General features: G+C 37.7%; 2 protein-coding genes across 15 annotated transcripts; one reads left to right on the forward strand and one right to left on the reverse strand.

Moving 5' to 3' along the window:
• Positions 1-993: 993 nt before the first annotated feature.
• Positions 994-28,834, reverse strand: NBR1 (NBR1 autophagy cargo receptor). Of its 11 annotated transcripts, none has more exons than XM_074223800.1 (22): positions 28,622-28,744; positions 23,718-23,828; positions 22,746-22,808; positions 21,798-21,816; positions 20,423-20,445; positions 15,778-15,993; positions 15,500-15,574; positions 14,305-14,519; positions 13,206-13,373; positions 12,850-13,059; positions 11,975-12,134; positions 11,589-11,879; positions 9,449-9,598; positions 8,655-8,730; positions 7,607-7,729; positions 7,244-7,408; positions 6,964-7,122; positions 5,823-6,225; positions 5,098-5,192; positions 4,617-4,671; positions 2,030-2,135; positions 994-1,223 (listed from the first exon to the last, which is right to left on the reverse strand). In XM_074223800.1, exons 2-22 carry the CDS (start codon positions 23,817-23,819, stop codon positions 1,050-1,052), a joined length of 3,048 nt encoding a protein of 1,015 aa, XP_074079901.1. In that variant the 5' UTR covers positions 23,820-23,828; positions 28,622-28,744; the 3' UTR covers positions 994-1,049. The 11 variants fall into 11 exon arrangements, with proteins under 11 accessions (XP_074079901.1, XP_074079902.1, XP_074079907.1 ...); XM_074223801.1 differs by having other exon boundaries at positions 7,619-7,729; positions 28,622-28,743; XM_074223806.1 differs by lacking the exon at positions 28,622-28,744 and adding an exon at positions 28,433-28,605.
• Positions 28,835-29,015: 181 nt separating this feature from the next.
• On the forward strand, positions 29,016-105,869 carry BRCA1 (BRCA1 DNA repair associated). Of its 4 annotated transcripts, none has more exons than XM_074223797.1 (23): positions 29,016-29,303; positions 30,538-30,638; positions 44,545-44,598; positions 51,103-51,180; positions 52,019-52,107; positions 53,277-53,416; positions 56,853-56,958; positions 57,461-57,506; positions 59,281-59,357; positions 66,260-69,601; positions 70,022-70,110; positions 78,505-78,676; positions 83,566-83,674; positions 86,463-86,680; positions 87,822-88,120; positions 90,441-90,528; positions 92,197-92,274; positions 93,177-93,217; positions 94,901-94,984; positions 99,122-99,176; positions 104,286-104,359; positions 104,919-104,979; positions 105,599-105,869. In XM_074223797.1, exons 2-23 carry the CDS (start codon positions 30,559-30,561, stop codon positions 105,718-105,720), a joined length of 5,502 nt encoding a protein of 1,833 aa, XP_074079898.1. In that variant the 5' UTR covers positions 29,016-29,303; positions 30,538-30,558; the 3' UTR covers positions 105,721-105,869. The 4 variants fall into 4 exon arrangements, with proteins under 4 accessions (XP_074079898.1, XP_074079897.1, XP_074079899.1 ...); XM_074223796.1 differs by having other exon boundaries at positions 29,017-29,303; positions 86,463-86,686; XM_074223798.1 differs by lacking the exons at positions 99,122-99,176; positions 104,286-104,359; positions 104,919-104,979; positions 105,599-105,869 and adding an exon at positions 95,145-99,112 and having other exon boundaries at positions 29,017-29,303; positions 86,463-86,686.
• Positions 105,870-144,179: the final 38,310 nt, after the last annotated feature.

Raw genomic sequence — 144,179 nt, forward strand, 5'->3', positions numbered from 1 at the left:
AAACCGGATTAAGGACAAATCTTTTTTCTATCTAAACACCTTAAACCGTTGCATAGCTGAATGGTCCAAGGGCACTCTGCAAAAGCCATTTCTGCATCAGCCTTTTTCCATATCTTAATTGGTCCAAAGAGATAGAGGACCCAATGATACTTCTGACCAGTTTGTTAATGACAGGCATTCTTGTGCCACATATTCTCATTTTGCCCATCCCAAACTCCATTGGAATATAGGATCTCCTCTTTAAAATATTCCTCCCTCTCATTCTTGCAAAATAGAGGATCTCTCCATAAACAATACTTAAGGGGAAAAGTATTCATTATCCTCTAGTTACATTAGCAAAATATTTTATCCTGTTTTTCTTAAAAATTTTTTTCCTTCAAGAAAAGAGTATGTAAAATTACAATTGATGCTGCTCAGTGGAGTTAACTCCTCCTACCTCTTACAGCACTGAAATCCAGGAATGAAGGAGGTGGTTTTTCTTTAATATGTTATTGGGAATCTGCTATCTGTACAATAAAGTGATTTTTTTCTTCAACAAGTTATGTTTTGTGGGGTAGTAGAAATGCTAGGCTTAGTGTCATCTCAACACCTAGGAGTGAGGTTGATGCCTTTCAAAAAGTTAAAGGAGCTATGAGACTAACTTAATAGCAGTCTCTCTTCCCAGGAGCTTTCATATTAAAGCACAATACATCAAAACCAACCAGACAAAAATATTAAAACCAGACAAACGTATTCAACTTCAATACAAGGAGAACATTTGTTCTAAGTAAAGTTCAAACCATTGTCTTCAATGCTTTCTAAAAGGGACAAAATACTGGGGAAAGAAAAGTCATTAAAATTTATGTTCTGGTCTTTGATTAGACTCAAAGAATACTGTGATGCAGATGATGAAGTTGCAACGTTGAACTACATATCAGACTCTTCAGGTTAAAAAAATAAGGAAGCAAGGTCATCCTTCTACCCCATACCCCAATAACAGAATAAAGTCATCTCTGAGCAGCAGGCTGAGTTATTTAATACAACAGTTCCCTCAAGTCAAAGGCAGCTCCTCAATAGCGGTGAGTGTACCAGTCGTTATTGTTCATCTGCAGTAATTCAGTCACAACATGCAGGATGTTATGGTTGTGCTTCTTCAATAGCCTCAGGTTCAACTGCCTATCGCAGAACCCCATTTCAAACAAATGGGCCATCAGGGCTGCTGTCTGATCTTCAGAAACTTTAGGCTGTGCACAGGCAACAAAAAAATCATTCCTTTACAATTTATTCAAGGATTTCCTTTGTATATTCTCAGCATAGCTCTAAGCACATTCAGAGTATCTTTTTTGAAAACATGACAGAAGCCCCCTTTTGAATTATGTGTATAGCAATGAAAACTAGGAGTTAGGAGTCAAAGGGAAGGAAATGATATTTCATCAAGTCCAATCCCCCCCCTTTTTTTTAAGGTTTTGCAAGGCAAATGGAGTTAAGTGGCTTGTCCAAGGCCACATAGCTAGGTAATTAATTATTAAGTGTCTGAAGCCAGACTTGAACTCAGGTACTCCTGACTCCAGGGTCCATGCTCTATCCATTGGACCACCTAGCCACCCCCAAATCCTCTCATTTTAGATGATACTGGCCTAGAGAGTTTAGTCGATCTGCTCAGATGACACTCAAGTAACTCGGGTTTTATGAGCCAAGTCCACTACTTTTTCTATTTGAGCATATTGTTTCTCAATATTTCAGGAGGGGATAATTCAGAAAGTAACATGAATTGGCAGTTACTCTTTAAGGGAAGCAGAGGGAAGAAAAGAAGGAGCTTTGGAAGGTACTTTAAAGGTAATGATTATGGGGCAGAAACAAAGAAAAAACTGAGACAGATGGAAATGTGGCAAAGGAAATTTGGACAGCTATCCAAAGATATGGATAAACAATGATTTAAGAACATCTTCTCTTGATTTCTTTATGTATTTTTTACAATAGCACTGAGACAAATACCAATATATTCACTGGTGACCTAGGCACAGTTGAAGAAAATAACATACACACTAACCTGAGAAGTGACTGGTGGTCCTGCAAATAGGGCCTTGTAGGCAGAGGCAGCAAAAGACATAGCACCCTTCACCAGTCCTCCAGTAATGCTACTGCCATCATAGTACCTGTGGATAAAGGATCAGGTTATGTCCAACAGATAAAGAAAACAAAAAACACTCCATAAGATACTCTGAACTCCACATAGATTCCTTCCAAAAAATGGGATTTCTTCAAATACCACACACACAGCCTCTAAAAAAAAATGAAATCCAATTAGGTACCCTCATATGTTTTTCAAATTCAAATTTTTTTCAACTCTAGGGTTCTGTTCCTGTTTGTCCTTCATTTTTGAAGAGGACCATGACATTAGGAAAGTGATGCCATGACCTGCAAGTAAATTATTTAAGTCAGAGGGCTGTGCAAAAGCCACCAGTCTCACTGGGTCCAGTGATCAGATACAGATCAAAAGGACTGGAGATAGTCCCAGATGCAGTGGGAGATGTTGGCCTTTTTTCGCTAAGGTTTTCTCAGATCTCAGTTTGAGGTAACACCCATTCAGTGATTAAGCAATATTGCAAGGAATGAGCACTAAAGAAATTTGATTCTACTGGCTAGGAGCCCCACATTCAGGACACCAAGTGTACACTGGGGAGGAAAGGGGAAGGAGAGAAGAATGGGAAAATGGAAATTATTCTGAGTTAATGCAAGATAAGTAAATCTCAATGAATACTCTACAAGGAGAAAGTCAACTTTTGACACTAAAGCAGTAGAAATGTAAATCAATATAACAGACCAATAGAATACCCAAAGAGAATTTAATTCAATAAATATTTAAGGAACTACTACATAAAGAGGACTTTGGGAGGGCATTCCAGGTCTAGAGAAAAATATAACTAAAAGTCCAGTGAGAGGAGAGGACATGTTTGGATGACAAGCAACCCAATCTGGTATGAACAGCCATAATCCAAGATTGTTGAGGGCCTTGAATGGGGAATCACTGAAGAATTTTGGGCATAAGAAGCATATCGTATCAATACATAAGTATGAAAGATGGTTTTCAGAGGAGAGACTAGAAACTAGAAATAATCTATCAGTAAAACTATTGCTACAATCTGGGTTGGTTGGCAATGTAGACTATACAAGAGTGGTAGAAGAACAAGACATTAGAAGACAGAATTGAAAAAAATTTCAAAGACCTAATCAGCAAGATTGTTAACAAATTGAGTGCAAGAGGTAAGGAAGTACAAAAGAGAGTATCATCTTCAAATTTGGGAGCCAGGGGGATAACAGTGACATCACAGGTGGAAATATGAATGTTTCCTAGAGATCGTAGAAACTAAACTTTGAAGAATATAGTAGTCAAGTTACAGTTTCAAAGGCTGCTGAAAAGTCCAGGAAGAGAACTGAGAAAGTACCACTAGATCTTTAATTAGGTGGTGACTAGCTTCAGTAGAATAGTAAAGGTGAAAGGCAGATTTTGGGAGGAATTATAGAAAAAATGGGCAGTGGAGACAATTTTCAGCAAGTTTGGCTATAAAGGACAGCAATGAACTTGGATAATCACTGGATTCTTTATATAAAGGCAGACCTTTTTTTTTTTTAATGGACTGGGGAGAGAATATGTTTGTATATGGAAAGGAGTCAGACTGAAGGAAAAAAATGGAAGCCGAAGGAAAGAAAGGGGAGCAGACTACTGAAGTAAGGCCTCTGGAACATGTAGAGATGGGATACAAACCACAAACAAAAAGAATGGCCTCAGCAAGGGCCATGTTCTTTGAAACAGGAAGCCAGAGTAAAGAATGAGTGGTAATGTTGAGAAGTTTGGAAAAGAGAACTTGAGCATATACTCATGAAGTGACCTCAAGCTTGTCAATGAAGTAGAAGACTACTACCTGTGTTAAGGACAGGGAATGGCGGGACAGCTAGGAGCGCAGTGGAGAGAGCACTGGCTCTGAAGTCAGGAGGACTTCAGTTCATATCCAACCCCAGACAACTTAATACCTGCCCTGCTGTGTGACCTTGGGCAAGTTACTTAACCCCATTGACTTAAATAAAATTTAAAAAACAAGCTAGGGAGGAAAAGGTTTGTTTCCTCATGCAAACTATGATCAATTTTTCTGCTTTAGAATCACAGATTGGACATTGATATATACCTCAGAGGTCATCTAATTCAATCCCTCATTTTACAAATAAAGAAACTGAGGTCCAGACAAGTTATTTGTCAAAAGTCACATGGGTAGTTAAACGTTCTTCTGACTCCATATCCACTGCTCTTGCCATTAGACCAAGAGACCTCCCTGGTCCTTATCCTGGCCATAATGACATGATTGTGTGTGTGTGTGTGTGTGTGTGTGTACACATACATACACACGTGGGGGTGAATGTAGGATGTTTCTGGTATGTGAAGGTCGAAGGTCTTACACAATAACTTTTGCTTTTTTAGTTCAATTTATTGCCCAGTCATTTTAGGAGAAATGGAAATGTAAGAAGAATAATGGATTTCTTTTGTTGCTTTCTAGACAGTATCATAGGCACTTTTAAAATGAAAACATTCTAAGGGGTTATCCAGTTGCTTCTGAAGAGGAAACTGTACAAGGTCCAGTTACCTTGAGTTTTCATAGCTCTTCTGTCTATTTCCAAGTTCTGATGAAGCCCTGGGTTCTGAAAGGGAAAGCATTATTGGTTAAGGGACAGCAACAAATGAGTTTTCCAATTTCCCTTAATAGTTACTTTGGGGACCTAAGCATTTTTCCTTCTCCAAAATAAGTATTTGGAAATTCTATGGATTTAGATAAATGATAAAGAAAAAAAAATCCAGAATACTAAGCACCCAATAATTAATACATCCCCAGTTTAAAAAAAATCCCTCTGATCCTATCATACAAATTAATGGTCTAAATGCTTTAGATATACAGAAAACTACATAACCTCTTCAAATTTAATAAACCTAAATAAACAAAAATATAACAAAAAGGGTAAAATTGCTGGAACTCACAAAGAGTAAGATAAAAAAAAAAAAAGATTATTCAGCATCTCCTCCTATTGAAAGTAGTAAAGAAGGAAAAAGCAGGACAAGCCCATCAATACCTCCTCCTACTTGATCAGGAACTGGAGAAAATTCTTGAATGGTATCTGGCAAATCAGATTCTGCAGTACCAATATTTTGAAGAGATGAAGGATTGCTTCAAAAAAATAACAGTGAAATGAACTGTGAGATATCTACAGAGACGTAGTAAGAATAAAATCAGCATAATACAAAAATGCATAGGGAACCTTTGAAGCCTAATCTAGGTTGTCTGTCCCCAGGGTGACCTAAAACTTGGGTCTTAATACAAGGGTTCAGAGGTTCTAAGAGCACAGGATTCCTTTTTGAGACATAGTATTCATAAGCCTGTTACTTCCCAGTCTCTAGCACAGAATAAATGAATGTTTACTGGGCTGAATATTTATTAGATAATGACAATTTCTAACTCCTATTCCACTGAAGGAGTTGAGATAATTATAATAAATTTTTCATTATTTTCCACACTAATTGATCAGAGAAATGGATAATGTATAAATACTAATCTGTTTTCACTGTCTTCACCTGTGAACCAAATAACAATAAAGGTGAGAAAGCTCAACTCCACACCAGGAATCAAGAGGGAATCTAGTTGGTAAAAACTTTCTTGTAGACAACCTTCAAAATAGATTAACTCTTATAAAACACTACCTAAATTGCCTTTAATTTAATGTTGGCTAAAATATATTTTAAAGTTACAAAAAACCAGTTCAATATCTGGTTGACCTTTTCCCCAGCATCCAGCTGATACCTGGGCAACTGTTGTGGAGGCCCCACCACCTCTGGAGTCAGAAGCACTGTATCTAGAGTCTGTGATGTTGTCAGAATATCATTAATGCTGTGCTCTTGCAGGTGTTTTTCTCCTCTGGGGAGCTCTTTATAAGCTTCAGCTGGCTCTTGCTCAGCCTGGATCACCTGCTCTATCTCCATGAGTCTCTCCAGGCCTGGCTGTGAGAGAGCAGAACTATACATGGACTCCCCCAGGGGACGGGTTGTATCAAAGCACTCGGGCAAGATGATGATGTAATCCTCAGAAGAAGCAGAAGAGCCTTGACTTTGGACCTCATCTTTAAGTTCTTCTTCCTCATCCACAGCCTGGACAGTATCTCTTTTTTCATCACTCATCAGTCTTTCTTCAGGAAGAATGGAATTCACTAAAGGATAAAAGGAACAAACTTTTTTTTTAGGTTTTTGCAAGGCAAATGGGGTTAAAGTGGCTTGCCCAAGACCACACAGCTAGATAATTATTAAGTGTCTGAGGCCGGATTTGAACTCAGGTACTCCTGACTCCAAGGCTGGTACTCTATCCACTGCGCCACCGAGCCACCCCAAAAGCAACAAACTTTTAGCCATTCTATAGCATATCACATTGTTAACCAAAACAAAGCATGAAGTGCAGGGTAAAAACAGGAACCCAAGAATCATCATTAAGACTGTTCTTAGACAGGAGTTCAAAACAAAAATGTCTTTTGTTTTACTATAACCATCAAAAGGTTGAAAAAAATTCTAGATGGTGAATCCTAAGTGACCTATATAAAGAAAGTCACATTTATTGTGATAGGTCTTCAAGAAGGTCACTCTTAGAGAATACAAGTTAAATTTCATTATAATATATGTACATTTTGCAAATCTTTAACTTTTCTGGAAGCTGGATAAATGGATCAGCTGCTAACTAGCGCATTGTCTTGTTATAATGCATTTTTTTTGTTATAATGGTTTTAGTCATAATGGGACTTGACTTATAGAAATTTAGTGAAAAGGAATACTCTTACCCCCCCAAATTTTCCTTGCCTCTGGCTGCTGCCATAATTTCCTGTACTATTCCTTAGGGAGAACTGGACAAATATTCTTCAAATCCCCAAGATCTACTCTAAAAAGACCCTTGGACTCACATGAGGATTTTCCTTGGCTGAAGTCATCTGATTGGGTTGACTGCCTCTTCACAATGAGCTGGGGCTGTGACTCTCCCAGAGGAGGGGAAAACAGAGTTCTGATGGTTTCTTCACTTCTGATACCATAATTGAAGTTGTCAGGCAGCATATGCAGAGAATCTAATGAATAAACAATCACAGTTAAAACCCTTTACCTTCACTTAGGTGGATAAGACACTTAACTCTGCACTGACACTAGAATGGTAGAAGGGAAATAAGCAGAAGTTGCTGACATACTCACTCTGCAGTGACTTGGGTCTTCGAGGTGGATTATGGTCAGGGGCAGCATCCAAGGTAAGGGAGCGGATTACAGTTTCACAGACAAACTGGGTCCCACTCAGGTCTTCTTCACCTTCTTCTGCAGAAACAATGTTCTCAGCCTTATTCTTTGAAGTCCCTGCAGAATCTGAAAAAAGAGCAATCTAAGTACTTTGTACAAGAGTTTTGGTCCAAATTACATTTATAATCCAAGATACTAAACTGAACAACAAACAGCAACTGCCAATGTCATCTGAAAGTGAAGGGACTTCATGTGTTACAGAAAAATCACCCAAGCACTGAATTTAATGGAATATCAGAATGTAAAATATATAAATATACATACACATTCTCTTACCAGGAAGCACTCTAAATCCTATCCCTTCACTCTCCTCTTGTATCTGTCCCAAACCTGGTTTCTCAATCAAAGGACTGTCATGTGGTAGAGGAGACATGCAGGGGGTCATATCTGAACAACAAAGACAGGAAAATGATCAACCAAGAAAATAGTATCACCTTTCAAACCCAAGGCCTTGTTGACAGTGAAAAATAGTCATAAACTTCTTGTCATTCAAGTTCAGTTACTCAAGCCCCTCTAATAGACCAATACAGGAAAGGCAAGAAACAAGACAAACATTTGTTTAGATGTCAATGACAAAAGTAGTCAATCATAAATCTGGACATAAAGGAAGTAGATTTAAGCTTAAGCAAAATGAATCTAGACGGAGACATAAGGAGATTTGCCTTCAATGCAAAGAAGGCTTACAAATGTGCAACAGTCTCTGATAGATAATGGATAGAAAAAAAGAGTCCCATGTTCTAGAACTAAGAATCTTTGACATGAAGCTGGATTCTAGAAAAGGGACCCATCTCCAAAATGTACTTTCTTATAGTAAAATATGGATTTCATAAAGCCTCAGCTGCAGTGAGAAAGAAAAAGGTGAAGAACCAAGAAAACATTGTACACATTAACAACAAATTTGTGTGTTGATCAATCTTGGAGGATGCAGCTGCTCTCAGAAGTTCATAGTGCTAGGACAAGGCTAGGAAATCTGCTATGGACAATGCTATTCACATTCAAAGGAAGAAAAACAAAAGAAACTACAGAATCTGAATGAACACTACATTTCTCTTATATTTTTCTTTCCTATCTCATGGTTTTCTTTTTCCCCCCTTAATCCTAAATCTTCATTCAGAAAATGACTAAGCTGTAAACACGTTAAACACAAATGCTTATGTACAATATTCACCAAACTGGTCACCATTGAGAGGAAGGAAATAAATTATGTAATTTAAAAAACTATGCATATGAATGTTGAAAAACTTTCATAACATGTAACTGGAAAAAGGAAATATTAATTGGAAAAAAAAAATGAGTTCAGTGACATTCTTACCAACTGGGGTGTTGTGGGGCACTCGCTCTAGCTCTTGAACAATGTTTATATCTAATAATTCAAATGACAGCAGATCCTGGAAAAGACATGGGCAATATTAGAGGGACTATAGTACCATGCTGGTGCCAAGTCTTTTCTCTGTTCAACAGTCCACACAGAACCCTGGCACCACATCACCACCCAAGACTCTCCTCCCCTCTAAATCATGGCCCTCCACCCTTGACCGAAGGGGAAAGGCGGAACTGAAACTGAGTTCTAGGAGGAGAAAGGACATGTAATGGTAGTGGAGAAGGACTGGCCACATAAGGAAGGTCTTATGAGGGTGTGTCATAACTGTCTCAAATCCAAGAGAAACTGTTTCATTCTATCACATTTTCACAGGGGCAAAGGTACCAGAATGTGTGTATATATAAAGTGCCCAAAAATAGCCTAACTATGGGCAATTCTTTTTTTAATTTTTTTTTGCAAGGCAAATAGGGTTAAGCAGCTTGCCCAAGGCCACACAGCTAGGTTAATTATTAAGTGTCTGAGACCAGATCTGAACCCAGGTACTCCTGACTCCAGGGCTGGTGCTTTATCCACTGTACCACCTAGCTGCCCCACTATGGGCAATTTTTTTTTAAGATTTTTGCAAGGCAAACGGGGTTAAGTGGCTTGCCCAAGGCCACACAGCTATACTATGGGCAATTCTAACATTGCCCGTGGAAATTATATAGTAAGTTCCCTTTCTTTCACCAGAGCTATAAACTTATTCCCCAGAACTCTCCCTGCCCCTCAAAGGTTGATTCTTCTACCTGGGCAGTGAGGAGGTCCACAGATGGAATGTAGAGTTCCCTCTCACTAGGAATGATTTTGATCTTCTGAGGGATGTGAGTTTCTGCTCCCTCTGATGATTCAGTCACTTCATCAATCTGAATTTCCTCTTTAGCAAGTGAAAAAGCCTCCTGAGAAGCCAAATAGGAGAAACCTCAGACCCTCACTAGAAATTTGCTTACTCTCATCTTCCCCTCCCTACCCAATTTAGAAAACAAAAATGAAAGTCATTACAGTAGAACAAGAGTCCCTTCACCAAGAAGAAATGAAAATGACAACTTTAATAGAAACCAACAAATGCCAATGTTCTCAAAGCTACATAAACCTGTAAGTCAGCACAGGTTAGGATTACTATCAATATTTCAGAATAAACATATTTCCATTAATGCTCCTAACTATGTAGAAATACAAAGAAATTGAATGGCCACTCAAACTAAGGCCACTGAACAGGCCAGCTCAAAACGTGACTATCCTGACGTATCAAAGTTGTTTCTTCATGTCTAGGAAAATACTCTTATGAATAGGAATCCAAAAGAAGGAGAAAAAGCATTTCAGAAATAAGACAACAATTAGGTCTAGAAAAGTACAGGATAGTTTTCTAGAACATTAAGTAAACAGATGTAATAGGAGCCAAGGCTAGAAAGGTAGTTTGGTGACGCTACATTGTTGAAGGCCATAAATATGAAGCAAAGGAGCAAAATTTACTTAGTAGGGCAATGGGAAACTGAAGTTTTAGCAAAGGCTCTTAGGACTAAAAGCTACAAAAACCTTAGAAATAATCTAAACCAGGGCTTTTTAACCTAGTCAGTGATTTTTGAAGGTCCAAGAATTTGCAAAGGAAAAAAATTCCATATTTATTTTCTCTAAAATTTAGCTTTTTCTTCAATTATGAATATAAGCAACAAACATCATTCTAAGTAATCACAGGTTTCACCAGGCTGGCCAAGGAATCCAGTACAGAAAAAAAGGTTTTAAGAACCCCTCACTTGACAGATAAGGTCAGTGAGATTAGGTAATTTGTCCACTGAACTACTGAAAGAGCCTAAGTAGTCCCTAGTCCCTCCCTGTCCCCAAGCCATTCTCCACACAGTGGAATTATGTAGTCATGTCACTACCCCACTAAAGAAACTCCAAAGGCTTCCTACTGTCTCTAGGATCAGCTACAGATTCTTTTATTTAGGGTAAAAGTCCTTCACAATTTGGTTCTAGCCTGCTTTTCCAGACTCCTTCCATTTTATTCTTCTTCTCACAATCTAGACTCTGCTCACATACAACATTCCATGTCCTGACTCAATGCCTTGACAAAGGATGGGCTGGCCCCTAAGCCTAGAATATTCTTCTCCATATCTCTATTTCTTAGAATCCCCAGCTTCTTTCAAAATTCAGCTCAGTTCCACCTCTAACCTGATCCCTGCCCTCCTCTCTCCCAGTCCAAACTAATTTACATTTTGGGATGTCTACTTGTACACAGACATTCAAGCTGGGTAGCACACCTGGAGTCAGGAAGACCTAAGTTCAAATACAACCTTAAACACTAACTGTATGACCCTGAGCAATTCATCTAACCCTGTTAGCCTCATATTTAAATGAGTTGGAAAAGGGAATGCCAAGTCATTCCAATATCTTTGCTAAGAAGACCCTAAATGGCATAAAGAAGAGTCAAACCCAACTGAAAGAACTGAACAACAAAATTTACTTATCTATGTTATTTCCCTCATTCATACCTTTGTGATTCCAGTACCATGCACTGGGCTTGTACATAATAGGTACTTAATAATTATCTGTTAAGCAACTGAACTGAATAGAGCTATGCATATAGAAAACTATTCAGGAAGAGGAAAGTATGAATAAAAGAAAGACCTATAAATGACCAACTTGCTTTGGAAGATCCTGAGTTTGGGCTGTCAATGGAAGATGCAGTGAAGATGGCATCCAGGGAAAAATAGACCTGGAGATGACAGGAGGCACAGCTGAAGCCATGAGGAGGGAGACAAGATGACCAAGGGCAAATATAAAAAAAGGTCAAGGACAGACCATTGTGGGATAGAGACAGGGGAAAGCCACAGGAGAAGAATAAGCCCAGCAGGAAAAGGTACAGGGCCAAAGCTTGACAATACTTGCCTCTTGCTGACAGGAGAGATCATCAACTTCGTTTGTAGGGAAAGAAACTTTTTCACCACCTTCGAGATTTTCTCTAGTAGGGAAAGGGTCCACAATGATGCTGCACCAGACTCTGGGCCCAAACTGTTCACCCTTGTGAGAAAGGCGCCAGTGTGAAGTGTAAGTTCCCTCCAAAGCTGGAGCTATGAACTCAACAGACACAATTCCCACATGACCAGCCTTTAAATAGGGCACCACAACATCCTTCCTTTCAGCAGAAGCCAAAGTTAGGTTTCCCCACATAAATTTCAGCTGAAAAAAAAAACAGTGGAGCAAATAAAAATAATTAATTAAGCACTCTGCCACTCCAAACTCACATTTTACTTTAATGTCTCTAAAGAAAATACCTTTGTTTCTGCATTCCATTTGACATTTCCTGTATTTTTCATCCTCCAGTGTTTGACAAATTTGGTTCCTGCTTGAAGGTGTGTCCCATCTGGCACATTTTCATCCACAAATGCTGCACTCAGAGCGGGCACAACTGGGGCACAAGGTTGCATGGGGAGCCTGTATCCAGATAAGGATAGCTGTCCATTAATTTTCTCACTAATACCATGGCTTATGAATACCCAGCTCAGTGAACAAAGAGACTCTCCTTAGCTTTGGAGATTTAATGAGACCCCCCTTCTTAGCTGTCTATTTTAGTTTACTCAAAAAAAACACAAAACAAAGGGTACCCAAGTTAAAGGGTATGTTTGACATAGAAAGATAATGTCAAGAAAAATACAAGTCAGTGTAAGTAAAACAGGAACAACAGCTATGGACCTTTAATGACTATGAGCTTTCCTGAGAAAGGATTTTATACTTTCAGCAATCATCACAATAATAAACACCACATTGAAATAAGGCTCTTAGAGTCCTAGAGCCCCTAGGGCAGCTAGGTGGCATAGTGGATAAAGCACCAGCCCTGGAGTCAGGAGTACCTGGGTTCAAATCTGGTCTCAGACACTTAATAATTACCTAGCTGTGTGGCCTTAGGCAAGCCACTTAACCCCATTTGTCTTACAAAAAAAAAAAACCTAAAAAAAAAAAGAAAAAAAATAAACCTCTATTCAGAAAACTGGGCATTTTAAAGGTTTGGGTTCTAAAAACTTCAGAGAAGGTTAAGCTTCTTCCTCCCTTGTTAAGTTTAAGTTCAAACTTGACCTGTAACCTCAAAATCTCTTACTTTGGAGAGCTAGAGAAAAAAAGTCCTAGACAATTTTTCAAGATGTCTGCTTACATTAGAGTGTTTGAATGAAGGAGGCTGTCTGGCCTACTAAGGGGTGATTTGGGGCTCTGCAGTCCATGGATAGAGTTCCAAAGATGAATCTTCCTATGAAGCTTAAGTTGCTTCTTAAGTTCCTTAACTTCTGCCTTTCTCTGTTTCTTCTCAGCTCGTAACCTTTGCTTTTCTGCCTTAAGAAAGTTCTTGTCCAACTGTTTCTGGAGCCTATAAAATGAGAGAATAACAAAAGTTTTAACAATAACACTTTGAATATTGAGAAACAAAATTTGTCTCTTCCAGCGAGAGACTATAAATACAATTAGCAAAGCTAAGCTGACATACTCGGTGCCCAATCACATCCATGGTCTTACCTGACTTGCTCTAGAGCTGCTGGTAGACGAGAAGGGGAGAGCTTTGAGTGAGTATATGTTTCAGAAGAACCCGTAATTGGTCTCCTTAGCTTCAAGAGGATATGGTTAGGGTCATGGGCATATGACCCTGCCTCACACAATTCACATATATTATAAGATGGACATAGGCTGTAGAAAGAAGAATATGCCTCATATTTAACAAAAGATAAGGTATCCTAGTAGAAAGAGCCACAGGACAGCTATGATCAGATTTCTATGTTAACTGAATCAATAACTTGACTGAAATTGTTGAAATGGCTTTCATAAATCATTTAATGTCTCTTATCTCCATTTCCCTAGGGCTAACAATGTGTACTCATGTTTATATCATAGGTCAAGGCTGTCCAACCTTACTTTCAAAAGGTTTTATTGCAACAATAAACAATATATTTTGATTTGTTATTTTAGTGAAAGCTCTGTAGTAGCTAAGCCTCATTTACTAAAGCATTTAGTAAACCCACAGGGGGTTCCATAAAATAGCAGGCAGGTCACATTTTGGATAGCCCTGTCATAGCTTGTGGGATGTATGAATGACAAACATGAAAGAAAACATTTTAAACAATCTGGAAATTGCCCAATACCATGTTATTTATTAATATTTTAATACTGAGAGTAGAAACTTTTGACTAGTGTAAGAGTAAGAAGAAAGCCAAAATAATCACTACAATCTGGCAAAAAGTAGAAAGAATCCCTGACTGGGAATCTACATTAGCCATTAGCTCTATTATCAGCCCCTAAATATCATGTAGATCTGATTGGTTCTTCAACTAACTCTAACATCTATGTAACACTTGTACAAAAGCAAAGCTGATATTTTCTGAGTCATGATTTCAGCATTCAAAGCTCAGAACTGAGGTATTATGCTGTGCTCCCTTCTCCTACACATATGCAGGAGGTCCATGCAAGTTCCATAAACATAACAACACTGAGATACATACAATTTTTACTTCCCTTAGCATCTGGCAAACATTACTAGATATAGCAAGCATTTAATACATATTTACTGTATTTTTGCTCTAAGATAAATAATTGATAGCAATTCTCTGCTCCTGCTGCTTACCTACACTGGTAACGTATGCCGATGATCCTTCTTTGGCAGTTGCTACAAGTCATAAGCCAGTCACATTGGTTTCTTGGCAACGACAATGTTTCTTCTGAAACAGGCATGGATAATGCTGAGGAGCAGGATTCTAAAGATGAACCCTGGAGGACCAGTTTCTCCTTTAACTTCTGATCAAGCTTCTCAACTGTTTCTTTAACTACTTGTTCTCTAAACTGAAACCAAAACAGGAGAACAAAAAAGTAACCTTGATACATAAAATGGGAAAATAAAGAATGACACCAAAATAACCCAAAATCTAAGGATTTTCAGCCTACTGAAACAAAAACACAGCAGAGAGGAATTCCTACCAAAGCTAATTTGATTCAAAGAAAAGTACAACAGAATACTCTTGAAGATTTAAGACCCTGAAGATCCTTTTTTGTAGTTACGAGGTTCCTTTTTTTTTTTAACTAGCTAAAAGATCCTCCCCTCAACCCATTTCTCTCCTCTCAATTTTTCCATGTAAGTCTTGTTAAAAAACTATTGCAGCAATACCACTACTGGGTGAAGAGATGATGAAAAAGGGTAAAAACATCACTTGTACAAAAATATTCATAGCAGCCCTGTTTGTGGTGGCAAAGAATTGGAAATCAAGTAAATATCCTTCAATTGGGGAATGGCTTAGCAAACTGTGGTATATGTATGTCATGAAACACTATTGTTCTATTAGAAATAAGGAGGGATGGAAATTCAGGGAAGCCTGGAGGGATTTGTATGAACTGATGCTGAGTGAGATGAGCAGAACCAGCAAAACACTGTACAGCAACATGGGAGTAATGTTCAAACTTGATGGACTTGCTCATTCCATCAGTGCAACAACCAGGGACAATTTTGGACTGTCTGCAATGGAGAACACCATCAGTATCCAGATAAAGAGCCATGAAGTATGAACAAATTTCAAGGACTATTCCCTTTAATTCAGAAAAAAAAATCAGCTTAACTTATTTTCTGATCTTGTTATCTCTTATACTTTTTGTTTCTTCCTTAAGGATGTGATTTCTCTCTCATCACACTCAATTTGGATCAATGTACAACATGGAAACAAAACAAAGACTGACAGATTGCTTTCTGTGGGGGGTGGGAAGATTGGGAGAAAAATTGTAAAACTCAAAACCTTTAAAAAAAATAAAACTATTGCAGCAAACATACTCACCGTCTCCAAGTACTTTGTGAACCAATCTGGTGGCTTATCTTGAGGTTTGTCAGCTTCACAGGGAGTGAGTGAAAGCTGTAGTAAGAAAACACAACCCAAAACCTATTTTGAGTTTTTTTTCAATCAAATATAATTCAAGAAATAAGGAGACAGCTTCCCCAAACCCAAAGAAGATTCAAGGAAAGTCATGTGAATACATCAAACCTTGAACAAATCACAGACAGTGAAGCAGAAAGAAGGGAAAAATTCCCAGGAAGTCAGATCCATTTCCATCACACCTGTGCTGTGGGTTCCTCTTGCGTTTTCATCTCTGATCCCAGGGCTCTCACCAATGAAGAATAATGTGCAAGTGGTTTTTTCCCCGAACAGCTTGATCGTTTTTCAGTTCCAGATGGATCCTGTGGATGCTTGTAACCAGGTTGAGGGGCTTCATCTACAGCATGATGCCTCTCATAGACATTCATCTGCAGTTGGTTCCCCTGCTTAACTGCAATCTAAGAATATACATTGTTAGAATGAAACTATTTAAAGTGGTCCTCCCAAAAAGACTGAAATAAAAAAGTATTGTAACTCACACTGAAAAAAAAAATCATGGTCTCTAATTTTAAAAGAAATTAATCACATGCAAAATTACTTCTAATTGCTTATTTCTTTGCCAAATGCCAATTAGCAGAAATCTGCTATTGAAAGTGAATACAGGGGTGGCTAGGTGGTGCAGTGGATAGAGCAGAGGCCCTGGAGTCAGGAGTACCTGAATTCAAATCCGGCCTCAGACACTTAATAATTACATAGCTGTGTGGCCTTGGGCAAGCCACTTAACCCCATTTGCCTTGCAAAAAAACTTAAAATCCTGTATAATTTTTTATTGATATATTTTCATCGACTAGAATTCCACTTTCACATTTAATCAACCTTAAAAATCACCATGAGACCACCCTAAATCTTAACTTGTATTAAAAAGAATCAGCCACAATAAGGGCGGGGGGGTGGCTTCAGAAAAACATGGCAAAAACTCCATGAATTGTGCAAAATGCAAAGTAAAGTGAGAACTGGGAGATCATTGTGCACAATAACAGCAAGATTGTAGTAATTAACAACGGTGAGCCTTTATTAAATGATCAATACAAGAACCCAATATAATTCTAAAGTATTCAAAATGATTAAAGCATAATTTTCTCTTCTTGCATTTTTTTTTTTGAAATATGGTTAATAGGTATAATTAATCTATTGCTTGCCTTCTCAGTGTATGTGGAAGCAAGTAGGAGGGAGAGAATTGGAACTCAAAAAAGAAAATAATGTTAAAGTAAATAAATTAAAATGTTAAAAAAAGTGACAAATGAAATCCAGGCAGTTTGAAGTTTTATCCTGGAATGTAAGCTACTTTCCCTCAAGAAACACTAAAGAGGCAAATGTGCTTTAAATGGCCACCCCATTTTCTCAGAAAAAGTTGAAAAAGGAACTTTTATATTTTAATATAAAAACATTCACTCAACATTTTATTATCTCCTACCCTGGGCAATCACCTTGCTAATAATTAGAAGTGAAAGAAATATGAGATGGTTCTTCTGTTAGGGAGTTTATAATGTAGGAGTAATGCTAACAGATGCTTGAAGTTTGTTCAGTCGTGCCTGACTCTGTGATCCCCATGGACCATATACTCTTCACTATTTCTCCAACTGTCCAAGTTTGTTGTTTTCATCATCTATCTCATCTTCTGCCCTCCCCCACTTTTATTTTTCCCCCCAATCTTTTTCAACACCAGGGTCTTTTCCTTAAGTCCCATCTTCTCATTATGTGGCCTAAGTGTTTAAGCTTCAGCTTCAATATTTGACTTTTAAGTAGTCTGAATTTCTTAATACAGTGACTGATTTGACTTCCTTGCTGTCCCAGGGACTCTCAAAAAAAATTTTTAGAGCACATTCCAAATCCAAAATGAAGTAACTGAAGATAATCTAACCAAAAAAAAAAGTTAAGACTATGCCCAAAGCGCTACAAAACTGTTTTTATACCCTTTGATTCAGCAAAACCACTACTAGGGTTTGTGTCTCAAGGAGATTAAAAAGAAAGGGAAAAAGGACCTGTTTGCACAAGAATATTCATAGCAACTCTTTGTGGTAGCAAAAAAATTTAGAAGTTGAGGGTATGTAGCAGTGGTATACAATAAGGAGCAGGATGATTTCAGAAAAACTTGAAAGAAGTTACAGGATTTGATGAAAAGAAATAAAAAACCTGGGAGAATAGCATGCAATAGTTTATGATGATCAACTGAATGACTTAGCAATTTTCAGCTATACAAAGATACAAGATAATTCCAAAGAACTCATAATGAAAAATGTTTTATCTCCAGAGAAAGAACTAATGAAGTCTGAATGCAGACCTAAGTATTATTTTTCACTTTATTTTTTGTGATTTTTCCTGTTTTCTTAGAACATGACTAGTATGGAAATGTTTTTTTGCATGACTGTATATGTATAAACTATACAAAATTGTTTACTGTCTCAGGAAGGGAAACGTGAGGACGAATTTGGAACTCAATTTTTTTTTTTTTAGGTTTTTGCAAGGCAAATGGGGTTAAGTGGCTTGCCCAAGGCCACACAGCTAGGTAATTATTAAGTGTCTGAGACCAGGTACTCCTGACTCCAGGGCTGGTGCTTTATCCACTACGCAACCTAGCCGCCCTGGAACTCAAAATTTAAAAAAAATGAATGTAAAAATTTTACTTGTAATTGGTAATAAAAGTAAAAATATTTTAAAAACTATATTGAGATCAATAGTTCTCTTTTTAAGGATTCTGGACCCCAGGTGGGCATCTCTTGGATTACTATAAATGAGTTCATCTCATGAAATGATTCAGAATTTTGCATAACTCCAATAGATTAAATGATTAATATATTTTTATACATGGATTTTTGTAAACATATATATTAGACATTTTCTTACTGAAAGGATACTAATATTGGAAATATTGTAGCCAGAATATCCAGATTGCCTCAATAAAGTCCAAAACTATTTTTTAAAAAAATTTATTTATTTATTTAAGGCCATGGGGTTAAATGATTTGCCAAAGTCACACAGCTAGGCAATTATTAAATCTCTGAGGCTGCATTTGAACTCAGGTCCTCCTGACTCCAGGGCTGGTGCTTTATTCACTACACCACCTAGCTGCCCCCTAAAACTCTTTCTATTAAATCATAATTGTATGAGATTTTGTAGAAATTGAATTAAACTATGATAGAAAAGTTTTAATTAAGAGCTCACAATGTGCCAGGCACACTTCAAAGAAATAAACAAATTTAAAAAAGAAAATCAGTGCCTGCCCTTAAAGGCAAGACAAAGAAGTAATGGCCAAAGTGTTGTGTTTGGAACTTGGAAGTCACAGTGATAGTAGACAGATATATAGAAAAACTGATGGATACACCAACCAATTGATATGTATGTATAAGAGGCTTACAATGAGAGAGGCAATACCAATAAAATGAATGAAGCAATCTCAATTTGCCAGTTTATATTCTAAAGAGAACAAATACAAATAAACAGAAAGCATTTAAAAATAAGACATTTTCAAAGGAAGGATACTAGTAGTTGGGAGAAGGGATTCAGAAAGGCTTTAGATAGAAGGTAGTGTTTGAACCACATCTTGAAGAAGCAGAGATTCTCTGGGGCAGGGGGAGAGGGTGTGAAGAATAGAGAGACAAACAGTTTGACTAGATCACAGAGAAAAGGGGCAAATGATAAATAGTTAGAAAGACAGGTTGGGATCAGATTGTGAAGGACTCTAAAAATCTAAACTATCAGACATTATCATGTTGATTTGATAACTGCTCTCACAGTTGGTCCTAAATATTTATAAAAGAGTATAATATGGGAATTCTCAAGCCCAGATAATCATTCTCTTTAAACACTCTTAGCCATGAAAACTAGTATCTAGGACTTCCAAGTTGGGTAATGGGAGCTAATATTGTTGGCAATGAACTCAGGAGATAAAATAAAAAAGAGCCTTTAGATCTCATTTTCAGATCAAGAGAGGGTGGGAAGAGGGCCAAGACCTTGCTCAAGATTAAAGGTTTGGGGGAACTGCCTAACAAAATTGTAAAAGTGAGGGCAAGAAAGAATTTATTTCATGATTTATGCTTCCAAAAAGGACTTAAGCCAGCACACAAATTCAATATACATGTAAAATCAGACAGCACAATCTAATTAAGATTGAGGGGGAAAAATAGATATCCAAAGCACCAGTATGAGGAAGTTGATCAATGAATTTATAGTAGCTCAAAACTTTCTGGCAGCTAAGGCTAAGAAGGAAAAAAACTGGGTTACATAGTGCTCTTTGTCTAATAACAGCACACCTATTCATATGGAGCAACATCTTGATTCAGATGACAGAACTTCCAAAACTCATATAGTGAATACACATAACTAAGGGAAATTAAGGAAAAGGGAAGAATATCTACCAACAAGAAAAAAAATTTAACCAAGGATTCCTAGGGCAACTAGTTAAACTGGTGAGAAGCTTGGACTGGAGAATGGAAAGGGAATACTATCCAAAAGATAGATAACACCCAAGATTTAGGGTCAAAAAAATGGACTCCATAGGTTAGAAAGGAAGAAAAGGGAAAAAACTCCCCAATTCTCTAAATTTGGACTAGACAACATGAGGCTATGCTTGTTATTCACTTCAGCTGTGTACAGTTTCAACCTATATTTCCTCTACAATTGAGTAAGCTTGTAGTACACTATAGTGAACCTGGCACCAAGGAGCCTATGTGTTGTAGGTGGTCCTCTTCACTTAAGTTTCTATAAACAAATTTCTCTATATATTTAGATAGATGCTCTTAGTGAATTTTGAAAATTCAGGTCCAATTTTTCTAATCAATACATACATGTTTAAAAAGTCTTTTGAAAAATGAGAGTAATACTGATTACCTTAAGGGCTTCTTCATATTCTCCTACAAGAACCAAAAAAAAATACATGAGAATTTAAACAACACCTCAAAAGATGATTTTTAGAAAGCACAAGTGGTCATTGAAATAAAAACGTCTAACTTCTAAACAACCTACATACAAGAACATAATAGAAGCAGGCTTCTGGCTGGGAGTCCATCCTCATGCCACTACTGCCATGATTCTGAAAAGCAGATATCAAAACTCTTTCCCACTTAGGACTCCTTTACCCCGCCCCCAACCCTTCTAAGGTTCAGAGATCAAGGTAGTACAGGAATTAAAGAGGACCAGTTATCATTTTCAAATATATTAAGAGTTAAATAGGATTGTGGGGTGATCTGGAAACCTAATCTGTAAGAACATTGTTTTTGTGGTAAATTAATTCTAAGTTACAAAATCTGGTGCTTTTGTTAAGGAACAGTTGGGGATTGCTTCTATATTAAGTCAAGATCACATGGTATCATTAGAACATCATTTATTGCAAATCAGTAAGCATACTATTCTTAAAGGATAATTGCTAAATTCTTTATTGGTTCTAAAACACATGGGTTCTATACTAGAACCCATCCATGATACTAATTTTTGAAATCATGCTAGGGAGCCTATTTTGTAAATTCAAGTACTAGATAAGATAATTAGATGAGCCCCAATCAGACAAAAATAAACCCTGCTCTAGTTTGAGAGGATTAAATGATGTACCCCCCCCAACATGAACACATTCAATTTATTCATAAGCCTAGCAGTTACCAAGCAAGCCAAGACACCTCAGTTGAAGGTTGATGCATCATTTTTATAAACAAAAGGAAGAGCATCCAAAAAAAAAAAGGTAGTATTACACATGAGGAAACTACTGATTAGTTACAAAATATGAAACATCATAGGCATGGAGGACAATATGACTGGATGGAAACTGGGAACATAAGAGCTACCAATCCCTCCCATCTCATCTTTAAGATTTGTTGATTGAGTCCATTGGTATAAAGAAAACAGATTTCCTCTAAATGGTCAAGGACATCTAGTATAGAAGTTTCTTATAATTGGGACATAACTTGAGAAAGGCTGAACTTCTGAACCTATAAACTTCTTAACTCAGAAAAAGAAAATGTGATTTAAAACAGTTAAGTGGTTGGTACAGAAAATAATCAATTTGATTTTCTCAAGACTACCTATAATATACATGAATTCATATATATTTACTATACTAGTGATTAATACTATGCAAGGGTTCAGTGCAAATGAAAACATGTGAACCATTAATTTTCTTCAATGCTTTTAAATGAGGGAGAACCAGGTCTCCTAAATATGGACTGATGAACAAAAATAATAGTTTTCCAAGGTAGTAAAAGACAAGACTCACCATGGCTATTGATGGACACCTATAAAACAGAAAGAACAATGAAATATAAACATATTAAATGAGCATTTATACCATTACCAATGACCATATAATACAAAAGTGACATTTTAAAGAGACCTCAATTTTTTCAATGACAACAATCCGTTACTCTGGAAAGGTAGGTGATACTATGGATAGAGAACCTGGCCTGAAATCAGCAAGACATCATCATGAGTTCAAATTTGACCTGACACTCACTTAGCTGTATGACTCCAGGCAAGGATCAGTTTGCCTCAGGTGTCTCATCTGCTAAAAAGGTGGAGAAGGAAAAGGGCAAACCATTCCAGCATTTTGTCAAGAAAACCCCAAATAGGGTCACAAAGAGTTAGATGACTAAACAGCACTTCCCCCACACTCTACTACTTTTCGTTTATGTGTAAGTTCACAAAAGGTATTAGTGAGAGGCAGCTAAGTGCTATAGAAAATAGAATTCCAAGTCTGAAGTCTGGAAGATCTGAATTCAAATTTAGCTTCTGTGATCTGAGACAGTGGCTTAACCCATTTATTTCAGTTTCCTGCACTGAAAAATGAGAAAAAAAGAAACCCAGCATCTACCTTGCAGACTTATTGTGAGGGATGATATTGTAAAGAATTTAGTATAGTTCAGTAGGCACTCTATTTCCATTCCACTTTCTTTCCCCTTTCAGCATTCTACTTATGTATTTAGGTTTAAGACAACTTAGAAGAATATAAAGCAGTATAGCTATATTAATTTTTCTTTTTTTCATTTTGCTTGTTTCTGTTTCCCAACCCTATGTCATTTTCTCCAAATCCAATCAGCACTTTACCCAACCTACACACTAGATCAAATATTTTCTGAAGCTGTTGTTGAGCACTGTTGTACTTCTGGGAAATAAGATAAACTCATTGTCCTAGAAAATCAGCAATGGGTACTATAATATACTTTACCTCTTCACTATCCTCATCCAGGTATTTTATCTGAATGGTGTTCAGATCAAATGAAACTTTTACCTGCAAGGGAGAACACACACACACACACACACACATTATGCAATTTGAGAATCAGAATTTCAACGTTACCCATTACAGGAAAAACAAGAAACAACATATTTCAAAAACCAAGAAAACAAGATCTAATTTCTAAGCATTCATCTCTCCAGGTAACTTTTAATACAATTACCTACTGAGACAGATTACATGATCTATGAAGGTTTTATTGCTTTCTAAGTCTTTTAAGAGGACTACAAGATACTATGCTCAAAAATGGGATCTTAACTAAGCAAAGGCTCCTGCTAGATAAATTTAGCTACACAGGAAGTAAAACATTTACTACTGAAACCCAGACAAACATGTTAAGTACAAAGGTCAAATCAAGAATGGGAAAACACTACCAAACAGAAGACCAGGTGTCCTACCATTTAAGCACCTACTGGCAGTGATATTTTATTCCTTCTTAACTCTGGAACAAGCCATCTATGACAAATAATTGCTAAGTTCTTATAAAATGCAACCCCCTTTGTAGTTCACAATGAATGCTGACATATCTGTTCTCATTCTTAGGAACATTCTACCAGAGCATAAAACTAAAAAGTACGTATCAATTCATTCCACATTCTGTTCATTAAAAAAAAAAATTTTTTAGAAGTTCTCCAAATCCCTCCCATATTAAAAAACCCCCACTAAGTCTTTTGTCTCTCAAAGTAACCACTGCTCTACAAAGCATCTCTTTTAAAAAGAATCCACTTCTAATTCCCAATTAAACATTTAATTTTCAGAAAAGCAGTGACCTACTTTCAAAGAAAAATTTTCATAAGTAAATATGATAACTTTTAAAACCTTTAAAGTTACACACTATTAAAAATAATAGTCTTTGGAAAAACTTTCAATTAGGTAAAAGGAAAGCAAAATAAAATCACTCACCATTGCTTCCACATCAGCCCAGGTTGTATTTTCTGAGTCTGAAACCAGGAAGCTTTGTGTTTCATTTTTAAAAGTTACATTTAGATTAACCTGCGGCTCCATGCTTTGGGGCTAAAGGGGGGGGAAAGTAAACTATTTCAGAAAATGCTATACAAAAAGAAATGAATGATAAATTTGTGATAAGGACATTGTTTCACTCACACAAGAACTTGTTTCTATATAAAGCATCCATTCTCCAAACATACATCCCCTCCAAACATAAACAAAAAACTCTCACATAAAAATTGCAAAAATGACATATGAAAGATTGTTCCAAATCATGAAGACTGGAAATCAAAACATCTCTGAGGTTTCAACTTCATGATCAGCAAATTAGCAAAGATGAAAACTAGGTGTGGCGGAAGTTTGGAAAGTGATATGAAATCATGCTAAGTGAATAATATAAAAAGTGTTGCTAGAGATATACTGAAGGTCCTACGTGAGCAAAATTACAGCAAAAAAAATTATCAAAGTAAATGTCCATCAAATAGGAAATGACCAAATCATGCTGAATATAAAGGACTACTACTGCATTATAAGAAAATATAAATATGAAGAATAGAGTACAAGAAATATACACCCAAAGAGAAGTAGAAACAGAAAGATAATATATGATTTTAATATTGTAAATGGGGTAAAAATTGAATGCATTAATTATGATAATAATTGGTTCTATTAGGAACTAGTCAGTAGGTTAAAGCACTTATTATCTTCTAGGCCAGGTATGTGGCTTTAAGATATTACCTCCAGAGGACAGTTAATCTGACTAACTTCAATAGCATTTCTCATAACTAGAGCTTTAATGTGGGGGGGAGGGGGTAATACAGGGAACTTGTAAAATTTCTTTGGTTTCTATGAAATTTAAGGAGATTAAAATCAAATACAGATTGCAAAGATCTGTAAGAACATCAGACTGAAAGACAGTAGTAGTAAATTTTAGTTCCAGGTGTTAACCAAGTAACCCTGAGCAAGTTACAACCTCTTTGTATCTCAGTTCTTTCATCAATAGGCAAATCTTCAACTGCCTAATCATTTAGGGTTAGTATGAGAACTGGGATTCAGAATTAGGAGGTCTGATAAGGCTAGAGGGGTTTGATAGGTTAGATAGACCCTGGGGTGACCATGAAATCAAGTAACATAATTTATGTGAAAACTCTTAATTATGAAGAAAAGAGTACCAGACCTGGAATCAGGAAAGACCTGGGTTTGAAGTTCTGTTCCATAACTCACAGTGCTCACTATGAGCAAGTCATTTAATTTCTTTTGGCCAAAATGCTCTCATCTGCGAAATGTAGACAATGCTCCACATCCCTATCCTTTTTTGTTTTAATGAAAGCACATTATGAATCTCATAGGGATATAGAAATGCTATTATCATAAACTAGTTTTAAAAATAAAATTTTCTTTTCCACACAAGATAAAACTTTATACTAATTTAAAACAATATACTACACAAGTGTTCTTATTAAAAACACCCTATATTGCTTCAATTTGAGATATTAATTAAAATTTACCAAGGCAAAAATTTCCCCAACCTAGGCTCAATTTCACTAACAAAATATTGCCTTATTTCTAGCTCCAACTGTTGAGGTTCAAGAAAAATATTGAGGGTCATGATCCAGGTCATCTCTCCAAAGAATTCACAAACAGGCTTTCTACAATTTAGGTACAAGGCATTTATTTGGAGGATCATGTTCCACAAAGGGAAACCTATTCAATTGAGGAGAGGGTAGAGGAAAGTAATCAGGGTGACATAGATGGGGGAGGAGAGGAAGGGCAGAGCTAAGAGAGTAGATATCAGATAATTAAGGACATGAAGATGAAAAGCAGGAGCTAAGCCAAGATTTGTTTTGTTGGTAGGGGTTTGTCTTATGCTAGTGGGCAGGGATTTAGAGGAGGTAAAATACTTTAGTTCAAAAATCTCTCACAAGCTAGTAGGCACCTAAAATTTGTCCATCACAACATCAAGGAGATAAAGCCAAGACATTCCAGCAAATTGGATCTGTGTAAATCGGGACAACTGGAGATGACTCTAGCTTTGAGGCAATCAGGGTTAAGTGACTTGTTTGAGACCAGATTTGAAGTCAATCACCTAGCTGCCTGTTGACATCCATAATTCATTTAAGTACAAAAATGCAAGTTCAACATTTACCTATGAAAAATCTAGTATATTCTTTTTTTTTTTTTTTAAAGATATTTGAAAGGCAATGGGGGGTTAAGTGGCTTGCCCAAGCTAGGCCGATGGTCTATCCACTGCGCCACCTAGCTACCCCTCTAGTATATTCTTTCATGATCTCTTTACAGTTTTAGAAAGGGCCAAGACTCATGAAGAAAAAGGTTATCCATCTTTAGAGAGAGAGAGAGTGTGTGGGAAAATGAACTAATGAACTTGGGAGTACAAATGAAAGCATATTTTATTTTTCACTGTTTTTATTCCCCTTTTCTTTATTTCAAACATTGTCAGTATAGAAATATATTCTGCATAATTCCATATGTACAACAGGTATCCTCTTGCTTGCCTTTTCAATTGGGGGAGGGGTTTGAGACTGGAAAGAATGTGGAACTCAACATTTTAAAAAATATAAGGGAAAAAATTAGGATCATCTACAAGAGAGGAATGGTCAGGTGTTCCATACTTACTTTCAAATTTCAATTAAGTTTCCACACTCTGAAAGCCTCAGTCAAAATAAACTGTTCTCCCTGTTACTCATATCAGACAATCAGAATCACACAAAATAGTCTGGAATTTGACTAAATATTTTACTAATGAGATAAGAAAAAACCAGGAAACGAATGCATGTTGAATAGAGGTAGGAAGAGAGTTCCTATCCATTTCTAGGTCTTTAGTTTTTTTATCTATTTCTCTTCCAGAAGTCATAATCAGCAATCTCTTTTTAATAGTAATTGTAGGCAGATAAGGTCTAGGAATTGACCTCTCCCAATAAACAGTCCGCTTAGCCAAGCAACCTAAACAGCTCATATTTAGCATTCTAAGTCAAAAATAATGACTCACCACAACTTGAGGTAAACCACATTTCCTCTCTTAGTTGCAAAAAACTAGACTGATACACAACAGAAGAAGCTAACCTCTTTTTTTTCTGCTGGAGAACTGTGATTCATTGGCATAAGAGCTCCTGATGCATAACTCCCTGGAGGAAAGAAGATACTCGAATACCCTCTAATTTATAGCAGAAGTTCCCTGATCTTTTTTTTTTTTTTGGTGCCACGGACTCCCCTTTGGCAGACTGTTGAAGCCTATGGAACATTTCTCAAAATAACCGTGTTTTTTTTTTTGCAAGGCAATGGGGTTAAGTGGCATGCCCAACCACACAGCTAGGTAATCATTTGAACTAGGGTCCTCTTGACTCCAGCGCAAAATAATCTTTTTAAATGAAAAAAAAAACCCAAAACAGGATTATGAAAGAAGTAAAGGCAGGAAAATATACATTTAATTCCTCCCCCCATTCAAGAATCTAAGGACTGACCCTTAGGGCTTCCCAAACCCCAATAAAAGCCTGGTAGTCTTGGAGAATTAGCCTGGGGCGAACTCAGTCACAACGAGTATTTATCAGCTTCAAGCGGCCCCCGATTGTGCGGAGCCCTGGGGTCAGATAACAAGGAAAAGCAAAAACCTTTCCTGCCCCTGAGGAGCTCACAGTCTGAAAAAGGCGACAAAGGGCCGGGTACCAACTCGGGAAGGGTCCTAGGAGAAGTAAGGGAAAAGCTTCCGGGAGAAACCGGGATTTGGGCTAGGCCTCAGACGAGCCGGGAGGCGGCGCCGGGCGCCGGGCCCCGGGAGGGGGAGGGGGCTGCAGCTTGGGTCTTAACCGAAGCCCCTCCAGCTGTTTCCTCACTCCTTTCGCCTTCTGATACAAGAAGGGGTTACGCGTTGCTGAGAGGACCCAAATCCCAAAAGTGGGCGAGGGAGGCTACGGCCCGGAGCACACCACACAGCCGGCGCTTACTAAATGCCGACTCCCTGGCCGAGCCTCCCCAGCTCCTCTACGCCTTCCTAGCCCGGACTCCACAAGGTTCGAGTCCTTCCTCCGCTGCCTGGGCCCACCCGACTCTTCCTCCCCTCCTCGGCGTGTCCTCACCTGCAGAGGCCTGGCTGGGCCTCGCCCCCTCAGGATCCCGAAGGCGCCCGGCCCACTTCCACTTGTCCGCGGGAGACCCTCCGAAAACACCGCCTCCTGGAGGGACTTCTGGCCTCCTTACCCGCTTCCCGCCCCCAGGGGCCGCCGGCTCGAGACCCGGGCGAGGACCTCTCCGGACCGGCTCAGCTACGGCCCCTCTGGGGGAACTCTAACATGGCGGATGAAGACCAAACTCGGGTCATTCGAGCCCACGGAGGGACGATTGGTTCTGGTCCTTATCCCTCCGAACTCACTTGCCTCTGATTGGTTTAGGATGAGACAGGGGCGGGGCGGCGAGCGGAGAAGCACAACAAAAACAAACGCGGAGAGAGACGGCAAAGCGGAAGCGGACAACAGCGGCTTTCCACCTACAGATGCCCTGCACGGTTGGCCTCAATCTATAGAGGCGTCTTAGGGCATGATGGGACTTGTAGTTTACCCTTCCTCCCAGGTTCCCTTCCCTGACCATTACTCTCCCAATTAAGATCCCCAGAAACGCTATGGATTTGTATCTGTTGTGTACCACGAACATTTCCCGACCTGTTTTCCATCGTCACCAAATCTCACGAAAGCTCGCGCAGCCGTCTCTTCTTTTCGAGACTACGATTTCCAGGATGCACTGCGCCTCATTTCTCCTCCCCCACGCCCCACGTGACCAGTTCCCCTCTCCTCCAACGAGATCTTGTCGCAATGCACTTTGGGTTTTGTAGTCTCAGTCAATTGCTTTACCTGGCGAGATTCCCATCGCGGCGGAAGGGGTTGGAGGACTCGGGAGTTCTCTAGCTGCTCTGCTAAGGACAGTGTAGCTCTCAGTGGTGATTCTGACTCTCGGAGAGCAATTACTGTGACGCAATAACCCAGTGATTGAGAGCAGAAAAGAAGAGGGCGGAGCCTAACACGCCCGACAGAGTACGTAACCTCTTCCATTTCCGGCTGCTTACATTTCCGTTTTTCGGGGACAGTAAGGATGGCCAATCAAAGGACCCAAGAAGGGCCATGTCCCTCCCTCCCTTCCTGTTTATGTGATCGAGGGAACGTTGCGATTGGCTTCAAGGTAGTCCGGGAGTTCCGTTACCATGACAACCTGAAAGCGCGGGAAATCAGTATGAATTGAAACAGGTTGCGCGCCAGAGTACCCAGAAGACCCCGGAAGGAAGAAGAAGGCTCATCAGGCCCTGGTGTATTATCTAAGCAGAGGGAGGTCGGTAAAAGGAATAAAGTAGGATTAGAGGGAAGCCTGAAGAAGAGGAGGCAAGGTTCAGCCCAGTGCTGCAAGGTGTGTTGAGGTTACAGTTTATTAGGCACCCCTAGAGGCACGCAGTGTGGAGGTTACAAAAACAAAAAGAGAATCGAAGCAACCCGGGCCCTCGAGGAACTTCCTTTATATCCAAAGGAAACCACATGAATGCAGGTAAGTAAGCACAATATATATAGAGAGAAGAGTGTGATTTTGAGTTGAGAAAGAACTAAACCAAACATTGGCAACAAGTTAGGCCTCTACTAGTGGTCTAGGAATTGAAAGAGGTGGAAATGAGGAAGGATATCCATTCTAGGCATTGGGGGGGGGGGGGGGAACGGCCCTCTATGGGAAACTGCAAATAAACTAGTTTGGTAGAAATAGGGAATGCCTGAGGAGTTCTTTTGGAGCTCCATCAAGAAAGAGAAAGTGAAACCACATTGTAAAGTTCCTTACATGCTAAACAAAGCTATCTATTTTACCATAAAAGTTGTAGGAAGTGCCTGTTGAGCAAGGGAAAGACATGGTCAGATCTGTACTTTAGGAATATTATTTTGACTTAGATGGCAAACGTTTTAAAGAAGTGAAAGATTATAGGCCGGGAGGATTATGGATTTTTGTAATAGATCATGAGATAAGTCTGATAGACTGGTGAGGGTCATATTTTGTGTGAGAGAGAGAGAGTGAGTTTGTCTGTGTTTGTGTGTGTGTGTGTGTAAGAAGAAGCTAGGATTGGGGGCAGCGGCCAGGTGGTGCTGTGGATAGAGCACAGGTCCTGCAGTCAGGAGGACCTGAGTTCAGATGCGACCTCAGACACTTAATAATTGCCTAGCTGTGTGGCCTTGGGCAAGCCACTTAACCCCATTGCCTTTCCAAAAAAAACTAAGAAGCTAGAATTAGAGAATTGGTGGTGGGGGGAATAGAGGGAGAGGGGCCTAGGGTAATACTAAAGGAGATTGAGGAGTAGAGAACTTACTTGGGAGACACTAAAAGAACTGAGGGTTAAGGAGTGCAGTGTTTGAGGAGGAACACCTTAAAAGAGAAAAGTAACATGAGCAAATTCTATATTAGTATGGTCATTTTTCTGGACAGAGGAAAACAAACTGAGACTACTGAGGTTTCCTCAACTTCTTATAATTCTGGGGTTTTTTAATACTATTCTAATAGAAGGTAAAAAAATAGGAAAAAAGAAAAAAAGTCCAGGAACAAAAGGGGAAAGAGATTTGAACACTATAAACAATCTAAATATAGGAAAAAATACTAGATTTGTTTTTGCTTTTCATTGAGGCCTTTCAAGTACTTATATGAAGGTCTTCAGTTTTAAGGTCTTAGGTTTTAAAATAGATTCAGAATGTTTTATGGAAAAGTATTTATTTCCAAAAATAATTTTTACCTCGTGCCTTTTAAGATTTGATAAGAAAGAAAAGAAATGGATTTATCTACAGTCAGTATTGAAGAAGTAAAGAATGTCCTCATTGGGATGCAGAAAATCTTGGAATGTCCAATCTGGTAAGTGTGAGAGCAGTCATCATTTATTTATGACTTTTTCTTAAGCCTCCACCAGCACAAAAGTGAGAAAACGGCTTTAAATCATTGGAAGAAGTTATTAGAGGTGAAAATACTGTCTTGTATAGTCGTCCTCAAAAGGAGTACTTCAGTATTGCTTTAAGTATGCTGAAAATGTTCTGTAACTATATGGAACTTAACCCTTGCAGTGGCATTCACATGTGTATCCCCTAGTGATTCCTCTTGGCAAAGAATAATACTTTTTTACTTTATTTATCAATGATTAAAAAACAAATGCAAAACTATTATCACATGATTCCCATCACAATTTTCCTTTTGAATAAATAGGTAACAATAAGAAAGCACAATAGGCAACACAATTTTAAAATCCATGAATACATAAAATTGATCTTTATAAAAAAGGAAAGAACAGAAATTTGCTTACAATAGACTTGTGCAAGGAAAAAAAGAATAAAATAATTATATCTTACTAAAATAGAGATTTTTTTTTATCCTTCATTTAGGTTCATTCTGTATAGTGTCTTCACACTACTAATATACTCATCCCTATGCCACTTCATATTATCTTGAATCATCAGTTTTGCATGAGAATTCCATATCTGATTATTTTTTATTTCAGATAATTTAGTCATTGCTTGGATCGCAGGATTCCCACCATCACTGGGTTACTATAAGCTCCAAAGCCTTGTTGGACTAGATTTGATATTTTGCAGTTTTGCTAGCCCCAACTGATGAAAGTCAAAGATAAAATTCCCAAAAGGCACAATCAGACAGCAAGATTGCACAGCATCCTTGGAGTCAGGAGGACCTGAATTCACAGGCACTCAATATTTACTTAACTGTGTGACTTTGGGCAAATCACTTAACCCCATTGCCTTGCCCAAAAAAAGGCACAGTTTTCTTTTTTTTTTAATGTGTGCAAAGAACTTTACTCATATTATTTTACAATAACACTTCAAGAGAGTAAGACAGTTCCTCCAACTCCATTCAAAAACAACAATAAAAATGTATTGTGAATTCCCAGGATAATTTAATATATTACATGCAAAATCCTCATTTTTGCTTTATTCATTGTTTACTATGATTACTTTCAACCACAAAATTCCAAATTATATAATTATTAGAAATTATTATTATTAGAAATAAAGGAATAGTGACTTCAGAGGAAGTTTGATCTCAGGGTTCCCCCTACTACCTCCTAATAGCATTCCTTTAAATTGAAAGAGAACCACACACTCATCATCTTCCCTTCTAGTCCAACTACACTTTAGTACCTGACTTTCTTTTTTTTTTATTAAAGATTTTACTTATTTTGAGTTTTACAATTTTTCCCCTAATCTTACTTTCCTCCCCTCACCCCCCACAGGAGGCAATTTGTCAATCTTTACATTGTTTCCATGGTATACATTGATCCAACTTGAGTGTGACGAGAGAGAAATACTATCCTATCCTTAAGGAAGAAACATAAAGTATAAGAGATAGCAATATCAGACAATAAGATATCAGGTTTTCTCCCTAAATTTAACGTAATAGTCCTTGGTCTTTGTTCAAATTCCACAGTTCTTTCTCTGGATACGGATGGTATTCTCCACTGCAGAGAGTCCCAAATTGTCCCTGATTGTTGCACTGATGGAATGAGCAAGTCCATGTTGCTGTTAGGGTGTACAGTTTTTCTGATTCTGCTCATCTCACTCAGCATCAGTTCATGCAAATCCCTCCAGGCTTCCCTGAATTCCCATCTCTCCTTGTTTCTAATAGAACAATAGTGTTCCACAACTTACATATAGTTTGCTAAGCCATTCCCCAATTGAAGAACATTTACTTGATTTCCAATTCTTTGCCACCACAAACAGGGCTGCTATGAATATTTTTGTACAAGTGATGTTTTTACCTTTTTCCATCATCTCTTCAAGGTATAGACCCAGTAGTGGTATTGCTGGATCAAAGGGTATGGTGCATTTTTGTTGCCCTTTGGGAATAATTCCAGATTTCTCAGTGAGATTCTTAAAATCAAGAATTACTAGGTCTAGTTGTAATGTTTTGTTTTTTTTTAACTAGAACTTAAGTGACACTCTTGTGGCCTTTCCTAATCACTTTAAGATGACGTTATGCCATGAGTGATACCCCCAACTCAAGTGATGATTACAATGACAGAGGATATAGCTGGGAACATTTCTTTCAAGGCTCTGTGAATAAAATGTCAGCCAGCAAATCAAGCAAAGTCTTTTACCTTATGACAAAGTTCAAGTTTGAGACCAAATCGATGATAGGACACACCTTCCCCAATCATATTTCATACATCTTTTAGATTGGGGTTTTTTATTTATTTAATTTATTTATCTAAGGCAACGGGTCTAAGTGACTTACCCAGATGTCACACAGCTAGGAATTATTAAGTGTCTGAGGCTGGATTTGAACTTTGGTCCTCCTGACTGCAGGATCAGTGCTGTATCCACTGTGCTGCTTAGCTGTCCTGCTCTAGGGATTTATTTCTTTTTTCTTTTTTTTAAAAAAAAGATTTTTCAAGGCAATGGGGTTAAGTGGCTTTCCCAGGCCACACGGCTAGGTAATTATTAAATGTCTGAGGTCGGATTTGAACTCAGGTACTCCTGACTCCCAAGGCCGGTGCTCTATCCACTGCGCCACCTAGCCGCCCCCTTCTCTGGGGATTTTTAAAAAAACAGATGCCTCACTACTATCACTACCACTCACCCAACATAATTTCTATCTTGTTTGGAATAGGCACATTTCTTTGTGGATTCAATTCAACAAACAATAAGACCTGAAAGAGCTTAAAATTTATTAAGGTGGAAAATAAAACATGAATACAAATAAGTTTGACATTTTGTTAAAAAAGTAATATTGAGGGGCGGCTAGGTGGCACAGTAGATAGAGCACCGGCCCTGGAGTCAGGAGTCCCTGGGTTCAATTCGGTCTCAGACACTTAATAATTACCTAGCCGTGTGGCCTTGGGCAAGCCACTTAACCCCATTGCCTAGCAAAAACATAAAACAAAAAACAAAAAAATTAATATTGAGAAAGATGTTCATAGTGTTCAGTATGAGAAATTATGCTACGTAATCTTTTCATGTAACTTGATAAGTCTTGATTGTAAGATGCTCACTGTGTCTTGAGAATAAATCCCCCAGGGGCAGCTAGGTGGCACAGTGGATAGAGGTCTGGAGTCAGGAGGACCTGAGTTCAAATCCAGTCTCAGATCCTTGATACCTAGCAGTATAATCCTGGGCAACTCTGGATATTTAACCCCATTACCCCACAAAAACCAAAAGGAAAAAAGAATAGATTCTCCAGTTTTCATATCAGCCAGAGCTTGTAAAAATGGAAACTTTCTCACTCTTAGAAAGGAGGAAGTGATGACTTTCATTTGGGAGAGATCAAGGAGGGTTTCACAAACAAGCCTTGAATCTGAACTGGACCTTAAAGGAAGGAAAGTCTAATAGGCAGAGATGTGGAGGGAATTAGTTCAATTATTAAAAGTATCCACATATCCTTTATGTCCTCAAAAGGATGCTTCAGAAATCTACTATAGTAAATTAATCTGAGAAAGGCAACTTGCTGAAACAAGACCCTTTTCCTTTCAGTGATACTGCCAAGTCTAATGAATTTATTATGATTTGTTTGCTAGAGTTAGCATTCTGAACTGCACTACTAAGCTATCTGCCATTTAGGTGGGAATAGAAAATAAATACCATTTATGCTCTTTCTAAGGCATCAAAACTTAAAAAAGCTATCTCTGCCCACCCCCACCCACCCAGGCTTTGACTGGGGCTATTATTGACCATTCTATGGAGGTCAGAGTTTAGGTTTAAAGGGTAGTTCAGTAGGTCCATTTGAAACAATTTTTTTTTTTGCAATGCAAATGGGGTTAAGTGGCTTGCCCAAGGCCACACGGCTAGGTAATTATGTGTCTGAGGTCAGATTTGAACTCAGGGACTCCTGACTCCAGGGCTGGTGCTCTATCCACTGCGCCACCTAGCTGCCCTGAAACAACTTTTTAAAGCCTCCCCCCTCCCCCCAGCTATGTTTCAAGAAATCATTTATGAGGAATCATTTGTAAGTAAATCGTACTAGCTTTTTGGGGGAAAAAATGATTCAAAAACATCTAGCCCCCTAGTTAAGTGGCTTGCCCAAGGCCACACGGCTAGGTAATTATTAAGTGTCTGAGACCGAATTGAACCCAGGTACTCCTGACTCCAGGGCCGGTGCTTTATCTACTGTGCCACCTAGCCGCCCCTCAATTATGTAAAATAATGTACAAAATAGAAACAACCGAACAAACCCCTTTAGAGCTTTGTTGTTTGTCTTTCAGAAGAGGGCCGTGGTATCAGGGAGGTATCCTCAGGATATACAAATGAATTGAATTTAAGTGAGGGAGGCCTGCATAGTCATAGCCTCTCCTTCTCTAGAGTCTTCTGGGTCTAATGGCCTGTGTTGGATCAGATTTACTGGAAATGATCCTGGATGCAGTGGGAAATGTTGATCTTTTTTTTTTTTTTTTCAAGGCAAATGGTGTTAAGTGGCTTGCCCAGGGCCACACAGCTTGGTAATTATTAAGTGTCTCCACTTTGAATTCACATACTCTTGACTCCAGGGCCAGTGCTCTATCCACTGCTGCCACCTAGCTGTCCTACCTTGACCCTTTTTAAGCTAAGATCTTTTTTTTTTATTTTTATTAAGATATTATTTGAGTTTTAAAATTTTCCCTCCCCCCCACCGCACCCCCACAGAAAGCACTCTGTCAGTCTTTACTTTGTTTCCATGTTGTTCCTTGATCCAAATTGGGTGTGATGAGAGAGAAATCATCCTTAAAGAAGAGACTTATAAGAGGTGACAAGATCAGACAATAAGATGTGTTTTTTTCTAAATTAAAGGGAATAGTCCTTGCACTTTGTTCAAACTCCACAGCTCCTTATCTGGATACAGATGGTATTCTCCTTTTCAGACAGCCCAAAATTGTTCCTGATTGTTGCACTGATGGAATGAGCAAGTCCTTCAAGGTTGATCATCACTCCCATGTTGCTGTTAGGGTATACAGTGTTTTTCTGGTTCTGCTCATCTCACTCAGCATCAGTTCATGCAAATCCCTCCAGGCTTCCCTGAAATCCCATCCCTCCTGGTTTCTAATAGACCAATAGTGTTCCATGACATACACATACCACAGTTTGCTAAGCCATTCCCCAATTGAAGGACATTTACTTGATTTCCAATTCTTTGCCACCACAAACAGGGCTGCTATAAATATTTTTGTACAAGTAATGTTTTTACCCTTTTTCATCATTTCTTCAGGGTATAGACCCAGTAGTGGTATTGTTGCCTTTCCGGCATAGTTCCAAATAGCTTTCCAGAGGGGTTGGATGAGTTCACAGCTCCACCAACAGTGTAATAGTGTCCCAGATTTCCCACAACCTTTCCAACAATGATCATTATCCTTCCTGGTCATATTGGCCAATCTGAGAGGTGTGAGGTGGTACCTCAGAGAAGCTTTAATTTGCATTTCTCTAATAATTAATGATTTAGAGCATTTTTTCATATGGCTATGGATTGCTTTGATCTCCTCATCTGTAAATTGCCTTTGCATAGCCTTTGACCATTTGTCAATTGGGGAATGGCTTTTTGTTTTAAAAATATGACTCAGTTCTCTGTATATTTTAGAAATGAGTCCTTTGTCAAAATCATTAGTTGTAAAGATTGTTTCCCAGTTTACTACATTTCTTTTTATCTTGGTTTACATTGGTTTTATCTGTGCAAAAGCTTTTTAATTTAATGTAATTGAAATCGTCTTAATTGGTTTTTGGTGATTTCTCCAACTCTTCCTTAGTCATAAACTGCTCCCCTTTCCATAGATCTGACAGGTAAACTAGTCCTTGATCTTCTAATTTGCTTATAGTATTGTTTTTTCTGTCTAAGTCCTGTAACCATTTGGATCTTATCTTGGTAAAGGGTGTGAAGTGTTGGTCTAATCTAAGTTTCTTCCATACTAACTTCCAATTATCCCAGCAATTTTTATCAAAGAGGGAGTTTTTATCCCAATGACTGGACTCTTTGGGTTTATCGAACAACAGATTACTATAATCATCTCCTGCTTTTACACCTAGTCTATTCCACTGGTCCACCACTCTATTTCTTAGCCAATACCAAACAGTTTTGATGACTGATGCTTTATAATATAATTTTAGATCAGGTAGGGCTACGCCACCTTCTTTTGCACTTTTTTTCATTAAGCTCCTGGCAATTCTTGACTTTTTATTTCTCCATATGAATTTACTTACAATTATTTTTTTCGATTTTTTGGAATTTTGATTGGTAGGGCACTAAACAGATATTTTAGTTTTGGTAGAATTGTCATTTTTATTTTATTAGCTCTACCTATCCATGAGCAGTTGATATTTGCCCAGTTATTTAAATCTGATTTAATTGTATGAGAAGTGTTTTATAATTGTTTTCAAAAAAAAGATTCTGAGTCTGTCTTGGCAAATAGATTCCCAAGTATTTTATACTGTCTGAGGTTACTTTGAATGGGATTTCTTTTTCTAGCTTTAAGCTAAGATCTTTCCCAGATCTCTGTTTGAAGCAATGCCCATTCAGTGATTAAGGCTGGTAAGAAAGAAATGAAGCGAAAAATGACCTCTTTTACTTAGTAAAAAAAAAAATCTATTAGGAGGGAATTCTGGCCCTCAGGATTTCTGATCCAAAAAACTTTGGAAACAATTACCATTTACTTTCACTCTGTGACAGTCAATATTTACCTGCTTATGTGAAAAGATTACATAGCATAATTTCTCTGAGCCAATCTGGACCCAAATAATGACCAAATGGGGCTTGGCCAGGGACCTGTTATTGGCCAATCATTGAAAGCCCAGGTTCTCTGGGCAAATCACTTCACCCTCTTTACCTCAGTTCCCTCATCTCTAAAATGAGTCAGAGAATGAAATGTTAAACCACTCCAGTATGGAGCATATATGGTAAGGCAAGGAAGAGGAAGACAGAAAGAATTCTGTAATTTCTGCTCAAATTTGCTGTTGAGTCCCCAGAGGGCAGTTGCTACTATTCTCAGGTTGTGGAGATAACCCTTAGACTGTGCTTCTCCTACTGTAGTAGGAGTGCCTGATTCCATAGTCCTCACTGACAGTCTTCCCATAGTCTCATTTAGATTTTACCAAAGGTATTTGTATACCCATCAGACATTAAAACAAGAGTCTAGATTACAGTGATTGTTGGACTTCCCTTATTAGTCCTACTACTCAACTCTGTATATCACTTTCCTTATTCCTTTTTTTAGTAAGATTTTTTATTTATTTTGAGTTTTCCAATTTTTGCCATAATCTTGCTTTCCTCCCTCCACTCCCCACAGAAGGCAGTCTGTTGTTGGTCTTTACATTGTTTCCATGGTATACATTGATCTAAGTTGAATGTGATATCCTTAAGGAAAAAAAAATAAGTATAAGAGATAGCAAAATTATATAATAAGACAATGTTTGTGTTTTTAATTAAAGGTAATAATCCTTGGTCTTTGTTCAAACTCCACAATTCTTTCTCTGGATAAAGATGGTATTCTCTGTTGCAGATATCCCAAAATTGTGCCTGATTGTTGCACTGATGGGATGTGCAAATCCATTAAGATTGATCATCATCCCCATGTTTCTGTTAGGGTGTATAATGTTCTTCTGGTTCTTCTCATTCCTTGCTCTTTTGAGTGGATAGATTTGAAAATGGTCAAAATGCAATTGTGACAGATTGGTGTCTGTGAAAGGTCAAATGGCAGATAGAACCTTTGTCTACAAGTTATACTACAAATGAAAAAAAGTCATATTCTATCTATACCACATATAAGAAAATTTCAATTTAACAATAAAGTCAAGATGACATGATGGTATACCTAGAGAATCCAAAAAAAAATCATCTAAAAAAACTACTGGAAATAATTAGCAACTTTAGCAAGATTGCAGGGTATAAGATAAACTCATAAATCCTCAAAATTTTATATATGACTAGCAAGATGCAGTCAAAAGAGGTCCAATAAGAAATCACTTTCAAAGTAACTTCAGACAATATAAAATACCTGGGAGTCTACCTTTCAAGGCAGACTCAGAAACTTTTTGAAAACAATTACAAAATACTTCTCGAACAAATAAAATCAGATTTAAATAACTGGGCAAATATCAACTGCTCATGGATAGGCCAAGCAAATATAATAAAAACGACAATTCTACCAAAATTAAACTACTTGTTTAGTGCCCTACCAATCAAAATTCCAATAAATTTATGAATTATAAAAAATTCTAAGTAAATTCATATGGAGAAATAAAAGTTTGAGAATCTCCAGGGATTCAATGAAAAAAGTACAAAAGAATGTGGCTTAGCCCTACCAGTTCTAAAATCATATTATAAGGCATCAGTCATCAAAACTATCTGGTATTAGCTAAGAAATAGAGTGGTGGATTAGTGTAATAGACTAAGTGCAATAGCAGGAATTGATTATAGTAATCTGTTGTTTGATAAACCCAGAGAGTCCAGCTATTGGGATAAAAACTCTCTTCGATTAAAAACTGTTGGAAAAATTGGAAGTTAATATTCCAGAAACTTTGATTAGACCAACATATCACACCCCCATTTCAAGATAAGATCAAAATGGATACAAGATCTCGACATAAAAAACAATATTATAAGCAAGCTAGGAGATCAAGTAATAGTTTACCTGTCAGATCTATGGAAAGGGAGGCAGTTTATGACCAAGAAAGAGATGGAGAACACCATTAAAAATAAACTAGACAATTTTGATTACATTAAATTAAAAAGCTTTTGCAGACAAAACCATTGTAACCAAGATCAAAAGAAATGCAATAAATTGGGAAATAATTTTTACAACTAGTATTTCTGATAAAGGACTCATTTCTAAAATATACAGAGAACTGAATCAAATTAAAAAAAGTAAAAGACAAGCCATTTCCCAGTTGGCAAATGGTCCAAAGATATGCAAAGGCAATTTACAGATGAGGAACTCAAAACGATCCATAGTCATATGAACAATTGCTCTAAATCACTAATTATTAGAGAAATGCAAATTAAAGCTTCTCTGAGGTATCACCTCACACCTCTCAAGACTGATCAATATGACCAGAAAGGACAATGATAAATGTTGGAAGGGATGTGGGCAATCTGGGATACTTAATACATTGTTGGTGAGCTATGAACTCATCCAACCTTTCTGGAGAACAGTTTGGAATTGTGCCAAAAGGGCAACAAAAATGTGCATACCCTTTGACCCAGCAATACCACTACTGGGTCTATACCCTGAAGAGATGATGAAAAAGGGTAAAAACATCACCTGCACAAAAATATTCATAGCAGCCCTGTTTGTGGTGGCAAAGAATTGGAAATTGAGGGAATGTCCATCAATTGGAGAATGGCTTAATAAACTGGTATATGTATGTTGTGGAACAGGGGGGAATGGGAATTCAGGGAAGCCTGGAGGGATTTGCATGAACTGATGCTGAGCGAGATGAGCAGAACCAGAAAAACACTGTACACCCTAACAGCAACATGGGAGTGATGTTCAACCTTGATGGACTTGCTCATACCAACAGTGCAACAATCAGGCACAGTTTGGGGGTATCTCCAACAGAGAATGCCATCTGTATCCAGAGAAAGAATTGTGGAGTTTGAACAAAGACTATTACCTTTGATTTAAAAAAAAAAAGCTATGTAATTCTGCTATATCTCATACTTTATGTTTCTTCCTTAAGGACATGATTTCTCTCTCATCACATTCAACTTAGATCAATGCATACCATGGAAACAATGTGAAGACTAACAGACTACCTTCTGTGGGGGGAGGGAAGCAAAATTGGGGGGGAAATTGTAAAATTCAAAATAAATAATATCTTTCAAATAAAAACAGTAAATATTCCTGATGTTAAAAATAAAATAAAATAAAACCAAAACCATAGGACTTTTTAAAAAGTAAATGAAACCCCGATAATTTTTTTTCTTCTGCAGTTTTTCTCTCAATGATGGTTAACATTGAGAATATAGATTTATTGATAGTATCTATTGTACCTTATGCTTGAAAAGGAGGCCAACAAGCATTTTTCTTCCTACTGTATAAAAGTGCTGAGTGTTGCAAATTTCTTATTAGGGAAGTAAAAATAAGTGAATTTGTGTTCCAAGTTTAAGTCAAGTACTGGCGAGATACAGGAAGCAAAAATTCTCTTACATTTTAGCCTAAGCAACAAGGGCCCAAAGAAATTTCCAACTTAATTTTGAAGACAGAGCCAGGGAAGCAGAAAATGACAGTAGAGTGTTGGGAGGAGAGGAGATTACTTTTGATTGAGCACAAAATTTAGTGTAGAATTCTTGTGGTGTTTACCTTGAATCATCAAAATGTCCTGAATTGTGTGACAGTTGGCTCCATTTATTTTGCATTTCCATAATATAAAGTCATAAAACTGTAATATGCCTTCTTATTACTTTGGCAAATGAAACCATCAGTTAAGAACACTCATATATATGAATTAAAAATGCAAAACTGGGAGTTAATGCTAGGTTTTCCTTTTCAGTCCACTATCAAAATACATACATATACATACATATATATATATGTGTATCTTTTAACTGTCACTATTCAAACTCTATATCAATTTGCTCATCCTGGTGATTATTAGGTCTTATTCTTTGACTGAAAGTTCCTTTAAGACAGAAACCATGCCTATTTAACTTGCTTTGTGAAGTGTTTATAAGTAGTACCATTTGTAATTAAGTACTTAATAAATGTCTTTTGATGTTTATTGGAAACTCAATATAATAGAAGGAACACTTGGTCTTAAAGGCTTGGAAAGTCTATCTCAAATAAATTTTGGCCACCTCACTTCTTGAAGGACCTTCATCAAATCCCTTCACTTCTTTTATCAACCTCAGCTTTCTAATTTATAAAATGAACGGGATAAGGTTGTCTCTAAAGTGTCTTCCAGCTCTAATTCTTTTAATACTATTGTTCTAAACTCCCTTTGCTTCAGAGAGAGGTAGTAGAGAAGAAAAGGCATCAAATTTTGGGAGATATGATCCATGTGGCCTTAGATCAGGGATAGGGAATATCTGATCTGCTGGCTATATAAGGCCCCCAAATCATTTGATCTTGTGTTACCACAGCAACTGCAGGCAGGAATAAAACTTTAATAAACTCAGGAGCTTTTCAGGGGTGAATTAATTAAATCTTTGATCAAATATAGCAAGCTAATTTTTAAGTTATTACTATCCAATGATCCTTGTCAGAAAAAAAGGTTCCCCACCCCTGCCTTAGATCAATCACTTACCCTACCAGAACTTCAATTTCCTCATCTCTAAAATGGGGAATAATAATAATGATTGTACCATGTCTAGCAGAGGGTATTCCATTGCTGAGTTTTGCTATTTAAAACATTTTGAAAAATAAGAAAAAGATAAATTTGCCAAAATAAAAATATTTGATACTTCTGAGGATTCTCCTTTCTATTACTTTAATTTATTAATCTTTCAGATCTTTGATTTAATCAGTGTAGGAAATTCCTTTTACCTATACAGATAAGTTACTGGGTCATAACTTAATAAAGTTGTAATTGCCTAGGGCACATAGAATTTGTAAGTTTTGCCCAGTCACCTAGCTACTATTTGTCACCAGTGGGACTTAAGCTTAAATTTACATATTGAGTACAGAAAGGAATTGGACCCTGAGATCACCTACTCTAATCCAGTCATTTGTGAATTCGTTTAACTGAAGCCTACTAAAGTTAAGGGATTTATCTAATTAAAGGCCACATAAATAGTTTAAGTGTCAAAGGCAGGATTTGAACCCAGGTCTTTTGCCCCCATAACCAGGGCTCTCTCCACTGCTCTTTGTTATGTCCTGCTGCCTTTGCTTTCATACCCAGATTTTTAAAATTTGTAAATACTAAAAATTCTTATTGAATTGAGTATTCTTTTCCTTTTAATAGCTGTTTTCATTTTCTTACCAATCCTATATAAATATGCAGTGGGTCTATTTTAGAAAATATTTTAAATGTGGATCTTTTCCTGTCTTTATGATAAACATTGACTATCAGTACCCAGGAGAACAGATTTTGCCTGATTTTTTTTTTTCTTTGTTCCCCATCTAAATGTTCTTCAACATGTAGCCCAGCCTCCCATATGGGGGAATATACACACAGTCACATATTGGAGCTTTCATCTTAAAGTTTATATCTGTGGCATGTTTGGATAATTTGAATTATACTTACCATATTGGAATGTAGCTATTTCCAAACTGAGTCATTGGATGAATTTGAAAACCATCTGGTATCATAGCTAAATCCAGTTTCTCTTACCAGTTACTATGATATATAGTAAAAGTACAATAACAAATTGGAATCTTCTATGCTTCCTAATTATTTTTTATTTAATTTCATACAAATAGTGTTATTTTTTGTAGGGCTTTAGCATTTTTACTATACTATCACTATACAATACTGCAGTTGGCAGGATGTTGACTGTTTATCCCATGTTAACAGAGATAGTGTGGTACTATAGTGCATAGGAAGTCAGAGGACCTGGTTTCAAATCCAGTTCTCTGCTCATTATGGCCTCTATAGTCATAGATAAGTCACTTGCTCTCATAGGCAGCTAACCAGCAAATGAAGAGAGTCTTGGGCTTTTAAAAAAAGTTACCTGGAGTTGACTTTAACAAAAGACAAACTGTTAGAGTACTGTTCACATGTTTATTGTTCTCTAAGCCTGCAATCAATCATATTGAAAAAAAAGATGAGTTCACAAAGGTTTTGGAGAAAAACATTTATACATTGGCATAGTTAGAAGGCAGGGTCCTCAGGAAATAGGGATTTTCAGTATTTGTACGTTAAAGAAGTTCCCTAATGTGTTTTAAGTAACATCTTTCAAGGGTATGATAGGAAAAGACCCCTGTTAATCACAAAGTGGGTGTGTCTTCTAAAAGGGAAAAATTCATTGTTCACAGCTTCAAGTTAGGAAGAATTCAGATTCTGCCTCAGATACTCCTAGCTGTCTGATCCTGGTCAAGTCACTAAACTCTCGTGAGATTTTGTTTTCTCATCTATAAAGTGAGAGAATTGTACTTGGTGACTTCTGTGATACTAAAAAACCCTATAATCCTCCAAAGGGCTATTACCAGTCCTTTCATAAAGAAGGTTCTTTTATTTGAAAAGAACCATCTTCCCATCCCCTTACTAGTCTATTTTTTGTTTGTTGTCCTCATCTTTGCAAAGAGCAGCATCAAAAGATTAAAGTGAAGCATTGGAAAACTAGGTTGAAACATTAGACCATTGTGAATAGATTAATGGTGTGGGGATAGATGACTATAATCAGTAAATAGTAATCCATTTATTGAGCACTAGTTGCTGATAATTATACACTGTAATGAAATATAAAAGGACCAGAAAATAACATCACTTATAGATTTATTGTAGAGATGGGACACATGCATGCACACCCAAACATATGCAAAACGACTTTACTGTTTTTAACAAATATATATATATATTACTCTGCAGCATGGGATACTATAGATCAGGTGTGTCCAACTTGCAGATTGTGCCATTGGTGGTTCTAGTTGCATTGTATTCATGACTGGTTGTCGAATTCTGTATATTTTTATTGAAAAGGTTGGATACCTTGCTTGTGGATGGATTTAGATAAATTATATGTAGAGAAAATAAATGATTAAAGTCACTCTTGGACAATTAAATTACCTCAGACTAGTTGTAAAATACTAAAGGTTCTAGTTCTATATTAATTTTGTCTTTTCAAAGGATATGCCTGTTTTTTCAAAAATTGTATTGACTCTATAGTAACAATAAACATTCTTTTTTCTTTTCTATCCTTTTAGCCTGGAATTGATTAAAGAACCTGTTTCTACTACCTGTGACCATATATTTTGCAAGTAGGTGTCAAAATTCCTTACAATTTCATAAGAGGACTTGTCTGATTCTGGTATGTTCCTATAGCCTTTTAAATTAAGAAGAAAAATCCAACCTGCATCTATCACAGTTTGTTTTTCAGAAGCTTTTATTGAACCTATTTTACCATACTTAAAATCCCAATTCCTATTAAAAGTAGTAGCATGTTTTAGCTCCATGAAATTATGGTATGACCCAGTCTTAAAAAACACACACACACGCACACACAATATTTCTCTTTGGAAAGACAGAAAAAGAGAATTCAAAATTGTGTGGCAGTCAGTATTTGTCTTTATTATTCCCAGACATTTCTTTTGGTTTACTTCCCCCCCATTAACAGTGTCCCTCATACCTACAACCTCCTTGCTTTGTAACCTTTTTCAAAACAAGAGAGAAATTATATCACACATTTATACTTTGCTGAGGTAGAACATGATATGTGTATTAGGTTTACTCTTTACTGTGATTTTCAAGCTTTTCATATCTCTTATATGGGAATGGGGACAGATGGGAAGGATAGGAGAGTTTGTACCTTCCTAAAGTTGGCCCTGAGGTTTAATCTGCTTTAGTCTTTACAGGTTACCTCATCCAAAAAAGATGAGGATATTCCACTTCTACGCCAAGACAATAAAGCTGAGCTAGAAGTACTAGAGAGGCCTGTTCACAGGTGGAGAATTGGAAGGACTCCTAGAAATCTTCCAGTCCAACCCCCTCTTTTCACAAATTAGTTACGTGAGTCCAGATGGGGGAGGATCCAGAGTCCCACAGGGATTGACTCCAGAGTCAATGCTATTTCCACTGTTCCACTCTGCTTGCTCACTATTGTGGGACATTAGCTCCTTTTTCCTTGTCCTTGAAATCACCCTTGTTATCCTTCTCCAAGGATATTATTCACTGATCCAGTAATTTAGAGTCTATTCATTAGACCCTTTCACCTCTCTTAATAGTGCAGATGAGTTCTGGAAGATGGAAGATAGGTGGTGCTTATACTTTCTAGAATGTGCATACCCACAGTTTTATACACATACAATATAGATGCAGGTGGTATGTGATTTGGAGCACAATGGACACTGAACTTAGCAGCACTGGCCCGAGAATTTGCCTTCTTGAAACATCTCTGATGTTGAGTTTTTTAATTATATAAATATTTTATTTCTTTTCTGATTATATGCAATAGTAGTTTTTACTTAACATTTTTTGGTAAGGTTTTGAATTTTACACTTTTTCCCCCTGTCCTCTCTTTCCCTTCTCCCTCCACCCCACAGAAAGCAGTCTGAATCTTTTACATTGTTTCCATGCTATGCATTGATCAAAATTGAGTGTGTTGAGAAAAAAACATATCCTTGAGGAAAAAAATAAAATATTAGAGATAGCAAAATTATGTAGTACATGAGACAAATTTTTTTTAATTGAAAGTAAGTCTTTGGTCTTTGTTGATGTTGACTTTCAGAAAAACTATTTACCTTTCTTATCAAGGTGGAGCAAAGGAAATACAGCTGTGTGGCCTCCCTGGCTGCCTTTCTCCAAAATTAGGAATTTAAAAGCCTACACCTCTCACTTCTGACTTTATTACACTTTAGAAAATTGTCATCTTCACTCTTGATCTGTGTTCTTTGACTTGTCAACAACATTCACAAAAAAAAAATTTAATCTCTGAATTAGATTACAGGCATCTCCTTTTTAGCTTGCACCCACTCTTCGCCACCTGCATAAAGTTTGTGGATGAGGCATGAATTGACACACCTTAAAATTTCAATCATTTGTTGCTTGGGTGTTTTGATCCTTGATACTGTACTGCAGGGTTCTTCTTAGAACCCCCTTTTTTTAAAATTTATTTTTATTAAAGATATTATTTGAGTTTTACAATTTTCCCCCCAATCTTGCTTCCCTCCCCCCACCCCACCCCCACAGAAAGCACTCTGTCAGTCTTTACTTTGTTTCCATGTTGTACCTTGATCCAAATTGGGTGTGATGAGAGAGAAATTAAGAAGAGAAGTCTCAGAGGTAACAAGATCAGACAATAAGATATCTAGTTTTTTTTTTTTTCTAAATTAAAGGGAATAAGGGGTGGCTAGGTGGTGCAGTGGATAAAGCACAGGCCCTGGAATCAGGAGTACCTGGGTTCAAATTCAGTCTCAGACACTTAATAATTACCTAGCAGTGTGGCCTTGGGCAAGCCACTTAACCCTGTTTGCCTTGCAAAAAACCCCTAAAAAATAAATAAATTAATTAATTAAAGGGAATAGTCCTTGCACTTAGTTCAAACTCCACAGTTCCTTATCTGGATACAGATGGCACTCTCCTTAGCAGACAGCCCAATATTGTTCCCGATTGTTGCACTGATGGAATGGGCAAGTCCTTCAAGGTTGAACATCACTCCCATGTTGCTGTTAGGATAGGACCCCTTCTTAAGAGTCATGTTTCTAAGTGTACGAAATAAAATACATGGCATTACAAAGGACAGCAGTTATTGAAATTCAGTTTTCCAAATTTATATTTTTTAAAGTTCAAGGAATCTTGGGTTTAGAACCCCTGCCTCTAAGAGGCCTCAAAATATTATAAAAATAGACTTAAGTGGCTATGATACTAGACCACTTTCCATCAAACTTTCCTTAGTGTTTGATTCTAGGCAAAACAGTATTAAGAAATCTCTTGGGGAGGCTAGGTGGCTCAGTGGATAGAGCACTGGTCCTGGAGTCAGGAGTCCCTGAGTTCAAATCCAGCCTCAGACACTTAATAATTACCTAGTGTGTGGCCTGGGGCAAGCTAATTAACCCTATCTGCAAAAAGTCTAAAAAAAATCTCTTTAATGTGATAATGAAATCGAAAGTCTTGCAGAATGCTTCCATGATTGACTTTCTTATGAAATTTCTTTTATAACATTTCATATTAACATTTTCATATTAAGAATTATACTCTGAGGGGCAGCTAGGTGACATAGTGGATAAAGCACCGGCCTTGGAGTCAGGAGTACCTGGGTTCAAATCTGGTCTCAGGCACTTAATAATTACCTAGCTGTGTGGCCTTGGGCAAGCCACTTAACTCCATTTGCCTTGCAAAAAAAAAACCCCAAAAAAAAGAATTATACTCTGAATAATGAAGTTATACTGAAAGATAATAAGAATATTCCCAGACTCTAACCTTACTTTTTTGCATTATGTTCTATAATTATCTAATAATGGAAGAGTTTTTCTAGCCAGAGGCAAGCTTATAGTTCTGAAATGATTTTTTCCTGAAGGCAAAAAGAAAGTCAGAACAAATGTGTAGTTATTAACTTGTACTCTAAGCATCAGGCATCATCACTCCCTGAGGAAGGCCAGGATAACAACACTTCAGTCACAAGGTTGTACTTTACAGGAGCTTGTACTTAATTCACTGACCCCTGCCAGGATTCCCCTGCCAGGATTCTTCAGCAAGTGGATGTTCTCTAGGGAAAGCCATACAATTCTCCTACGATGATATGATCTGCTAGCTTTTTTTTTTCTTTTAGCATCTATTGTATCTTATCTTCAAATGATTCTTCTCAGTTTGAAACTCAAAATATATTTCAGTTTGGAAACTGCTTAAGTTCCTAACCTATGCAATGCATTGTGAGACATACTATAGATATAAAGAAAGATACAATACAGACCCTGCTGCCAGAGAGCTTTACCATCTAATGAGGGTAGAGACATACAAATAGCAATGGTAGATGAACAAGTGGGATACATGTAAAGAAGAGACTAGAGAGATTAAGTTGTAGGTCAGGCTACTGTGGTTAGGATAAACTTCATGGAGAAAGGTCTTTGAGTTGGACCTAGAAGGCAGGAAAGGAGTTCAAGAAACGGAGATTGTAGGAGTAGGTCATTCCAGGAATGGAAACAAGATATGGCAAGACAGGAATAAAATATTGAGAGTGTCCCTGTTTGGCCAAAACAGAGACTCTGGTGGGAAAGTAAATTGGATGAAATGAAGATGGAATGGTGGTCTGGACTAAAATTGAATAATCTTGAATTTTAGGGTAAGGAGTTAATAGTTTAATGAGTAGACCACTGGGAGTGACACAGTCTTTGAAAAGAAGACTTATGTCATCAGAAATGAAGAAGCTATATTGTCATGGGGAAGGATAGAAGCAGTCATTCCATCAGTAACTCACTTGAGGTACTGTCAACTAAAAGTCTTTTGCCTTTTCAATAAGCATTGAACCAGAGAGACCCAGTCCCTGGGAACACAATCTTGGTACTCTAATTTCATGACCATATTCCTTTGCTGTAGGGTCTAGTCTCAGTGTTTTCAAGAATACAAATGACTTGCCTTTTTTCAGGATTTTCCTGTACTCTTTAAGTCACAGAATCTACACTTTCTTTTCAGGTTAGTATAATATTGTTGGGGAGGGGGAGGACGTGCTGGACAAGAAGTCCTGTAACTGTGATGAAAGCTTTCTAATTCTACTGACAGCCTTTCATTCTCTAGTGAGAGATTAAGATCTCTGTTGTCATTTACTTCCTGCCAAGTACCTAACTCTCAGCTCTGCCTTTCTACTGGTGTGCCCAGAGCTTGTCATTCTCACAGTACCCTAGCAATGAGCAGGATAAGTTTGCTTCTCCCAATTGCAGGACTGTACTGGTTAATGTATTTTCATGGAGACCGTCACCTTCAAATAACAAATAACACATTAGACTATCCTTTTTCCACTAGTAGGTAAACTGCTGTTTATTGTGAGGTTTCCTTCTCTGCTAGGAATCACTGCTGCTCCTTCTGACCTTTTGTATTCTACTATGACTTCTCTCTGCCCTTTTTTCCCCCTTTGGTTAATTCTGGAAGTCTGGATTCCACATAGCTTAGATTTTATTTTAATGCACATATAGTTGTGTGAAGTGCATTCTAATTCCCATAAATTGCCATGAAGCACAGGGATAGTTGTGTATATCGTTAAATAGGTATCAAACTAAATTGCTTGTAAATATTTTTTTGTAGCAGCAGTAGTACATTTGTACATGGATATATCCTCAGTCTTTACAGGTCATTGCTCAAGCACATTGACATCCAGTTGTGCAATAGTCAGTCTGCTGACCCATTGGACTAAATTCAAAGGAGGATATTGAAGAGACTGGAAATGGTGACATTCAAGGATCATTGAAGGAATTGGGAAGTTTAGTCTGAGGAAGAAAAGACTTAGGAGGAGACATGAAATGTTTTCATATTTGAAGGTCTTTCTGTAGAAGGACTGATTAGGCTCTAATCTACTCTAAAGGACAAATATTTGGACAAAGGGTATATAATATATACAAACAACTTTGGTTGTTTGTTGTTTTTGAAGCAGTGAGAGAGGTTAAGTGACTTGCCCAGGGTTGCATAGCCAGTCTGAAATTGGATTTGAATTCAGGTCCTCCTGATTCCAGGACCAGTGCTCTATCCATTGCACCACCAGGCTACATCCCAGACTGTGATGTAAGAAACAGCTTCATTAATAATTAGAACTTTCTAAAAGTGGAATAAGGATACCTAGGAAGGGGGCAGGTTCCCTTTCACTCAATATAAGAGTTTTAATTTTTTTGTCTTTAGAGTTTGTGTTTTGATTTTCCTTATCACCATAGTAATTTTCTATCATCAGGATCTTAACTTTTAACTCTATGGGTCTCTGCTTCCAGAATGGAAAGGGCACCATCCCAAATTTTTTGTGCAATTCTCAGAGGTAATTCTGGGGGACTTATAAGTTTTTGATTCTTCTAGCATGGTGTGATCTAGGGAGAGGTGTGTTTGCTACTCTCTTGTACTGTGCACTTGTCTGAGTGACTACAAACACTCTTTATAACCTTGTAAACTGTGCTCAAGGTACCCACTTCTCTTTGGCTACAAGTTTTGGGGTGCACCTCCTGGGTCACCCTGGAACTGTGACCCAGACAAGTATGCTTAGTGCAACAGAGTTCTGCCCCAGGTGTTAGCAAAGGGACCCCTAGAATCTCCTTGCCAGTTGTCCAACCCCCTTTACTGTCTTGTGATTACCACTGCCACAATTGAGTCTCCCTCAAATCCTGCATCCTGCACTGGACCGACCTCCACTCCAGCCCTTGTGCAATAGATCTTTATTTACAACCTTCTAAGTTGTCTTGTGCCAGAAAATTCTTTCACTTCTCCCTTTTGTGGTTCTGCTGCTCTAGAATTCATTTGAAGGTATATGGAGGAGTTTGGGGGAAGATTTTAAGTGAGTTCCTGCCTTTTCTCTAACACTGCCTCTGCCTCCTCCCCCTCCCTCAAGTAAAGGCTAGAGAACCCCTTGCTGAGATGTCTAGAGGGGATTTCAGTTTAGCTATGGGTTGGAATAGATGACTTATGAAACCCCTTCTAACTCTGAGTGTAGTCATCTGATTAAGCCAATTCCAGGGATCATTAATTATGATTCACCTTTAATATAGCTATAGGATTATCTTGTCATGGATGATCCCTCCCCAGAGGTTGCCCCAGGCACAAAAAGTAACTTGCTTTGTTTTTTCTATTTCTTTTTATAGCTTTTGTATGTTGAAGCTTCTCAGCAAGAAGAAAGGTCCCTCTCAGTGTCCGCTATGCAAAAACAACTTAACCAAAAGGTATATAATTAAAGTGCTGGTGGGAGATAGAAAAACTCCACACCACAGGAGGTGGCATTCTTCAATTGATTGTCTTGCCAGTGCTAATTATCAGACAAAAGATTTAGGAAAGTATATTTTAACAGGTGGAATAAGTTATTTCTAAAAAATGTTGGAAAAGTTTTATGAATTTTATGTTAACATTTGCCTTTTATAACAGTTTACCTGTAGAATAGCAAAATTATAGAATGTTTGAAACATTGGAAGGAACCCTGGGGAACAGCTCTACACCCCCTCATTCTATTGACTCTGCATTTCCTAACTTCCAAGACCATGCTTTTTCCAAATCTAATGCCCTCCCTACTTTCCTTTGTATCCTCACTCAAGAGTAGAAACTAGGAAACCATCTTTTGACTCACTCTTTAGAGATCCTTCTTAAGCAATACTTTTCTCTGAGGATTTCATCCAGATTACATCATTTGAGAGAAATAGTGCCACCCAGTTTTGGAGGGAGGGAATAATGAAATCTCTAATGACCTTGATTGATACTAGTTACATTACAGATTCAGAGCACCCCCAGTTCAAGCGGTTTTAATGGTTGGGCTGTATTAGATTCTTTTAAGACTCAGTTATAAAAATGTGTGCTGTCCCTTCATTTATTCTGATGTGAACAATGTTTTAATTACAGTATGATGCCTGTACTATCTAAAAGAATTAATATTCTGTCCCTAGAACAATTTCTACAGTTACTATGGCTGTATTTTTCATAGTCTGTTCCTTTACTTTCTTTGAACATCTCTGAAACAAAATGAACAGTACACTTCATTTTAAAAGTATCCATCAAATGCTTTTGTTTCAGGAGCCTACGAGAAAGTATGAGATTTAAGCAGCTTGTGGAAGGACTGCTGAAAACCATTCATGCTTTTGAGCTTGACACAGGTTTCCAGTGTAAGTATTGAATGTTTCCAAAGATGAGTGCTCTTATAAGTTAAAAACATGTACTGTTATTTTCTGTGACTTTATGATAAGCTCATTTAATTTCCTGTTTGTAATTTCTGTATCAACACTCTTACCAACTTTTTTTTTCCTTAATTTATTTAAAGCAGTGAGGTTAAGAATGATTTACCCAAGGTCACACAGCTAGGCAGTTGTTAACTGTCTGAGGTCACATTTGAAATCAGGTCCTCTTGACTCCAGGGTTGGTGCTCTATCCACTGTGCCACCTAGCTGCCCCAAAAATTATTCTTTTTTTTTTTTATGGTTTGTTTTGTTTTGTTTTGTTTTAGGTTTTGCAAGGCAATGGGGTTAAGTAACTTGCCCAAGGTCACACAGCTAGGTAATTATTGAGTGTCTGAAGTCGAATTTGAACTCAGGTATCCCTGACTCCAGCACTGGTGCTCTATCCACTGCGCCACCTAGCTGCCCCTCCAACTTTATTATTAAAAGATTTACTGATCTTAAGTGATGGAAAAAAAGGACCATAATAACAACAACAACAACAATAATAATAATAATAATAATAATACCATTGCTAGGAAGTATGCTGGAGAAGAGTTTCAGTGGAGGAGGCTGGACCCAGTCTCAGAATTTCAATGGACTGGTCCTGGACAGACACAGAGATTGCATTCACCCTGCCCAAAGTAGAAAGGGAACTGGGCTTAGGTGTGTATCCCAGCTCTGCAGTTCAGTTTATTTATAACCTAGGCAAGGTGATTAACTTCTCTGTGCCTCAGATAAAATAAAGAGGTTAGATTAACTCAAAAATCTGAGATCTTAATAACAGTTCTCATTTCTCTTATGCCTTAAAGCTTGCAAACATCTTTCTTTACAACACTTGCAAGGCAGGTGACAAAAGCAATATTACCATTTTAAGGTGAGAAAACCATCTTAGCAGGAAGTTAAGTAACTTGCTCTAAGTTACTCAGCTAATGAGTATCAGGACCAGTCTTTCTTCCCTCTCTGTCCAATATTGTTTAAATTACACTGTGCTGGCCAGTTGTTTTTCAGGTTTTCTAATAGGAGTGAACATACATAACTAGGTTATTAAATTGTAGATATTTTCATCTAATCACTTACCAGTGTTTACCTTCATGGTTTTTAATGTTGTAATTTAACAGTTTCAAACAGTCAGGATTTTTCAGAATGGGAGAAGAGGACTACTCAGCCTCTAAAAAAGGAAGCTGCTGTCATTCAAAGTATGGGCTACAGGAACCGCACAAAAAGATTCAGAGTCAGTGAACCAGAAAACTCAACTTTGGTAAAGTTCTTTCTGTTCTTTTAATTATCTTCTGCTTGTATACCCTTGGGACATTGAGGGAGAATACAAAAAAGGACTGATAACTTTAAGGCATGTCATATACAGTCAGAACTAAGTCGTAATGCTCCCCCAATCACATTCTTATAAAGTTTGTGAATGACACAAAGCTGGAAGAAGAGTAGCTAATATATAAGATGAGAGAATACACATCCAAAAACATGCCAAACAGACTAAAACAATTAATGGACCAATTATAATGAGGTAGAGTTGGATGGAGTTTAAATAGTAAATTTTCATTTGAATTTTAAAAAATCAATTGCCCAGTATAAGAAAGGAGATAAGGGGTAAGCAGTAATTTGTAGGAAAAAAGAGGAGTTTTAAAAGTTCTGGACTGTTTTCTTGTTATGTCCTGGAGTACAATATCTCAGTTCTGGGGGTTAGATGTGTTTTTCTGGGATACCTATGATCCTTAAATTATCTTTGCTCATTCTGCATTTAAAATCAGTCACTTGAATTTATTTTGAGTTCATGTGATTTTTTTTAATGTTGTTGCCCTTCTTTTTATATCAAATTAACTTCCCTTTCAATGTTTTGCATTTCAGCTTTTTTTAAAAATTCTCACAGATTCTTTTTGTTTAATCCAATTGTGTTTTTTAATTTTACATTGACAGTTCTAGTTTCTGACCTATATTCAGTCTTTATTTCTTTTATGTATTATATTACTGGATTCAATATGAATTAGTAGTGTGAAGTGGTAACGCAAAATTCTTTTTCTAATTCCACAAGCTGGCATAGTCTTAGGCTTCAGTATTTTAAAGATTTGTGATTTTATCGATATAGTTCTTTCCTCTTGGTTTAGCAAAAATGCAACTCTTTGAGAGTTGTTATCACTATGATTGAAAGATTTATCAACCTTTTTTGCAAAGTCTTTCTGGTTTGGTGGAATCTTCCACAACCTGCTCACAGTGTTTGTCCTTTGTCCTGGAATAGGATTATGTCATTGGGCTTCACAACCATCTGGGTTCAATGGCAAGATTTATATCTGAATGACAGGAGATGACCCTGGATCTTATGGCAGACCTTGGCCTTTTTAAGCTTTTAATGGGTCTCTATTTGACTGGGGCAATGCCTATTAAATGATTAAGGCTAGGTAAGAAATGAGGAAAAGAATGATCTCTTTTACTGAGTCAAAAAAAAATCAGTCTGGGAGGGGAAGACCCTTAGAGTTATTGACCAAAACAGAATTAGTGTTTATTTATAGTCACTCTTGATCAGTTGGCACCCTAACAATGGAAACTTGGGCTGCAACCCTATTGTTGACCCTTCAATGGGAGCCAGAGTGATTTGGGTTTAAGGCTTAGTCCTTAAGAAAGACTTCAGGGGGCAGCTAGGTATCACAATGGATAGAGCACCAGCCTTGGAGTTAGGAGGACCTGAGTTCTGTCTGGCCTTAGACACATAATAATTGCCTAGCTGTTTGATCTTGGGCAAGTCACTCTTAACCTCATTGCCTTAAGTAATAAGTTCAAGATCTAAAGTTATTGTGCTTAAAATAAAAGACAAACAGTAATATTCATGTTTTTACTCTTCATCAGACCTGTAATAGTCTTTCATGAAAGAGGAACCTTCAAGGTTGAGAGTTCAAAGAGAGCATCTTGGTGGTTCATTTTTCTTTTTCTGGTATGGTCAGAAGGTATGGTTCTCAACTTTCAATACTTTTTTCATCAGGGAGTTCCCCAGTATATTTTGGGTCAGTTCTCTGTTTTTTAAATCAAACCACCAAGGAGAAGCATAGTTATCAATAATTCTATTAATTTCAGAAATGACCCATTCTTTCTTCCGACCTTAGATTTATCATTTATGCCAGAATATTTTTACAAAAATGTGGGTAGATCTTATCAAAGTGGGGGAGGGGAGAAGTTAGGGGTTTAGACCCTATCTGATGAATTTTAGGGATATATAAAGCTAAACCTATTCCATTGCAAATTGGTTTAGTTACCAGAATTTCTTTAGCTGAATGATGACCTTTCCATCCATCTTGTCCTAGATGTACAGAGATGAGCTAAATCAAAATATTTTCTTAAGGGAACTATTCACTGTTTACTAAGTCAATGGGGATGTGTATTTAGCCTGGAAAAAAAGAAGCTTTTAATGAGTAGTGAGAGGTTATAGAAATCAAAAAGCTAGAGCAGGAAACCATCTAATTTAATCCTCTTGTATTATAGAGGGAGAAAAATGAGACTGGGAAGTTCAATGACTTGCCCAAGGTCACATATCTATTATGTTTCAGTGCTAGGTTTAGGTTTTGAATTGCAGCTCCCTCATTCCAAGTGCACCTATGAAAGAGCAGTCTTAAGAATTTGAAGGACTGCCATATGGAAACAGGACTAGCTTTTTTTCTTTGTCTACAGAGGGAAAAATGAGGAGAAGCTTCAAAGTTGTAAATTTCAGCTTGGCTTTTTTTTAGAGGTAGGGGAGGGCTGGGAGAACAACTTTTTAAATAGCCCAGAAGGCCATTTGGTAAGGTAGTGAGTTTTCTGTTACCGGGAGATTGCAAGTTGGAGATTCGTTGGTGGCTCGGGCATGTTGTAGAAACTATTACCACTCATATAGGAGAAAGGATAGATTTGTGAGATCCCTTCCAACCCTAAGATTATAGGATTTATGATTTGGTATGACAAAGGAAGGTCTCTTGAGCCTTTCTCCTCTGCTAATACTTTACCTGTCTTGTAATTTAACAACCACAGGATCTTCAGTGTTCAATAAATTTTTCTGGTTTAAAAGATAAATATTCTATTTCAGTTCATCAGCCATGAAGAAGAAGAAGAAGAAGAATACTATCTATTTCCTAGCTTTCTTGTGAAAATAATAAAGTGAAATTTGGACCTTTTTTTTGTTCCTATAATGATGGAAAACTTAAAAATGTATCTACAATGGCCAGTAACAATTTTTCAATGAGTACAGAAGGATTGAGAAACAAGAAAAGAAAAAACCTGGATGAAATTAGTAGTAGAATCTTTCAAGGATTTTTCCACTTGATCTTTGATCTTCAGACCATCCTTTCTTTGTCTACTATATTAGAGCACTATGGTAGGTGCTTGGGTAGAGATTCAAAGATAAACTGAACACAGTGCCTTTATAGATCTTTTTAGTTCAATAATACTCTTATTCTTCACACAGTCATAGAAATTATAGAGAAAGTTATCAGGGCTTATTGGAATATATCATTGGAGTATTAGAAAATTAGAAAACAGTACTGAACAAATCAGTTTCTATTGCCTGTTTGTTTTAAGAATTTTCTACAAATTTACTTTTTGGTTTAGTTTACAGAATCAGTCAGTAATAGAGACCCTATACCATACATATCCCATATCATACCTTAAAGAGATATTTTTTTTCCTTTGAGTATATGACTATTCTCTGTATTTGTTGGCAGGAATCCAGTCTTGGTGTCCAGCTCTTTGACCTTGGCATCAGAAAAGGTTCCCTGAGGAAGAAGCAAAAGAAATGCAATAAAAAGAATGCTGTCTACATTGAGTTGGGTAATAATGGTCCTCTCAGCCAAGTTATATATTGCATATTGGAATTAAAGAACGAAAAGAAAATGTTTTTACTTAAAGCCACTGACATTTTGTATGCAACAAAAGATATTAAAAAGAAAAACTGCAGTAATTGGTCAGTTTTAAAGCTTCAAGTATATTACATGAATTATACTTATATGTATATGTGTAATATAAAGTTACATAGTCAGTTCATTGACATTAATGTGGTGCCTATTGTATGTACATCGATCGTACTGTTCAAATACTGTAGGAAGGGAAAGATAATTAAGTAAAATAGTTCCTGCCTTAAGGGGGTTATAGTCTAAGGAAGTGATGGAACCAGAAATAGTCATTTATTTTCCCAACTGGCTGAATAAGTATTCCTGGAGCACAGGACCAGTAAGAGATTTGAGAAGCCAGAAAGAGATGGGACAACAACATCATTCACCTCAACCAGAAAACCTTCTAACTTGTGTTTTGGGGTGTTGGGGGAATTTTTTAGGATCTGATTCTTCTGAAGATGGTGTGAAAAATGAAGTCTGTAACAGGTAAGTAGAAGATCATTTATTAAACCTCTACCATGTACTAGGTTCAGGGAATACGAGTACAAGAGAAAACCCTTATTTTATCTGAAATGTACCTGGAGGTTGTTATCTCATTTGATCCTCACAACACCCCTGTGAGGCAGGCGGAGGAAATAGGCTGAAAGAACCCCTTAGTTTATTCTGCAGGTCTCCAGCTAGTTGAAACATATGGTGGATTCAGATCTAGGCCTTTCTAAGTCCAAGCCCAGAGTTTTTTTCTGCTGCTCCATGCTTCTAGTCATATACATGAGAGAGTAGATAGATAGTGCTTTCATATTAAGGGAGTATTGATGCTCAAAGTTTCCATAGATTAGATTCAAGCCTGGAAGGGACATTCAGGATCCTCTAAGCCAGCCCCCTTATTTCATTAAACTGAGTCTAGCTACTCTGATTCTAAGGAGCAGGCATTGTGCCTAAAAGATTCAATAGATTTGCATCTTTTTTATTTTATATTTTCATTGACTTTCATGAAAATCTGATTTAACAAGGGAATTCTGAGAAATGATGTGACAGAAAGATTTGTGTTCTAGCCAAGAAATAGGAGGGAGTAAGAGAAGGGATGACATTGGTATAGCTGTCAATGTAGATGAAGCCCATGTAAATTTTGATCAGTACTGTTAACCAAAAGAAGCATTACAAGTCCATGAGATATGCACTGAAACTGAATTTATTATATATGGGTATTTACATTAAAGGGAAAGGGGGAAGTTGTAGGGGAGGAAAAAAAGGATTAATCCCCTCCTGAAGGTGAGGAGAAAGGCAGTGGCAAAAGCAGTTCTCTTTCAGTTGGAAACTGGGAAACCATGAAGATAATATGGAAAATACGATAAATTAAGAAGATAAGTTTAGGGGGATCCTTAATAGTACTTTATAGTTTCTTCACTTTCCCTAGTGATAGAAATGAGAAATAGAGTTTGGAGAGATTCCTGTCACAAAAGAAAGTAATAGGGGCAAAAGCAGAAGGTAACTTGTAGATATCCAGAGAAATATTCTGGATATTCTGTGGTTGCTTTTACAGCTTTATATCCTCTACATGTGGACTGAATACTCTACCTTCCAGGTGGGACATTGCCCTTCTCTGAATGGTGCTTCTATTATTTTTAATTTATAATCCTTAATTCTGACTAGTCTGTTAGCATAACTTTTAAAACATTTCTGGTCTCTAATACTTTTCCCTTTGAGACCTTCAACCTTTGATCTTATTCTGACTATTATAATGTAATAGGGGGGAAATCTCTGAATTTAAATTCAGTGATGGTCTACTGGGGACAGTGGGTAGAGTGCAGGATCTGGTGTTGGGTGAACCTGAGTTCAAATCCAGTTTGAGGGACTGAGCTGTGTAATCCTGGAAAAGTCACTTAGCCCCTGTTTGCCTCAGTTTCTTCAGCTGTAAAATGGGGATAGTAGCACTTACCTCCCAGGATGGTTGTGAGGATCAAATTAGATAATAATTGTAAAGCATTTAAATTGGCACATACCAAGTAAGCACTATATAAATGTTAGCTATTATCATTGTTATTAATTATCTAAATTCAAATGCTATTTGCTCATTACCTAGGTGAAATCACTTAATTTCTTTGTACCTAATGCAATCTCTTTGGGAGACTGCGCTAAATTATTTATAAGGCTCCACCTAATTGTAATCCTAGGAGAAAACATTTAATGTTCTAGCTTAGTTTTAGTTCCATGAAGACATTACTGTTCTTTCTCAGTAAGGCATCTGCCTTCTTTTCTATAGTGTGGAAGACCAAGAATTGTGCCAAACCTCATCACATGGAACCAGACTCAAAGTCAGGTTAAAGCCCAAGGAAAGAGGTAATGTCAATCTTTCTTCATATTTCCTGACTTGTTAAGCACAGAAGAAAATCTGGGTAGACTTGAAGAATTACCCAGTAGCCTTGAAGAACAAAAGAACCTTTTCTAACCCAAAGCAGTCTCTGACTTCAAATGTCATTTTATTTGTTTGTGCTGATAGGAATAAAGCCAAAATTAGAAGGCCAAACTGAAAGCAAAGAAATCTATATGCATGCTAAGAAAAACTGCTGATAATACCTAGTCAATCAGTAGTATTCTCTGGCAATCTAAGATAGATAAATAAAGCCTGTCATTAGAGAGGGAGGGATAGGGAAACTGGGAGATTAGCCAATGGAAAAAAAGTATTGTAATCCAACTAGCAGGATTTATTATCAGATTAAGAAAACATTCTCTCAGGGGCAGCTAGGTGGTGCAGTGGATAGAACACTGGCCCTGGAGTCAGGAGTACCTGAGTTCAAATCCAGCCTCAGACACTTAATAATTGCCTAGCTGTGTGGCCTTGGGCAAGCCACTTAACTCCATTTGTCTTGCAGAAACCTTAAAAAAGAGAAAAAGAAAACATTCTCTGTTCTAGAGCAGGAGACAAGGGGTTGTGACCAAATGTTTTTCCAATTGTGAAAGGAGTACTTTAGACAAAACTGCAGGATTGAGGTAACCATTTATACAAGACTTCAGATATTGCTTATCCTAGGACAAAAAGTTGTTAACTACAGTGCATGAGACTATCTGCTTTATTGTGCCCTTACATCATTTGGTATATTTTATTTTTCCTTTCTTTCCTCTATGAATTTTAGCAGTTGGGGAATTTTTATATCATTAAACCATTAAAATGTCATGAACTGATTGTGATTTCTATTTTTCACTTGTACCCTGCATGTGCTCCAAATAATCCAGTCTTATTTTAGCAGTGCCATCCATTTTTTTAACCAAACTTTCATAAAGCAAACTCCTATCAGTGCAGAGAGGTACATTCTCTACAACTTCCAGAGGTGCCTAAAGCATTTAGAGGTTGAGTGAGTTGTCAGTTTTGTCAAAGACAGGAATAGAAAGAGTAGCATCCCTAATGCATTGTAATCAAATGATCAATATCCATAAAGTTGTGAGGCAGCTTTGTTACTAGAAACTGTGGAAGACTGTTCATTAGTAAGATTTTTTAGTACTTTGTACTTGGATGCTCACCTTAATTTGTCGAATGAATGTTTCATTAGCCATCCCTTTAGCCTCTTGAAACATCTGTGCTAGAAGTTAAGCACCATAGCTTAGTCCATCTGTTCCCAGGCTGATCTGTTCTTTTTCCTCTAACAGATGCTTTTGAGCTGCCCTAACTTCGTAATCTACTGATTTCTTACTATACCCTTCAGGATTCCAGGGTTTCAAAATGAATACAAAAAAAAATTTCATTTAAATTTTTTGCATCAATATTCATTAAGGAAATTAGCCTACAGTTTTCTTTTTCTGTTTCTGTTCTTCCTGATTTAAATATCAAAACCATATTTGTCATAAAGAACTTGGTAATGTTCCTTCTTTACTTATTTTTTAAAATAGTTTATAAAATATTGGAATCATTTTTTTCCTTAAATGTTTAGCAGAATTTCCTTGAAAATTCACCTAGTCCTGGGGAATTTTTTCTTAGGGATCTCCTTTATGACTTGTTCAGTTCCTTTTTCTAATATTGAGTTATCAATATTCTATTTCCTTTTCTCTTAATCTGGACAGTTTACATTTTTATAAATATTCATTTCACTTAGATTTTTAGTTTTACTGGGATATAATTGGACAAAATAACTTAGTTTAATTTTATCTTTTATTGGTAGTATAATTACCCTTTTTATTTGTGAAACTGGCAATTTGATTTTTCTTTTTTAATCAAATTAACCATTGGTTTATCTATTTTATTGTGGGGGATTGTCACTCCATAAAACCATTTTCTGGGTTTATTTATTATTCACTTATTTTTACTTTCAAATTTATTAATCTCTTGGATTTTTAAGATTTCCTTTTGGTATTTAATTGGGTATTTTTAATTTTTTAAAAGTTGAATAATTTTGGGGGCGGCTAGGTGGCATCGTGGAAAAAGCACCAGCCCTGGAGTCAGGAGTACCTGGATTCAAATCTAGTCTCAGACACTTAATAATTACCTAGCTGTGTGGCCTTGGGCAAGCCACTTAACCCCGTTTACTTTGCAAAAACCTAAAAAAAAAAAGTTGAATAATCTTTTTGTCTCTTACTGTTATCCATATTTAGAGATATATGAAATTTTTCTTAAGTACCACCTTGGCTGCATCCCACAAATCTTGGCTTGTTGGGATACTGTTGTCATTCTCTTTGATTCATTCATTCTTTTATTTATGCATGTAACTTAAATATATTATAAGAAAATAAATTGTGTCAGGTGTACAACAAAACACAAGAGAGGATTCATAATAAAAAGCAATAAATTAGGGCAGCTAGGTGGTGCAGTGGATAGAACTCTGGCCCTGGAGTCAGGAGGACCTGAGTTCAAATGTGAGCTCATACACTTAATTACCTAGCTGGGTGACCCTGGGCAAGTCACTTAACCCATTGCCTTGTCCCCCACCAAAAGGCAATAAATTGGCATTTCAAAACAGCCTATATAAGAAATATTATACATTGTATTCAAAATTGTCCATATTTTCTTTGTTTCCCTATATGATTTTCTTCCGTTCTTTGCTGTACATTGTTTACTTTTTTCCCCTTCCCTCCCTTCTAAGGCTACAATTAAGTGTGTGTACATTTATGTATCTTTTTATACATATATATATATATATATACACACATACACTTAAATTTGTTTACTTAAATATACACATGCATAGATAGGTACACATATTTTTCATAGATATCAATATATTTGGTTTGTGTGGATCTTATTTTTATAACATCACTCATTCAAGATTATTTAGTTTCCAATTAAATTTTAATCTATATTTTCACAACCCCTTTGAATGTAATTCTTAATGCATTATAATCTGAAAAGAATGCAGTTAATATTTCAATTTTTTTGTATTTGGTAGCATTATGATTTGATACTTGGTTATTTTTTGTGAAGGTGCTTTTTCAGCAGAGAAAAAAATATGCTACTTTCTCTTTCTATTCTCCAGATAAGATTTTATTCATCTTTTTCATTTCTATCTTAATTATTTTTCAGGTCGATTTGTCTAGCTCTGAAAGAGGAAAGTTGAAGTTTCTTACTAGTACAGCTTTACTGTCTATTGCCTTCTATAATTCATTTAACTTTTCCTTTAAAAATTTGAATGCTATGCCATTTGGTGCATATATGTACCTTGTAAAATATTGATATTGCCTATGACTCCTTTTAGCAATATGTAGTTTAATTAGGCCTGGTTTTGCTTTTATTTTGTCTGAAATCATAACTGTTAAGTCTTTTTTATTTTAGTTGAACCATAATAGATTTTGCTCTAGCCTCTTAAACTTAATTATTATATAAATATTTTGTTTTTCCAATTACATACAATGGTAATTTCCACCAATCATTCCAATTAAATTTTTTTGGCAAGATTTTGAGTTTTACAATATTTTTCTTCCTCCTTCCCTCCCCCTCTCCTGTCAGAAGGCAATCTGATATAGGCTTTACATTTGCATCCAGGATAAGCATAGATCAAAATTGAACTTGCTCTGACAGAAGAATCCAGATCCAAAAGGAAGAAAGGAAACATTAGATGTATAATAGCAAAATTACTTAAGACAACTTTTAAAAACTGAAGATAATAAGCATCACCCTGTGTTGTTGTTAAGGTGCATAACTTCTGATTCTGCTCATCTCACTCAGCATCAATTCATGCAAGTCTTTCCAAGCTTTTCTGAAATCCTGTCCCTCATGATTTCTTACAGAATAATAGTGTTCCACCACATGCATATACCACAATTTGTTTAGTCATTCCCCAATTGATGCACTCTTATTTTTAGCTGTGTGTGTCTCTGTTTCAAATGTATTTCTTGTAAACAGCATCTGGTTTCTAATCCATTTTGCTGTCTGTTTCCATTTTATGGGTGAGTTTATCACATTCACAGTTTTGATTACTAATTGTTTATTTTCCTCTTATCTATTTTCTTCAGTTAATCCTCTCTCTTTCTCTCTCTCTCTCTCTCTCTCTCTCTCTCTCCTATCCTTTATTGTCTGTATTGCTTCTGATCATGATCTCCCCTTTATGACTACCACCATCCCTTTGGGTAATATAAATTTCTATGCTCATTTGAGTAGGTGTATCTCTTTTTCCCTTTTTGAAGCAATTTAGATGAGAATGAGGTTCAAACATTGATCATCACCCCTCTACTGTAAAAGTTCTTCCTTTCATGCCTTTTTTACGATAATTATCCCCATGTTCTCTTCTCTTTTATCTATCCATTTTTTTATATCATCCCAACATAATTAATTCCTTCCCATCTCCTCTCTGAAAATCCTTCTAGAAGTTACATGTATCATCTTCCCATATAGAAATGTAAACAATTTAACCTTGAGTCCCTCATGATTTTTCTTTTATATTTACCTTTTTATCCTTCTCTTGAAGTCAGATTTTCAGTTCAGCTCTGGACTTGAACATCTATTATTTTATTCAATATTCGTTTTTTTCTCCTTGAAGGATTATACTGAATTGGGGGGGGTGGATTATTCTTGTTTTTAGTCCCAACCCTCTTCTCTTTTGATGTGGTAGTTGCTAAATTCACAATATTAGAATGGTTTCTATCTGACTGTTTGAAATATTTTTCTTTGACCTAGGAGCTCTGGAATCTATCTACAGCATTCCTGGTAGTTTTTGTTTTGGGATATCTTGTAGGTAATGATAGAGAGATTCTTTCAATTTTCATTTTATCCTCTGATTCTAGGATACCAGGGCAGCTTTTGTTTTATAACTTCTTGAAATTTGATGTCCAGGATCTTTCTTTAATCATGACTTTCAAGTAGAGTAATAATTCTTAAATTATTTCTCCTTGATCCAGTTTACAGATCAGTTATTTTTCTGATGAGATAATTCACATTTTCTTCTATTTTTTCCCACATTCTTTTGACTTTGTCTTATTGTTTCTTGATGTCTCATGGAATCAAGGTTTTATTTACCTGGTTCTAATTTTCAAGAAATTATTTTTTTCACTGAGCTCTTGTACCTCATTTTTCCAAATGGTCAATTCTGTTTTTTAAGGTAATTTTTTTGTTTGTTTAGAGAGGTAATTAGGGTTAAGTGACTTGCCTAGGGTCACACAGCTAGAAAGATTCTGAGACTGAATTTGAATTTAGGTCCTCCTGTCTTCAGGGCTGGTACTCTATGCATTATTAGCACTTAGCTATCCACAAAATGTTACATATTTTTTGTGTGTGTGCTTCTTTTACTAACCTGTTATTGCCTTTTTTACAGATTTCCTTCCTCAATGATTTTTTTTCCATTGCCATTCCTGATACTCAAAATCATTTTTTACCTCTTCCAGGAATTCTAAGCTTAGTTCATATTTTTTTTCTTTGAGGCTTAGCTAGTAATTGTTTTGATTTCATTGTTTTCTTCTGAGTTTGTGTCTTGATCTTCCTTGTCACTCTTGCAGCTTTTCATGGTTAAGTTCTTTTTTGTTCATTTTTCTAGTCTTTTTCTAAACTTAAGATTTTTTTTTAAGATTTTTTTTACACTGTTGTTTTCAGAACTAGTTCTGGAGATTTGGTAAATTTTCGATACTTAGGATTACAAATAATACAGTTCCTCAGAATCCCTAATCCCTTGTGACCAAAAGTGATAGGGCTCTGCAAAGACCCAAATGCTCCTCTCCATCTTTGACCTGTGACTTAGAAATGGATATAGGTAATGTCATTGCCAAAGAATTTCCTGTCCTTCATCCAGTGCAGTAACAGAGCTTGCCTGTAATCTCTTTCTAACTAGTTGTCATGCCCCTTACTGTTTCTTGACATGAGAATTTCCAATTAATTAGTCTCATCACTGGTGTTGCATTTGTGTGGGCTTCAGGCCAGCTTCTACTCTGGTGTTGCAGATCACTCTTCCCCCTGACCTCCTAAATTGTCTTGAGCTAGAAAAATGTCTCACCTGATCTTTTGTTGGCTCTGCCTTGCCAGAATTTGATTTGAGGCATTATTTTAAAGTTGTTTGGAGGGAAATGTTGGGAGAAGTTAACTGAATGCTTCCCTTAATTCATCTTGCTCAACACCTAGTTTTTCTGTTTTCTATTAGACTTAGGTCTTTGGGGGGGGGGGGGGATGTTTGTTACCCTCTTATAATCAGAGTTTTTGCAGCCCAAGAATATATTTTCTGTCATTTTATTTCTATGACAATACTGCTTTGAGGGGCAGCTAGGTGGCACAGTGGATAGAGCACCAGCCCTGGAGTCAGGAGTACCTGAGTTCAAATCCAGCCTCAGACACATAATAATTACCTAGCTGTGTGGCCTTGGGCAAGCCACTTAACCCCATTGCCTTGCAAAAAAATAAAAAAAAATACTGCTTCTACCATCCTGTTGCTTTATTAATGTACTGTTGCTTTTACTTTACATTGTGGTATTTGTCATTTCTCTTGTGTTCTGAGATTTTTAAATGTATGAAGTATGGTTCAGTAGATAGAGCATAACCTTGTGTGGATGGGGCTTAACCATTTTAGTTTCAATAAGGTTTTATGGGGGTGGGGAAGGGGAGGAAGGTACAATATAGGAATAAAGAAATCCTGGGATAAAATTTTAATTATTTTTAAATGAAAAGAATGAGAATCTTAACAAATAGAGAGTTAATTAAGCCATAAACAAACTTAATTGTGCATATTATAAATAATTCCATTATAATTATTCTTTCTAGGTCATTTTCCATGAAGGCTAGCCACTTGCATGATTATAAAGTTTTATTAAGATGTATTTTGTTTTTGCATTTTTTTCAGCTGAGTATGAGTTACCTGAGGGGACCAAAAAGAGCCTGCAGCAGCAGCAGCCTGACATCAAAGAACTGCATGACATCAAAGAGAATGCCATTGAGGGACATCCAGAGGAGTCTCAGGGTACTTCTTCCTCAAAATTGAATGTGGAGCCATGTGGCATAGACATTCATGTCAACTCATTACTGCTTGAAACCACCATAGAAAAGACTGAACTCAATAAAAGCAAAGATCCCGGCCTAACAAGGAACCAACAGTTCTGTTTGGATGAAAGTAAAGAAATAAGTAGCACTGCAAAGACCCTGGCTGCAGGGGAGCAGCATGAGCTGAATGCACAGCATCTGTGTGAGAAGCAAGAACCAGAGGTAAAGTCACAGCACCCTAAGGGCCCCAAAGGTAATCCTCGGAGCTGCTGGTCTGGAACCAAACTGAAAAGCAGTATTCAGAAAGTCAGTGAGTGGTTGTCCATTGGTTCCTATGAGAGAAGCCAGGAGCACGGTGCAGAGATTACTATTGCCATAGAAGATGGGCATCTGGATACCGCTGATAGAAATTCTAACATTTCTGAGAAGACAGACCTGATGGCTGTCACCACTGATGTGCTGGAAAGAAGCTGCTCCAAGCCAGCAGAAAGCAGTATTAATGATAAAATATTTGGAAAGACCTATCAGAGAAAGTCAAGTCACTCTAATTTGAATTACCCAACTGAAAACTTCCTTGTTGAAACTATTGCTCCTGATTCTTTGATCCCTCCAGAATCTCTCAAGAACACCAAGTTAAAGCGTAAAAGAAAAACCATATCTGGTTTGCAGCCTGAAGATTTTATCAGGAAGACAGATGTTCCAGCTAATCACAAAACCCTTGAAAAGAAAAATCCTGCTGTTGACCAAATTCTTGAAGGAGAACAAAATGATCAAGTGATGAATGTGATGAATGCAGCTAATGGCCATCTTGAACAGAAAGCCCTGGGTGATCATGTCAGGGAAGTGAAAGATGCTCAGGCAGCAGAACTGTTCTCTGCAGAGAAAGAATCTACATTCAGAACTGGAACAAAGCCTGCAGCTGGCTGCACAGTCCATGGGGAACTCGAATTAAATGGGAGAGATACCAAAATGACAAAAAAGGACAGGTTGAGGAAGAAGCCTTCAGCCAGGATTGTCCATGCTCTTGAGCTTGTGGCTGATAAAAACTCAAGCTCTTCTAATGAGGCTGAATTACAGATTGATAGCTATCCCAGTAGTGATGAGATAAAGAAAGGAAATAATTCTGAACAGAAGCAAATCAGACGCAGCAGAAGACTTCAGCTGCTGTCAGAAGAAATTGCAGTTGGAGCTAAGAAGGCCCATAAGCCATATGACCAAGCAGAAGAAAGTTGTGTCAGTAAAGTTTTCCTAGAATTAGAAATAGGAACTGTGTCTGCCAGTGCTACTGACAACCTATCTACTGATAGGGATCAAGTGTTAGCTAGTTGCAGTTTCACAGACAGAGAGGAAAGGAACACGGAAGTAATCTCAAGCAGCAAAGACCAATATCAAGATCTGGCATTAAGTGAAAGGGAAAGGTTGCAAGGAGAAAGAACCCAAGGAAATGTGGAGCTTCTGGAGGTTCCAGATACTGATTGGGACACTCAGGACAGTATTTCACTATTTCCAGCTGATACTTCCCAGAATTCAAAAGTAGGACCCAGTCCTCACAGAAGTCACTGTGAAATAATGGAAACCCCCAAGGAACTCTTTGATGGTTCTTCATCCAAAACCACTGATGGTTGCCCAGAAGATTTGATGAGAAAGGAAATTAAATATGTTTCTGAGACATCCTCAACAATGGAGGATAGTGAACTTGACACCCAATATTTGCAGAATACCTTCAAACGTTCAAAGCGCCAAACATTTGCTCTGTGTTCCAACCCAAGGCAGGAACGGATGAAATCCTACCATGTTCCTAAGACTGTCAGTCAGCAGAGTTCAGATAATGCCTCAGATTGTAGGGGCCAAGAAAAAGAAAAGCAAGAAAACAGAGAATCAAACAAACCTGGACAACTAACATCTGCAGTCAGGAGTTTAGCTGCCACTTGTCAGACAGAGAGGAAGCCAGGTGATTATGACAAATGTAGCACCACAGGAGTCTCCAGGCTTTGTCACATAGCTCCATTACAAGGGGGCAATGACTGTGAACACATTGCTGGAAACAAACAGGGAATTTCACAAGTTCCTAATCAAAAACAATCCGTTTCTCCAGCAGGGTCATCTGTTAGTAAAACTATATACACAAAAAACCTGGAGGAAAGACTTGATGAACAGACCACATGCTGCCCCAAAACAGCTATGGGAAATGAAAGCTTACCCCAAAGCACCTTAAGACCAGTTAGCCAAAGTAACAGTGCAGAATATATTTCTAAAGCAACTGACTTAAATGGATTTATTAGCATAGACTCTAGTGGAGAAAACAGTCAGGCAGAAAAAGGTGAAAACAAAGAATCTGAATTAAATACACCACCCAAATTAAAACTTGTGCAACCACAAGTCTGTCAACAAAGCTTTTCTCAGGATAACTGCAAAGAGCCAAAAGGGAAAGGAGGAAATGGAAAATCAGCTCTGGCCATTAGTACAGATTCATCTCCATGTTTAGAAGAAACTAAAGAGAGTACACATTCTTCTCAGGCTTGGTCTGAGATGCCTGACTTGTTGGATAGTGATGGTGAAATAAAAGAAAACACCAGCTTTGCCAAAAGTGACATTAAAGAACAATCTGCTATTTTTGACAAAATTGGTAAAAGTTCTCAGGTGAGACAGCCTAGAAAAAGCCTTAGCCCTTTAGTACATAGAAATCACAGTTTCACTTGGAAAGTCCGAAGACAGGCCCAGAAACTGGAGTCTTCAGAAGAGGATGCCTCCAGTGAGGAGGGAGAACTTCCCAGCTTTCAAGACTTAATATTTGGTAAAGCAGCAAGTACACCCTCTCAGCCCACCAAAAATAAAACTATTGCCATAGAGCTTTCAGCAAGCATTGCCGAGGAGAATCCAGCCTTCTTAAGTAGAAATAGTATGAGTGCTAGCAGTCTTCAGATTTCTGAGGAGGCATCCCAGGATGATAATTTCAGCCAAGAATCTCAGTGTTCTGGTAGTTTATTTTCTTCACACTCTAATTCATTAGAAGACTTAACTGGAAAAGCAAATGACAAAGGTTCTGCCTTGGTGTTTGATTCTTCCAAACAAGGGAGAAATCAGCCTGAAGCCCAAGAAATCCATAGCAGTGAAATGTCCATGGTTTCCCAAGATGAGGGAGAAAGAAAAGCTGATCTAGATGAAGACCATCACCTCAAGAACCAGGGTGTGGACTCAAATTTAGGTATTGGCACCAGGCTTTTGTGTTTTTCAAGTCTAGTTTATACTACTGACCTGAATGTTTCTTTTTAATACCTTTTGAGATAAGCAATTTTAAATGAATGACTGAAGAGTTACAGGACAGATCTCTGTTTGAATGAGATATAGTAGAATTCCTTGAGATCATGACACATTTTTCTAAAAGGATCTTTTAGATGCCTGCCTTAGATTCTGAAAAGAAAGGAAAGAGGGGATGTGTGCATGCATGTGTGTGTGTGTGCTTGCACGCAACCATCTCTTATAGTTTGGTTTTTAAATGTAATTCTAACTGGTTTCATTGTACAAAATTAAAATTAATGATAAAACCTCCCCCCAAAAGATTTTTGTGCTTTACAGTATTGCTATCTCATTTTCATCCTTTTTTTTTTCCAAAAAATCATTTAAGGTGAATCTGCATCTGAATATGACAGTGAAACAAGCCATCCTGGTGACATTTCTCAACTATCCTTTCAGAGTGATATTTTAACCACTCAGGTATGAAAACTTGTGTGTGTGTGTGTGTGTGTGTGTGTGTTCATGTATTCTCAGCATTCATGTATATATGATACATGTCACACATTTCATGAGGGTTGCCACAACAAGTAGCAGTATAATCAGCTGATTCAGATCCAGGTCCAAAAAAAAAATAGCCCTTTAATGATTTCTCATGTGTATGAAATCCTCCGTTACCCTTCTACCCTAATATCTCATAACATGATCTTGAGTTCTCACAGGTTATACCATAAGTATAAACTCAGTCTGGTACAATCAGGTTGGAAAGATTTTCCTTTACAAGCCTAATGATGGATAGACTTTTTCTGTCTTTGAAAGTCTAGTCCTTCCCAGGACTGAGTATATCATCAGCAAATTGGTTACTGTGTGATGATTTCCTTCCCCTTCTCCCCCCAAATAGTAGCAAGTCATGTAGACCATTTTTTAAAACAATGGTTATAAGTCTTGTCATTGCCCTTTGTAGTGAATTTAAGTGTTTAATAAGTATTTAATATGTGGGAATTACTCTGACTCTGTTAAATGTCACAAAGAAATGATCAAGAAAACATTCAGGTGATAGAAATAAAAAGGACTCTATCCCAACCTTAGGAGAGTTTATCTCCTGCAGGGACAGAAAAAAATGCTCTCACATAAGTAGAAGTCAAGATAAAATGTGGTAATATCAAAGAATTGATTCAGAGCAGATTCTAAGGCAATAGGAGGACAAAGACCCCAAAGGACCTGGGAGTGGGGCATCAGGGGAGGTTTCCTTGAAGGGATGTTACTTAGCCCACTCCTCCCCAGGGCATGGCACAACCTGGGGAACATTGGAAAGTGTTAGTTACTCTCACCTTGTTCAAACCCTTATGTGGAGGGATAATGATTAGCTCACAAAACCTGTATGATTTTCTTTGTGTTTGTAAACAGTTTACCTTTCATTTTTCACAATGTTCACTGGCCTTTCTGCCCAGGACCTATGTTTTTCCCTTCTTTTGTAGGCAATTGCAGTTTTGTTTTATTTTTTTCAAATATTGGTGCTTTGTTCTAAAAATATTTGGCATAGATAGTATTGAAGAATCTCTCTTATTTTTTTTGTTTGTTTTTTTTTTGCAAGGCAATGGGGTTAAGTGGCTTGCCCAAAGCCACACAGCTAGGCAATTATTAAGTGTCTGAGGTCAGATTTGAACTCAGGTACTCCCAACTCCAGGGCAGGTGCTCTATCTACTGTGCCACCCAGCCGCCCCTTCTGCGCCACCCAGCTGCCCCTTCTTTTATTGTTTACAAGAATCTTTTGGGGTCAATGCTCCCAAACTTTTGAGGTAGAATAGTCTGTGGGAGAATAATAATTATAGCTAACCTTTTTTATAAATGTGTTTTAAAGTTTGCAATGCACTTTGTGCATTGTCATGTCATGACAACACTCCTATAAGGATAAGTTTGATAATCAGGATTATTGCCCTTTTATAAACAAGGAACCTGAGAGTGAGAGAAGTTGGATGATTTCACGGTCATACCACTAGTCAGCAGGGAGACCTTCCTGACACTGAGCCCAGTACTATTTCTACTATGATATTCTACCTCTCAAAGAAAAGAACCTGGCAGTACATTTCATCATTGATGAGACCTAATTCTCTAATTGAATTACCTAGGGCCTTTGTTTCCTTATCCCTAAAAAAAGGATCATTTCTCCCATTCCCTCTCTGTCTCTGCTTCTCTCTCTCTCTCTCTCTCTCTCTCTCTCTCTCTCTCTCTCTCTTTCTTTCTTTCTTTCTCTGTCCCCCTATGTATTTTGAGAATTTTCCCCCCCTTCACTTATAACCTCTAAGCCTTCCTCTGGCTGCTAGCAAGTAAATAATAAACAGAAGCAAATGGAAATTTGTTCTTCTCCTTTTATAATTCTTTGCAATGCAAGACTGAGACCAGGAAGAGTAGCATCTTTCCTTGCAGTTTTTTTTCAGCCCTAGAATTCTTTCCTTGACGGCCTATATACTATAGTAGTTAGTTGTGTACTGTATTATTGAGCATTCAGTGAGTCTCTTCAGGATCTAGAAACAAACAAAACCTCAGGGATAATTAGGGACATTAAGGTTCAGGTATGCTTTTTAAGATTCTTAGAATCTACTATTAAAATTGTTCATTATCTTGACCCTGGAGAAGTGATTCCCTCTCCATATTCCAGTGTTATTCCAAGTCATGCTAGGAGGAGTTATAGAACTTAATGTCTTTAATACCACACTGAAATGTAGGAAAAAAACTTTTAGGTCATTTTACTGGCCACCCCAATGAAATCATTGGTATTTGAAGTGGTGGAATATATGACTGGCTTTTATCAGAACAACTTTACAAACCTTACTCTACTTCAAGGACTGTGAGAGAGGCTTTATCACCTTCAGTTTAGTTTATCTTTCAAATTTTTAATTGTTATCTGAATCCAAATAAATACTCATCTTTCTTCCCTTACCCAGCCATTCCTTATAACAAAGAATACAAAAAAAAAAACAGTTCAGCAAAACTAACCAATATATCAACTGCAACTGACAAAATATGTAATAATCCCTATCATTGGGGGAAAAAAGGAGAAGAAAAAAATTCTTTTCATTTTCTATGGAAAGGAAGTTTCCTGAAGCCTGGGGTCTATTGGAGTATGGAGGAAATTTGTATGGCTTCTGCCTGTTTTGTACCTGAGCAGTGATCAGGTACAAAGCATTCTCTCCATTTATAAAGGATTGCTATGGTGACTAGAAGATTGAAGAGACCTGTGGGGCCTTTTCTGTCTCTCCGATTCATGATTCTTTCTGGATCTGGAGAGCTTGGAAAAAGGATGCTTTCACAATCTCAGACTAATATTTTGTTTCTTATATTCTGAAATTGGAAACTCTAGAGTCTAGTTTTTGATGCTGCTACACTTTTAGTACTTTCATACAGTTTATGACCTTGAATAAGTATTCTTACCCCATTATTTGCTCCCGTTTCCATTAATGGAGATTATATTTCTGGTTTCTTTCTCAGAAATGCCATACATATTAATTTAAGGGATTTTTTGTTTCATTTTTGTTTGTTTTGCTTTTTAGTTTGAGGACTTGACTTTTTGCAAAATATTTTAGTGAAAATTTGACCCTAAATTCTGAGGAGATTATAGAGTAGCATGCTGTGTCTTAGCATAGATAGACTAAGAAGTTAAACAGAACTGAGAAGAAGACAATTCACAAAAACTTTTATTATACCACTATATGGAGGTCTAGGTTAGATGCTGGGAATGATAGGGAATTTAAATTTCATGGTCTTTGCCCTTATAGTGTTTATAACTTAATCGGGACCATTTGTAGTTACAAAACACCAAGGTACAACTTAATTCATAAATTGAAAATAGAAAAATAGGGCATTTCTAACATAAGAAATAAAGGCACAGAGGCAGGAATGCATAGGACACATTTGAGGACAGTAACTTTTTGATTTAATTGAAACACACTTCTAAACATATCACCCTCACTCCAGGCTTTAATTTAATCTCTTTTCTGCTAGAAACTTGTATTCTGCTCCTGGAGCCACTTTGAACTTGAAGGGTCATTATTCAGACAGGGTAGGGTGATCTTTTATTGTTGAAAGCCTTGAATGCCAGGCAGGGAAATTTGAATCTTCCTAGTGGTCAGTAAGAGGTTTTTGAAGATTCTGAAATAATACAACCAGATGCATTCACAAGGAATATGCTTGGCAGCAATGGAATGAGTAGCTTATTGAAGCTATTCTCTGGTTAACTAAGACCTTAACTACATCCTAGCATCACAGATCTGAGATCTCTTTGTTGTGACTAGCCAAACCCCAATGGGATGCATAGGAGCGGTATAGTCAGAAAGCAGTAATTTGAACATTTAATTGGTAAAAATGGAAGGGTTCCTGTACTGTCACCCTTCTGCATACAAATTATACAATCATCCTTCTCCTCCTGCCATTCTTTTTACCTTCCTAAGCTGCTTATTATCTACCTAGAAACAGGGTATGGTAATCATGCAATATTGCAACCAGAATAGAATTCTAGACACATTAATCAGAGGCCTTTTTTAGTGTGCTGTAGCAGGGTCCCCATAGCAAAACCTAGTCTATTTCTGATCATAGATGTAAATACAGCAAGCTCCACATGATGGCAGTGCTGTTGCTATAAAAGGAATTGGCAGCAATGCAATCTCATTGTAGCAGCAGAAACCTTTGTCAAGCTCAGAATACATTTTCCACTCAAAAAAAAAAACCTGCTAAATCTTTGAATTCAGTGTGGCAGAAGGAGGAAGATGGCTTGTTTTTAGGAAACTGGCAAATTAAGAATTAATTAAGAATTAAGAATTAGAATTAATTAAGAAATAATTAAGTATTAGAATTGATTAAGAGAAATCATTCTTTCCAGATTTTTGCAACCAGTTGTAAGAATTCTTAATGCATGTGAAGAAGAGTCTACTTTAGAAAGTCCTTTTGTCAGTTTGAGTCTAGGAATAACCCCTTAATCCTTTGCCTTCCAAAAGCCATGTCTTAATTGGCCCTTTCTTAAAATGAAAGGATCAGTAGTATGGACTTGTAAATTGAGAAAAACATTTGTATAATAATAATAGCTGGTAGTTAGAGAACCTGTTAAAATCTGCAGAATGCTTTATATATGTTTTCTCATTTGAAATTCACAGCAATGGCGGTGGGGGGGGGTGTATTACCTCCATTTTGCAGTTGAGAAAACAGTGACTCAAGAGAGATTAAGTCAGTCATCCATGGTCTCACAAGTAGTGTACATTAGAAGTGAGATTCAAACCCAGCATTCTTTCCAGTCTACAAGGCTGTACCTATGGTCCCTTTACATGAATATCCTTATATTCACAGCAATGACTATTCTTCTTTATTTACATTATTTTTTTGTAGTCTTTCTTTAGGAACCCACCAGCCTGTTAATATTTCTCCCATCCTTTTCCGCAGTGATCTCTAAGCACTTCGTTAGCATTAGCTCCTTATTCTTGTTGACTGCAGCCAAAGAATCAGGGAATCCTAGAGTTAGAAGCAACTTTTCTAAGACAATTTCAGACTCCAAGCAAGATTAAGAATCTCAATGAAGCCTTTTGAAATATTTAATTGCCTTGATAATTGGCAACTTTCTATTACCCAACCTAAATCTTCTCTGGGCTAACAGAGAAAATTAATTCTTTACTGTATCTTTAAAAAATAAGTTGGATAAAAACAAAGTCTATATAAAATATTAAAATGAAGTTAATTGGGATGGAGCCAAGATGGCAGAATGGAGGCAGGAATTCCCACAAGCTCTCCCCCAAACCATTCCAAATACCTTTAAATAACAACTGTAACAAAATTTAGAGTGGCAGAACCACAGAAAAACTTAGTGAAACAATTTTTCAACACAAGACAACTTGGAAGCTCCAGGAAAGTCTGTTATACCAGAGTTAGAAAGGGCCATAGTGCAGCCTGGGCCATGTCTACTGCTGAAGCAAACTGGCTCTAGTCATCCAGGAACAGCCTGCAAGGTGCCTTGGTCCGTGGAAGCAGTGGTGGTTTCCAGACCTCTCAGCTGAGAGATTGATTGCCTTGGAAGCTCAGTAGGAAAACTCTGCTGCACCAAATGAGAGTGGAGCCCAGCCTAGCTCAGGTCTCAATACAGACTAGAAGCAGGGCAGGGAGCCACCCAGCAGCTGCTTCTAGAACACTCAGCCTATGGCCTGTAAGGGTTGGGGGAGATTGCAGAGATCTCTCTGCTATCTATCCCTGAGGTAGTGTTCTGTGACTTTGCCTGTGCTTAGATCCAGCTACAGCCTGGGCCCCAGTCTTAGGAAAAGGCTTTACTGCCATAATGGAGTGGCTACCCTCCTCATAGTTCCAGGACAGCAAGGAGTACTTACGGTTATCCACAGACCAGGAGAATGGTCAGAGCCTGTCATAAGACCTTAAAGGATTTGAGGTCCCTGGGGAGTATCATAAAGACAACTGCAAAAACCCTCAAAAGCTTGAGAAAGTGTCCTCCAGGGGCAGCTAGGTGGCGTAGTGGATAAAGCACCAAGCCCTGGAGTCAGGAGTACCTGGGTTCAAATCCGGTCTCAGACACTTAATAATTACCTAGCTGTGTGGCCTTGGGCAAGCCACTTAACCCTGTTTGCCTTGCAAAAACCTAAAAAAAATAGTGTCCTCCACCCTGAAAGCAGAGCCCCACTTTAATAAAGAGTTAAAATCAAGTCATAGGCTGGAGAAATGAATAAACAACAGAAGAAAAAAAAATCCAACCATAGACAACTATTTTAGCCCTATGGAGGATCAAAATACTTACTCAGAAGATAACAAAGGCAAAGCTTCTGTCTCCAAAGCCTCCAAGAACAATAGGAATTGGTCTCAGGCTCTGAAGAGCTCAAAAAAGATTTTGAAAATCAATTAAGGGAAGTAGAAGAAAAAGTGGAAAGAGAAATGAAAGCGATGCAGAAAAATCATGAAAATCAAGTCAGCAACATGGTAAAGGCGATTAAAAAAATACTGAAGAAAATAACATTTTAAAAACCAGTTTAGGTCAGATGGAAAAAACAGTGCAAAAGGTCAATGAGGAAAAGAATGCCTTAAGAAGCAGAATTGACCAGATGGAAAAGGGGATTCAAAAGCTCTCTAAAGAAAACAATTCCTTTGAATATAGAATGGAGCTAAAAGAAGCTGATGACTTTGTGAGAAATCATGAAGCAATAAAAGAAAACCAAAAGAATAGAAAACTAGAAGAAAATGTGAATATCTCATTGGAAAAACAACTGACCTGGAAAACAGATCCAGGAGAGATCATTTAAAAATTATTGGGCTACCTGAAAGTAAAAGCACCTCGACTTCATTTTTTCAAGAAATAATCCAGCAAAATTGCCCTGATATCCCAGAAGCAGAGGGTAAAATAGAAACTGAGGGAAACTACCAATCACCTCTTGAAAGAGATCCCAAAATGAAAATACCCAGTAATATTATAGCCAAATTCAAGAGCTCCCAAGTCAAGGAGAAAATAGTGCAAGCAGCCAGAAAGAAACAATTCAAATATCATGGAGCTACATTCAGGATAATACATAATTTAGAAGCTTCCATGTTAAGGGCTTCTAAGGCTTGGGATATGATATTCTGGAAGGCAAAAGAACTTGCATTACAGTTGAGAATTAACCACCCAGCAAAACTGAACATAATCTTTTTCAGGGGAAAAGATGGACATTCAGTGAAATAGGGGACTTTCAAACTGTCAAATGACCAGAGCTGAACAGAAAGTTTGATGTTCATGTACAGTACTCAGGTGAAGCATAGAGAGGGTGGACGGGAAGGACTGATTATGAGGGATTTAATGATGTTGAACTTCGAGTATACCTCCAAGGGAAGAAGCTACTAATAACTCATATGAACCACCTCACTTATTAGAGCATTTAGAAGGAGCATATATGGACAAGGCACAGGAGGGAGCTGGATATGAAGGTATAATATGTTATAAAGTTGGAGTTAATGGGCAAGAAAGGAATGTACTGGGAAAAAAGAGGAGAGGTGGAATGGATTAAGTTATTTCACATAAAAGAGGTAAGAAATCTTTTGCAATGTAGTAGAATGGGGGAAGGTGAGGGGGCAATGAGTGAGCCTTCACTCTCATCAGAAGTGGCTCAGAGGAAATAACATACACTCAATTGGGTATAGAAATCTCTTCTCTAGAGGAAAATAGAGAAGAAACGGATGGGGGAGGAGGGTTGGAGATAGAAGAGGGAAGATTGTGGGTGAGGGTAGTTAGATACAACACATTTTTAAGGAGGGACAGGGAGAAAGAGAATAGAATAAATGGGAATGGGGAGGAATAGGATGGAGGGAGATACAACTAGCACTAGCATCTGGGGGGGGGAATATTGAAACAATTTCTCTGATGGACTTATGTTAAAGAATGCTATCCATCTCAAGACAGCTGATAGTATCTGAACACAGTCTGAAACTTTTTTTCCTCATTTTTATCTTTCTTGAGGTTTTTCTGTGTGTGTGTGTGTGTGTGTGTGTGTTTGGGGGGTAATGTTTATTTTTACATGGTTATTGTAATGTGAAAAAAATTTAAACCAAGTAAATTGAATTATTGAAGTATTAAAATTTCTTAAGTTTTTTTTCTTTTTCTATGATCTTTAAACCAAAATAACCACCTTAGAACAGGTCATTGATTTTGTAATTTTCCTTCCCTCCTTGTTTCTGACCAGAATAATTTCATAAGAATGCTTTATGTGAACCTGGTTAGATTATGTGTTTGACCAGATTTAGTCTTTCAACACTGAGAAATTTGTGTTTTCTTCATGAAATATGTCTTTGTAATTAACTTTAATGCTGGCTTTTTTCCCCTTTGAGAGAAATATAATCTGACACAGGATCATTTCTTTGTTGTAGCAAAGGGACACCATGCAAGACAACCTGAAAAAACTCCAACAGGAAATGGCTGTCTTGGAGGCTGTCTTGGAGCAACATGGCGGTCAGACCCCTGACAATCCTGCTTTTCAGGAATCTGGGTTCTACCCTTCTTTGGACCAGCCAGACTTGAAACATATCAGATCAGAAAATGGTAAATTCATTTTTGTTTTCAGATATTTTCTGAACCATTTGGTCAATGGTCCTTTGTAAGATGAGATAAGAAATTTAGAGCATAAATGAAATACGTTTATTTGCCTTCAAAAGACCAGAGTAGCCAAGAGAAAAGGTTATCCAGGGGCAGCTAGGTGGTGCAGTGGGTAGAGCACCGGCCCTGGAGTCAGGAGTACCTGAGTTCAAATGTGGCCTCAGACACTTAATAATTACGTAGCTGTGTGACCTTGGGCAAGCCACTTAAACCCATTTGCCTTGCAAAAAAACCTAAAAAAAAAAAAGGTTATCCAGGATCACTCTGGGATTGTCACCCATATATTGAACAATATGCTAAGATCTAAAAGGGAGATGAAAAAATCCTCTTGTCTTTATATGGCTAGGAATCTGAGGAAGGAGATAAGTACCCACAAATAAATGACTAAACACTTGTGAAATAGTCTGCAGCGTTATTCTGTATTGGCATAATCTGTTCTGAGTATCCAACACTACAGAGTGAATCTGGGGAGCTGAAACCCTGGCTGAGAGATGCTAGGAAAGACAAGGAGACCTGGAACCACTCACATGAATATGGCATATATATATTAAGTTATTTTTTATCATCTTCATTATTAAAGTTATTATTACTGGGGATAGTAAGAAGTTACATTCAAGGAAACAGATTTTCACTTTGTGTGTGTGTGTGTGTGTGTGTGTGTGTGTGTGTGTAATGGGGGGGCCTAGTAAGTGTCAAGTGTCTGAGACTGAATTTGAATTCTGATTCTCCTGACTCTAGGGACAATGCTTTAACCACTGTGCCACCTAGCTGTCCCTTGCTGTAATTTTTAATTATCAAAGATAGCCAACTACAAAATTGGTTACCTTGTAAGTTAGTAAGCTCTCCATTACTGAAGGAGTAAAGCCTACATGATGCTTATTGAAGGTTGTTTAGAATAGCGGTATCAAACTCAAATGGAAACAGATCCCTTTAGTGACATGTTGATTATTGACTTAGAAAACTGCAAACTAACATTATCTGTATTTTCTAACTTTTCCCAATTACATTTTAATCTGGTTTGTGCCTCACTCTGAAGTTTAGGCAGCCTATGATTTAACACTTCATTGATTAGATGGTTTCCTGCAATGTGTAAAATCAGCCAAAGCCTCTCAAATCCCTTCGAGCTCTGAGATTCCATAATTTTGTTCCTTTAACATTGGTAAGAGAGGAGAAATTATCTAAAGTAACAGGCTTTAGGTATGAGACTGAAAGATACACTGTGTTTACAAGGCATGGCCTGATCCTTAGTATATCAAAATCTATAGTGCACAAGTGTTTGTTTGTTTGTTTGTTTGTTTTTAGGTTTTTGCAAGGCAAACAGAGTTAAGTGGCTTGGCCAAGGCCACACAGCTAGGTAATTATTAAGTGTCTGAGACCGGATTTGAACCCAGGTACTCCTGACTCCAAGGCCAGTGCTTTATCCACTGTGCCACCTAGCTGCCCTGCACAAGTGTTTTTGTATTGAGCCAAATTAATTAAAGCCTAATCTGGGTCATCTAGATAGCACAGTGAATAGAGCATCAGCCCTGGAGTCAAGAAGATCTGAGTTCAAATTTGACTCATGTCCTTGATACTCACTAGCTGTATGACCTTGGGCTTAACCCCCACTGCCTCAGAAAAATCAAAAACCAAAAAATTTAACTCAGGTACATGAATACTAAAGGAATACAATCTGAAAGATGGGTCAGAGCCAAAATATTCAAGGATAAGGCTTGAGCTAAGTTTTATAAAATGATCCTGGGAATAATTTGTACCTGAATACTGATGTGAATGAGTGGATAGGAGAAGGTGAGGTAAAGATTTTAGATTTTAACTGGGGGGAAAATTGAAGAAAGTCCAACAAAAGGTATAGGACAAGTTCAAGGAACAAAAGCATGGCCAGAGAAATTTTTTTTCCTTATAGGGATGGAGGAATACTAGATTATTGAGCCAGCTTCTACTTGTGACCTCTGTACTTCTATGACCCCAATCCCCCTAAGATCTCCAAAAGTTCTTTTTTCTGTCCTCTCATGTAGATCAACAAAGTAACAGTATCCAGAGTGCCTTTTCCTTTGTTCCTTTTCCCAAAGTCATTTTTTTTCTAATATACTCTTTGTTTTAGAAGTGTGGGATTTTATTTTCTCCCTTCGGGTCTTTCTAGGAACCCAAGTCCATTAGCAATTCAAACCCAAGGTCTTGGTTCCCCCTCCATGAATTTTTATGTTCGTAGGGAACAGTAGCTCTTGCATGAGAAGCTGGGAACTCTGTTGCTATGGCAGTGGTTCAAAATGTATTTCCTTAAATGCATTCTTTGTAACTGTATCTCCATTTAGTTCATCTCCCAAATAATGAAGCCCAAAGTCCTGTCACGATCTCTGGCACAATGCTTCTCTTTGGGGTGCTTTCACTGTCTCTAAGTCTAAATACTGACTAGACTTTTAAAATCCAAGTGTGCAAGAAATAAAATGTTATTGTCTGACTCTGAATATCTGCATAATAGACTGCCTCATCTTGGGTTTTGTGTGTTCCTTAAGGTCTGCAGAAAAAGTTTCCTTTATGCCTTTATTTCTTAAATGTTTGTGGTTTCAACTGAATGCCAGACCCAGTTAGGAGCTGTTTTTCTCCTTTAAGTTCATGTGAGCCTAACTGATGCTCAGCCATCATGTCCTGAGGAGGGAAGATGGACTTGCTTTATCCAGTGTAAGTTCTCTAAAGCTACACCCTCAATTCTCTTTTAGGGGTGTTCCTAAGGAGTCCTGGAGCACTTTTTTCCCTTGCTCTTGAAAGCAAATGTTCTTTAACACAAAAGTATTTCCTAGCTTTTACCTAGGGGCCATTCCCAGGTGTGAGACATATACTGGTATATGTACATGTATGTGTATACAAACACATACATACATATGACAAAGTCAGAATTGAAACTACATATATATATATGTATATGTATATATATATATATATACATACTATTTCATTTTGTCATATTTACTTATATACAATGAGGGAAGTTGAACCTAGAGGACCTTTAAGATCCCTTCCAGTACTAAATCTATAATCTTAAATAATGGAAAGAGTTAAGAGTTTTGTCTCAGTTCTGTTTTTAACTAGCCAAATAAATTTCTCAAGTCATTGAATTTCTCTGGGCCTCATTTTCCTCATCTGTAAAATGGAGGTAATAGTCCTTGCACAGCCCATCTTAAAGAATTATTGTGAGAGGGAGATGAAGCAGTAATTATATGGAGCTTGCATATCAGTCTTAATCATTCTCCTTATCTTTAGAAACCCAGTCTCCTACATTAGAAGTCTCCAGGATCTAAGGAGAACCATGACTGGAGGACCTCTGGGCTCTAGATTACCAGAATGATACTCAGGATCTGAGACTGGCATAAGTTGAGCTCTCCCTCTAGAAGGAGATGGGGAATTGAAGAAATAAAATATCCAAAAAACCTGATGGTGTAACCTTGAGCTACCACTGTGTGATGGCCTCATAACTTTAGATTAGCTTTTGTTTCTTTTCTGTAACTTGGGGCCTATTGAAATGAAAAGAGTAATTCATAAACTAAATGTTCCCAGTTATGTAATGACTTGTTAATAGCTGGGCTTCTGGTTTTCATGAGGCTTTACTTTTTTTCCTTTCCAGTGAGTGAATTCAACTTCTTATAGATCTTTGGGAGGCTACACATTATTCTATCAATTGCCATCCTGTATTTTTAGGAAAATGACAACTGTGTTGAAAGGCTTTCTATACTCAACTGAAAGGGGGAAAATGTGCTGGTTCATTCTTGGATCCAGCCTGTTGTTAACAGCTGCTGACTCTAGTCAGGACTCTTCTTGTGTTTCTGAGACACATACACTCAGAGAAATCAAGCTGCAAGGGGAACCATAAGTAATATATTGGAGGATGAACTCAAGATATCAATGACTATTTTCCTCCAGGCTATACAGCAACTTTAAAACAGTTTAATTAATAAAATCTATGTTTGTCTTTTCCTGTTACAATATATTTGGACTTCTGCCTTCCATTATAAGCTAAAACTTTACTTTTATTATTAATGATTTTTTAATAGACATAGAGGAAATGTTTGTTATTTATATTTTTCATTTTTGTTTTCTAGGTATTCTGCCTTTAAGTCACTTCTTAGAAGGCAGTAGTATGTTCTTTCTTTTGAAAACTCGTAAATAAAAGGGACATTATAGCATACCAGAACTTAGGTCTGTTTTATATTTGTCTTTTTTTTTCTTTGACTACTTCATCCTTAATTTCATTGCTTTAAGTTTCCCTGCATTTTAAAATAATTGAACAACAAAGTGAAATGTCACTATTTCTTTCCTCCAGTCCTCCATCCAAATCCAACTGTAATTCTTCCCAAACTTAGATTCTTTCTAGTTTTGAAGGAAGAGGAGTAAGAATGGAAAGAGTAATGCTGTTATGCTTTTATCAAAGTAACTATTTCTCTTCCTTTAGCTGTGGTATGATTTCAATTTCTTTGGTCAAGTCATTGATCAAAAATATTTCCTTAATTTCATATCTTCAGCACTGGGGAAAGAAACAGATAGGTTAAGTAGCTATGGCTCAGCTGGATGTCTTCACTTAGCAGCTTCAGCCTAAGCCCATTATCCTTATTTTTTTTTAATCACTCTCCTCCATTTGGTGTTAGCATCTGTTTGTTAAATCACTTGTTAATATTTATCAACTTTAATTTTCTCTCTCAGATATACTTGTTTAGAAACCGATTTCATTGCCACAGGCTGTTGCTTTTTTTAAAAAAAAAAGTCTTCACCTGAATCATCACCAGCAAGAGCAAGGCTACTAAGCAAATTGTATTGTTGTGTTTTCTTTTCATCTTCTTTTGAAGGAGTAGAGAAAACTGTTGAACATCACAAAAGCCAAAATGCACAAAACCTTTCAGCAGACAAGTCCCAAGCATTTCCAGGAGATTCCAGCAATGACAATCAAGAACCAGGGTAAAAAAGCATTTTGTTTGAGAGAGATGCTGTGAGTAGAAAGCTGTGATTTCTTAATTCCTTGTCTTAAAGTGAACATGTTGGTTTTTTCCATATACTTTCTGATTTTTTGTGTGTGGCCTTATGTAGCTACTTTTACTGTATGATGCCCACTTTATTTAATCAACTATAGGCTTTTAGTCTTGTTTTTGTTTTAATCTTAAGCAATATAAAGCACTGTGCAGGAAAGAATGTTAAACTGTATCTGAGAACATTGGCCAGATGTAGGTGGATATCCTGTCCCTTTTCCAAATTAGAATAAAATATAACAATTAAACTTTTGAACAGTGCTGATGCTAAAGGATAGTAGCAGGATGTGACAATGCTACTCATAGATCAGCCCACACCCTACTTGTAGTTCCTGTTTTCTAGAAATAAGTTTAGAAGCTGACTTCCCTTGATTTAAAGTCAGCAAATATTCTCCAAGTACCTTCTATGTGCTAGGTCCCAGGGATATAAAAATGGAAACCTTCATTGCCCTTGAGGAACTTAGAATCCTAAGGGAAGAGGGCTGAACTGTGGCTAATGGTCCAATGTGACTGTATACAAATAAGGGCTATATGAGAGAAAATGGGATTAAGGTGAAAGGAAGATTTTATCCCAAAGATTCTAGAAAATTTGGAGTAACCCCTTTTGTCCATCTAGAGATGTGGAACCTGGGTCTGTTATCAGGAAAACCTGAGTTCAAATCTAGCCTCAAATAGTTACTGGAAGAGTCATTTAACCTGTTTGCCTCAGTTGTTTTCAACTGTGTAATGGAAATAATAATAGCACCTCCCTGCTAGTGGTGTTTGAAGATCAAATGAGATAATTTTGATAAAAAAAAGCATTTATCACAGAACTAGATTTATAAAATACTTCATTTCCTGCCCTTGTGACCTTGGTCTTGAGGAAAGAAAGGCAAATCAGGACAGAGGAAGATGAGATTAGGGCACATTTTAGCAGTCCAGTTTAGCATATGATGGAGGATATAATAGAATTACAAGGAAGAGAGAGCTTGGAGCCTGGTTGTGGTGATCTCAGGAGCCCTTGCAGGAACTGGTTTGTGGTTTATCCTGGGAGTGGCAGACAACAGAAGAGAACCATATCCCTGTGGAGGTAGACTGAGCCATGGTAGAGCTGGCCTCCACTGAATTTGGTGCTTCATTAAATGGGGAAGAGCAGACCCTGAAATTTAACTTGGGGAAGGGAGTGTTACCATCAACAGTATAGGGGAAGCTAAGAGACTGCACTTTTATAGAGAAGAGGAACTCCGTTGTGGATTACCGATGAGTTTCAGATCCCAATGGGACAGTTAGGTGGAGATATTCAGCAAGTAGTGAGAGAATAGACTTGAGGAGCAAACTTGAAGCTGGATATAGAAATAAGATTGTCCTTTGCACAGGGATGATCATTTCAGCTGAGGGAGGAAATAGAGTCAATCCCTAGGAACAAAACTTGGGGAGGAACATTGAAAACATACTGTATAAAGCCCATACACTTATCCTCTAAATCATTATGAGAGAGGACAGATACTGTTCCTTCCACTTGGTGGTAATAATAGTTCTATGTTATAATGAATAATGACAATATTCCCATTGAGTAGAAGAAATAAGAGGCCCACAACTTTCTCAGGATTACACCTATTTAAAGGCAGAGCCAGTGATTTTGACTCCTAGTCTCTTGCCATTTGCACCTGTAATAAGGTATTGTCCCATGCATACAAAGTCAATGCTCCTGATTATGGATTTTAGAGTAATGATAGGTTAACTTTGATCCAGCTACACCTTCTCCTCCCTCTGAGTGATAGCTTACATTTTTTTATTAAGATTTTGCAAGGCAAATGGGGTTAAGTGGCTTGCCCAAGGCCACACAGCTAGCTAATTATTAAGTGTCTGAGGCCTGATTTGAACTCAGGTACTCCTGACTCCAGGGCCAGTGCTCTATCCACTGTGCCACCTAGCCACCCCGATAGCTTACATTTTTTAAAGCTAGGAATAGGGATTTTTCTAGCCATACAAAGAGTAATGCTGTCTGGCCTATTAGGGGATCAAGACTTAGCTAGACTATCTAGCTAGAGATTAATTAATACACAGGGACCAAATGATCTACTATTGGAATTATTAGCCAAAACCTTCCCCAAGATAGTGAAGCACTTTCAGAATTCCATTAATTTTTTCCATCTTGATTGCCATCCGGCCCTGATTCAGGCCTTAAAAGCTTGGAATAGTAGAAAAACCTGCTGGTAGGCCCTGCTTTTCCAACTCACCCTTTTATAGTTGGCTACCCTTCAGGGAATGACCAGAGATAAAAAGAGGCACATAGCAGGAATGATGGTGTAAATTTGGTTGTTGAGTGTGAAATATAGTTGTGGAGAGTATTTGGGAAGACTGATCAGCTGCTTTTTGTGCTCCTGTGAGGAAATGATTCCATCAAAGCCATTTGGACTTGAGCTGAGTCTATGAGATTTGACTGACAGTAGTAGTTAATTTGGTGAAACTTGCTGACATATTGTTAGGCAGTGAGCCTCAAACCAACCCCCTAAAGGGAGATGTCATGTGTCATCCTTGACATGTCAGTGTGCAACATGAATCTGGCATGTTGCTTCCATGCCGACACACCAGCCCTCTTGTTGCCAATCGTTCCCAAATACTCTGACATCATTGGCTCTTGTTTGATTCTGCCACAGCTGCTGGAGAGACCAGAGGGAGCTATTATCAGCCCTTTCAGGAGCTGTTCTGAATGCTTTCCCTTCCATTCTCATTTCCAGGTCTTCCCTTTTGGAGTCCCAAATGCTGAGTGAGATCTGGAGCCCGCTTGACCATTCTAGGACTCTTCAGAAAGAAAATTCCTCTTCTGAAGAAAGGATCAGGAGGATTGCTGACCTGAAGAAAAAACAGCTGTGGCCACCTGGGGAACAAAGTGTGATGATGGAGCAATCTTGTGTGCTGAAACCAAGTTTTGGAAATGTTCAAACTGGGCCTCTCAGTAAGGGTTGGTGCTCTCATTTAATCCACACCAAGATTCTCTATTTGTTTTTTCTGTCAGTACTATTCATTAGCATTCACATGCTGGACCTGTCTGTTATGTGTCCTACTGTTTAAGGCCCATGAGAGGAAAGTAACATGAATTTGTCTTAAGTCTAGCAGTATCCTCCCCTGAGTGGGTTCAGTCCCAGGTGGGTCAGCTTCTCAAAAGTACAACTTTGACAGTTAGTCAGAAAAACTGCTGAGAGCTGAACTGATAGGCAGAACCCTATCCTCCTAGGAAAAACCAGCCAAAAAAAACCAAAGTTACTTATTTTCCGTGGATGGATGAAGGGACTAAATAAACTACACATTTATATCTACTAAATCATTTTAATGGAGTGCAAGTTTTATGACTTGTAAATCAGAGTTTTTAATTAATCAAAAAAAAGTTTTAAATTAATTCTAAAAAGCACATTAGCACAAAAGGTGCAATTTGGCATAAAAATGCCACATTTGGCCATGTTCATTAGTATCTTTTTAGGGCTATCATAAATTTCCTGTTTCTATGCTCAATTTCTGATGGAGTAACATTTTCTTAAACAGTTTTAGAGATGTATTTTGTTTTTAATTTGGTTTTAAGGCATGATGACTCTTAATGCATAAGCTAATTGTACTTGGGTGAATAAAAGACAAAAAAAAATGGCCATAACCTATCTTCATAGGCCTTTTTTGGTCTTACTTTGCACAATTAACAATTTACTGTTAAATATATTAGACTAAAAGTTCTTCCCTTTTTTTTTTTTTAGTGTGATGTACCTCTCAAACAGTCATGTGAAGCCAATGAACCCCTTCTCAGAATAATGTTTTCTTTAGGTTTTTGCAAGGCAGTGGGGTTAAGTGACTTGCCAAGGTCACACAGCTAGGTAATTTTTGAGTGTCTGAGGTTGGATTTGAACTCAGGTCTTCCTGACTCCAGGGACTGCTCCACCTAGCTGCCCCAAAATAAGGTTTTCAGATGCATTAAATAAAATACATAGAATTCCAAAAGGAAACCAATTATGTTTTAATGTAATTTTCAAGATATTTAAAAAACAAACAAGGACACAAAAATTAGATTATAGTGATCCCCTGAATACGACTTTTTTTCCTCTCTTCTTTAGAAACAACTCCTGAGTCAGAACCTGGAATCAAGGTATACCCTGGAAACACTGAATCCAGCCCTAAGGAAAATGCAGGCACTACCCTGAGAGATATTCTCAACCTGCCCTCTTCAACTTCTGCACTGAGCTCATTCCAGCTTCAGACTCTAGAAAGTATCAGCACTTCTGCTACTAATGCTCCTGATGGCAATGTGAGGGGGCAGCTGGAGGAAGCCTCTGCCTCAGAGAGGGTCAAAAAAAGAGGGACAGGCAGCTCCCAAATGTCCTTTGTGGCATCGGGTTTGACTCCCAAAGAACATGTGAGTGTGTCCATGTATAACTGACCAGGTGCATTGTTGCTTCCCTGGTAACTGCCATTATTTTCTTCTCATGGTACATTATCGTGGAGCACTGAATAAAGGGTAGCCTTTGTCAGAGTGGCCCTGGGATGCCACCCACAAGTCCATGCAATGTCATTTCTGTTGTTGATTTCTGAAAAATTGCTTCTAGGCAGCTTTGTTTTCCTGATTTTTGCTTCCTTGTTCATTATTTGACAAGTCACTTTTTCAGATGATAGCAGAAAGCAATTATGGAACTTTATGGAGCTTTTAAAAGTTATTTGGTTGAGTTTTTTTTCTTTTCATCTTAAACAGAAAGTAGGTGCCTGTCCTAGGCAGTAGTCCCTTTTTTCTCCACATCTCAGTGCACTTGGTGTTTCTCAGCATAAATTGACTGAATCTAACCCAATTCTAAACCTAGTGCCAGACAATGGCATTTGTCCAATGTTTATTTGTCTTTCCTCTGCCTTGCAACACAGTCATTCAGCAGTCTGCCCTGTCATTTCTGCCCTGCAACACCCCCTGCTATTAGGAATTTGGCCTCTTCTCTGGCCTATCTTGCCAAAGGCAAGAATGGTTTCCTATTGTGGAAAAATACCAACTGAAATATTAAGGATGCAGTTAACCTGTTTCTGCTTGGCCTGGAGATGTAATTCAGACATATGCAGGGCATTCACCTTCCCCATAATTTAGCATAATTGGTATCTTTTCATATAATTAAAAGAACTTAGTGAATATTTCTTTAAGCTCTTGACAGCTATAGAATGTCAAATGAGCTTTAGGGGTAAGCGATATTTATTGCAAACTGAATGAAGATACACAGTAATTCTTTCCTGTCTTTCTTAATAGCATCCTTCCCTAGGGTAAGATCCATCTCTAATTCTAACTTTTTTAGAGGTAGCCAGTGACTCAGCATACAGTTTTATATGTGGCTAGAAAGCCCTACTTCAGAACTGGCTTCAAACCCAGGAGCTAATAAATTAAACAGCAGGCTGATGTCTTTGATGACTTTCTTACCATCTTCTGTCTTTAAGCATAGGCAACACACTTTGTTTTAAAAACTCATACCAGTTCATTTGTGTTTGTTTAGGTCTCAATCACTTTCCCACACAGTCCAGATATCATTGGATAAATATTAGAGCTCCCTTTGCTTTAAGGGCCCAACATTTCAGACATTTAACTGTCTTTTTTCTTGACACAGGCAACTCTGAGCTGCAGATCAGTGCACAACTGACTTGGGTACATGTTATCTTTAAAAAAGAAAAGAAAACTTTTAAGCACTATTTGTACTTGTTGAAGTGTGGCAAATTTATGATGAAGCAGCTGACTGTATTACACATGATTAATTCCAAAGCTCATATTAAAATAATCTTTTCTGCAGTTACCGCTCTAACTGAATACTTTCATGGTGGGGATTTCAGCAAATAATCAGTTCAGAATTACTTATGATTCTGGCAGAGGGCAGTGGTAAAGGGAGGGAGGTTATCATTAGCTTCTATAAGCCAGCCTTTCTCTGAGCTCTGAGGCAGTGGTGGATGGTCTGATGGTATGGAAGAAGATGACCTGATCTCAGCCTTAATATCATTTAGTACATAAATGGTAGTGTTTTGTGGCCTTGGCTAGTTAATGATGGCACTTGATGAACAAAGTTATTTACCAAACAGGAGTTACCAGTTATGTCAACTGTGATTAAAATGGATCTGGTTAATTTCTTAAATTTATTGTCTTTTATATGGAGAACAGCTGGAAGGTGCTGTTTTCTTTTGGGAAAAGGATGTGTGATTCTTCGTTTAGTTTTTAACTTTACATGTATTAGAATTGATGGTTGTGACATTGACCTTTAGCATCATTGTGACTAATATTTGGTAGCCATCAGAGACTCGAATCTTGATTTCATGTCAGATAGAACTACTGCATGTCTTTCTGTGAAGATCGGATTTCTAGCAACTCATAAATTACTGGCTGAGGAATTTGAATTATAGTATAGTGGAGTGTCACCATACAAAGAAACTGTCTCAGGCAATCAAGCGGTTTCTGCTATTTACAGACAAAAATCAATACCATTTTGAAATCTTGGTTGTGTTTTACATGTCTCCTGACATGGAATGGTTCAGAATTTCTTCCTCTGAATTGTATTTTTTTATTAAAATGAGGTTTATTTTAGTACTTCAGCTATGCTAGAAAGCAAATCTTTTTATCCCTTAACTGATATGAATTCAAAGCCAGGATTTCTAATACTCAAAGCTGTCTAATACCACATTGGAAGCAATTTGATGTAATTCAATGTTTTGCTTGCTTTCAGATGCTAGTGCAGAAGTTTGCCAGGAAAACCCAAAGCACTCTATCTAATCAAATTACTGAAGGGACCACTCATGTCATAATGAAAACAGGTATACCAAGAACATTGTTAACTGACAAAACATGTTAACTCTCTTCCAGGTAAGAAATACCTGTCCTTAGAATTCAAGGGAAAAGAACAAAAATAGACAGTTAATGAAGTTTTAAAACGTCAAAATTCATTTTCTGTACTCTAGGAAGCAGTTCCTTAAGATTTACTTGAAATTCATTTTCATTGGCTACTTATTCAGTTGCATTGAATCCAAACAGATTTGTTATCATGATGACTGACATTAAGTGTGGATTCTAAATATTTCTTTTCTCAGATATTTTACTCTAGAGATCCTAGATTTAAGCTATTCTCTTGAATACTTTGTAAATTTTGATAAACTCTACTAATTTATCTAACAATTATAATTTTATTTTAAAAGTAGTTCTAGACATAATTATATGGCATATTCACAATAATTTCATATAATTCTGCATGAAATAAAACAAAAAATCCTACTAAATCATAGAACAAGGGGCGGCTTAGGTGGCGCAGTGGATAGAGTGCTGGTCCTGGAGTCAGGAGTAACTGAGTTCAAATCCAGCCTCAGACACTTAATAATTACCTAGTTGTGTGGCCTTGGGCATTCCACTTAACCCCATTTGCCTTGGAAAAACCTAAAAGAAAAAATATATACTACTACTACTACTAAATCATAGAACAATTTGCTCATTGCAAAAATTAAGGTGGAATTTTATCTCTCTCTCTAGAGAAGAGAAATTAAATCTAATTTTTTCTTTCTGCCCCCCAGAGACTGGGGAGATAAACCAATCACAGAACTGAAGTTTAAATGTTGATTTGTGATATCTTGAAAATGATCAAATCTCAGTTCTGTTGCTTCATTCCTTTGTTGGACCTGTCATTTGACCTCTGAACTGGCTGGCCTTTAAAGTGTATGAATCTCTGATCCTGTGCACTTGATTAAAAAAACCATATATTAAGAAGGTCATGCAGCACTGTCCAGTTTTCAAGTAGCTAATTTATTACCAAGATGGCTTGTGTTTGAAGTTCATTATTCCATCAACTTTGTCATCAGTTAAACAAGAAACTTTGCAGTATAGAAATATGGGGAATTTTTTGAAGAAGAGCTATTGCTGATGATGATTTGTCTGTTGGGTGTTTTAAGGTTTAATTAAATGCATTTCTTGTAAGTGTTTTTGCACAGCTTTTTTAATTCTCCAAAGAGAACTTTGAAGTACTGGTAAATAAACAGAAATTATTCTTTATCTGTTGTTTTCTGAAGTGTTGATATAAGAAAAAGAAAAAACCATGAGATCCTTGGCCACCAACTGACATATTTTCCAATTACCGCCTTGCAGAAATGCTTAAAGGTTAGGGGTCTCCAGGTCAAAGTTATAAGGGTAGGATTATCATTTCAGCATCATAGTTTCATACTTGGTATTTCTTCCTTCTAGATATAACCATGCACTAAAACAAATTTTTTCTCTTTGGGTCTAGCAACATTATTAGCCTAGGCCATGCAACTTGTAGAGAGAGATCCTTTTACTCCTGTGATGGTCCCAACTCTTCTAGCTTCTACTTCCCTTCCCCAACATGGGTGGAATTGTCAGCTCTTCTCTCATGGGCTAGAACCTCCTGAGCCCACTATAGCAAGACTTTCAGATTTAGTTATCAACTCCTACTGACTTCTTGTATTGTTTTTACTTTGTAGATGATGAGTTTGTGTGTGAACGAACTCTGAAGTACTTTTTGGGCATTGCAGGAGGGAAATGGGTAGTGAGTTTTCTGTGTAAGTACAATTTAACACTACCCCCTCTACCCTTCATGCTTTTCTTTTCTGCCTTTATTTTATTTTTTACACATAATGTCTTAACACCTGAGATTTCTACAGTTCTGAGTCTGAATACCCAAAAGGCCTTTAATGATTATACTAAATTGGTTTTATCTTTAATGTATATTGCTTTGTTCAGATAAGCAGGCAATGCTGGGGAAATGGGTTTCTTTTCATAACTAATAGGATCTAATCTGTTCTGAGCAATTTCAGTCTGTGAAGGAGGCTTTCTTTAGATATTGGACTAAAATCGCTGTGCATCAGGCAATTTCTAACATTTGAATTAAGCAGCAGCCCTGCCTCAGGAAAGAATCTTTGCTATACATCTTATAAATCTTTGACTTTTTAGAACAGTTATATGTTATCTCTTCTGCTAGTGTTCTGTGAAAATTCCTTTTTCCCCAGCTACATAGAGACTCAATTTTTTTATATTTAAAAAAATTTTTTTTGTTTTCCAAATTTTTTTCTCACCCTCCTTCAGGGTCATCCCCCCCCCACTGATAGTAAGCAGTTTGATATAGGTTATACATATTCAATCATGCAAAACATATTACCATATTATTCGTGTTGTGGGGGGAAGACAAATCCAAAAGGGGGGGGATTTTAATACAGAAAGTGAAAAACAGTATGTTTTGATCTACGTTCAGACTCAAGTCTTTGTTTGGAAGTGGATGGCATTATATTACTGAGAAAAGCTAAATCATTTCACAATTGATCATCATTCTATATTCTTGTACTGCATACTGTTCTCCTGCTTCTGCTCACTTCACTTTTCCCCACATGTTTCTTGACCAAATCATTGTCAGAAACAGTGTTTTTTCACTTATATATGACCTTTCTTTTTATGATCTTCTCTTCAGGGGTGGTACAGTCTTTTAAAGAAGGAAAGGTGCTGCCTGAGGTAAGTTGATGTCCTTGATGTCCTAAAATAGCCAGAGACAGGCCTTATGCCAGGAAGTATGAATGACTTCCTGGTGAAGAGTAGTGATAATGGGGGTGACTATAATGGGCAAGTAGAATACCTGGAGTGGAAATTCAGGAGAATCACACAAATATTTATTAAGTACCTTCTAAATGTGCCTTGCATTGGGGATACAAAGATGAAAATAACAGTCCCTACCCTCAGGGAGCTTATGTTTTAACAGCAGAAAATCTGTGATCATTCTCTAGACTTAATCTGGTTTTAATGCAGTTCTCAAAGCCCATTGATGCAGAATTATTACTTTTTTATTATTATGCTCATTGGTAATATAGGTTGCATTATAATCATAAATAAATATTAAATTCTGTGTGAGGCCCTTGACAAGTTTTTGTTGGGCATTGTGACCCAGCAGAGCTAAAAGGTTGAACATTCATTCTCCAGAATTTCCAAAGAAAGATTTAATTGAAAGAGGAAGGGGAAGGTACTTCAAAACAAAAGGAGTGAGACAGTCCCAGAGAAACAGACTCAGTATGACTGTCCATATAGACACTTTCCTGTCCAGTAGTGGTGGTAGTGGTAGTGGTAGTAATAGTAGCTGTAGCTCTTCACTGCTCTGGTTAAAACAAGACCTTTTTAATAAGAAATGAAATTTATTCTCCCTCCTACTTGCTATGTTACTGGAGATGTCAGTAGCATAGCAAGTAGGAGGGAGAATAATTTCAGAACAGAACCAACCATGTAGGCATGTTTATCATTAGTCTAATTTTATTGCTTCATTTGGCTTTTCAAAACTTTGCACAGCCATACTCTGTTCATCCAAGTGACTCCTCTATGACTGAGCACGAAGATAAAAGAATTTTCACGTGTTGGTGTTCTAATACTATAAGAATGATCCACCTAGACCTGGAAGATGACCTTAAGAGACCCTCTAGTCCAGCCTCCTCATATTTCAGATGAGAAAAGTTAGGCAAGATTCACATTGTCCAGGATCACATGTAGTAAGTAAGCATCAGAGGGAAGATTGAACCCAGATCTTCTGACTCCAGAGCAAGTGCCCTTTTACTCAACCTGCCTCCTTTATCAGAAAAATAAATGCAAAGGATATCTGACCTCCCTTCTGTTTCCAAGTAGTAGTTAGTACTTTTTTAATCTAACCTTTGACCTCTTCCACTTCCATCTTTTTTTCCCTTCAATCCAAATCAAACTTCCCATTTTCCTTACTATAAGAAGTCCATTTTATCTTCTAGATTACATTAACCATGGAAATTTCTCATTCGGATTTGGAATATCAAAAAACCCTTTTCTCTTTAGAATAGCAATATACAATTTGATTTAAAAGAGGAGGGATATTTCTGTTATCATTACACAGCAAAGTATTATCAGTTTAATCTAAATGCTAAGCAATATTTCCAGAAGAGATGATATTGTAAGTTTAAATACATTATGTCCTAGTAAGGAGAAAAGCCAGTTTCTAGTTTCTGCCAACAGATTTGCCTCTGAACGGACTGCAGCAGTTGAGATGCCAGTCATTTCATCTAGCCTGCCAGATTTAGTGACCGTGGACAAAGAGCAGCCCAGGAAAGTTTAGCTCCCTTAAAGGGACATAACTTCCATCTAAAAACCAAAGAACCATCTTTTTCTTTGTCCTTTTCTTTCTTACAGTGTGACTTTGAAGTCAGAGGAGATGTCATCAATGGGAGAAACCACCGAGGCCCAGAGAGAGCAAGAGAATCTCAGGAGATGAAGGTAAAGCCACTGGATAAGAGCTTCCTCACATAGGTGCCATGACTTCACCTCATTTACACAGAAAAAAGCCGGCATTGCCAAGACTCTTTTGTGGATGTCTTATCTAAAAGATGATTCTTTTTCATGATGACTACCTGTTGGTATTTCTCTTGTGCTACAGACCTAAGACACCTGCTCTTCTGGAGTGACCAAAGGCTTATGTTCCTGGCTTATGATTTTCAACCACAATGTTTTAATTCCTTCTCTTTTGAGAGAGTACACCCAACACTTGAGAATGGAACCCCTCCTGCTGAAGAACATCCTTGCCTTCTCTAGCCACAGGCAGTGGCAGTGACAGAAATAGCACTGTGCAGAGAAAAGATCTAGAAGATAAGCACCTGTCAGGCCTAAAACATTGAATCCAAGGGTCAGTCTAGCCTCAGACATAACCACTCTACCTATTCAGCCCTGGCAGCATATTCCTTTAGACTTTTATCTTCAAACGCTGAAAAGAAGCTGATGTCATTTGCTTCCTCCACTCTCTAGAGAGTTGCAGCATAAGATGGTTAATTGTTTTGTTTTACCACATTGTATGTGTAAGGTTGAGTTGGCCCAGATCCCTCCCCCACTTGAAAAGAAACACTCTTCTTGATGCTTCTGCCTGGTTGGGGTTTTTTTCATGTGCAGGGACCTTTGTATGGCACTGAGGGAAAGTGTCTGGTCAAAATGATGAAACTGTGAAGATGCTAAATGTCATGATGTCTTCTTCCTGTCAGGAAGAAATGTATTTGTTGAGGAGCTCAAACTGCAAATCTTTTATCTTCTCATTAGAGGCCTTTGTCAGCAAGTGTCAACCAAGCATTAGATTTGAAAAGTTCCAATCATGAAATTTTTCACGTAATATTTGGCTCAGAGGAGACACCTCACTAGAACTTGAGCATTTTGACATCACCAACCAGTGACATTGGGGCAGTGATGTTAGGGCAGGTATTTCATTTTCACAGGGGGCATAGTCAATATAAATGGGACCCATCACTTATAATGAGAGCAAAGTTGTTCCTTTTCATTCAAAAAGCTACAAAATAACATTGAAGTAATAGCCTGAAGTGCATCTCATCTTTATTTTCTCTTGGGTTTTCAGCTCTTTCAGCTCTCAACTTTAAGGGAAAAGGAGTATTTAGATTATTTTCATAATTGTTTCTTCTGAAAAGGAGGAGGGCACATTACAGAATGAGATATAAGTAACATGACACCCTCTTCATCTTGGAAATTTTTTTATTATTTATTTATTTTTTTTTTTTAGGTTTCTGCAAGGCAAATAGGGTTAAGTGGCTTGCCCAAGGCCACACAGCTAGGTAATTAATTATTAAGTGTCTGAGACCGGATTTGAACCCAGGTACTCCTGACTCCAGGGCTGGTGTTTTATCCACTACGCTACCTAGCCACCCCATGTTGTTAATTTTCAATACCCTCAAACTTTCAAAAGCATTTATTAAGCATCTGTCATGTAAAGTATACTCAGCTTTCAAAAAATGAATATTTTCAAAAGAGACTTTTACTTCGTAATAAGGATTAGGGGAGGGACGGCGGATGGCTAGGTGGCACAGTGGATAAAGTACCAGCCCTGGAGCCAGGAGTACCTGAGTTCAAATCTGACCTCACACACTTAGTAATTACCTAGCTGTGTGACCTTGGCCAAGCCACTTAGCCCCATTGCCGTGCAAAAAAAAACCCCTAAAAATAAAATAAGAATAAGGGCAAATTATAAAGGGAAATCACCTGTATAATGTGATATGGGCTCCTTCCCTTGGAGAACAAGCAATCAAACCAGTACAAGAAGATGTCTTTTCCCTTTGGAGATTGATGTTTTCTGCAGCTATCTATGAAGGCCCAGTAGAAAGTCAAAGGAATTTTTTACTTTTGAAAGTAGAAAGGGGAAGTATTCTACCAAACTCCTACTATAATATGTTTCTACTGGGGAGATAAAATACAAGAGAAAGAAAACTATAGTCCTATATTTGTAAGGAATAGTGATATAAAATATTAAGAAAGATACCACAATAACATGTTAAAAGGAAAATGAACTCCCAGCAGGCTGGATTTTTACCAGGATTTCTGTATTGATTCAATATCTGGAAAACAATAAATAATGCAGTTTTAATAACAAAAAAAATCACATTAGTCAGTAGATACATGAAAAGCTTCTTTTAATATACATCTTTGTATTAAAAATCATAGAAATAAATAGACCATTCCTTAATAAAATGACTCCTATTTGAACTTACGACTTAGCATTATCTGTAATAAACACTAGAGGCCTTTTTAGTAAGATCAGGTATAAAAAAAAAAGTCCATTGATGCCACTCTTATTTGATATTAGTAGGAATAAAAATTCCATTCAAAATAACTATAAAATGTAAAAAATATTTGGAAGTCTGACTTCCAAGGTCCACAAAGACAGTCATAGCACATTCTTTACAAAAAGAGACCTAAATATTGGCAAGTTATTACCTACTCATATTTAAACTTTTCTAATGTAATAAAAATGATAATAATACTTATATTAATTTACAGATTCCGTATCATACCAATCAAAATCCCAAAAAGTTACTTTAGGGAAGCAGAAAAATAAAATTCATCTAGAAGAACAAAAGGTCAAGAAGCTCAAAGGAAATAAAGAACAAAGATTGGAAAGGAAGGGAGTTTGCACTGCCAGACCAGAACTAAGAAGCAAATGAACATGGTTGAGTAAACCAAAGGACCTGAACTGTGCAACAGAACCTTCTGGGAGAGACGTAAAGCAATCTGATCTGTGTCTTATACTGTCTGCCATCTTAAGTTCCAAATGCATAAATGACCTTGATATTAAAGGTCATCTCAGAGGCAGAGAAGACTTTTGCAGATATAGATCAGGAAAGAGACAGAGAACATCTCAGGAGATAAAAATGAACAATGGTGATTACATAAAGTCCAAAATATTGTACTGGAGCAATATTGATATTAGAATTAGCAGGGAAAGTTTTTTAATTTAATATTCTCATTTTGTACAAATAATGTTTTTTATACATTAATAAAATATTCTTGTTTAAGAGTAAGCAAAATACCCCCTCCCCCAAAAAATATAGACTCCTTGAGCAATAAAGTAAAGGGGAGAGAAAAAAATTAAAATTAAAAAAATAATAGTAATAAATGTAGGTATGGCCAGGTGGCGCAGTGGACAGAGCACCAGCCCTGGAGCCAGGAGCACCCGAGCCCATATCCAGCCCCATACACTCAACAATCACCCAGCTGTGTGACATGCAAGCCACCCTAACCCCACTACCCTAGCAGGGAAAGAGTTCTGAGGGAAATTACAACAAATTTCTCTACTAATGGTTGGACTGCTCTCCAAATGTATTAGGTCAAATGCCACTCCCCAATAGATAAATGGTCAGCTAGACAGAGAACACTGATCAAGAGATTCCTGTGTGGTAGTGATAGGCAAAAATCATCCCCTGCTGCCAAGGAGCTCACATCTAAAAGGGAAGACAAACAAGAAAATAACGAGGTGCCTACAGTTATTTTTATTTTGTAACAGCACAAACTCATACAAGGTGCTGGAGATACAAAGACAAAAGTTAAATAATCCCCACTCAAAAGGCGCTTTTCATTCTATCGGAGAAGGCTACACATGTACCTTGGTAAATATGCTTGGAATATATAACAGTCCCCAACTACAGGGAGCCTGCCATTTGGCATGGAGTGATATAAAAGTGACAAAGCATTCTAACACACCTCATCTTTGATCTATGAAACAACCCTCAGTTAGAAAGGCACAATTAATGGTCTCCATTTTACAGCTGAGGAAACAGCAAAACGAATGACTTGTCCATAGTCACAAGGCTGATAAATGGCAGAGCTAGGTCAGGAACTAAGGTCTTCTGACTACAAGTCAAGCCTTTCAACTCTACAAAATTGCCCTATAGACAGGAAAAAAAACAGCAAAAAGACTTTCTGACCTGTGACAGAATTCTGAACTTTGAATTGATGTTTATTGTTTCTAAGAAATAACAATGAAAACCATCAAAGTTAAAGGAAGAGAGAAGTGTTTCCCAAGAGCTTCATTTAGTGACTAAAGAATTCTTTACTCCTTGATTATTTTCATTTATCTTTCCCCAGATCTTCAAGGGTCTAGAAATCTGTTGCTGTGGACCATTTACAGATATGTCAACAGGTAAGACAATGAGGGTCTATGTAGTAACATTCTTATAACAGCTATTCCTTTGTAACAAACAAACCTAAGGCAAGGAGAGTAGTGTAGGATCAGCTAGCCTCTATATCTGTCTGACTTCCCAAAATCCTCTTCCAATTAATGAGGCTTTCCAGGTGTAGATCTGAAAATATTGTTCTGTACCCAAACCTGGAGTAGAGAAGTGGTTTTTTGGTTTTTTTAATTCTTGCTTTAAGAAAAAGGGAAATTAATCAGTGGGGAGGAAGATGACTTAGATGTTAATGATGATTGAAAATCATACTGCTCAGTTCTCCCAAGCCACCCTCTACCCACACATTCCTCCTGATAACATTTTAAGATGGAAGATTGCATGACTTCAACATAAGCTTGTGGGCCAGGAACTCTGCATGGACTCAGAACAGCAGTATTGGAGGGAAGGCTTTCGGTCAACATTTTCTAATTTAAATTTCACCTAAGTCATTATGTGCATATCAGATGTAATGATTCAAGTAATTCCTCTTCAGACCAAGTGTTCCCATTTTATCATACTCACATTCACACACTCCTCCCCTGGTCAGATTCAATCTGCCTTCTATGTAGCTCAAGTCTTCCTCAATTTAGGGGTGAGACCTAGGAAGGCTTAAGTGCCCATATCAGTGATGCACTGAGTCAGCAACAGGGATGCCAGCAGAGGTATACAAAATACTTTCCTTTTGTCTTTAGTTTGCTTTGTTATTGGTTATTGATTGGGCTTTGTGAAATTTCCAGACATATTGTTGCCAAGACATTTGAGATTAATTTGTTCTTTCATATAATGAAAACTCACCTGAAACAGGTCTACCACACTTCCTTCATGGAGGCTTTGTTAGAAGTACTACTGACCTGATCTCAGCTACCCTTTACCCCATTCAGAGACACACCTCCAACTCTCATTCCTGTCTCTTACATTTCTTACTAATCTGGAAAATGTAGACTGGTGAGAATTTACACCCACATAAAACTTCATGCAAGAATAGATGCAGACATAGCAAGAAGTTAGCTCCCCTATCTGATAGGTTTTACTCTCATTTTCCTTGCAAAAGCCAAGCAGTGTATCATCTCTGGAAATGACCTAGACTTCAGAAACTTTTTCTGGCTGCCACTATCCTATAAGCATGTGTATTCTGACTCCTTGGCTCTAAACCCTCTTAGCATGATAAAACTCTGGCCTGGGTGATATTTATTTTTTGACTGAATGAATTATCCTCCTGTCTCTTGACATTTGCAGTAATTACCACTGAATGTGGTACTCTCTACCAACATGATTATCAATTACTGGCTCAGCCTTAGGAAGAAAGGTTGCCCTTTTTTCTTATCCATAGTTTCTTAGCAAGTGATTTAGCAAATTAATAGAAATTATCTAGGATTTTTTTTCTTTTCAAGTATCTCTTTGATGAGAGATTGTCAAGTCTATTATCTTAGCTCTTGAGTCTCTACATTCATTTCATTCCACCTTTTAAAATTAAAACCTGTTAGTTTTATAAGTTTCCAAGTGAGTGGTCAATTCAATGAGTGATCATCCTTCTAAGGCTCAGGGTCACATGTCCCCTCAAAGGGGAGCAGCTTTAGTTTCCACATGCTTGTCAAGTTCAGGAAAGAGGATATGGGAAATCTTTTACTGAAATGCTCTTGTTCATTAATTAAGCATTAAGATACCCATTGTTTAGAGATAGTTGGATTAGGTACAGAACTGTAATATGTGGGCAATGCTGCATTGTAAATGCACCAGAGAGTTGCAAGATGTGCTCTGAAAGTACAAACAGGAAGATTATTTCAGAAAGGGGAAATCAGTAAAGGCTTCCTAGTGAAAATGGCACTTTATAGGACTTTAAAGGGTAGATAAGGGAAAGTATTCCAGTACTAAACCCTTTGAGGCCATGTGCAATGTTCAAAGAACGATGAGTAGAAAGGGACTTGTCATGACAAGACAGTTTGAATCTTCCTCTGAAGATCCTGTGGAGTCACAGAAGAGATGAATAGAGAAATGGTGTGACCAGAACTATTAATAATAAAGAAAGATGAAGTGGGTTGGATGGGAGAAAGAACAGTCAAAACTGGAGAGAAGGGAGGCAGGCAGCAAGGGAGATCAGGTAGGAGGTGGTAGATACTGCAAAGTAGGATTGGTAGGACCTTGGTGAATGTCTAGATATGACAGGTGATGAGGAATGAGAACCAGAGCTGTATGGATGGATAGCTAGTTGGATGATGGCAGCACAGAAAGAATCCAGCCTAAAAGATATTCAGGTTTAGAACAGAGCCATGTTTTTGGACTTCATAATGGGAGTTGCTAGTGGAACATATTAATGGTGATGTCCTAGAGGTACAAACAGATAGCCACTACAATAGTAGTGATAACTTAAAAGTTGTGTAGCACTCTTAAGCACCATTTCCTTTAACATCCAAAACAAATCAAGCACTAAACACCTGAGGCTTAGAGACATCAGACTGGAGGTAGTGGGAGAAAAAGGAAAGAAGAGAGAGAACCAGAGAGAGCCCCATATTAAGAAGTTACCACATCAGAAAACTGAGGAGTCCCCAGAGGAGATAAAGAGAAACTAGGGAGCTAATAAAAGAACTAAGAGAATATCTAATAGGAGGGCACATTTGTCAAAAGCAACATGAAGAGAAGCAGCTAGGTGGCAGGCACAATGGATAGAGCATCAGCCTTGGAGTCAGGAGGACTTGAGTTCAAATATGGCCTCACTTAATAATTATCTAGCTGTGTGTCCTTGGGCAAGTCACTTAACCCCATTGCCTTGCAAAAAAAGCAACAGGTAAGATGAGGAATGAAAATAATCGACAATTAGCAAGTCATTCTTGACCTTTTGAGAGAGGAATTTCAGACTGTAAGGGGTTGAAGAGATTAATGAGTTTTTTGGATGCTTCATTCTCCTAAAGGACCATGATATCAGGAAAATAATGCCATGACATGCAAATGACCTGGATTTAGGAGTGGGAGGGCTGTACAAAGTGACTCTCACTTTCTCCTCTGGAGTCCAGTGGCCAGATATAGATAAGAAAATCTGGATGTGGTGGGAGACTTGGTCCTTTTTAAGCTAAAGTCTTTAATAGGTCTCAGTTTGATTTAGGCAATGTTCATTCAGTGATTAAGGCTAGGTAGAAAATGAGATGGGGGGGGCTAGGTGGCACAGTAGATAGAGCACCAGCCCTGGAGTCAGGAGTACCTGAGTTCAAATCCAGCCTTAAACACTTAATAATTGCCTAGCTATGTGGCCTTGGGCAAGTCATTTAACTCCATTGCCTTACAAAAACCTTTTAAAAAATGAGACAGAATGATCTCTTACCAGTCCAAAAAAAAAATTGGGGAAGGGAAGACCCACTGGATTTCTGACCAAAACAAACTATTGTTATTTATATTTACTCTAAGTCAACCAGGTCCCAGTGACCAAGTGGGGCTTGACCCTCAAACCTATTGACCTATCAGTATAACCCAGAGTGATTAGTTGCTAGATGAAAGCACCAGTTACAACTTTGGCAAGAACTTTATCAATAAAAGAAAAAAAGTGTGATAGCTGAATAGAAGAGGGAGGGCATTGGGGGGACTTGAACATGTTTCCAAGAACAACTGGAAAATCAAAGATGGAAGATGTGTGTGAAAGAAGTGATTACTAGAGTATACATAATGATGCCAGAGGAAATGAGATCATAGGGTACAGGTAGAACGACTATCCTTTGTGATCCAGGGAAAGAGAGTGGCTAATGGTGATGAAAGATCAAAATTCCTGAGATTCCTGGGTAGTGAATAGTGAAACAAAAATAATGGACTGTGGTCAAAGCCAGAATAAGTTGAAATGGATTGGAAGTACAAAAATTAGTCAAGACAAAAGTAGAGCAGGTTGTAGGTAGGTTAAAGTGGAGTCTGAAGTATAATTGTCAAGATGTGGTAGAGCCAGAGGCCCTGGGTTCAAATCCCTTTCTACCACTCTTACTACTCCTATGACTTTGGTGCATCATTATATCTGTTTGATTTCTCTTTCATTGCCTGTAAAAGGAAAGGGTTGAATTAGATGATCTCTACTATTCCTTCCAACTCTAAATCCATCATCCTAATTAGAATTGTCCAAAAGAGGTTGAAGAAGTTAGGAGTTCTCTCTTGGTAGAAATCTTTAAACCAAGACCAGATGACTATCAGCCTTGTTTCAGAAGGGATTCTTAGCTAGGTATTGGTCTGACTTGGTGACTTCATCTCCCTTCTCAGGTTTGATATGATGTGATTGTGGGTAGAGAAAAGAGGATGACTCCAAACCAGAAAATAAAATCACTGTTTTAAAAAACCTTAAGATGAAAGGTTGCTGATGGATGGTGATGAGAATAATCTGGAAGTAATGGTGGGGAGCAAGAAGTATGTTCATTATTCACTTTTTTAGCTCTGTTAAAGGAAATGGGAGTAGGAGGAATGAAAGTTCACTCTACAATCTTTAGAACTTGGAGTGTTCATTTGTTGGTTTTCCAAAGAGTATACCTCTATGAGCTTTGTCCCCAAGCCTTCATCAAGGGAAGTCAGAGAACGAAGAGACTGACGATCATATGACAGATCTCTTACTTCAGTGAAGAGTATTTCCAAAGAAGTATAGAGTCTTCCAAGGAGGATGCATTGAGGAAGACACAAAGCATGTTATTCGAAGGGCTTTTTTGTCAATTGAGCAGGAGTTCTAGAGTGCACGATGGAATGGATTGTGATAGTCTAAATGGGGGGGGGGGGTGAAAGCATGCCAAGGGACTGTTCTTGGACTGTTCACTCCTCAACAAGACAGGTGATTAGCATTAATGAGCTGGCATTACAGGAAGTAGATTGGTGTGGTTGTAGAGTAGATAGACCTTAAGCAGGAGGGAACCTACTGAGAGAGCTGACCCCAGACCTTCCAAGAGTTTGCAATGTTGATTCTCCATGGAGTGTGCTGAGCCTCCATGAAACTTTGTCCCTTAGGATAGCACAGAAAGTTGGCCTGAGATGTAACAAGAGCAAAAATAGAGTTAGAAGGGCAAAGGCTTATGGGAAATGATGGGATAATAAACGTGAACATTGTAATGTGGTTTTCGTGGCTCATGCAGATCACTTAGAGTGGATGGTACGTCTGTGCGGGGCCTCGGTAGTGAAGAAACCTTCCTCGTTGAGGCTCAGAGTGGTGAGTATTGTGCAGCAGAGGACAGGGACTCAGTTTGGGGTTAACCAGGAGGAACAGAGGTGCCATGTACTCTCATGACAGTGGTGAGGCAGGACAAGTCAGCTCTTGGGAGCTCGTGGTTCAGAAACATCCCTACCCCACCACCATCTAGTTTTTTCTGATCTTGAAGAACCATTGATCTAAGAATCCTTAGAATCATGAAGATGGAAAAAAAGTGCCTTGGAGATCTAGTAGTTGTGCCTCCTCATTGGATAGAGGGAGAAACTGAAACACAAAGTGAGAGCAAGTGACCACATAGCCCGCTAATGAGAGCCTGTGTCGGAGAAGTTGGGTCTCCTGAGCCCTCATTAGTGTCAAATTGACTTTCCTGCAAGTTACTTTCCCTCCCATGACCAAAGGTTCATTTCTTACTCATCCCCTAGCTATCCATAAGCTGTTTCACCACAAAGCAGTATGTTGGGACTTTTCCCCTTTCCCCTCCCTTTTACATAGGACAGTATGTATATACATATATATGGATGTATTTATGTAAATTGTTTTTCACCTCTGGGGATCACAGGATTCTTCTCCAGTTGTGGTCGTTCAGCCTGATGCCTGGGAAGATGACAGCATTTTTCAGAGTAAGATGCCCTTGCGTGCCACGCGTGCGTGCATGTGTGCGCGTGTGTGTGCGTGTGTGTGTGTGTGTGTGTGTGTGTGTGTAGAGAGAGAGATGGAGATGACCATTGGGGCCAGCCCCTTCATTTTACAAATGAGGAAACCTGACTAGGCAGGTGTTCAGGTTTGTTCCAAGCCACACCGATGGTCAGCACCAGAGGCAAGATGTTAATCCAGGGCTCAGAGTCATCCCTCTTTGCCTTCATCTAGGCTCTTTCCAGTGAATGTTTGAACCCATGTTCTCTGACTTCAAATACAATCTGTCTACTAATCCAATATAGCAAAATATCTTGTTAGCTTTTTTAAAAAGCCATTTCTAGGATAGTTCTGGCATATTGTGTTGATTGATAAGATTTCCCAAAGAAATGAGACTTTACTATCAGGGTCTTCCCCCCCCTTAGAAGTTTTAGTATATGCTATGATTTTCTGGGGTTCATGATAAAAGAACTTTAGAACAAAGAATTTGTTCTTATCTCAGAAGCTCCTGCACCAACTTCTGTGGGAGGGGGTGGCTAGACCCTAAAATCTGGGCATCAGAGGACACGATCCTGATTTCTGGCTTGTGCTTTATGTCATCCCCAGGAATCAGACTGGTATGTGAAGCACCCATAGTGACCCGGGAGTGGGTGCTGGACAGCGTTGCCTGCTATCAGTGCCAGGAGTTGGACAGCTACATGATAATCCAGAGCTCCTTGGGCTCCTGATCCTCCCTGGCAGGAGGTGGAGGCTTGGGTTCTGGTAACCTGCCAAGGCCCACCCAAGGAGCAGCTTCCTGAGCAGAGGCAGTTTCTTTGACTTATCCTGCCCTTCTGCAGTCTTGATTGCAAAACATTTTGTGTCAGCCTGGAGAGTGTGTGTGTGGATGGGTGGGTGGGTGGGTGGGGGTGGGTGTGCATGTGTGTGCATGCACATGCACAGGTACCTTTTTAAAAGACTTCCTGCTTCAATCTCCCTTTTGAAATCTGCCTTGAGCACAAAATGTGGTGATTTGTCACCTACAAAAGAATTTAAAAGCAGAATCTTCACAAAGAGAGAGAAAGAGAGCAAGTTGCTGATTCATTATTAATCATGACAGCCCTGTCCCTGCATATTTACTCCAGGGGAGCTTAAACACATAGTCATTTGTGAAAGCAACACTGGGACTTAAGGTTTGGGTTTGCTCAGCCTCCTGAGGGTCATTTGTTTGCCTAAGTGTCCTAGTGAATCATTTTAAAGGGAATTTAGGGGGACATAAATGGTGTGACTGAATCTTTAGGGGTACCAATGTGCAGAAGTTTGGGGGGGAAACACGAAAAGTCAGCCTCTAGCTGATTAATCCCTAAAGAAACTCTTAGCACTGCTGGGCTGGAATCAAAGGAATCACTTCTGTAATTCATCAATGGTATTAAATTAGATGTATATGATATATAACATTAACTTAAAAATATTAGACCTCTTGGTAAAAATATTTCATGTCTATAAAATGACAGTTCCCAACAAGAGGGATGATGTTGCTTTCCTTAAGGAGAAAAGATTGCTGAATCATAAAGCTTTATAAATGATTTTCTGTGCTAAAGAAAAAATGTTTCCATAAATGCATCATCTAAAACCATTTATAGCCATTGGAAGGACTAGTTCTTCCCTAGAATTTCACTGTACCCAGGCAATCATGACTTGTTTGTGCAAAGTATATTTTGTAAATATTGTGATACTTGATAGCAAATAAACTTGATGGCAAATACTTCATGTAATTTAGACTGATTGCTGTCATGGCTACTCGTCAGCTCAATTGTCTTCACACCATCTTTGGAGGAAGGAGGCATCTCCCCAAAGTAATAGCAGAAAATTTCTCATGCCATATTCTATAATGAGACTACCCTAAGAGCAATCCCCATCCATCTTTGGAGAGATATTGTAGTGAAAATGGACCAATGGTAGAAGTGATAACTCCCTCATTTAGAGCTGGGGGGGGGGGCACTAGAAGAGATCTGGATTGTAGCAAGAATAAAGCCCTATTTGCCTTGCTTTAATATGTGCCCCTAACCACTCCCATACCAAGTGGAGTCTTCTTTCTTTCTTCTATGTAGTCTTCTCTTGGTAGCCAGAATATTTGAGTTATCACCTTCACTTTAACACAACACCATTTGAAGTTTTCCTGGCAAAGATACTAGAGAGGTTTGTCATTTCCTTCTCCAGCTCATTTTACAGAAGAAGAAATTGAGGTAAACAGAATTAAGTAATTTGTCCCTGCTCACAACTAGTAAATCATCTGAGGCCGGATTGAGGCGTCTTCCTGACTCCAGACCCAATACTGGGCCACCTAGCTGTCTCAGCCTGAGCTACTTCTCTCCAAAGCCCACTTTTACTGTCTTCTAGTAAGATTTAAGCTCTCAGTATCTCTGTTACTGTTGAGGAAAGGAGTGAGTGAGGCTGTGCTGCCAACAGCCACCCCTTTTGACACTGGCTTTGATTTCATTCCGAGAGCTTGGAATAACTGGCCCTCTTGGAATAGGGGAATGGAGAGTAAAGTTTACCCCTTATCCTTGTAAGACAGATTTTCATAGAAAAGTGATCACCCAGCCTTAATATGGCATCTATTTAGTATCTACAAGCTAAAGGCTTTACAGATATCTCACTTGATCCTCACAATGGAAGGTAGTTTTTACAGATAGGGAAACTAAGGTAAACAGGTCGCAGTGAGTATCTCAAGCTGCTCAGGTCTTACTGACTCCAGGTCATGTTCTATCCACTAGCTTACATCTGCCCTCCAAAGGGCAGAGGAAACTTGCTGTGAAAGACTATTTACTAGGACTAAAAGCCCTTTAAAATGTTTTCATTTCAAAGGGTCTAGTGATAAACTGTCTGTTGTCCCAAAGACTAGCCAAGTTGGAAAGACATCCCCAGGTTGACTGCCGGGCCATAAATTTTTCAGCTGCAGCAGTTCCCAAATAAAATCTTGTAAGTCCCAAGAGACCTGCAAGGGAGGGTGTACCCACATTAGATGAAATCTTGGACCCGGGAATTATAATAGTGTCTTGCTGTGAACATTTTGATTAAGCACCTCTTTGCAAGCACAGTGATGGAAGCCAAAAGGATGAATAAATATGACTTGGTCCCTGCCCTCCTGCAGTTTACAATCTATTAACCTATTCATCTAAACCTTTAAGAGCTTAAAAATAATGCCTACTGAAGGTGTTTTAAGTCCCTAGCCCCAGAGCTATCACAGGATTCAACCCAAGTGTCTTGGCTCTGCATATAGGAAACATTTATAAAACATGCTCATTGAGGTTTTTTTTTTCCAGACAGCTATTTTAGAGCATTATCAGGTTATGGGATAAGTTACCTATCTGCTCCTTTTGGATTTTGACCTTGACCTCCCTTCCCCCCATCTCTGCCTTCTCTGAGGCAGCCTCTCCCCAGCCCACCCTAGCTCTGACCTTGCTGAGCCCATGCAACCAAAGCTGGCAAGGGAGGGGGGGGATCGGGGAGAGGAGAGAGGATTATTGTGCCGGAGCAGGGAGGGAGGCAAGAAAAAAGCCCAGGCAGATTATCTCTCTCCTAAAAAATGCAACCAGTGTAGTCAACAAAGTATCTGCTCCAAACACTCAGGAGTGAAAAGAAAGGAATCAGTGTTAGAGCTGGCCAAAATGTGTTTGGTGAAGGCTGGGAAGGACAGATAAGGGCAGCCCCAAAGGCTGAGGCAGAGAAGAGTCAGGGCCCTGCGAATGGTAGTTCTTCCAGGAAGGAACTCGGGGAGGGCACCGGGAGGGAGATAAACTAAATGACTGAAATGACAGTCAATCCCTGCCCCCCCCCCCCCAGTCTCTTACCTCCCCCAACGTTTCAATAGTGTCTCAACATAATTCCCCAGACATCCCATAAATTTGCCTGCAACAAAAAAATAAAAATTAACTTGCCCAATTAGAAAATAATGAAGACTGGGGAGACAGCCAGTTCTTTCCTGCTGATAAGAAGGGGAAATAAAGGAAGTCCTCTGAACCAGAGCTAGGAGGTCAGGAAATAAGGGGAACAGCACCAGGAGGTCATTTGGAAGTGATCTAAGATTAATAATAGTTAACATTTATATGGGGCTTACTGTGTTTCTAGAACTGTACTAAACATTTTACAATTATCTCACATCTCTGATCCTCAAGACAATCCTGAGAGGTAAGAAGGAAAAATGGGAATAACAATTTTACAGATGAGGAAACTGAGGCAGACAGAGGTTAAGTGACTTGCTCAGTAAATTTCTGAGGTCTAATTTGAATCAGATCCATCCTCACTCCTGATTCTGGTGCAACAAGGTAGCTTAGTGAATAGAGCAATGGGCCTGATTTCAAATGTAGCCTCAGAATCACTTAAACCCTGATTGCCTTATTTTCTTCATCTGCAAAATGAATTGTAAAATAGCAAACCACTTCAGTATCTTTGCTAAAAAAAAACAAACTCAAAAGGGGTCCCAAGGAGTCAGACACAACTGAACAGCAACTTTCCTGACTCCAGTCTCAGAGCTCTATCCACACACTCACCTCTCCTCACCTAACTCCTTTTCTCAGCCTTAAGAATGATTAGCAATAGGGGCAGCTAAGGGGCACAGTGGGTAGAGCACAGGCCCTTTAGTCTGTAGGACCTGAGTTCAAATTTGGCCTCGACACTTAATAATTGCCTAGCTGTGTGACTTTGGGCAAGTCACTTAACCCCATTGCTTTAACTAAATAAAAAAAAATTAGAAAAAAAAAAAAAAGAATGATTAGCAGTGAGTACAAATTTAGCCTCAGACGTTAGCTAGCTGTGTAACCCTGGGCTTTAACTTTCACCCTAGTGACCTCAGTTTCATCCTCTATAAAACGGGCTGGAGAAGCAAATGGCAAACCATTCTAGTATCTTTGCCAAGAAAAACTCCAAATGGAGTCACAAAAACAAAACCGAACAACAACAATGAAATTAGAGTGTTAACTGAACCCTATTTTTGTTTAGAAGAGAAAGGTATTGAGCTGGTAAAGGAGGTTGAGGAAAGTGTGGAGAGATGGTAAATGATTCTTATTTGCAGGGCTTCATTCAGCAGCTACTTTCAGTTTATTTCAAACAACTCTTGTAAACAAAAAGGAAAGAGAATATTTTATTATAACAGTAACTCTAAAGTGGAAAAGGCCACATTGTTTACATACAGACTGATAGATATGCAATAGTGTAAGTTAGATCTCTAGCTTGAGGTTTAGGTGGTTATTATTATTTAAATAATTATAAAACCACAGCTGTAGCCTCTGATTCCAGAAGAGAAATATGTAAATAAAGATTTTTTTAAAGGCAATTACAGACAGTCTTTCAAGGTAAGGAAAACAAATAAAACAAATTATTTTGTAATTTATCTTTATTGACTGGTACTATATGGGAAGGCTACACATACCCAGTGAGACAGGCCTGACAAAGAGAAAAAGGTAATGGAAATGGAGAAGCAGGCAGAGATGGAAGAAGCTCCCCATCTTTTAAGTTCTAAATCATCCTAGAAGCTATGTTTGTTTTTCATTTGTTTCAGTCATTTCCAATTCTTAGTGACTGCATTTAAGATTTTTTTGGCAGAGATACTGGAGTATTTTGCCATTTCCTTCTTTAACTCATTTAGGCAAACATGACTTACCCAGAGTCACACAGCTAGCTAGGATGTGTAACTGAGGCTAGATTTTAACTCAGGGAGATGAGTCTTCCTGATCGCCTAACTAACCTTGTGACAAGCTATATTAGCTACAAGTTTGAATTGATTTTTTCTTCCTCAGCTCATATGATAGCATTTTGTTTTTTGTTTTTGCAAGGCTATGGGTTAAGTGACTTGCCCAAGGTCACACAACTAGGAATTATTAAGTGTCTGAGATCGAATTTGAACTCAGGTCTTTCTTATTCCAGCACCTGTGCTCAATCAACTGCACCACCTAGTTGCCCCTCATATCATAGCATTTTGTACCTAGAATCAAAGGATATGGAGATGAAATGACTCTTTGTGATCCTCTAGTGAGGAAACTAGGCAGAGCCATAGTGCAGAGTAGAATCAGAAAGACTCATCTTCCTGAGTTCAAATCTGGCCTCAGTTTCCTCACCTGTAAAAGGAGCTGAAGGAAATGGCAAACTGCTCCAGTATCTTTGCCAAGAAAACCCCAAATGGGGTCAGGAAGAGTCAAACATGACTATAAATGACCCAATAGCAACACTGAAGAAACTGAGGCCCCTAAAGAGAAAGGGATTTAACCTAAGATCATACACAAGTCCTCATTTGAAATCAGGTTTTCTGACTCGATACCAAGTATTTGATTCTACAATTTCCCAAAAGATCACAATATCTCTTATAGGTCTTACATATTCAACTGTATAAGGGACCTCCTAGATACCAGCTCCTCTCTGGACTTTTATGACCATCATCTCTTGATTTATCTCCTTCCTTTTCTTTCTCACATGGTGACCTCATCAGCTCAAATGGGTTTAATTATCTAGGCAAATTAATTCATCAACAAATATTTATAAAGGGTTTACTATCTCTCAAGCTATGCTATGCTAAGCACTCATACAAAGAAAAAGTAAAAACAGCCTCTGGTGTCAAAGTGCTCACAATCTAATGAGGAAGATGGGCAGATGGATGGATGGATAGATACCAAGTTATATGACCTACACATGTTAGTTATATTTGTAGTGTATTAATGTTATTATTAATTTGTTATTATTGTTAATCTCCTATGCCACCTCTTCTTTAGTGTAATTCTTTTTTGTTTTTAAAGTTCCCTCCCTACAGGGGAGGGAACACATGCTATCTTTTTTTTATTTTTTATTTTTTATTATTAGGTTTTTGCAAGGCAAATGGGGTTAAGTGGCTTGCCCAAGGCTACACAGCTAGGTGCTTATTAAGTGTCTGAGACCGGATTCGAACCCAGGTATTCCTGACTCCAAGGCTGGTGCTTTATCCACTACACCACCTAGCCGCCCCCTCTTTAGTGTAATTCTTCCTGAGTAATATGCATCCTCAAGACCTTCTTGGGTAACTTGCACTTTAACACTTTCAATAAGGCAGATGCGGTCTTCTGTGACTCATGACCCTACTGCATCTCCTGAAGGATTCTGAAATTTAAGAAGAAAAGCTTTTACTTTAAGGAACTAAGTAAGTGTCTGAGATCCAATATGAGCTCAGGGCAATGAGTATTCCTGGTTCAAAGCCCATTCTCTATCCTCTGCTGCCCAAATGGCAATAAAAGAAGTCAGTACAAAACATTTCCCGCCCCCAGTTAAACTGGTAAACACTCTCCACAATACATACACACATAGATATAGATATATTGTATCTATTGGGATAATGGGCACAATGGCACACTTCCAGAGAGAATAATAGTTGTAAGGTATACATGGGTAGGTGGTTGTTTGTCCATCATTCTCCAAGGAAGCAGGGAAGTTAGGTGACACAGTGGATAGAGCACTGACCCTGCATTCAAGAGGACCTGAGTTCAAATTTTCAAATTTGACATCAGACACTTAGTAATTACCTAGCTGTGTGACCTTGGGCAAGCCACTTATCCTTGCTAAAAAAAAAAAAAGATGACATCAGGAAGGTGATGCCATGACATGCAAGTGAATTGGATTTAAATGAGGGGTAATGAAATTTTTCAAGGCAAATAGGACTAAATGACCTACTGAGGGTCACACAGCTAGTCAGTATCTGAGGTCAAATTCGAACTTAGACTCTCCTGATTCCAGGGTTGGTGCTCTATCATTGTACCACCTAGCTGCTCCTGGGGGGAAACAGGTGGTCAAAGCAACTTACAGTGTCAGAACTTGAAGGCTTCCATGTCCTTACAACTGTGCTCAAAACTAGGAGCAGCTAGATTGCACAGTGGATAGAGCACCAACTGTGGAGGCAGGAGGACCTGAGTTCAAATTCAACCTCAAACCCTTACCACTGGGTGACCCTGGGCAAGTCACTTAACCCCCTTTACCTCCAAAAAAAAAGTTCACAATTGTACTGGGCAAATTGTTCCAGTGCTAGCCTGGGCTTGATCCTCAAAGGGCATAGAAAATCTCTTCTAGAGGATGCTTGGTCACCTGGTATATTGATGTGCTCATATCCTCAGCCTTCCTCAGGTCCTCAGTTCTAAGACTTGCTATCTTCCATATAGGAAGTAGGAAATCAGAGACTTCACTTTTTCTTTTGATAAATTTTCCTGCTTCAGAGATGAGGGATATTGCCCAAACCTATGGTGACCATCCATTACATTTCCCAAATCTTCATCTCTGCAGATTAGGTGACCTAATCAAGCAGTGGTCATTTAGCAATAATCACTACAGTTATACCACAGAGATATTGTAGATTCAGTTCTATACCATCTCAACAAAACAAATATGACATTAAGGGAAGTCACATGAATTTTTTCCCCACAGTGCATATAAAAGTTATAATTATATGTGTAGACATAATAGCATTAGGTCTAAAAATACAGTGTATCAAAAATGCTAATTATCTGAGACTTCAATGAGTCATAATCTTTTTTGCTGGTGAAAGGTCTTACCTCTATGTTGAGGGTACCTGACCTATCAGTGTATTGGTTGCTGAAGGTTGGGTGACTGGGGCAATTTCTTTAAGACAGTAATTGCCTCATTGATTGACCCTTTCTTTCATTTGAATATTTAGAGACCATTGTAAGGTTATTAATTGGCTTAATTACAATATTGTTATGTCTCAGGGAATGAGGAGGCTGGAGGAGAAGGAAAGGGAGAAAAGAGTTGGGGAAGGATAGGGAGGGGAAGGCCAATGGGGAGAGAAATTAGAACACAGACATTTGTCAATTGTTTGGCATCTTATATGACTGGTATGTGGTTTTGTTCTAATTATTAGTTTATTCTATTATTAATTAAATATATTAGACACTCAAAACCATTACAATAGTAACATGAAAGGTCACTGATCATAAATCACCATAACAAATATAATAATAATAATAATAATGAAAAAGTTTGAAGTTTTGTAAGAATTACCAAAATGTGACAGAGACACAACGTGAGCCATGTTGTTAGAAAAATGACTCCTGTAGGATTGCCACAAACCTTAAATTTGTAAAAACAGAATAAAAAAATATAAAAATTCATAATATCTGCAAAGTGTAATAGAATAAGGCATACTTATATGGCTAGATGGCCATCAGATAGAATGTACTGCCTGGGGTCAGGAAGATTCATCTTCCTGAGTTTAAATCTGACCTCAGACACTTTCTGTGTGACCCTGGGCAAGCCTCAGTTTCCTCATCTGTAAAATGATCTGACGAAGGAAAATAGCAAACCACCTCTTTGCCAAGAAAAATCCAACTAGGGTCACAAAGAGTTAGGTTCAGCTGAACAACCTGCCTATATACAATTCTAAAGCTCATTGCTATTTTGTTTTGTTTTTAAACTCTAAGAGTTCAATGCAAAGGAGCAGTTGGAGGGAGAAAAAAAGCAATTTACATCCTAGGAGCAAGTTGTCTCCACTGGTTAAATCAATGAGATACTCAAAACCTGTTATGTATAGAATCCATATCCAAAAGGGCCTTCTACTAACTGCAAATATAGTCTAAGTCTCCTTTTCTCTATAACTTACCCATGCAACCTGCAAATGTTGCTAAAGAAGGAAAGCAGGCATAGCTGCAGACCTTTATTAAATCTGTTGATAAAAAATATTAAACAATCCAGAGAAAAGCAAATATCCCTGGAGCATTCTACCATAGACTTCCAGTCGCATTGACCATTAACAACTGCTCTGACACCAACCATTCAACTAGTTCCAACTCTCCCTAATTAGAGCATCATCTAGGCTGTATTTCTCTATCATAAGAATGGCATGAGAGAAATGAGCACATGTTTTATTAAAATCACAGTAAACTATATGTTATTCCCCTGACCTACCACTCTATTTAATGTAAAAAAAATGATGTTAACCTGGCATGACCTGGTTTTTTGTTTGTTTTAATTTTATTTTTATTTCAATTAAAAAATCTGTTTTCTTCCCTTGCCTCTTTCCCTGCTCTTCATTTAAAAGAAAAAAAAAAGCAAAAACAAAACCCTTGTAGCTAATATTTATAGTCAAGCGAAACAAATTCCCTAATTGACCATATATAAATAGTTTATGGGGGTGGGGAGTACATCTAGGTGGCATAGTGATTAGAGCACCGACCCTGGGGTCAGGAGAATCTGAGTTCAAATCTGGTTCACACATTTGATACTAGATTTGAACTCAGATTCTTGATCAATTATTACACTCTCACTTACTTTTCTGTATGTTCATTCCTCATCCCTCTGATAATATGCCCTAGAGAGATGGTTCTCCAACTTTTGGTCTCCAGATTCTTCAGTCTCAAAAGTAGTTAAGGACTCCAAAAAGAGTTTTTGTATATAGACCATATCTATATTTATAATATTAAAAATTAAAACATCTTAGTATTATTATGAAAATTGACTTTGTGTATGATTATAATGGAATACTATTATTCCTTTTTTTAATTTTGTATAGGTTTTTTGCAAGGCAAATTGGGTTAAGTGGCTTCTCCAAGGCCACACAGCTAGGTAATTATTAAGTGTCTGAGGCTGTATTTGAACTCAGGTACTCCTGACTCCAGGGCCAGTGCTCTTTCCACTGTGCCACCTAGCCACCCGGAACACTATTATTCTTTAAAAAATGATGAGTGGGTACAGTGACCCTAGAGTCAAGGGAACCTAAATTCAAATCCAGTCTCAAACTTGACATTTTCTAACTTCCCCTGGGCAAGTCACTTAACCTCAATTGCTTCTAGGGGGGAAAAAAAGAAAAAAGAAAAAAATTACGAGCAGGATGGTTTCAGAAAAACCTGAAAAGACTTCCATGAACTGATACAAAGTGAACTGAGAAGAACCAGGATAATATCGTACACAGTAACAACATTGGACAGCTATCAACTGTGAATGACTTAACTATTCTCAACAGTACAAAGATACAAGACAATTCTGAAGGACCTATGATGAAAAGTGCTATCCACCTCCAGAGACAGAACTCATGGAATCTGAATGCAGATTGAAATATACTGGGGTTTTTTTAATTTTATTTTTCTTGGAATTTTCTTTTTGTCTGTTTTCTTTCACAGCATGATTAATATGGAAATGTGTTTTTCATGACTGCACATATATAATCTTTATCAAATTGCTTACCTTCTCAATGAGGAAGGACTTGGGGAGGGGTAGAAGAGAATCTGGAACTCAAAATTATAAAAATTAAGTTTAAAAATTGTTTTTACATGTGATTAGAAAATATTAAAATTAAAATGCTAAAAGAAAGAAAGAAATTAGACACTCTGAAAGAATCTCAGGAACCCCCAGGGATCCCTCAACCACACTTAGAGAACCATTGCTTTAGAATTTTCACACAAATGGACATTAAGCTTAATATCCCATAATTTTCAGACTCTACTTTTGCAGTCTACCTTTTCTGGTTTTATATCTAGTTCCTAGAATAATGGAGGGAAGATGCCCTACAGAAGATTTAAAGAGAATGAACAAAAGTCCCCCAAGAGGAGAAGCACTGTACATTCATTGGAGATAGTACAAGCAGGAAGACTCATCTTCATGAGTTCAAATCTGAATTAAGACACTTACTGACTGTGGGACCCTTGTTTACCTCAGTTTCCTGGAAAAAGAAATGGCAAACCACTCTTTTCCAAGAAAATTGGGGTCATGAAGACTTGGATATGACTGAAAAGCTTAACAACAACAACAACAAAACCCACATAGATGTAATCACAAGCCCTTGGAGGCATTCAAAATGTGTGGGGGGAGAGTGGAAGTAGCAAAACCAGTTAGGAAGCTATTATGATAGTCCAGGAGGGAGATTAATGAGGACCTGAATTTAGGGCAGTGATAGACTGAGTTAAGGGGAGAGTTCAAATGAGAGGGACTGGATAGATAAGACTCAGCTTCTAGTTTGATGTGGGAGATAAGGAAGTGGGAAGAGTCAAAAAATGGCACCCCTAATGAAAGTAAAGAAATTGAACAGAGTGGGTTTTGTTCACCATCTTCTCCAGATATTATTGATAGAGGCTCAGTAATATCATCTACCAGTTCTTTCTGCACTCTGGCATGTCATTCTTTTGAGCCTGGTGTTTTGAGCTTATCAAATACATCCTGGTGTTCTTTTACTAGCTCCTACTTATTTCATAGTCATAGACTTCTACAGGTAGAAAAGACCTTAGAACTGGATCTTCTACTTTAAGAGTTTTTAACTTGGGATCCATAAACTTTTTTTTATCTTTTTTTTTTAATTTAAACTAATTAAATTAGTTTCCTGAGTTCAAATCCTCTTAGACACTTTCTTTTTTGACTTAAAGTATTTTACAACCTGACCCAATTTACAGTCTCATTATACATTATTCTTCCTGGAACTGATGATCCAACTGTACTTGAATACTTACTTGGCCCTTCTTCACATATCCTCACAGTATCTCTTGTTTCTATGCTCTCCTTCCTCACCTATGCTTCCAAGTATCTCTCTTTTTCTTCCAGAAGCAATACCTTCTGACCAAAGCCTTTCCTGATCCCTCCAACTGCCTGTGGTTTCCCTCTCTCCCTGGTTAGTTTGCATTTACCAACTTGTATTTGTGGTGTATATGTGTAGATAGGTACATGTTGTCTTTCCCTATGGAATGTAAACTCCTTGAGAACAGAGATTGTTTCTTTCATTCTTTATACTTTTATTCCTAGGGCCTAGCATAGTGTTCACAATAGATAGTTAATAAATGATCTGATTGATATCTTTATGACCCTGGGAAAATCACTTAATCTATTTCAGTCTTAGTTTCTTCATTCTCAAAATGGGAATAATATTAGCACCTAATTCATAGGGTTGTTGTGAAGATCAAATAAGTGATGTAAAAAAGAAGCGGTGAAAAAAGAAAACGAGAAAGGAAGGAAGAAAGAAAGAAAAGAAAGATGGGAAGAAACAAACAAAAAAAGAAGAAACAAAGGAAGGGAGAACAAAGGAAGAGAGAAAAGAAAGTGATGTAAAATGGATAGCATCACAAAGACATATAGCCAGAGAAAGAAGATGGTTAATAATATAACAAGAGTAGGGGGCAACTAGATGGCACAAGAATTACCTAGCTGTGTGGACTTGGGCAAGCCACTTAACCCTATTGCCTTGCAAAAAACATATATATATATAGAGAGAGAGATAGATATAGATATAGATATATAGATATATAGATATATATAATATAGCAAGAGCAATGTTAATTAACTCCCAGTCTTTGTGTTCTGTTGTTATCCATGCAATGTTAAAAGGTCTAGACCAGAAAGCCTCTACCTCTAATGGTATCTCCCCACATGGAAAGAATAAGGAACTCACACCCAAAATAGTTTTGATTGACTACACAGTCAGAACTGGGAGGATTTACCAAAAAATTTTAGTTGCTTTGCCTACTGTCTTCACCTCATTTTCTTGGCTGGGTTCCTCTGGCTTGATGTTATTTAGTAGTTTTCAATCAGAATCACATTTGGGGTTTCTTGGCAAAGATTCTGGAATAGTTTGCCATTTTCTTCTCCATATCATTTTACAGATGAGAAACTGAGTCAAACAGGGCTGAGTGACTTGGCCCAGGGTCACATAACTTAGAAATGTCTGAAGCCAGATTTGAATACAGGAAGATGAGTCTTCCTGACTCTAGTCCTGGCACTGTGCCACTTAGCTGTCCAGGAGAGAATATACCCCTGAAATATTGGGGGGGAATGTATATACTTTTGTTCTTACTAAAACTTTGAAGTAACTATCCCTAAGAAAACAAGTATTGATTAATTTTGTCAAAGAAAATCAGTGTTGACTGGTTGAATGGAATGGGGGTGCTTGTCACTGCCAGGAGGAACACAATTAGTGGAGTCTGGAGCCAATGACATTAGAAGAGCCCCAAACTCTTTCAGGTATACATCAAAGTCAGAGGAAATGTAGCAGGCCTCACTGTGGGAAAGTGAGGTCAATGTGTACTTGCAAGCATTAAAATACTCTATAAATATTAACTATTATTATTGTTGTAGTTGTCAGATTAAGTCTTTGATGTCAGTCTTTTCTGTATTCTTGTTTTCACTTTCAGCTTTTTCTCTCCATTACCAAGAAAGGAATCAATCAAAATCAAATCAAAACAAAATTATTATGTTCATTAAAAGCTGGAACTGTTTGTGTTTGTATTCTCATCCATTAGCACAGGGCCAAGCATATAGTAGGCACTTAATAAAAGCTCATTAATTGACTGATGGTCTTAAGCATTAGGAAAATTATGTTGGCAGCTAATGGAAGGAGATTTGGGAAATTGTGTAGTCCTTTTACAAACATCAACTTGTCCCCAAAATGAAGGTCTATTTTTTTTTTCATTTTAGTATAAGCATCTTTTTCTGTTGATTCTAAATGACTGTGAGTCATAGAATACCACAGCCTCCAAATAATGAAACTTGCAGGTCACACAAAGGGCAAAGGAAAGGTGGATAATGTGTTGAGTCAGACTGGCTTCAGCCTATGATCAACAAAAAATTATATAGGAGAAAGGATGTAAAAAGAATATCATCCGAGAGATGTACAGGCAAAGAAGGAGAATCATTCCAGAGCAATGATAAATTGAAGCTCAGTCCCCATGCTACATTTTTATCCAAGCAATATCAAAATATCTAGTTCCTAGAATAATGGAGGGAAGATGCCCTACAGAAGATTTAAAGAGAATGAACAAAAGTTCCCCAAGAGGAGAAGCACTGTACATTCACTGGAGATAGTACAAGCAGGAAGACTCATCTTCATGAGTTCAAATCTGAATTAAGACACTTACTGACTGTGGGACCCTTGTTTACCTCAGTTTCCTGGAAAAAGAAATGGCAAACCACTCTTTTCCAAGAAAATTGGGGTCATGAAGACTTGGATATGACTGAAAAGCTTAACAACAATAAAACCCACATAGATGTGATCACAAGCCCTTGGAGGCATTCAAAATGTGTGGGGGGAGAGTGGAAGTAGCAAAACCAGTTAGGAAGCTATTATGATAGTCCAGGAGGGAGATTAATGAGGACCTGCATTTAGGGCAGTGATAGACTGAGTTAAGGGGAGAGTTCAGATGAGAGGGATTGTATTGATAAGACTCAGCTTCTAGTTTGATGTGGGAGATAAGGAAGTGGGAAGAGTCAAAAAATGGCACCCCTAATGAAAGTAAAGAAATTGAGCAGAGTGGGAGATTTTGAGGGAAATTGATGAACTTTGAAGAATCAGAGGGACTTGCCAAAGCTAAATTTCCATCTGAGATTTACAGGCAGGACTGTAGCCTAAGGGGGTGTTAAGGCTAAAGTTGTAGAATTTCACAAAGAAATAATCACTGAAGCCCTGAGAGTGAATGAGATCATCAAAAGAGGATGGAGAGGTGAAAGATAGATCCTAGTACACAATTAACACTCCAAAAACATTTTATTAACTTTTTTGTAGAATTCCACATCAAGGTCCTTACTAGCTGAAGAGACTAACAAATGAAATAATTAAAAGACCGTAGATGACTGTATTGAAGGCTGTAATTCTACTGAATAAATTTTTATTGTTTGCCTTTGTTTTGCCAAACACTGGAACTATGATGATTCAAGGTTCAGATAAGAGATAACCACCCTGGTTTTATGCATAATATAATCTAATGGAAGGAAGTAGACACATACTAAGTAAGTGTTAAGTCAAATGGTGGTCAGGTAGGTGGTACAATAGATGGACCTAAAGTCAGAAAGACCTAGGTCCAGTCCAAATAGGACCACAGACACTTACTAGCAGGATGACCCTGGGCAAGTCACTTTATCCTGTTTGTTACAATTCCTCATCTGTAGAATGATTTGGAGAAGGAAATGGCAAAACAATCTAGCATCTTTGCAAAGAAAACTCCAAATGGAGTCACAGAGTTGGACATGACTGAAACAAGTGAACAACAACAACAAAGCAATATGATGTCTTAAGTGCAGAAAAGAAAGAGATCACTGGGGAAGAAGGAGTCCTTAGAGTTAAGACCTGGTCTGGGCCTTGTTTGTGGTGTCAAAGAATTGGAAATCAAGTAAATGTCCTTCAAATTGGGAAATGGCTTAGCAAACTGTAGTATATGTATGTCATGGAACACTATTGTTCTATTAGAAACCAGGAGGGATGGGAATTCAGGGAAGCCTGGAGGGATTTGCAGGAACTGATGCTGAGTGAGATGAGCAGAACCAGAAAAACACTGTACACCCTAACAGCAACATGGGAGTGATGATCAACCTTGATGGACTTGCTCATCCCTTCAGTGCAACAATCAGGGACAATTTGGGGCTCTCTGCAATGGAGAATACCAGCTGTATCCAGAGAAAGAGCCGTGGAGTTAGAACAAAGATCAAAGACTATTACCTTTAATTTAGAAAAAAACAGGTATCTTGTCTGATCTTGCTATCTCTTATACTTTATGTTTCTTCCTTAAGTTTATGATTTCTCTCTCATCACATTCAATTTGGATCAATGTATACCATGGAAACAATGTAAAGACTGGCGAATTCCCTTCTGTGGGGGGTGGGGGGTGGGGGAGGGAAGTAAGATTAGGGGAAAAATTGTAAAACTCAAATAATATCTTTAATAAAAATTAAAAAAAAAGTTGAATATAAAAACACACACACAAAAAAAAGGCTTGGGCTGGGCCTCAAAGGATGGATGTAGTATATTTGATGAAGGATGAAGGAAAAAGATGGAGACAAATTATATTCTTAACACAGGAAACACCACCATCCTCCCTGGACTTAGTAGAAGAATCATCTTATCCAAGCTGAATAGAAGCCTTTTCTGGTGAATCCTTATAAGATTCTAAGTTTTCCTCTTCAAGTTGAATTCTCTTCAAGACCCACCCCACAGATGACCCACTTCTTAGAAGATGGAATTTACCTAACCAGTGAATTCAATAATTCTGTCCAATCACTTTACTTCTTTTTGCTGATTATCATCAAATGAGTTAAGATATGTAAGCATTTTGCAAACATTAAAATGCTATATAAAGGCTAACTTATTATTACTACCGTCATCTTCATCATCATTATCAAGCTCTTACAATGTGCTAGACCCTGGGCTAAGTGCTAGGGATTCTTCCATACTTCAATGGATCCATGAGCTTGTCATTATCAAAGAGGCAGCACCTTACAATGAAGATAGCGCTGGGCCTAGACTAAGAAAGGTTTGGGCTCAAATCCTACTTCAGATACTTATTAACTGTGTGATTCCTAGAAAAGTCACTTTCCTCATCTGTAAAATGAGGGAGCTGGACTCAGTAACCTCTTAGGTACCTTCCAGCTCTAAATCTCTATACCTTTGGTTACTAATTCCCTTCAGCAACACAGCTTGCAACTCATCTAAGTCTAACCTTTCTTACTCTTCTCTTCCATAAATCTTCATTATAGCAACTGACCAAAAAGCAGTAAGGACTTCCTCTGGATCTACCTGGGGTCCTTGAAATTGTTTGTTTGTTTTTTCTTTAGTTTTTTTTTGCAAGGCAATGGAGTTAAGTGGCTTGCCCAAGGCCACACAGCTAGGTAATTATTAAGTGTCTGAGGTCCGATTTGAACTCAGGTTCTCCTGACTCCAGGGCCGGTGCTCTATCCACCGCACCACCTAGCTGCCCCAAAATTATTTTTTTAATATCTATATTTTGCTAATTGTATTTCAATAGAATTGGTTTCTTTTTCAATTCTATGTATTTTATTGTAGAAACTTAAAAGCATTATTCTGAAAAGAGTTCACAGGCTTACTCAAGATGCCAAACAGATTCATGCCACCAAAAAAAAAAAAAAAAAGGAGAAAGAATCCCTGCTCTAGATTTTTAAAAATATTTCTTTAGCATTTGGGCTGTCCCTCTATTATCCCTCCCTTTTGCTATTCCACCTCTCTCCCCATCATGCATTTCCTGAGTGGTCTCTTGCACATTGCTTCTTGAATGCCATCATCCTCATACAATTTACAACCCTTGGTAATATATCATTACCTGTTGACACACTCCAACCATCTCTCCATTGTCCTTCAGGGACTGTGATGTTCTATGACTTGCAGTTATAGAGAATCCCCAGGAAAACATCAGTGTTAAAAATGATATTTTCCTGAATATGTCAGAGAGATAGAATCTTTCATTAATCTAAAAATAAATCAGAGTGTACTCCCTCTTGTTCTTCCTCCTCCCACTTCTCTTTCAACTCCTACCTTGCCCTATCTTTTCTGGCAATTAGCCCCAGAAACCCCCTTCTCTCCCCACACACCTACACCAGTACACTCTATTCCCACCCTCGCCCCAAAGGCTACTCATGATAACAATGGGAATCAAAACAAAACTGGGCCCTGGGCCACTCTTCTAGAGCAGACACTAGTTCCACTCATCAGAGACATATTGTTATGACTCTGGGAATAATAATGAGATTCCCTCTGTAGTTTCAAAGCATTTGACAACTGTTATCTGTTTCATCTTTATAATACCCTTGGGAGGTAGGTAGGACAAAGATTATTCACCATTTACAGAATGCAGAAATGAAGCTTAATGACATCACTAACATGTTAAGTAAGTTATCTGTATGGGACTAGAACCCAGAGGTCTTGACTGTCAGTTCCACTGACTTAAAGGGAAAGATCCTGTCTTCTAAACATTGGCTGGGACTTTTATCCCCCCAAAGCGGGAAAGGGGAAAAGCAGGTTGATTTAATATGAGTTTTAAAAAATTGTGGGTTATTAAGTCATTCTTAGATGCAAGAATGAAAGGAACTTAGGTAATCACTCCAAGCAGAACTTTGAAAGGTTGACTCATTCTAGAACTGAAGAGGAGAAAGGAAAGGGGAAAAAAATTGAAGCTAATAGCAGACAATCCTGTAAAAGTTTGCCATCATCCTTTCAAAAACAATAATCAAACCAGATAATAGTAAGCTTCATGTACCAAAACATGGGCTACTCAGACCATACCAGAGCTATCCTTTCCTCATCCAAACTTTCCTCATCAAAATTTTTATAAATCATGGGGCAGTGTATGAAATTAAATGCAATTTTTTTTAGGTATTTACAAGGCAAATGGGGTTAAGTGGCTTGTCCAAGGCCACACAGCTAGGTAATTATTAAGTGTCTGAGGTCGGATTTGAACTCAGGTACTCCTGACTCCAGAGCCGGTACTCTATCCACTGTGCCACCTAGCCGCCCCCTAAATGGAAATTTTTGAGGAGTTTTGCAGAAGCCATACATGACATGCAAAGGCCAGCAGGTGATATAGAAAAAGTTTAGAAACTCAGAAATGAAAGATTGTTATTTTTTTAGTGCATTCTGGCAGACTCTGGCATCATATGAGGAAAAAACTAAGCCATATGATTTCCTAAAGGGAAAAATGAAGGTGAAGAGTCTATAACTATGAATTTTTTGCTGATTTTTCAGATCTCAGGGGGTACAAAATCCCTAACCTCCATGATGTGGAAGGGATAACTGTTCAAAGAGATCAGAGAAAAAGGAACCCATATGTACAAAAATATGCACAGAAGCTGAATTTCTGTATTGGTGGAGTTGGTGAATGAGGAAGTATCTAGCAACAAGGGAATGGGTGAATGGAATTTGGAATATGAAAGTAGTAGCTAGGTGGAGCTAGAATGGTTAGAATGCTAGAACTGAGGTCAGGAAGACCTGAATTCAAAACCACTTTCTTAATTCAGATCCTATTTGCCTCAGTTTCCTCATCTGTAAAATGAGCTGGAGAAGAAAATGGCAAACTACTCCAATATCTTTGCAAAGAAAACCCCAAACAGGTTCACAAAGAATCAGACATGACTGAATAACAACCTATGAAAGTATAATCCTATGATGCTATAAGAAGTCATGAATAGGTTTAGAGAAACCTGATAAAACTTATAAGAACTACCTTGTATAACTTGTATGAACCAATGTGGAATGAAATGAGGAGAACCAATTCACTCTATAATTATAGACAAACCAATTTTAAAAGTTCCCTACTGTGATCAAGGTAATGGCCATGATGAAATGTGTTGCCCACCTTCAAACAGAGAGGTGAGGGGTTCATGATACAGAATGAGACATTAATTTTTGGATGTGAGCAATAGACTATTTTGCTTGACTATACATATTTGTTACAAAAGATATTTTTCTTTTTTTCTTTTAAATTGAGGGGAAGGAGAAAAAAGAATAAATTCTTGCTAATTAAAAACTAAACTAAAATGAAAATAAATGTAACCTAAAATGACTTTTTTGAATTTTCCCAGTTTAGAGCCCTGTTGCATACCCTACTGGATGGGTGGGGGTAGCCTCCTGTGGCTTTGAAACTGGTGAGACCTAATAGAAACCTTTCTCCTTCCTGGGTTTTATGAAACTAAACTTGTCTATCCAATCTTCTTCAAACTTCTTTATTGGATCATCAAGGTGACTAGGACTTGAGCCCCAGAGGGGTTTTTGGACTTTGAACTTTGAACTGGAACTGAAACTGAAATTTTGTTCTATAAGAACTGAGACCAGATCCCCTTCCCCTCCTCAAAGACTTGGGAACTGTGGCTCTTTTATTGTGTGTGTGTGTGTGTGTGTGTGTGTGTGTGTGTGTGTGTGTGTGTGTGTGGAGAGAGAGAGAGAGAGAGAGAGAATCACAATCAAGAATGATATTATATTTAATAATATAATGTAAATTAGAGTCATATCAAAGTTTTAGAATTGGAAAGAGATTATTTTAAACCAAGCTCCCTGTTTCAAAAATGAGAAAACTGAGGCACAAGGAGTGAGATTAATTCCCCAAGGTCATACATCTACCAAGCGACAGAGCTGGGATTTAAACCCAGATACCAACTTTATTTAATAATCTTTCTACTCTACCACATTATCTCCTTATAATCATAAAGGTTAAAAGGATCTTCTAGTCCAGCCTCCCTCCCCTCATTTTTCACAGTATAGGAAACTAAATAATTTGTCCAAGGTCATAGACTCTGATTCCAAATCCAACATGCCTTTTCTACAGCTCATTCAAAATGGATTTTTTTTTAAATTAGGGTCTGAACTGACTGAAAGATCCAAACTGGAGAATCTGCTTCAAAGCTAACTCTGTATAAGAGATATGAGGAACCAGGAAGCAACTTCTGATGGAGCTAAGCATGTGGAGTTCCAAGGCAAGAAAAGAAAAATAAAAGGGCTGAATATCTAGAGAAGGATAGGAAGGCAATGGATGTATACCTCAGGAGAGTTGATTGTTAAATTTTCAGCATCAGCATTTATGTCTCAAAAAAAAATCAGCAAAAGCTACTTATCAAGACCTGATTTATTGTTTTATTGATTGTCTAGATTTAATAGAGTGTTACTAAGGCAGGTTAAACTTAAAAGTGTGTCATGCCTATATGTGCAAAAATATTTATAGCTGCTCTTTTTGTAGTGGCAAAGAATTGGTAATTGTGGGGATAGTCGTGATTTGAGGAATGACTGGACAAGTTGTGGTCTATGACTGTGATGAAATACTATTGTGCTAAAAGAAATGATGAGCAGGAGAGGAAGTATTTTTCCCAGAGAAATGTTTATTAAACATTTACCAGCACAACTCTGGAGCAGAAGATAACTTTGAGTTCCAAATGAAAAATAGTGTCTTCTTGCTGTGAGGACAAGGCAAGTTTGAACAAATCTCAGACAGTGCATTGAGGGTCAAGTAACTCAAGATGACTGTACAAGTTCAGAAGCTCCTGAGCAAACCCATACTCATAGGATCCAAGATCATAAATAATACAATTAGAGCTAGAAGGAACCTGAGAGGCTTCTAGTCTGACCCCTTGATTTTACAGGTGAAGAAACTGAGGCCCAGAGGGAGTAAATGAGTTGTTCATGGTCACGAAAATAATGAGGCAAAATTTGAACCCAGGTCTTCTCATTCCAAACCTATATAGCCTTTTATACTGAATCACATTGCTTTTCCCATGTAGCATAATGGTGACAGAAGAAGCAGATTTGAAGGGGCAACTTTAAAGTGCAACTTAAACAGATCAAATATCAAGACTGGGAATATCAGACTGGGGAAAAAAATTCTCCCACTCTGGTTTTCTAAGTGAGCTTGAGTGAATTATTTGAGGATTTAGGCCTAGATGATGCCCAAAGACTTTTGTTGTTTATTTTTATTTAATTTCATTTTTTCCAATTATATATAAAAATAATTTCTAACTTTAAAAAATTGTTTTCCTTTTTTTCAGAGACCTTTCTAGTTCTAATATTGTTTTCTGTAAATTTGGGAAGTTCTTTTTGACTGTTTAATTATAAGATTCTGAAATAGATGACTTAGAGGGCTGGGTTAATTCCCTTCCCTGAAAATCTTTTAAAATCAAGACTATTTCCCAAAAGACAGCATGACCAGAGAGCTGTATTATCTGAATGGTAATTCCACTCCTAACACTTAATAGTTATGTGACCTCAGACAAACTATTTAACCTCCCTCAGCTTCAGTTTCTTCAATCTTTCTTCTTATTGGAATTTTATGACACTACTCTCTCCTCAATATACTATATACTGCTTCTCATCCCAAACTCAATATATCCAAAAATTCAACTTGTTTTCTTTTTTTATACTTAAAAGTATTTTACTTTTTCCAATTATATATAAAGAAAATTTTCAGCATTCATCTTTATAAGACTTTAGGTTCCAAATTTTTCTCTCTCCCTTCCTTCCCTTTCCCGTCCCTAAGACATTAAGCAATTTTATCTAGAGTATACTTGTACAATCATGGTAAACACATTTCCATATTAATCATTCTATAAAAGAAGAATCAGAACAAAAGGGGGAAATCACAAGAAAGAAAAAACAAAAAAGGTGAAAATAACATGCTTCAATCTGCACTCAGACTCCATAGTTCTTTTTCTGGATGTGGATAGCATTTTCCATCACAGGTCTTTTAGAATTGTCCTGGATCTGGGGAGGCTAGGTGGTGCAGTGGATAAAGCACTGGCCCTGGAGTCAGGAGTACCTGGGTTCAAATCCAGTTTCAGACACTTAATAATTACCTAGCTGTGTGGCCTTGGGCAAGCCATTTAACCCCATCTGCCTTGCAAAAAAACCTAAAAAAAAACCAATTGTCCTGGATCATTTCATTGCTGAAAACTAAGTCTATTATAGCAGACCAACTCACAATGTTGCTGGTATTGTGTGCAATGTTCTTTTGGCTCTACTCACTTCATTCAGCATCAGTTCATGTAAGTCTTTCCAGGTTTTTCTGAAATCCACCTGCTCATCATTTTTCATAGTACAATAGAGTTCCATTGCATTCATATACCGGAACTTGTTCAGTCATTTCCCAACTGATGGGCATCCTCTTGATTTCCAGTTCATTGCTATCACAAAAATAGCTGCTATAAATATTTTTGTACATGTGGGTCAATTTTCCTTTTTTTTTTTATAATTTCTTTGGGATACAGACCTAGTAATGGTATTGTTGGATCGATCATGCACAGTTTTATAGTCCTTTAGGCATGGTTGGATAAGTATAACTTTCCACCAAACCTACTCTTCTGATCTCCCCAGTTCTACTGAGAGCACTACTGGTTTCCTAGTTATTTGGGCTTGCTACCTTGGTGTCACTCTAAACTTCTTACTTTCACTTACCCACATATCCACTCAGTTTCTAAATCTTGTCTTCTCTGTGTCCCCATCATCTTCCCTTCCCCAATATCTTCTTTCCACTCTCACAATCATTACCCTTGATCAGGTCCTCATAATCTCTGGCTTGACTATTACAATAGTCTTCTACTTGCTTTCCTTGCCCTAAATCTCTTCCCTCTAATCTATCTGTTATGCAGGAGGTGTTACTTTTCTTTCCTTTTTCTTTTTTTGCAAGGTTTTTGCAAGGCAATGGGGTTAAGTGACTTGCCTAAGGTCACACAGCTAGGTAATTATTAAGTGTCTGAGGCCAGATTTGAATTCAGGTACTCCTGACTCCAGGGCTGGTGTTCTATCCACTGCCCCACCGAGCCATCCTTAAGTTACTTTTCTAAAGCTTAAATCTGACAAATTACTGCCCTTCTCAATAAACTCCAGTGACTCCTTTGACCTCCAGGATCAAATATAAACTTATTTGACATTTAAAGACCTTCCTAACCTAATCTTAACCTTTCACAACCTGGCCCCAATCTTATCTTTTCAATCCTATTGAATATTGCTCCCCTAAACACATAATCAGGTCTTATCAAAATGCCTTTTCTCCTGTTATTCATATATATCTTTTCTAGCCTTCAGACCTTTACACTTATTGTCACTTACCTCCATCTCCTTGAACACCTAGTTTCTGTTGAGACTCAGTTTCTCCATGAGGCCTCTCCTGATCTCCTCAGATGTTCATGCTTTGCCCCCCCCAAAATTATCTTGCATCCATTTTGTATATATATTATCTCCCCAATGTAGACTGTAAATTCCTTGAGGACAGTAATGGTTTTCCCTTTTATCCTTGTATCTCCAAAATACAGATTACATACTTAATAAATGCCTATTGATTGATTTTTAATGCCTTCATTTTACTATATTATTGCAAGGATCAGATTATATAATGCACAAAAAATGCTTTGCAAAACTTAGAGTTTTAGAAATGGAAGTAGTTGTTTTAGCAAAGCAGTCAAGATAGAAGGAAAGAATCTACCACAAAACCTTCAGTTCAAGTCCAGGCTTTGTCATTTGTTAGCTAGGTGATTTCAAACAAGTCCTTTAACTTCTCGTCTATAAAAAAGAGATGACTATACTTGTACTGTCCAGAGGTGTGCTAGAGCATGCTCAAACCAGTGGTCCAGAGCCAATTGTCCAATGTATTTACACCCTGGAAATTGACAAAATGTCAGAAAAATGATCATCTAGTGACTAGTTTTTAAAAAGTGATGGAGAGGGATGGCTAGGTGGTACAGTGGATAGAGCACTGGTCCTGGAGTTAGGAGTACCTGAATGGGGGAGGGAAGTAAGATTGGGGGGAAAATTGTAAAACTCAAATAATATCTTTAATAAAAATTAATTTAAAAAAAGGAGTACCTGAGTTCAAATTTGGCCTCAGACACTTAATAATTACTTAGCTGTGTGGCCTTGGGCAAGCCACTTAACCCAATTGCCTGGCAAAAACCTAAAGTAAATAAATGAATGAATGAATGAATGAATGAATGAATGAATAAATAGAAAAGTGATGGAGAAAAAAAAATTAATAATGCCTATTAAAAGTATGTCATGGACCAGAAAAACGCTGTATACCCTAACAGCAACATGGGGGTGATGTTCAACCTTGAAGGATTCACTCATTCCATCAGCGCAACAATTGGGAACAATTTTGGGCTGTCTGCAAAGGAGAGTGACATCTGTATCCAGATAAAGAGCCGTGGAGTTTGAACAAAGTTCAAGGACTATTCCCTTTAATTAATTAATTAATTTATTTATTTATTTAGGTTTTTGCAAGGCAAATGGGGTTAAGTGACTTGCTCAAGGCCACACAGCTAGGTAATTATTAAGTGTCTGAGACTGGATTTGAACCCAGGTACTCTGGACTCCAAGGCCGGTGTTTTATCCACTATGCCACCTAGCCACCCCAATTCCCTTTAATTTAGGAAAAAAAAACATATCTTATTGTCAGATCTTGTTATTTCTTAGACATTTTGTCTCTTCCTTAAGGATATGATTTCTCTCTCATCACACTCAATTTGGATCAATGTACAACATGGAAACAAAGTAAACACTGACAGAGTGCTTTCAGTGGGGGGTGGGGGTGGGAAGTAAGATGGGGGGGAATTGTAAAACTCAAATAATATTTTTAATAAAAATAAAATAAAAAATAAAAGTATGTCATGGGATACAATGTTCCCCAAAGAATTGATTCATATGAGCTTACCTTTGGAGCTATGTCACAGGGTTGATTTAAAAAAAACTGTTGAGCAGCTAAGTGGCACAGTGGATAGAGTGACCTGGAGTCAAGAAGACTCATCTTTCTGAGTTCAAATTTGACACTTACTAGAAAGTGACCCTGGGCAAGGTCTTGTGTGCCTCAGTTTCCTCATCTGTAAAATGAGAACAATGACAGCACCTGCCTCTCAGGAGATGATCATATGAGATAATAATTGTAAAGTCTCTGTAAAGCACAGTCCCAGGTACATATTAAGTGCTAAATAAATGGCTAGCTATTTATTATCGTTGTGGTTGTTTTTGTTGTTGCTACTCTTGTTGATATTGGGACTCAGATTTCTGCACTATGGCTTAAAATATAGAAATGAGAGGTCCCTGGATTAGGATGGAGTATATCGAATAAAAAGCAAGTTAGAGTATATTTGTCTGATATATGATAAATCTAAACATTAAAACAAAAAGGATAAGGGAAAGGGAAAACTGACTCTGTATAGTTACCAAGCAAGATCCCAGAGGGAGTAGCCATTATGAAGGAAGAATAGTCATTGAGGTACCTGGAAAATCACAGGAGATAAAATCTAAAAAAAAAGGAGAGAGTAGGAAAAAAAAACCAAAACTAGTTCCTCCATTTTCTACCCATGTACCAAAACTTAGGCAATACACAAGAGCAATTTGAGATTATTAAGTAAGGGGATTTTAACTTCACAGCTTTACTGAAATTCAGGATAATAGGCTCACAGATCTAGAACTAGAAAGGACATTAGAAAAGTTATTCAAATGTAGTAAATTTTTGCAACTAGTATTTCTGACAAAGGACTCATTTCTAAAATATACAGAGAACTGAGTCAAATTTTCAAACAAACAAGTCATTCCCCAAAGGACAAATGGTCAAAGTATACATAAAGGCAATTTACAGCTGAGGAAATCAAAACAATCCATAGTCATATGAAAAACTGCTCCAAATCATTACTTATTAGAGAAATGCAAATTAAAGCTTTTCTGAGATATCACCTCGCACCTCTCAGACTGGCCAATATGACCAGAAAGGACAATGATCAATGTTGTTGGTGGAGCTGTGAACTCGTCCAACCTTTCTGGAGAGCAATTTGGAATTGTGCCCAAAGGGTAACAAAAATGTGCATACCCTTTGATCCAGCAATACCACTACTGGGTCTAAACCCTATGAAAAAGGGTAAGAACATCACTTGTACAAAAATATTTATAGCAGCCCTATTTGTGGTGGCAAAGAATTGAAAATTAAGTGAATGTTCTTCAATTGGGGAATAGCTTAACAAGCTGTGGTATATGTATGTCATGGAACATTATTGTTCTATTAGAAACCAGGAGGGATGGGAATTCAGGGAAGCCTGGAAGCATTTGAATGAATTGATGCTGAACGAGATGAGCAGAACCAGAAAAATATTGTACACTCTAACAGCAACATGGGGATGATGATCAACTTTGATGGACTTGCTCATTCCATCAGTGCAACAACCAGGGACAGTTTTGGGCTGTCTGCAATGGAGAATGCCATCTGTATCCAGAGAAAGAATTATGGACTTTGAACAAAGACCTTCAAATTAGAAAAAAAATCCCGTTATCTTATTATGTAATTTTACTATCTCATAATTTATTTTTCTTCCTTAAGGATATGATTTCTCTGTCATCACATGCAACTGAGATGAATGTATATCATGGAAACAATGTAAAGGCTAACAGAATGCCTCCTGTGGGGGGTGGAGGGAAGGAACCAAGAATGGGGGAAAATTATAAAACTCAAAATAAATAAAATCTTTCTAAAAAAAAAAGAAAACTGGAGCAGCTAGGTGGCGCAGTGGATAGAGTACCGGCCTTGGAGTCAGGATTACCTGGGTTCAAATCCGACCTCAGACACTTAATGATTACCTAGCTGTGTGGCCTTGGGCAAGTCACTTAACCCCATTGTCTTGAAAAAAATCTAAAAAAAAGAAAAGTTATTCAATTCAATTACCTCTTTTTTACAAGTGAGGAAACTAAGACCCTTGTGGACTAAAAATCATTACTGAAATATGGCTCTGGATTGGTATATTCTTAGTTCCCACCTTTCTTGATTTTTGCAAGGCAATGGTGTTAAGTGACTTGCCCAAGGTCACACATCTAGGTAATCATTAAGTGTCTGAGGTCGGATTTGAACTCAAATCCTCCTGACTCCAAAACTGGTGCTCTATCCACTGTGCCATTTAACTGCCCAGTCCCCATCTTTCTTAAGCAACATTTAAGACAACTGACCACTACCTTCTCCTAGATATTCTCTACTTCCTGCATTTTTATAACACAGCTTCCTTCTGGCTCTCCTCCTACCTGACTGATTGACTGCTCCTTCTCAGACTTATTTAATAGATATTCCTCCATGTCTTACCCTCTTTTTATGAGTATGCCAGATGTCTCTCCTGGGATCTCTTTTATTTCTACACTCTTTCCTTTGGTGATCTCATCAATTCTTCTGATCTTAATTATAACTTCTTTGCAGACAGTTCCCAAAACAAATGTCCTATAACCACCTTAAACTCCAGGTTCAAAACAACTCATTAACTTCATCTTGACATTCAGCCTGCCCTTATGAACTCTTCTAAACCTGCCCTAGAATGACCCCTCAAAGCCAATCTTGATTCTTCCCTCATTCTTCAACTCACTTAAACCCCAAGTCTTGCTGATTCCATGCCCACAATGTATCTCACAGTCATCCTTTCCCTCCTCTTATGAAGCCACTACCCCAGTTCAGCCTGTCATCCCTTCCCACAATTGTAACGACCTCTTAATTGATCTCCCAGTTGCCAACCTCTCCCTTCTGCAGTTTACCTCCAATTTGGACCATGTTATTCCCCTATTTAAGTAGCTCCAGGGACTCTCCTTTCTCTCTAGAATAAAACACAAAAAACTTCTGTTTGATTTTTATTTATTTATTTACTTTTGCAATCTGGCTCTAGACAATCTTTCTGAAATTACCATGTATTGTTATCGCTGTTGTTGATTAATCGCTTCAATTGTACCCAATTCTTTGTGACCCCATTTGGGGTTTCCTTGGCAGATGCTGAAGTGGTTTGTCATTTTCTTCTCCAGCTCATTTTACAGATGAGAAAATTGAGGCCAAAAGGGTCAAGTGATTTGCCTAGGGTCTCACAACTAGTAATGTCTGAAGCCAGATTTGAACTCAAGATGAGTCTTCCTGATTCCAGGTCCAGTTCCTAGTTACCCACCTCACGTTTTTTTTAATCTTTATATCTTCTATACACCTACCAAAATATCCCACTTGCTTTCTTTATGCATGCCATTCCATCTTCTGCCATTGTGCCTTAGTATAGGCTGTCCCATGAAAGGAATGCACCTCATAAAATCTAAGTGCTCCATTTTATAGAAATCTTATCCTGATTTACACAATGCTAGTATGTTTCTCATGGAAATCACTTTTTATATATTTTTATATTTTATTATTTATGTTTTCATATTTTATTTATTTGAAATACATTATTCATTTATGTTTTATTTATTATATATTATTTATTTATATTTTAAAATTTTATTTACATTTTCTATTTCTTTGTGTACAGGTAATTTTTCCTTATTAGAATGTAAACTCCTTGAAGGTGGGTATTATTTAGTTTTGCCTTTGTTTCCCAAGTAGGGTTTCCTGGCACAGAGTAGACACTTGGTAAATTTGATGTAGTATTATAGTACATTCAGGAAAATAAATCCAGGAAAGAGATAGTGGAAAGCTTTTGGATGAAGATCAGTGGAGGAAGTAATTTTGTCATAGGAACATAGCATTATAGATTCTATTGCAGCAACAACCACTCCTCTAGATTACAAGGGGAAAAGATCTTTCTTCTCTCTGCTGTTATTGCTCAGAGCTTCCGCTGGCTGTGTTACCCCCAGTGTTGAATACAATAGATCCATTTAATCCCTTAGCACTAGGTAGCTTTTCCAAAAAGTTTTTAACCTCAAAGATATAGCAGGAACAAAGTACAAACATTTCCCTTCAGTATTTCAGAAACATACTCTCCCCTATACCACCTCTCTCAATGGAGGGGAGTAGACTCAAATCTTAGCTCTATTCTTACATAGCATTGGTCCCTTAAAGAGACAGAATAGATAGAGATGATAAAGAGATGATAGTCAGACAAACAGACAGATAGATATAGATGTTAGATAGATGATAGAATCAGGCAGAGAGAGATAGAGATGGACAGAGTTAGACAGTCAGATAGATATAGATATTAAATAGAGACAGAAAGACAGACAGATGGATATAGATGATAAATAGATTATAGAGACAGGCAGAGAGACAGATATAAAGGTAGAGATAAATAGACAGGTGGTAGAAACAGAGAGACAATAGATAGATGTTCATTTGTTTCAGTCATGTCTGACTATGTGATTCCATTTTGGAGTTTTCTTGACAAAAATTCTGAAGTGGTTGCCATATCCTTCTTCAGCTCATTTTACAGATGAGGAAACTGAGGCAAATAGGATAATTTACACAAGGTTATAAAGCTGGTAAATGTCTGGAATTGGGTTTGAAATCTGGAGGAGGAATCTTCCTGACCTCAGGCCTGGCACTCTATTCATTGAAACACCTGTCTCTCTGATGGATGACTGATAGACAGAAAAGAATTTTTAAGCATTTTCTATGTATTAGACACTGTGGTAAGCATTGAAATAGAAACAGAAGCAAAAAGAAAGACATTCTCTAACCTTTAACCTCTCATTGAGAAAGACAAGAAAAGGAAAAATTCAGGAAAACTGAAAAACTAGGAATGGGTAGAAGAGCCTGGAGAATCAGGAGCAAGAATGAGGAGAGAAATAAGCATAGCTGACCTGTGTACTTTGCTAAATAATGGGTCTGGATGGGAGCTCAACTCACTAATTTGGGGAGGGGACCACAGGGACCAAGGCATCTCCAAGCTCTATCTTCCTCCCAGCTGTTGGGATGGAGGTAGAAAAGTCCAAAGTAACAGAAATGAAAGTAGGGGAAAAAAGTGAAAATAACTTCCTGGGCACTTCTTTAAATGGTGATTCTTGACAGGAGTTCATCAGTCAGAAGATGGGATCATAGAAGTAGAGGCATCTATAGGGTGAAAAGGTAGCTGAGATGGGGGGGGGGGGGACAAGAGACATTTCTCCTTCAGTGGAAGTTGGAGGGAAGAAGAGAGGAACTTGGTCCAATGAGAGAGAGATCTCCCATTAGATATAGATCCCTAAGGAAATGTGAATCAAGAAAAAGATCATGAAGAGTGGGGAACTGGTATGTAAGTGGCATGGCTTTTGTTTTACCATAGCACATTGCTTGAGTTAGACCCTATCAGTGAGATGTTAGTAAACCTGGAACTCTTCCCCTATCCCCTATCAAATGTCATAGTTCTTTGCATGGAGAAATTCTCTTTCTATAAATTTCTATAAATAGTAAACATGAAAATTCATCCTTGTGATTACTAGTTCTTAAGGTTATTTTTCTAATTATTTTCCCATTCTGACTATGAAGATGCTTAGATTCTACCAAAACCACCCTGAGGATTCAATTTCTCTCATTATAAAAATCTTTAATTATTTTTCCTAGCTTGAGGAAAATATTATTCTGTTATTTGTTCTTATTTTCTTTTGATATAATTTCCCTTTTTTGCTTTTATATTTTCAGATTCTTATTTTAAACAGCAACAAGGAAATGAGATACATTTTTTCCTTAGCAGAGGATCTCAAGTGAATATCATACTCCAATCCTTCAATGTGAACTATTTAAGGAAAGTCAGTCAGTAAGCATTTAATAAGCACAGTGCCAATCACTGCCACTACAAACCCTAGGGAAACCACACACACAAAAAAAGTAAAAGTCAGTCCCTGTCCTCCAGGAGTTTACAATCTAATAAAGTACTTTTTATGACCTATGAGAGGGCTTGGTTTTGTGAAGAACATTTTTTCCCCACAGTCATAATCCCAGGAGAATTTTGCTTCTTCGATTTTTAAAAAATTTTGTATTGTTTTATTCTCCCAGGGATAATTATTTTCCTTATAATCAATCCACTACTATCATGGAACAATTGTAATTGCAAAATGATTTTTGTTGATGCTACTGACTAATGAATTAAGTATGTTTTGATGAGATGGCATGAATGTGCAATTCATCTTGACTTATTAGGTGTTTGCATAGTTACATACTAATTGGTGCATGAAGGCAGGCGGTTATTGAAATTCTTTTCTGTGATCTTGTGATTTCCAACTCTGTTGCACTGAAGTTTCGTATAATTGCTTCTTCACAATGTATTGCTTGCTTTATTGCATTAGTATTGTTGAATACTGTAATCACGGAGCAATGTCTTTAACAAATAAAGACTGACTTGGTTGAAATGTATTATTAAAACTCTTAGAGGCCTACTAATATTAAGAGTACATTGCAGGGGGGCGGCTAGGTGGCCTAGTGGATAAAGCACCGGCCCTGGAGTCAGGAGTACTTGGGTTCAAATCTGGTCTCAGACACTTAATTCCCTAGCTGTGTGGCCTTCCGCAAGCCACTTAACCCCATTTGCCTTGCAAAAAAAAAAAAAAAAAAAAAAAGAGAGTACATTGCAGAGTCTCTGTTTACAAATGAGATAACGTATGTGGAATACTTTGCAAACCTTAAAGTGCTATATAAAGTTAGCTATTAGTATTAGTATAAAACTAAGGACAACATAAAAATATTGAAATAGGCACAAGTTCACAATTTTCTTGGATAGAAATCATCCTCCTTAAGGGAGTAATTATGGAAAGTTTAAATCAGCCAGGTTTCCAAAGCAATGACAACTTGCCTGCATTAGATAAAAGGACAGATTAAGGGAAAATTTTAAAGAAAAGCTCTTTGGTTTGTGCAATTCATAAGACCACAATATCACAACACAAACATGTCTGCTAAAGCTAGAAATGCAATACGGTGATGGTGAGACTCTCCAGAAAGCATAGGTTACATTTATCCATTCAGTATAAAAGGAGAAAGGTCTCCTGACCTTGTAATCCAAGGGCATATACTTAAACTGCAGAGATTGAAACAGAGAGTAGCAGTAATAGCTGAGAATGTAAATAAAGGTAGGCTGCTGCTAACAGATAGAGGTAGAGTATAGAAAATAGTCATACATTTAAGATAACTGAGCCTTGGTTGTCTATTGTTGATAGTAAGTCACAGTAGCCACTGCTATAGCTTGTCAAAGCAAGGCAAATAATATTAGCAAAAGAAGAAAGGGGCTCCTTTGAAAAGAGGGACTCAGTTTGAGGAAGCTTTAGTTTGTCCAGGGAAGCAAAGCCAGAGAGCCATGTTGCAGATTCAGATCCAAGGGTAGGAGTCCCCAACAAAGTAGATGGTGAAACAAACAAAACTTTCCCAGAATTTTGAAGCTTAAAATTCTGAGCATTTTATAGTTTAAAAATCTTTGAGGAGAAAAATACAAATGAGAAAGGTTTAAGAGTAACAGAGTCGGGGAGGCTAGGTGGCCTAGTGGATAAAGTAGGAGTCAGGAGTACCTGGGTTCAAATCTGGCCTCAGACACTTAATAATTACCTGGCTGTGTGGCCTTGGGGAAGCCGCTTAACCCCGTTTGCCTTGCAAAAAAAAAAAAAGAGTAACAGAGTCAGTGCATTAAAACTTTATAATGTATTTTCAAGTATTTTGTAGATTAAAAATCTTTGGGGGGAAAAACGAACAAAACTGTTCTTGTTGGAAGGATAAAAGGCCAAAGGAATGGAGGCAGTGAGAATCTGATACAAGAATGCCACTGGCAGGATATCGCATGAGAAGTACAACTTTCTTTTGCTATAACTATGGAAAAGTTTTATGGAGAACTTTTTTTCCCTACAGTCATGATCCCAGGAAAATTTCAGTTAATATAGAATTGGTACAGAAGAGACTGAATTCCAAGGGATGAACATTGAGGAAAGGAGGTCACTGAAACTGTAAGAATGTTAACCCCAGGGGCAGCTAGGTGGCGCAGTGGATAAAGCACTGGCCCTGGAGTCAGGAGTACCTGGGTTCAAATCCGGTCTCAAGACACTTAATAATTACCTAGCTGTGTGGCCTTGGGCAAGCCACTTAACCCCATTTGCCTTGTGGAAAAAAAACTTAAAACAAAGAATGTTAACCCCATTGCCTTGCAAAAAAAAGAAAAGAAAAGAAACTGCAAGAATTACTTATTAGATTCACTATAGATGTAAAGGGTTCCATCTGGACTCATAGGGTCCCTCACAGAGGTAATGGCAACAATTAAGGTATAGAATATATGGCTTTCCTTGACAGTGGATCTCAAGTGAATGACAAACTCTAATCCTTTTATGAGAGCTTTCTGAGGAAAGTCAGTTAGTCAATCTATAAGCATTTTATTTACTTTTTTAAAAATTTATTTTTGTTTCAATTCCAAATTCTCCCCCCTTCTCTTCCCATCCTCTACCCATTAAGAAAGCATGGGAAAAAATTACAAGTATATATAATCATGCAATCTCATATTAGTCAGGTCCAAAAAAAGAGGAAAGAATAAAAAATGTACTTCAGTCTACACTGAATCCATTATTTTTCTATCCGGAAGTGAACTATAATTAAACACTTAATTATATAACCTGTATCAGATTGCTTGCCACCTTGGGAAGGGGGAAGGAGAAAAAAAATTGCAACTCAAAAGTTTATAAAAAATGAATGCTGAAAACTGTCTTTACATAATAATATACAATTTACAATACATAAAGAAGCACCTATTATATGTGCCAGATACTATGTTGAATCCTGGAGTTACAAAGAAGCAAAGGACAGTTTCTTGTCTTCAAGGAGCTTACAATCTAACGGAATGTACCCTTATGAGGTATGAAAGGGCTTAGTTTCAGAGAGAGCTGACAAAAACTACCTAAAACTGAGATACATCAGATGAACTTGGAGTTTGTCAAGAAAGTTGTTGGCAGTGATAGACAACTTGGCTCTAGAACATCCAGATCTGCACCAACCATCTATGGATTGACAGACCTGACTGAGACCAATTTCAACTTATTTAAGAGTGCGATCAACAAAGTGGGGCACAATTCTGCTTTGACCTGTAGAAGCCTACAAGGAAAAGATAAGGGAGTATTGGAAAAGAATATCATGAGCACTAGGGTTCTTCAGACTTCAAGGTGGATCTTGAGAAATCCAGTACCAGAAGAATGAAAAGATGGGTTGAGGCAGACATTCATCAAGAGGACAAGAATGTTCTCCCTCCATGAGTGTTATATGGCAAATGCTTGAAGAACAATTCACAAAATCCAACTCACTAGCTCCTGGCCAGAAACAATTTAGTAATCGATCAGTATTTATTAAGTACCTACTCACACTGGGCTAAGATGGAGATTTCTTTATGCCAAATGGCAGACCTCAAAAGCCATCTGAAAGAAATGCCAGCTGGGCGGCTAGGTGGCACAGTGGATAGAGTTCCAGCCCTGGAGTCAGGAGTACCTGGGTTCAAATCCAGTCTCAGACATTTAGTAATTATCTAGCTGTGTGACCTTGGGCAAGCCACTTAACCCCATTTGCCTTGCAAAAAAAACCTAAAAAAAATGCCAGCCAATGTTATTATCATAGAGTCTAGCAGCTTAAATATATCAACCTGTCCTGGTGGTTTGGAAGATGGAAAGATAGGGAAGAATGATGTGGAGGCAGAAATTTAATGTCACTTCTTTGTCTAGAAATGTAAAAGTGACTCTAAAATGAGATGTGTAATAAAATCATTCAGATTTATCATACTTACCAAATAACAAAAAAGACTGACACTGATGCAATAGTGATACCAGAAGAAATGAAGCACAGGAAGCTGGGCCATGATCAAGTAGGAATATATCAGGTGCATCCTGGTGGTGAGTGATCATTCTATCAGGTATAAACAAGTGTTCTCATATTTTTTCCTACCAACCTTGTATAGCAGTTGTAAAAAGACTATCTGAACCAGATGCAGATTCAAAACGTAGCATTTCCCATGAAGGAGATGTTATGTACCCAGCAACCTAGTCTCAAACTAAGTGGAAACCTAGTTCAGAAGAGCGGAGAAGATTGACTCCTCCCTAGAGCTTCAGCCATAGACTTCTAGGGTACAGAAAACAATTCATAAAGCATGGAAATGCTGATGTTTGTCAGCCTGGACCCTCAATAAATTTGGGCTCAAGAATTCATACCTGTCACTCTGATGAGAATTCAGACTATCCCAAACCATGGATCAGCTCAGTTAGGACTGAAAGGTCAGTAGGTTACTATAGAGTTAGACCTATTCAAGTTAGGACTAAACTTACTTAAGATATTAAAGTAAAATTGGAGAAATGGCTTCACAAGGAGTAAGATGATAATAATAATGATGGAATGTATTCACATAAAATTGCAGATTTTTTTGAAGCTTGGATTAATTATTCTATGCTTAAAACTAAGCTTGTTTTTATAATTTTCATTGTTTATATGCTTGTCTGAGGCACCTAAGAGAACACCACCTGCCTCTTAGCGCTGCATTGTTTGGTTATTTGGTAATGTTTATGTGGGTCATGGAAGCCTATTGGTATTTTGTTAACTTTGTTTTGTTTGTGCTGTTTATGATTATTTGCCTATGTATTATGGCTATGCAAGTTCTATCAAGACATTACATTTACTATTCCTATGGAATATAGAAATTTATTTGTTGAAGTAATCTGTTTTGCATTGTACTGTGACTATTGTATATCTGTTATAGTGAATTTACTGCGAATGGCACCATGATTTCCTGAGACCTTAAGATAATCACCATTGTTACTTTATTATATTGATATTTCTTTTGATGCTTATAACATATGTTTACAGATGTCAAGTATATCCAAATTGATTTTTCAAGGAAATGCAAAATTTCTGATCCTAGGAAGGAACATAAACTTCAGTCACTGGAGGTATTGCTGAGAGAATGAGGGATCCAGAAAGATCTTTTGGCAACTGAGCAAATATTTTTACATAAGATGTCCAAAGATCATCAGACATTGAATTTTACATTGCTGAAAGAGAGACCCATCTTTTTGGAACATATGGGGTTGGGAGGACAAGCAAGTGGTATGGTTACCGCAGCACCCAAAATCTGACTTTCATTTCCTCTCCTCCAAGTGGGAGAGTCTTCTTCCATTTATGGTCCAAATGCTCATTTCCTGTTTCCCCTCTCCCTGCAGAAGGAAAGAACAAAGGAGAAAGTAGCCTATTTTGTTCCTTAACTACATTTAGCCCCAGGCATCCAACATCCAAATGATATATTCACTTTTTGATTTGTCATTTCTTTGTGAGACACCCTCTGGGCTCCTTCCCAGAGGTCTTCTACCACTTGAGGTTCTACAGGTGTAATCTATGAGGCCACTTTCCTAAATCCCACCACTGTTCTTATTTATTTTACGTTTAATAATTGGCAAGTCACCATAAAATAAAAGCAAAGTCTTTGATTAACAGGAAATTTCAGGGATACCTGTCAGTCAGGGAGCAACCGAACAAGATGGGTACATGATTGTGATGGAATACTATTACTTTGTAATAAGAAATGACGAGTTTGTTGACATTAGAAAAATATGGGACTCTGGCCTCAGACAAGTAATACTTATTTAACTGTGTGACCTTAAGGAAGTCATTTAACCCTGTTATCTTGAAAAAAAAAACAAAAGAAAAAACATAAGTATGTTTATCCAATGTTTTTTAATGAAGAGCAAAATAAACAGAACTAAAAAAATTTATATACGTAACAATCATGTTTTAAGAACAACTTTGAGCAACTAACTTCAAAAGACATAGGAAGAAAGACAGTATAAGAACTAGAGAAAGAATTGATAAATACATGTATAGAATGATTTTACCTTTATGTACATATTTAAGTCTAATGTAGCCATCTCTAGGGCAGAGGTGGAGAAGGGATGGCAAAGTAAGAACCATAGTTATAAAATATTTCAACCATAAGCTTGAGAGTCACTTTTAAATAAAACAAACATGAAAAGGATAGAAATGAGGATGAACTCTAATGGTAGTGAGGCACATGTGTTAGGGAACAAATGTGTCCAAGTCAGTTTAAGAATATTGTACCCCTATGTCCTTCTTTCCTTGTGGTATCTTTATGCTGTAATCTTTCATGTATAACTGATATATCAATTGCTTTCACAATGAGTAGGTGAGGGGCAGCTAGTTGGTGCAGTGGATAGAGCACTGGACTCAGGAGGCCCTGAGTTCAAATCTAGCCTCAGATATTTAATAATTACCTAGCTGTGTGACTTTGGGAAAGCCACTCAACCACATTGCCTTGCCAAAAAAAAACAACAAACCCAACAACAATGAGTAGGGAAGGTGTGGTAATGTGAATGTTTTTTTAATGAATGTTAAATAATTACACTATAAAATAAAGAAAAGAAATCTTTATGCTGTTCTCTCACTGAGGGAAGCATCTCTGCTGGTCAAGGCAATCAGATGGACCCTCAGGATACATTCATCTTCGTGGCTCTACTCTTAATTTCCAGGGCTAATTCTCTCTGGGCTTCTCTTCTAGGGCTAATTCAACACAGACTCTCTTCGCTGCCAGAGGTTATAGTCCTCAAAGATGTTTCCTTCCTTTAACTACTGTATTTTCGGTGTTTTTCTCTGTCTAGAGTGTTTATCTAGATTTCATTGTTTGTTCCTGCCTAAATTTTCCTAAACTGTCAGACTCTCTGCTGAGGTCAATGTGATGAGGATGGGGTGAGGGAAGAACAGAAGTGAGGAAAATTCCCTTCTCCCCTCTGCTGCCCTCTGGTATAGGTAGGTAGGTACAGAGGTCACGTTCCACAAAGTTGCTTGAGTCTAAAATGTTCCCAACTGAGAAACTTGGATATTTTAGGATATTTCAGTGACCAATTTTCAGCCTGGCCAATGGCTTTAACCATTCTAGTTCAGTGAAAGATTCCCATTTAGGTGGTGAAATGTAGATTCCTGAACCTGGAGTAAGGAAGATTTATCTGAGTTCAAATCTGAGCTCAGATACTTATTTAGTTATGTCACTCTGGACAAGTCATTTAACCCTGTTTGTCTCAGTTTCTTCATCTGTAGAATGCATTGAAGAAGAAAATGGCAACCTACACTCTAGTGTCTTTACCAAGAAAACCACAAACAGGAAAACCCAGAGTTGGACACGACTGAACAACAACAGTAGAGAGGGTGTTATTTTTTACTTTTATAATTTTTTCAACTTGTAAGCATTTTTGTCTTCCTCCCACCTTCCCATCATTTAAAAAAAAAAGAAAAAACAAAACTCTTAAAAATGATGTCTA

This window comes from Macrotis lagotis, chromosome 2 (assembly GCF_037893015.1).
Source record: "Macrotis lagotis isolate mMagLag1 chromosome 2, bilby.v1.9.chrom.fasta, whole genome shotgun sequence".
NCBI classification, from domain to species: domain Eukaryota; kingdom Metazoa; phylum Chordata; class Mammalia; order Peramelemorphia; family Peramelidae; genus Macrotis; species Macrotis lagotis.

What these genes read in the sequence shown, in the direction of transcription:
- NBR1 (XM_074223803.1), bottom strand. Translation starts at nt 28,819, where the DNA reads ATGGAAGAGGTTACGTACTCTGTCGGGCGTGTTAGGCTCCGCCCTCTT. An exon ending in AAGAGGAACCCACAGCACAG is followed by an intron (nt 15,575 to 15,777) that starts GTGTGATGGAAA and finishes TTCTTACTACAG; the next exon opens with CTTTCACTCACTCCCTGTGA. An exon ending in CTTCATTCAAACACTCTAAT is followed by an intron (nt 12,135 to 12,849) that starts GTAAGCAGACAT and finishes ATCTGGATACAG; the next exon opens with GCTCCCCATGCAACCTTGTG.
- BRCA1 (XM_074223796.1), top strand. Translation starts at nt 30,559, where the DNA reads ATGGATTTATCTACAGTCAGTATTGAAGAAGTAAAGAATGTCCTCATT. An exon ending in GCTTGACACAGGTTTCCAGT is followed by an intron (nt 52,108 to 53,276) that starts GTAAGTATTGAA and finishes GTAATTTAACAG; the next exon opens with TTTCAAACAGTCAGGATTTT. An exon ending in AACTGGGCCTCTCAGTAAGG is followed by an intron (nt 86,687 to 87,821) that starts GTTGGTGCTCTC and finishes TCTCTTCTTTAG; the next exon opens with AAACAACTCCTGAGTCAGAA.